Here is a 131,668-nt window from a genome sequence, read left to right on the forward strand (position 1 = left end):
GCCCTAGTCTCCTCCTCACCCAGGCCCAGGCATATGGGGTCCCCCAGGCCTACAAGTCCAGGCATCCCCCTGGCTGCTGGTCACACACTGACCCCATCCTTGAACCCAGCCTAGTCTGTGTCCGTGATCACGGCGTGCTCTGGCCGGGGCCCAGTCCCTCAGCCTCCCTGGATGGGCGCCTGGGACTGGGGGCACAGGGGCTGGCCTGGGCTCCCCCAGGCCCTGCCTCCCCCCGTTCATCTCCCCACAGGTCCCGCCCCGGCCCAGGAGGTCAGCCGGGGAATCATTAACTAGAGGCTGTGACATGGCGGAGAAGGAGGGTGAGTACCCCTTCCCCTGAGCCCCAACTTTGGCTCTGCCTGGCGCCCTTCCTTCTGTGCTTGCTTCCCAGCCCTCCACCCCCTTGGAGACCCCTCTCTCTGGCACCCCTCCTGGGGCCCATCCCCACCCGCTTCTGAAGCCTCCTCTACCTGATTAACTATTAACCAAATTTTCTGTGGGGCTGTGCCACCACCTGCCTCCCTGCCACCCCATATGACCTTCCTGGCTCCTTGCCTCAGTTTCCCCTCATCCCCCAGTGATCTCTCAGCTACCCCTGGACCTGTCCTCTACTTGGGGCCAAGGTGGGGAGACCAGCTATCACAGTTAAGGACACAGACTCTGGAGTCAAATACACAGGCTTGCATTCGAATTGGCTTCTGCCACTTTTTTTGCTGTGCCATCTTGTGAAAGTGTCGTCGTTTCTCTGGGCTTCATTCCCCACCCCGGGTCAAGCATAGATTCTACTTCTACCTGCCTACCTACCTACCTACCTACCTACATACCACCTACCTACCTACCTACGTGAGGTTGTTGGGAGCACGGAACACACACAAGGCACCAGCATGGGGCTCAGCGTGTAAGACAAATGCGGTGCACCAGAGCTGTCGTGGAAGGGGTCAGCCGACTTGGAGTCCTGGGACCCAAGACCCCCACCGATTCCAGACATTCCTCCCACCTCCTCACACTGTGGGCAAAACAGCAGAGGGAGGACTTTGGACTCGGTCCGGATGGATGGAAAGGGGAGAGACAACAGAGAAATTACTCCAGGGATGGTGGGGAGAAACCACATCCTCAGAGTGGCGGGCACTCGAGGGCTCATGGAAGCCCCTGGCAGGGGCTCCAGACACCCTGGCTCCTTCTTACCCTTGTCCACACTTGGGAGCCAGCTGGAAGGGCCCAGTTAGGGGTGGCCTTTCCTTTCCACGCTCCCCAGCTGGGGCTGACTCCCTCTCTTCTTCCTGGAACCAGGCTAGCTGGGTTTGGTCCCAGGCAGTATCACTTTCTAGCTGTGAGGCCCTGGGCAGGTGACTTACCCTCTCTGGGCCTCGTTTCTTCCTCTGTAAAATGGAGACAGTACTAGTGCCCACCTCAGAGGATGGTGTGAGGATTTACATGCCGTGATAGGCAGGAAGCCCTGGATGGGTTGGCTGAAATGATGGATGTAGAACACTGGCCTCTTTGGATCTCAGCACAGCTAGCAAATCAGAGCCCAAATCATTCAGCTGTGGCCCAGAGTAAATCCAGGCTCCCAGTGGCTCGGGAGAAGGCGCTGTGCCCTTGCTGAGCAGGTGGGCAGCAGAGCCCTGCACCTTTGGAACCATTCCTTCCTGGAGCCCACTGAAGGGATCTCACCAGGCCTGGGGCCTATGGGTGAATGAACCAGGGATGAAAAGCAGAGCATGTGCTGAAGGATGGCCAGAGACTGGCCTGGGGACAGAGAGAACTGAGGCACAGTGGGCTTCAGTGCATCCCCAGGCAGCTCAGGCCTGGCCTTGGAGGGGAGTCCTGCTGTCGTTTCAAACCTAGACACGAATGCTGAAAAGTTCTGGTGTTGTGGTTACTTGCTGGGTGACCCCGGGTAGGTGGCTGCACCTCTCTGGGCCTCCTTTCCTCATCTGTAAATTGGGGATGGTGATAATGACACCTTCCTCATTAACAATTGCAAGGGTTTTAGGAAACTGCAGGATGGGGTTAGGACAGGGCTAAGGTCAGTGTAGCTTCTGAGAACCATTGTGGCTGCAGTTGTGCTAATGTTTGTGTTACCATTCTGCTGGGTTTTTAAAAAATAAATAAATAAATTTATTTATTTATTTAGGGCTGCGTTGGGTCTTTGTTGCTGCGCGCGGGCTTTCTCTAGTTGCAGCAAGTGGGGGCTACTCTTTGTTGCGGTGCATGGGCTTCTCATTGAGGTGGCTTCTCTTGTTGCGGAGTGTGGTCTGTAAACGTGCGGGCTTCAGTAGTTGTGGCACACGGGCTCAGTAGTTGTGGCTCGTGGGCTCTTGAACTCAGGCTCAGTAGTTGTGGCGTACAGGCTTAGTTACTCCGCGGCATGTGGGATCTTCCCGGACCAGGGATGGAACCTGTGTCCCCTGCATTGGCAGGCGGATTCTTTTTTTTTTTTTTTGTGGTGTGTGGGCCTCTCACTGTTGTGGCCTCTCCCATTGCAGAGCACAGGCTCCAGATGCGCAGGCTCAGCGGCCATGGCTCACGGGCCCAGCCGCTCCGCGGCATGTGGGATTTTCCCGGACCGGGGCACGAACCCGTGTCCCCCGCATCAGCAGGCGGATTCTCAACCACTGCGCCACCAGGGAAGCCCGGGCAGGCGGATTCTTAACCACTGCACCACCAGGGAAGCCCCATTCTGCTGTTGAAGTACACCTAAGGCGAGGTTCTTGGTGCTCCCTGGAGACTTAGAATCAGAGGAGGTGATATCTGAGTTGACACTCAGGATAAGGAGGGAGTAGGTAGGTGTGCCAGGCAGAGGGAAGAGCAAGGCTAACAGCTGGGGTGACAATCTGCCGGGTGTGCAGTGGCACGTAGCTGATTTGGTATTTCTGTCGGTAAAGTTGGAGATGGAGCTGCGAGGGTGATTGAGATCCATTAGGACTCTTTTTGGTGAGAAGCTGGCCCATGACTGGGCAGTGCCGGGTCTCTCCACAAGATGGCGCTGGTGGGTATTCTTTGTTTTATAAGTACTGTCGTTTTGGTTGCTTTTTCGAACCACTTATCAGTTGTCTGATAAGGACCCATATGGCTGTGTGGGAATTTAGGAAAGCATGTTCAACCCCCAAATCTCTAATAGCCATGCTTACATCCTAGAGGGGCTGGCACCACGGGCCGAGGGCTTTAGACCCTGTCCTGGGGAGCACTGGGGAGTCATGGAGGGTAGGGACAGGTTGGATTTGGTGTTTAAGAAGGTCCCCTGGGGTTCCATGTGGAGGCTGGGCCAGAAGGAGAGACTGAGCCCAGGGGTTGGATGGGGTGGGAGCAGGGAAGGAGAGAGTGGGCGGGAGACACTCAGGAGGCCTGTAGCTGAGGTGGGAGGGAGGCGTCCTGCAGATGAGGGACAGTCCTGAGGATGAGGGCCTCTGAGATGGGACCTGGAGATTTGGGGAGACATTGAGGCCAGTATGGGACCTGGGAGGTGTGAAGGACCTTGGGGATTCAAGTGGGAAGCATCTAAGAGACTGCAGGACCCCCGATCTAGGACAAAGGAGAGTCCAGGGCTGGGGACAGAAAAGGGACACAGGCTGTGGAGGTGGGTAAGACAGACGGGAGTGGGGAGGCATGAGGGGGAGGAGGCCATGGCCGCCCTGGGGACCCCAGATTTCAGGGAGTGTGTGGAGGAGATGGAGAAGTAGGGGAAGAATCAGAATCAGGCACGGGCGGTGTCCCAGAAATCAGACGGGGAGAGACTTCCGTTCAGGAAGTTGGAGTTGTGTGCAATGAAAACAGACACGGAGCTGTAGATTGAACGGAGTTTTAGAGACAAGGAGCCAAAGATGTCACTTGGGAGGGTTTTGCAGCCAAATGGCGGGGACAGAAGCACTGTCCTGTGAGAAGACAAGGGCAGCCCAGCGCCCTTGGAGGAACAGAGAGCAGAGCCTCAGGGGGAAGCTCGGGGGTCCTGGCTTACCCAGCCCTTTCGCCCCTGAGGAATCACGCAAGGATGCTGCTGCCTCTCACACAGTGAGGACGCTTTCCTGCCTCAGCAAAGATAGGCGGTGAGAATGCCTCTCACGCCAGGGACTCAGAGTGAGGATGCTTCCTGTCCCACCAGAGGCACCTGTTTGGGGGTTGCCCGGAGTCCCCTGAACCAGAAGGCATGAAAGCAGGTTTTGCCTCTCACCTTAAGAGACACAGGGTGGCAATGCTTCCTGCCCCAGCAGACATGCCAAAGCCCCTGGGCTGGGCTCTGAGTGGCCCAAAGCTCTGTAGGCACATCTGAACACAAAGGAACCAGGACGAGCCTGACGGCTAGGGGAGCGGAGCCAAGACCTCCCACTGGAACCAGGAAGATGGTTGGGGGCGGAGGTGGGGACCTCTCTCCTCAGGGAGACAGGAAGGGGTCAGCCAGCTGGGGCTGGGCTGGCCTGGTTCACTGGGGCCTCTTTGGAGGGAGGAGAACCTTGATGGGAATGGCTGGGCTCTCAAATCCTTAAGACCCTCAGACAGTAGCCATCCCAGGAAGGTGCGGGACTGCTCCCTGCTCCATTCCGGGTGCTGGCCTGGCCCTGTGCCCATCAGCCGTACTGCCACGACACAGATGGCAAAGCTGGGAGGTCCTGCAGCCCTGGGAGGGCCTTGCAGATGCCAAGGGCAGTCGGGTGCATGCCAAGCCCAGGAAAAGCTTTCAGCTGCCTTTTCCCTTTGGTCCTCCTGATCTCTAGCAAAAGGGTTGGCTTTTCAGCCCCAGGGCCCCTGTTGCACTGGGAATAAAATCCCTCTTGTCCGGGGGCTGCCAGCCCTCCCCAGCTGGCCCCAGCCTTGGTCCCACTGCCTTCCCCAAGCTCATGCCATTCTGGCCACATCAGTGGCCTCTCTTGCCCTCTAACCCACCATGCTTATTCTTGCCTCAAGGACTTTGCCTATGCTGTTCCCTCTGCCCACTGTGCCCTTCCACGAGAGGTCTTTGCTTGGCTGGTCTCACCCCTCAGGTCTCCGCTCAAAAGTCACTTCTTGGGGAGGCCCTTCCTGAACATCCCACAGAACACTGCCACCCCCAACCCACATCATTTTCTTCATAGACTTCGTCACGATCTGGAAATTATCAAGTTCATTTACTTCTTTACTTGTTTTGGTTTTCCCCTCACTTTACACACATGAGAATGTGAGCTCTGTGAGAACCAGCATCTCATCCGTCTTGTTTTGGGATGTGTCTCCAGAGCCTAGAATGGTGCCAGGTACTCAGTGGATGCTCAATAGGACAATGAATGAATAAAGCCCCATTTTACTGATGAGAAAACTGAGGCCCAGAGAGGTGAAGGGAGTTGCCCAAGACCACACAGCTCTAATGATTTAAAGGCATTTATTGACCAATAAAAAATGAAAAAAAAAATAAATAAAAGTATTTACTGAGAACTTGCTATATGCCAGCCACTATAGCACAGGGAGGATGAAGGAAATACAGAAGGAAATACAGAAATACAGGAAGGAAATACAGAAGCGCAGCGTCACTGGGGAGGAGAAATCCCTTAAGTGCCAGGAATATAGGTAGGGAGGGCGGCAGCTGTCCCAGCCACGGCTCTTCCCAGCTGGAACCCTTGGGGGGCTGGACACCTGATTGTCCCCGCCGCAGGGGAGGGACGGCCCTGCCAACTGTTCACCCGAGGAAACTGGGCCCAGGGCAGGGCAGGCTCAGGCGTGCTAAGTTGGCCTGGGGGCAGGGCAGAGCTGGCCCCATGCTCAGATCTTGCCACAATGAGGACAGACCTGGCAGTGGCCCCAGCATGGTGTCTATTGCAGGTGGCCGGACTGTGCCATGCTGCTCTGGACCCAAGGTGGCAGCTCTCACTGTGGGGACCGTGCTGCTCCTGACAGGCATCGGGGCAGCGTCCTGGGCCATTGGTGAGAGTGGACGGACCCCTGCGCCTCTTCCCTCCCCTGCCCCCTGCAGTTCCCAGCCTACCTGCCCTCACCTCTGCCTTCTCTGCAGTGACCGTTCTACTCAGGAGTGATCAGGAGCCGCTGTATCCAGGTGAGTAGAGCATGCTGAGACCCTCTGGGGAGCCCTGGAGGAAACCCGTACCTGGTGGGAACTCAATGAAAGGATTTTTTTGAATGAATGCATGAATGCCTGCAGGAATGCTGGTAGTGTTCATGCACTCGTATTGTTGCTCTAAACACTTCACTTGTCTAACCCAGTGTTTTTCAGACCCTAAATGTGTTACCCGTTAGTGCGTCATGAAATTAGTGAGCTGAAAACCACACTTTAAAAAGTATGAAATAGATTTAAAAAATCAGAGTGCATCTCTCTCAGTAAGAAGTTCTGTTAAGCTCTTCTTTTGGTTTTATGAGGGTGGGACCGTTATTCTCTCCATATTACAGATGGGGAAACTGAGGCTTAGAGCAATGCCATAGTTCACCCCAGAAAACAGACGTTCAAGGCTACATCGTAATGTAAAAATGTGTTTCTTATTACGGAACGTGGTCAAAACATGTTTGAGAGGTACTGTATGAATTCAGCCAACCTTTTTCTAGCTCTCCTTGGAGGTAGCTGCTGTTATTATCCACATTTACAGATGTGGAAAGTGAGGACCAGAGAGGACACGCAGCTGGTAAATGATGGGGCCACGAATAGCTCTTTGACTTGACTGGTAGAGATGTATCTGCATGCAGGTGGGAAGGAGTGGCCACACAAATAGATGCAGAAACTCATTGTGGAATGAATGAATCTTCCCAAATGCCAACTCCAAGCTGCCGTTCTGTGGCTCAGGGCAACAGGAAGAATGGGGAAGTTGGGTGATGGGATGCATTTTTCACTCCCACAAGCCTCATCTAGTTCCATAAAGGACTCAGCTCACATTAAGAGCAGAAATGAACATCTAGACAAGGAAAGCCACCATCAAGGTCAACCACCACAGTTGACACTTAGAGAGCATTTACATGTGCCAGGCACAGGCCTCAGGGCTTTGCAGGTATTGATTCATTAAATCCTCCCCGCAGCCCATTTTAATATGGGGAAATGAGGCTTGGAAAGACCAAGTGACTTGCCTCAGGTCACTGGGATGGGAACCAGGCAGCCTGGATCCAGCTCTTGTGTAGAACTATTATACTCTATTGTTTCTCAAGAAACAGCCAAGTGAGTTGCCATAGTGACGGCTAACGCATGCCAGGCCCTGGCTGCAGCCTTTGCACAAGAGCCCTGTGAAGTCGGGGCCATTATCATCATCCCCATTTTGCAGATGGGGAAACTGAGGCCCAGTGAAGTGAACTGACTTGTCCAAGTCCACACATTGAATAAATGGCAGGGCAGAGGGGTCATGCACTTCCCAGAAGCTCACTACTGCCACTGGGCTAAAAGGAGCCAGGCTCCAAGGCTCCTAGGGTGTGGGCCCCTCTCCATCCTCACCTCATGCTTGCTTCCGGTGCCCTTCAGGCTCCAGCGCATGGGCAGCTCTCACGCCCTCGAAGGACCCTCCCTGCACCACCTTCTTTCCCGCTCACACCCCGAGGCAGGTTTCAGGGTCCTGCACCATCACTGCTGAGCTGAGGCTCACACCTGTCCTGCCCTCTCTGGTTCTCAGAGTCCTCATCTGGAAACTGGGAGTGAGAATTAGAGGAGGTAATGATCCGTGCAACACTTGACTCTCAGCCAACGTGGTTAACATGGGCTTTTGTGTCTCATGCTTCAGGCTGTAACTTTCCTGAGCAGGGCCTTTCTGCCCCCAGGCTCCACACCGCCCCCCCACCCCACCCCGCTCCCCACAGCCATCCTGCTGCCCCTGGTAAAACCCTCCTCACACTCGAAGTTCATGATTTACTCCTGGTGAATTTCAGGAGGGCAGGGGCATTTTGTTTATTGCCCCAGACAGTGTCGGGCACATAGTAGGTGCTCAGGAAATCTTTGCTTAATGAATAAGCATGAGGACAGATCGCTGACATGAACCAACTTGTCCTGGGCCTCCAGCTGGAAAGTAATTAGGCCATGATTCAGACCTGGCTCTGGCCAACGCCAGCACCGTGCCCTTCCATTATACTCGAGTTTTTCAAAAACGTTGGGAAATTACAAAATGAACAAACAAAAACAACCCAGAAATGATATCCCCACCTCGCTTTTCTGGGATTTTCACACCTCTAAATATATCAGACAATTTGGTGAGCAAACCAGGTGACCCAGAACATACTTTTTGCATTGCTTAAAATAATACAAACAAGAATAAAGAGTTTAGAAGTGAGAAACAGTGGCACAGAATATAGTTTTAAAAATACTTGGAGGGGGCATTTGATATTCCCTCTTCCCTCCCTCCCCCCTCCCTCCAAATCCATCCATAAAGTGACAATTTTTTCCTAAAACCTCACACTTTCTGGAAATCACATTCCTGGAGCACTGAGAAGTCATTTAAAAATAAGAATTCACTTCCACCCGCAGTTGGTGTTTCAGACCCCAAGTCTTGGTCTGGGAGCTCAGCGGGTGGCGGGCACCACCCAGCAGAGGTACCAGGCATCCCTGGGCCCCCACCTGGAGGCCATGACTAAGGCAAGCCAGCCAGGAAGCTCCTAGTCCAGGCTGTGGGTGAGTATATTTAGGGTGGGGACAGGTAAGGGTCCATGTGAGAGCCACAGAAGGAGCAGGGAGTATGCAGGTAGGCAGGCCTGGGTTCAAATCCTGGCTTTGCAGGTTCTTAGCTATGTTCCCTCGGGCAAGTATAGCCTCTCCAAGGTTCAGTTTCCCCATCTGCAAGATGGGCATAGAAATGGTCTCTACCTTCCAGGATGGTGGTGGGATTCAAAGAACCCCCCAGATATGACACATAGCATGGGGTCAGCCCACTGACATCCCCAGGAAACATAGCCAGTGTTATTATTAGTGTGCCATTATTGTTTAACCCTCAGGAGGGAAGTCGCTTGAGAGGCTGTCTAGGGCAATGTTAAAAGCTTGGGGTTTGGAGTCACTCAAGCCTGAATGCACATCCTCTGTCTGCCTTTCTCTGTCCTCAGCAGGATAGGGTTCTCCCTGGGAGTCCTGCCTCCCCTCGTCCAGATCTGTGGGGCTGTGGGAAGACTGCTCAGCTTGGGTGTGGCCTCACCAAGTTCTTCCTACGAGGATGCAAAATTGAGTTTGCACCAGATTCACGTTCCCAGAATGTGCTCTCAGAACACCAGCCATGCAGGAGGCTCAGGAGAAAAGGGGTCCACAGCCGATCTTTCCCCAAGCTTACTCCTCCCCACCTTCCCCATCTCAGCCAGTGGCAGCTCCATCCTTCTGGTGGCTCAGGCCAAACACCCTGGAATTGCCCTCAGACCCTCTTTCCCTCACAGCCACATCCAATCTCAGCAGACCCTGTGGGCTCCACCCACAAAGTCTATCCAGAATCTAAACTCCGCTCCTCCACTGCCCCCACCCTGGCCCAGCCTCCATGCTCTCCCTCCTGGACCATCACACAGCCTCCTCCCTTGTCTCCCTGCTCCCATCCCGCCCCTACAGTCTGCTCCCCACACACAGCCAGAGGGAGCCTGTGAAGCCCTGAGTCAGATCAGGGCCCTCCTGGCTCAGAGCCCTCCTCTGGCCGCATCTCACTCCTGGTAAAAGCCAAAGTCCTAGTGTCAGTCTAGTCTTGTCTCCCATCTCCCCTCCCCTAGCTCACTCTGCTCCAGCCTCCTTGCTGTTCCTTAAACATCCCCCGTGTCTCCCACCCACCCCCCACCACCTTGGGATCTTTGCACTTGGCAGTTCCTTTGGCCTGGTTCTCTGTTCCCTCACCTGTCTTCTTACCTCCTTCAGATCTTTGTTTGCATACCACCTTCTCAGTGCAGATTTCCCGGCCCACCTGTTGGAAAGTGCAACCTCCTTCCCCTCAATGCCAGCACTCCCCTGCCTCTGTCAAGCTTGATTTATCTCCCTGGCGCCTTCTTTTGTGACACACCATCTATTTGACCTCTCTGTCGTGTTTGTTATGCATCTCACCTATTGGCCTTTGAGCTCCTCAGAGCTGGGGGTTTTGTCTGATTTGTTCATTGCCCAAAATAGAGCCTGGCACATACTGAGTGTTTGCTAAATGTAAATAAATACGGCTAAGGGCTGTGACCTGGCTTAGGTGTGGACAAGGGTCCTCTGACCATTTGAGGAGCAGCCTGTGAGGGGCTGAGGGGAGCATCACTTCTCAGCACAGTAAGCCCCAGGCAGGAGGAATCCCCCCATAAGCTCTCTCCAGCCTTTCTGTGTATCTCCACTCTACCTCTTCTCAAAGTTTGTGATGCTGTGTTTGGTTGGGTGATTTTTTTACTGCTGTCTGTCTCCCCCATTGGTGGACTTTGGTTGATGAGGGCACAGCCCAGGGTTGTCTTGGTCATCTTTATGTCCCCCGGCATCACCCCACACAGGACTGGGCATGGAGTATGTGTCTAGTTAACACTTGTTGAATGAATGAATGAATACTGCATCCTCTGCTTGGAGAGTTATCATGCAATGTAGTGTGTATTCAAGGCTCTGACAAGTCCTGCAGGAAAAGATAGCTATTCTCTCTCTCTTTTTTTTTAAGATTATAGGAAATCCATTTAAATATTTTGGCACTGTGATGTATTAGTCAAGGGTCTTCAGGTTGCAAAAGACAAAAGGAAAATCTAAGAAACTGGCTAAACAAAAAGGGAAATTATTGACTCACTTAAACAACAGTTCTGGGGGTTCTTCAAGCCTGACTCCATCAAGGGGCTTTAAAAATGTTATCAGAAATCTGTTGACTTTCCTCCACATTGGCTCATTTTTCCCCTCCTGGGGGCAAAGATGGGCCCAGGCAGACCCAGCCTCACAAGCCATTCTCCTGGGAGCTTGGTTAAAACAGTTTCCCTCTTCCCAAATCTCCTGGCAGAGTTCCAGGTTTCCAGCTCATGGGCAACCAGCTTAGGAATCCCAGTGGTAGGAGGAAGCCCCCTGGTTCCCCCTGGCGGGGCAGCCAGAGTCCCAGAGACCCCGATCTTTGGTTCAACTTGAGTCATGGGCCCTTCCAGACGCAGTCACAAATGTGGGGGGGCCTGGGGTGCTGCCATTGGGCCTGCGAGGATTCAGGACTAGACCCACGGGGTCGGAGAAGAGGCCGGTAGGGCTCGGGCAGCAAGGCGACCCAGGCGGCGGTCCTGTCTCCCTGCAGTGCAGGTCGGCCCGGCCGACGCTCGGCTCACGGTGTTTGACCAGACGGAGGGCACGTGGCGCCTGCTGTGCTCCTCGCGCTCCAACGCCAGGGTGGCGGGGCTCAGCTGCGAGGAGATGGGCTTCCTCAGGTATCGGGGTGCCCCTGGGGGTGGGGGGCTGGGGGGCGGGGCCGCAGGCCTGACCCCTGCCCCGCCCAGGGCGCTGGCCCACTCGGAGCTGGATGTGCGGACGGCGGGCGCCAACGGCACGTCGGGCTTCTTCTGCGTGGACGAGGGGAGGCTGCCGCACGCCCGGAGGCTGCTCGAGGTCCTCTCCGTGTGGTGAGGAGGGCGGCGGGCAGGCAGGGCGCGCACCGCCCCCGCTCGCACACCCGTGCTCCCCCGCTGTGCCTTTCTTGCCTTTTAATTGGCCTCTCTTTTTGTCTCCCTCTGTGTCCCCATCCCTGTCTCTTCCACAGCGACTGTCCCAGGGGTCGTTTCCTGGCTACCATCTGCCAAGGTGAGACCCTGAAACTCAGAGTCTTCTTCTGAGATCCCCCCGAGGGCAGGGCCACATCCCATCAGATACCCCCAGGCAGGCCTTATCCTCTTAGATCCTGCAAGGATGGGGCTGTGTCTTCTCAGATCTCCCTCCCCTCCTGGTAGAGCCATGTCCCTCTAGGTCCCCACGGGTCTGTGTCTCCTCATATCTCCCTCCCTCCCGGGTGGAGCCATGTCCCCCTGGGTCCCCCAGGATGGGGCTGTGTCTCCTCAGACACCCTCCCCCAGGGTGGAGCCATGTCCCTCAGACCCCTCAGGCTAGGATCGTGTCCAGTCACTCTTTGCAGAGTGGCGCATGACCTCTCAGACCCCCTAAGGCAGGGGGTCCAGGCCTCCCACTGCCCCGACTGCCCCCTCTCCCACAGACTGTGGCCATAGGAAGCTGCCAGTCGATCGCATTGTGGGCGGCCAGGACACCAGCTTGGGCAGGTGGCCATGGCAAGTCAGTCTTCGCTACGATGGAGCACACCTCTGTGGGGGGTCCCTGCTCTCCAGAGACTGGGTGCTGACAGCCGCCCACTGCTTCCCTGAGTGAGTGTCTCCCACGGCGCTGAGGGGGGAGGCTGGGGAGCGGCAGGGTCGGGGAGGCTGTGCCCAAGCAGGCTGCCACCCTCCCCTCCTGTCCCTGGTAGGCGGAACCGGGTCCTGTCCCGATGGCGAGTGTTTGCCGGTGCCGTGGCCCAGACCTCACCCCATGGCGTGCAGCTGGGGGTGCAGGCAGTAATCTACCACGGGGGCTATCTCCCCTTTCGAGACCCCAGCAGTGAGGAGAACAGCAATGACATTGCCCTGGTCCACCTCTCCAGCTCCCTGCCCCTCACAGGTAAGTCTGGGGCTGTTCCTTGGCCTGGGGACGCCAGGGGCCAGGAGGACAGAGGAGGGGGCTGGGGCATAGGAATCCATGGTGATGAGGGAAATGACCTTGAGGGGCACACACTGGGCATTCATTAGATGGGGACAATTGGTACAGCCACTTTGGAAAACCATGTGGCAATTCCTCAAGCAGTTCAACACAGAGTTACCATTTGGCCCGGCAATTCCACTCCTAGGTACGTACCCAAAAGAAATGAAAACACATAGCTACACCAAAAGTGGTGCACGAGTGTTCAGACCAGCATTATTCCAAAAGGTGGAAACAACCCAGACGTCTACCGTCTGACACATGGATAAACCAAACGTGCTAGATCCATACAATGGAATGATACTAGGCCATAAAAAGGAATGAAGTCCTGATTCATGGTACACAATGGATGACCCTGGACAACACTGTGCTAAGAAAGAAGCCAGGCCCAAAGAGCCACATACTGTATGATTCCATTCTTATGAAATATCCAGAACAGGCAAACCTGTAGAGATAGAAAGTAGATTAGTGGTTCCCCAGGAGTGGGGGCGGGGCATGGGGATGTCGGGAGGTCATAGGTAAAAGGGTGATGAAAATGTCCTAAAATCAACTGTGATGGTGGTTGCACCTTCCTATTGCCAGGCAGCCTAGTACCTATATCTAAAACCTCTCTAAAAACCATTGACTTGTGCACTTTAAGTGGGTGAATTGTGTGGTATGTGAATTATATCTCAGAAAAGCCATTACTCCCCCCCCCAAAAAAAATGAGATGAAAAAATTTTAAGTATATGAATGAATCAGAAAGTCAGGCGTTATCCGTGTTACAGTTCTCTGGAGCATTTCCTTGCTCTCAATGAGAAAGATTCACTTGGGTGCCAATGTGTCTTTAATACCTCATCTACACATGCCTTTTGGATTAAGAGCAGGCCGTGGGCTTCAGCTTTCAGAAGGCCACTCTGTAGTAGGAATAGTAATAATGATGATAAAAATTAAAAAAATAGTAATGGTGATGATAACGAAGTTACAATAGCGATGATGATGAGCCTTCAGCAGGCAACAGTATGATGATAATAATAATAATGAAAGAATACAATAATAATGATGATAGGATGAACTTCAACACCTGCACGCCCCTCCTGTGTGCAGCCACTGCCCTCAGCATGTCCCAAGCATGCACTCATTTCATTGTCCCAACAGCCCGGGGAGAGTTGGTTCTCTTATTATCCTGTTTTTTTTTACAAGGGGAAAGGTCCCAACACAGAGAAGGTACATAATGCCCCCAATTCCCACAACTGGCAAATGGCAAAGGTTTGAGCCCAGGCTGCCTGGCGCTGGAATCAGTGCCTGTAAGCCCCTGGCTGTGCTGCCAGGGAAGTCAGTACTATTTGGTTTGCATTTTTCTTATTTTTATGGTTATTTTTCTTCTGAATGATCCATGATGCTGGTTTTCCATTTAAGGGAGCGATACATGTTTTTCTTTTCTTTTTTCTAAATTAATTTTTTTATTGGAGTATAGTTGCTTTCCAATGTTGTGTTAGTTTCTGCTGTACAGCAAAGTGAGTCAGTTATACCTACACATATATCCACTCTTTTTAAGATTCGATTCCCATATAGGTCATTGCAGTGCACTGAATGATACATGTTTCTCTTTAAAACAAAATAAACCCTTCTCTTTAGTGAATGGAGTGAGAGGGTTAAAAAGATTGAAGTGGGGAGGCATCCATGGGGCACAGGTGGATGGGGTGGGAGGGGCCTGGGTTTGAGACACACGGCTGAGGGGTAACAGCATGGGCTTTGGGGTCAGGTACTAGCCAGCTCTGTGATCTTGAGCGCGTGGCTTCACCTCTCTATGCCTCAGTTTCCCTCATCTGTTAAACGACTTCTGAGGGTTATTGAAATGATGAAAAGGGTTAATCTGAGTCAAGAACCTACAGCAATGCCAGCGTTCAGTTAATATTAACAATCATTGCTATTGTCGCTGTTTTTTACTATTACTAGTTACGTGAACATTTCCTATTCGCCAGGCATGCTATTCAACGCGCCACCGATTTCTCACTATACACCTCTGGGGGGAAATGATTATTCTTTCCATTTTGCACCTGAGAGCTCTGAGCTCAGGGAGGTGAAGTCACCAGCAGGCAGCAGGTAGGGCTGCCAGGACCACTGGTGTGGGTTGTGCACTGCACAAGAAAGTCATGTGTCAGGGATGCCATTCTTACTGTGGACAGGGTGGACTGGTGTGTTTATTATGATGATTTTTTTGACAGGTGGAAGTCCAGCATCTCAAGATAGTACCTTGTAAAATTTCTCACAGAGGTACCCTCTAGGCAGGGGCAGCCCCATGGGCCATGGTTAAGAATACAGGCTTGGAAATTGGGCCAAGCTGGGTTCAAATTCTGGCTCTGCCATCGACTCATTGACTCATTCTGAGGCTTTGGACAAATGACATGGCCTTCTTTTCCCCTCTTTAAATGGGGTACTAATAGCTCCTACCTCCCTGGGCTGATGGGATATTAAAGGAACTCACCCAGGAAGGTGACTAGTATATCATGAGCTCTCAGTAGAAGGCAACTTCTGCTGCTGCTGTTGTAAAAGAACAGAGGGAAGGGTGGGCCGGGGGCACCAGGGGCAGCTGGCCTGAGGTCTGTACCAGGCAGGGCAGGCCGGCAGGGGTGGGACCAGCGTGGTCTCTCTCACAGAGTACATCCAGCCTGTGTGCCTCCCGGCTGCTGGGCAGGCCCTAGTGGACGGCAAGATCTGCACCGTGACTGGCTGGGGCAACACACAGTACTATGGTGAGTTCCGCCCTCTGCCTGTGAAGTCACACTTAAGGGAGTCTCCGATCCGGGCTGGGGAAGGGCCGTTGGCCTGCTTGAAGGCCTCATGGCCCAGGGGTGTAGGGGCACTAAGGAACCCGGGTGGGCACCAGGAAGGAAGGGGGGTGTGCATGCCCCCCAGCTTCGTCCAGCCTTGCCTGCACACCCCCAGGCCAGCAGGCGGGGGTACTCCAGGAGGCCCGAGTCCCCATAATCAGCAATGATGTCTGCAATGGCCCCGACTTCTACGGGAACCAGATCAAACCCAAGATGTTCTGTGCTGGCTATCCTGAGGGTGGCATTGATGCCTGCCAGGTGAGGGACAGGGAGGGGCAGCCCGGGCCCCCGCCTCTCCGGGGGTGGAGACACATGGCAGTGGGTGGTCAGGCTCGCTACCTCAGGGCCAGAGCGCTCTGAGACCACAGCCCACAATCGTCCGAGGAGGGCCTCTCGGCTAGCCATCTTGGCTTCCAGCCAGGCCTTCCGTCCCCTACCAGGGCGACAGCGGTGGCCCCTTCGTGTGTGAGGACAGCATCTCTCGGACGCCACGTTGGCGGCTGTGTGGCATCGTGAGTTGGGGCACCGGCTGTGCCCTGGCCCAGAAGCCAGGCGTCTACACCAAAGTCAGTGACTTCCGGGAGTGGATCTTCCAGGCCATAAAGGTGAAATTTGGGCCCAGATGGGAGCCAGAGGGTGGGAGGGTTTGGGACTCTGAGGAGGAAAGGGAGCCAGGGTGCCCTAGGGAAAGGATAGCCTTCAAAGGGCTCCTGGGGAGGGGAGTTCAGCTGTGGGACTTTGGGGGAAGCCTCTCAGACCTTGGAAGCCCCTAGTTGTCTTTCCCCAGACTCACTCCGAAGCCAGTGGCATGGTGACCCAGCTCTGACCTGTGGCTTCTCCTCGCTGTGCACGCCTGCAGGGCCCAAGCTGATCTAGGTGGCTCCAGCCCCACATGATGGGGTTCACCCTGGGATGGAACATTTTTCTTCTTGGGCCCAGCCCACAGGTCCAAGGATACCCCTCCTCCAAGGTCCTCCACAGTGGCGGGCCCACTCAGCCCTGGGACCACCCGAGCCTCACCCTTCTGACCCACATGTAAATATTGTTCTGCCATCTGGGGAGTCCCATCTAGTGCCCCTGATGACAGGATGCTCTTTAAATAATAAAGATGGTTTTGATTAATGTGGTCTCTGAGTTTGCAAATGTAAGCAGCAAATGAGGACATTTTGGGGGGATGGAAGAGAGCAGTTGGGCCTGGCAAACATCAGACAGGGAGTATGATCCTCCAGTTCCTGCTGGCTTAAGAGAAAATATCTTAATTGGTTCACCTAACTGGAAATGCTCTGGAGCGTCTGGCTTCAGGTACTGCTGGATCCAGCTGCTGAATATTTTTCATCAGGACTGTGCCTCACTTCCTCTCTCACATCTGCTTTTCTGTGTCAGCTTCATTTCCAAGCAGGCTCCCCTACAGTCAGAGACAGAGATGTCCCCCCAACCCACCGAAAGTCTTATATGCCATGGATGACTTAACAGCCACAGTGGGAAAAGAATCCTTCTTTCCCATCAGCTACAACAAAAAAGTCCCAGGCCTGGCTCTCCCTGGACGGATTTGGGTCACATGCTCATCCCTTATCAAATCACTGTGCACCTGTGCGTGAGGTGGGGAGGAGGTTTGACTCTCAGGAACTACATGACTTGAGCGTGAGGGGTTCTCCAAAGGAAAATGGGTTGCTCTTTGAGAAAAAATGGTTGTAGATGCCCAGTGAAAAAAAGACATCCACTGTGGATCAACATGGGAAGAGGGCCCTGTAGGGAGGAGGCAGGAGCACCAGGCCCTGTGAGCACAACCTGAGACCCCCATCTTTTCATCTGGGCTGGAGGTTGTTCTCAGTTTCCCCTGGGACCCACTCTGTTCCCTAGAACATCTGCAGACCTTGCTGGGACACCAATGGCCACCAGGGGGCGCAACTACCCCCCAAACTACGGGACGTTAAGGAGTTTCTTTGGTAGTCTTGTCCAGGTGCTGGACACCAGATGCTCTGCAGGAAAACACCCACCAGGTGCCTGTTTCCCATGACTTTCTTTTCTCTTTCTTTTCTTTTTGGCTGCGCCGTGGGTCATGTGGGACCTTAGTTCCCCAACCAGGGATTGAACCCACACCCCCTGCATTGGAAGCGCAGAGTCTTGACCACTGGGCTGCCAGGGGGTCCCTCCCATGACTTCCAATGATAAAAATTAAATGTGTTGCTCATCAGCTACAAGCCCCCAAGCAATTTCCTAAAACACAGGAAAGCCCCTTTGAATAACATACAGACTATCCATTTAGAAAATGCTCCAAGCATCCCTCCCTGGACCAAACTCTTAGGATTTGGTGATCCCCACCATTACTTTGTCCATCAGGAACGCCCCAGCCCCACATCTCCATGCAGTTTTCCAAACGTCTGCATGCTGCTGCACTGTTCTACCCATCATATTTTGGAGATATAATTCGAGACTTGACCCACACGTTGCTTTGTTAGAAACATATTGAGTTACGGGGATGGGACTGTAAATTTTCCTTTGTTGTTGTTAGCTGAAAAATGTACTGTATGTGTGTTTTATGAAGTTTGGGGACTCTGAAAGAACATGGTCCACTTTGGGGATTCTGAGCAGATACGACCATGTCCTGGGGGTTCCGAGGGGACACAGCTCACCCTGGCAGGGAGGGGGCCAGTCTGAGTAGACATGACCCTGCTCTGGGTGGGACTGAAGAGGACATGGCCCCGCCCTGAGAGACCTGAGGGGCTGCAGCCTGATTCTAGGAGACATGGTGGAAGTTTGGACATTAAAAACCAACGGGTCGTCCACTGGGAAGATGTCGACCAGGGGACCACTCTGGGTTCTGCGCACATTATTGCTCTTGGAGGGGGGCAGGGGTTGGGAGATTGCGATCCACTCAACAGCCACTCACCAGTCTCCTTTGTTGGCCAGGGGTCGGTGAGCCTGTTTCTCCTGCTGCCACTAACCTTGTCACCCACTCCAAGGAGCCACGCAGATATTAGAAAAATAATAATAACAATCACAGGATTGCTTTGAAGCTCTGCTAGGATCTTGATCTTCAGAAAGATCAAATATCAAATCTCTTTCTTCCATGTCATTGCTGTGTATCTCCGACCCAGAAGTAGTTGGCCCATCTGATCTAATTTATGTAACCGCCTCAGGAATACAAGCAAGGCTTTGCATTCATGGTGAGTGTTTATATCTGAATATTCACTTTCAAATATAGAAAGCCTGCTGGATGTAACTTGGAATGGAAAGCTCCATATGTGGTTTGTAAGTTGGCATTCTCCCAGTCAAGTTGAAGGAGAAATGTACAGTTATTTTTCCACCATGGTTATTCTGCAAGTAAATTGCCACCATAATTAACAATGATTGTGATGGCCATGATATCTGTATTCAGAAATAATTATTCTGAATGTTCAAATAGTGCTGTAAGTAGAGAATGGATTTTAGTTTCTGCACAAAAAGTAATACTATTTAAATCCTGCAGTTATTTTGTGAGCAGCTGTCCCAGTTCTACTGCTGCATAGCAAACTGTCCCAAACTTTGTGGTGTAAAATAGCAGCAAGCCAGGAGGGCTGTGAACCTGCTCAAGGTGGCACATGTGAGAGGGTAAAGGTAAGACTGGGACCATGACCAGGACATCTCAGGAGATGGTACTGAGCCTCCCACTCCCCCTCGAGTGACCACCCTCTCGGGTGGCCAGGCTTGGACACAGCCCCCCAGGATTTCCCTGGGCCCCCAGGGAAACTTGTTGTTTCCAGATGCTGGGGGTCTTCTGGGGATGAAGACGGGAGGCCTTAACCAAAGATTGCTCAGAGTGGGGAGAAGGGTACGGGGCCACTCATTCATGCTGGGTGGGAGGGAGCCTGCAAATCAGGGCCTCTGTCCTACCGGGTTTGACCATGTGAAGGACTAGCTTGGGTTTGGGGAGCCAGAGCAGCGGCTTGGGGATCCGCACGTTGAAGATGGAGTCCCCACTTTCTAATTCTGAACCTCGTCTGCCAGGGCAGCCCCCAGCGATCTCCACAGGTGCACAGTCTGAGCCCCCGTCGCCTGCCCTTTATTCATCTTTCCAGGTGGATCTCTCCTTCTGACGGTCCATCCCCCAGTCATGTTCCCAAATGCCCAACTATGAGTTTCTACCACAGACTCTCCCATCATTCTCTGCAGATGTCCCCACTGGGCCCCTTCGTCTCCCCAGGTGCACATCTCAACCACGCCCCCTGCCCATGCTCCCTTAGGATCGGGGAGGCTGTGAGTTCATCTTTAACCTGCTGGGGAGAGAGCTACGGCTTGCTTGACCCGGGCTCTGGCCTGCTGATGGGGTGGGGAGTTCCTCCAGGGCCTGGATGCCTGTGACACAACCCTGCCCCCTGGGAAAGCCTTGGGCCACCTCCTCTTTCCTTCCTTGCCCCACCCCCACCTGCAGGCCTGGCCCAGCCTCAGCCAGACCGGATGAGAACCAGCATCCCTGGGTGCTTCCCAGGCCCCCTGGATCCATGAACAATGGGTTGATGGAGCTGAGTTACAGGTCCCTACCTGGCCCCCACCTCCGCTCCAGGCATAAGCCAGAGCGGCCAGCCAATCCATGGGGCTACCTTGGGGCTGCTCTGGCTGCTGCTGGTGGGTCAGTGGGATTGGGGGCTCTGGAAAAGGGTCAGCTGTGTTGGGTGGACCCAAGCCCTTAGCAGACACCCCATCCCCTTAGTCCTCAGAACCAAGTGAGCTGGAGCGAGGAGCTCAGAGGTGAGGCTGGACATGCTTCCCAACTTGGTGAGGGGGCAGGGAGGGAGGACCCTAGGGGTCTGAGAGGACATGGCCCTGCCTGGAGACCTGTGGGGACCTGACCCTGACCTTGGAGACTGAAGGGACACGGCCCAATCCGGGGGGGTGCGCGGTGCTGGAGGGACATGGCCCTGCCCTGGGGGGCCTGGGGGAGCCTCAGTGGTCTTGGTGTCCCCAGCCTCTCTCCTGTGCCCCTATGGGCTGGAGCACGGGGACGAAGCCCTTCCTGCTGAAGATGATGGCTTCTTGGAGGAGCTGCAGTGGCAGGAGCCCTTTACACTCTTTGAGTTCACACTCAGGACGGCCTGTGTGAGTGCCCTGACCCCTGACCAGAGGTCCCTGGGCCCCATCTTCACCCTGCCCCCACCCCTGCCTCATCCTGTCTGTATCTGCTCCTTGCTCCTTCTGGGTCCTGGGTCCTGTCCCCCGTCTAATCCCTGACCTGATGACACCCTCCTGCCTGTCTCTTCCTTCCCCACTTCCCCCAGGTCTGCCCCAATGGGCTGGTGTCCTTCAGGGAGCCTGTGGCCCTGTTCACGCCTGAGGCATTTCCCCTGGAGATGGGCCAGGCCTTTGCAGCCCCGTTCTGGGTGGGTGGGTCCGCATCGAGCAGGGGCCATGTGTGGTACCAGCAGAGCCGCCGGCCTGAACTGCTGCAGCGGGCGGCCCAAGGCCTGGCCTATGCCTCCCCCGCGGCCCTCCCACCCCGCGCGCCCTGCTCGTGGCCACCTGGGACCAAGTTCTCTTTTGGGGGACCCTTGGCCCCCAGGTGAGGAAGGGGCTGGGGGAGAAGGACCCAGGCTGGGGTTCTCTGGCCCAGGCCCAGGGAGGAAGGGTCTGCTTCCTGGGCAAGTGGGAGACACCATGAGGGAGAGAGTCAGAGACAGAGGGAAAGAGCGAGAGATAAAAGCAGGAGGGAGATGGGAGAGATGGAGAGACAGAGGGGAAACTGCAGAGAGGGAGAGGAAATGGGTGACAGAGAGGGGAAGACGCAGGCTGGGAGAGAGACGGAGAAGGAAAAACAGAGAGCTAGCAAAAAGGGGAGTGAGAGAATCAGCTGGAGAGAGAGCAAAGGAGGAAGAAAAGGATAGATGGGGGGCGGGGCGGGGAGTGGGAGGGTGGAGGCAGAAAAGGACAAATAGAAAATAGAGACCGAGGGAAAGCGGGAGGGAGGCTGACACCCCTCCACCCCCTTTCTTTGTTACACAACCCAGACTCTGGCTCCCACGCCCTGGTTCCCGCTCTCTAGCCACTGGTTGACCTCACTGGCCATCCAACGTACTAACCCACTGACCCTGCTGCTTCCTCCTCATCCCTTTCCTTCTCCGATTTCACGTTCCCTCCTGTGCCCTCCCTCCCACACACCAAGCAAACCCCGCCTCAGAAGGCTCCCCTCTCCTCTTGCAGTGACCCTTAGGCAGCTGAACACCCCTGGGCCACCTTCTTACCTGGAGTCATGAACTTGAAGAGCCATCTCACCAGGCCCCCAGTACCTTCACTGGCCCCCGCTCCCCTCAGACCAAATCACCTCACTCTCAGCTGTGATGATCTCGCTTCCTATTTCACTGGGAAATGTGGGCAGAAACCCTCTGTGAGCCCCCTCTGCCTTCCAGGCTGTGGTGATGGAAGACGGTCTGTGCTCCTGGCTAAGCCCCACTCCATGACTGTTCCCGAATCTCACCCGGAGATTCTTCCTGCTCTCTCTCTTCTGCATCCGTGGTTCTCAAAGGGGACCTAGACCGGCAGCACCAGCATCATCTGGAAACTTGTTTGAAGTGGAAATTCTTGGGTCACACCCTAGACCACCCCTCTGGGTGGGCCCAGCAGTCTGTTTTAACCAGCCCCTCGGGGACTCTGGCGCTTGGGCCCCACTGATTTAATCCCACGATATCAGTTTGCCCCTTTTTGCTGGCTCCTTCTCACCACATTCCAACAGGATCCGAGCTGTCCCATCTTAAGAAACCTCCCTCGGTCCCTCCTCCCCGCCAGCTCTTGCCCCCTTTCTTAGACGCCCTTTATAGCAAAGGCTCACCAGAGCTGTCTGTGCGCGCTGCCTCCAGGCCCTGTCTTCCCATTCTCTTGAACCTTCTCTGGTCAGGCTTTTGTCCCCCTTCAACTTCATGCCTCCCAAACCACTCTTCCTTTTTTTTTTTTTAAATTAATTAATTAATTTAAATTTATTTTATTTTTGGCTGCATTGGGTCTTCGTTGCGGCTCGCGGGCTTTTCTCTGGTTGAGGCGAGCGGGGGCCACTCTTCGTTGCGGTGCGCGGGCTTCTCATTGCCGTGGCTTCTCTTGTTGTGGAGCACGGGCTCTAGGCGTGCGGGCTTCAGTAGTTGTGGCCCGCGGGCTCAGTAGTTGTGGCGTGCGGGCTCTAGAGCGCAGGCTCAGTAGTTGCTGTGCACGGGCTTAGTTGCTCCATGGCATGTGGGATCTTCCTGGACCAGGGATCGCACCCTTGTCCCTGCACTGGCAGGCGGATTCTTAACCACTGCGCCACCAAGGAAGTCCTCAAATAGTTTCCATTCCCTTTTTTTCTATTTTATTTTTTAAAAGCAGGGATTACCCAATATACCTGTACAGCCTTTAGGTTGAGAACACAGATCCCAAAGTCAGCTGGCCCTGGTTAGAATTCGATCAGCACCGCTTCCTTGCTGGGTGCTCTTGGGAAAGTCACTTAACCTCTCTCTGTGCTTCAGTTTCCCCTTTAACAAAAACAAATGATGCCAATAGTACCTTGCTTGTGGGGTTGTTGTGAGAATCCAATAGTTTAATCGTTCCTGGCAATACAGTGAATGCTGTCAAGTAGTAGCTGTCATTATTCGACTGATTTATACTCTTCACCTTAGGGAAAGACACTGCACTGATGTCACTCTGCCCTCAGATCAGAACTACAGGGCTCTGCACCCCGGGGCCCTGTTGGTGACAGATGTTGTTCCAGAGCCCTGAGTCACCCCATCCTGGGGGGAAGTAAGAGTCAGCCTTGCCCAGGCCCTCCCCAGTCCAGCAGGCAGCTGAGGGGTGGCCTGAGCCACCTTCTTACCCCTTTCACAGATGAGACACTGAGGCACAGATGTGAGGCGTCTGGCTCAAGGCCACACAGCTAGAGAGTGGGTTGGAGGCCCTCTGGACCAGACCTTGCCGTGGGCGATGCTGGGGACACAGCAATGACTGACAATGTCCCTGGCTCTGTCCAGTGGAGCCCACACTCCGCTGGCGTAGACAGCTGTGCTCAGACAGCAACAACCCAGGGCGGTCGGGGCTGTGATGGGGGAAGCGCAGGCAGAGTCACTGGGGCTCAATGAGGGACACTTCGGGTTCTGTGGGAGCCCTTGGGAGGGGTCCAGGCCAGCCTGGGGGGTAAGGGGAAGTTTCCAGAGGAGGGGACATCTGAACTGAGGCCTGAATGACCTCAGTCATCCCTGGAGAGGGATGAGGCTGCCCATGGGCCAGGGCTGGGCCCACAGGGCATTGAATGACAGACATGGAGTGAGGGCTTTATCCTGACGGCCTGGGACCCGCTAACTCATGGAACCCAGGGACTCCCCCACCCCAGTCCCTGCACCTCTCAGGAGTGAGTTCAGTGTCCCTCAAACAAAACCCCTTTTTGTCTAAAGGAGGTAGCCCATTGCATGTTCCAAAGGCCAGCATAAGGGACTGGTGGGGGGGCGGGGGGAAGCTGGGGGTTCTGCCCTCCCTGGCCTGCCCCTCTGTACCAGGGTTCTTGGCCTTCCCCAATCAATAGAAATTGACTAGAGGCCAGACAAGAAATTCAGGCAAGGCTTTATTGGGGCCCCTGCTGCAGCAGTGGGGAGCAAGAACAAACAACAGGTTCCCTTGCTTGCTCGCTCCCTGAGCAGGGGGGCAAGCTTGTTCCTTATATGGGGTGAGGGTAGGGGTGTGTCCAGGGGTCAGGCAGGAGGGCTGGCTTAGGTGTTTTGCCCACCCCTTAGGTGGTGTTGAGTGCAGGAGGCATGCACAGTACCCTGCTTTTGCTCCTGACACCCTGTTTTTGCTCCAGGCTCTTCAAAAGTGGCAGTTGGGTTTTTTGGTCTCCTTGTATCTTTTGGGTCTAGAATTTGCCCCAACTGTGCATTCACGCAGTTATTTCAGTCCCATACGATTTCTTTGTATTTTATTCCTCAAGGAGAGGTGTGTCCAGGTGCAGGCATTGCAGCACTGCAGCAAAGGGTCCCAGGTCCCAGTCTGTCTCACCTCCTCCCAAAGCCAGAGACAAGCCCTGAAGTCATTACTCACTTCACAGTAACCAAACCTAATGTTAATTGAACAACTACTAAGTGCCAAGCAGTGTTTTTGGCTAGGGACTCAGTAGTGAGCAAAACGGACAAAACCCTGCCCTAAAGCGGCTGACATTCCAGTGAAGAAGACAGAAGAGGGCAGATAGATACACAGATGAAAGAGGGTGCCAGCAAAATGAGGCAGGGTGGGGTTGGGGAATGCTGGGGAAGGGGCACGCAGTATGAAATATTGGGGTCAAGGATGGCCAGCGTGTGGGGAAGTGCCATGGGAGGGAAGGGAGGGGGCCACATTGATTGAGGGAGAACATTGCAAGTATTGGGAACCCAGGGAAACGGCCCAGGGAGGGTGCAGGTACTCCCCCCGTCCCAGGGCTCTGGGCACCCAAGAGATGAACTTTTAGCTGAAACACTCCCCTGTCCCACTCCAGAGTATTTCTCTTTTCTCCTGAAGGGAGAGGCTGGCAGGGGCTGGTCCGGCAAGGGACAGGACGTGAGGCTTGGCGGTGTCCATGCTGAGTCCCCGTGACCCCCCAGCTGTCAGCAGGACATGGGGGGGCTCCGAGCCCTGCCGGGACAGGCCCTTCGGGGGAGCAGCTCTACAGAGTTCTGGCGAACCGCTCCAGGCCCTTCGCCGAGTGCCACTGGTACGAGGACCCCGTGTCCTCCATGCGGGCCTCCGTCTTTAACCTCTGCCAGTACGGCCCTGGCAACCGCATGCTGTGTGCTGCCGGAGGCCTACGCCGAGCTCTGAACCCTGCATGGCGTCCACCTGCCTGAGTGGCGAGCCAGCCTGGGATGCAGTAGGTGCCTCTTCACTTCTGACCAGGACCTCACCCCTTGGGCAGCTAGGATGTCCCCTTCCTCGGCTGATTTGAAACCCCTCACCCCCAGGGAGACCCCAAACCCTCTGGGATGGCGGCCCAAACCTCAAACCAGAATCAGGGCTCCTCTCAGTCCCTGTCTAATCCCCGCTCCTACCTCTCCGTACTTGATCCTGAGTAGTCCTCATTGTTCATCAGGTGCCATGATTTTATTTTAATTTTTTTTGCGGTACACGGGCCTCTCACTGCTGTGGCCTCTCCTGTTGCAGAGCACAGGCTCCGGACGCGCAGGCTCAGCGGCCATGGCTCACGGGCCCAGCCGCTCCGCGGCATGTGGGATCCTCCCGGACCGGGGCACGAACCCGTGTCCCCTGCATCGGCAGGCAGATTCTCAACCACTGCGCCACCAGGGAAGCCCGATTTGCCATGATTTTTAAGTGACCCATGGATGTGATATTAATAAACCACATGGAGGGAAAGCATTTACCAGGATCAACGGCGATTTCCGAAGTATCCCGAGGTCCATCCCTGCCCCCTCCCCCTCCGCCCCGCCCTGCAACCATCCTAGGTTTTTCTCCCTCTGATTGAGGGATCCAGGGTTTCAGGGTGGTGCCCCTCCCCCAGGTATGGTGTGTCCTGCCAACAGCTACTATGACTTCTGTGGGCCACCCTGCCCAGCCACCTGTGCCAGCCTTAACCCCTCCACTCCCTGCGCTTGTCAGAGCACGGCGGGCTGCTTCTTCTGCCAGGGCTTCGCCCTGAAAGTGGGCATCTGCGTGCCACACACTCTCTGTGGCTGCTGCCCGCAGGGCTGCTACATCCTTCTGGGTGCTGGGGTGCTACCCATGGCCACTTGTGACCAGAGGTGCGTGGGCCACAGGCCTGGACACCCACTCGAGTGCCACCCTCATGCCTGCGGGCCCCACGAACTGTGCCACCAGCACAGGGGTGTTCGGGGCTGCCGCCCCATGCGCTACAGGACATTCTGGCTCTACGGAGACCCTCACCTGCACACGTGCAGTGGAACTCGCCGCCAGTGTTGAGGGCTCGGCCGGGAGACACTGACCGGAACGTGCTGCCACACCATAGCCCCTCTCGCACTCTGAGTGGAGCCCGGGGGTGCCACGTGGGCCCAGCAGGTGGATGGGGACATGGCAGGATGGCGGCTGTCACTGCTGGTGGGACAATTTTGGGGGGTCCAGGTAGGCATCGGCCAACTCATAATGAACATGAATAACAACGGGCTGACAAAATGGTAGCCCAAGGGCATTCTCTTTGGAGACAGATACTGGGGTTCTGACGCCCTTAGAACTGGGCAGAGGGTCCCTGCCCCAGCCCAGCAATTCAGAGGTCCCGCTCCGGACACCTCTGACTGCATCCCTCCCCATGGGTGGCGGAGTCCAAGGCCCTTTGAGAAGTGCCCCTAGGAGCCTGCTGTCCCTCCCAACCCCTTCTAGATCTTGCACCAGAGAATGGACCAGGCAGCGGCAATGAGCCCACGCCAAGGCCCCCCTGCAGGGGAAGGTGGAACCCAACTGGGCTGAGGAGGGCAGGCTGGGTTGTATGAATACGCAGGACCTCTGCCAGGGCTGGAAGGTAGGAGGCGGGTCTGGGGCAGCCTGTCCTTCGGCGCCGTTTCCTGTCCAGGAACCCTGAGGAGTCACACCTGGCCTCTCTGGGCATTAGGAAGGTCCTGGTGTCAAGGCAGGAGGAGAGAATGTATTTCCTTTAGCAGTTTGGCAGCTGAAGACATATAAGATGTGGGCCTCCATTTATACTCTTGTTCTGGGCCCACAATTTAGGGACAAATGGACACCGGGCCCACCCTGTATTAGTCTATGCTCTAGCTGGCAATGGGGTAAAGTGGTGAAGTGCGTGGTGCTGGACCTGGAGGCCTGGGTTTGAATCCCACTGTGCCATTTGCTAGTGACCTTGGCTTAGTGGCTTTACATTTCTGTGGTTTGGTTGCCTCATCTGTAAAATGGGGGATCATGGTACTGTGAACACTTATGTGGCCAGACGTGTGGGTTTTGCATTCCAGGCAGTTCTCTGTGGACACCAGCTGGGTGTCTACAATTTAGTTCCATTCTGACCCTCTCTACCTGGGTCAGCATCAGACCCCACAGGCTAAAATGTTCAATCTCCCAAGACCGTCCACACTTCAGATGCCAAGCCTAAGTGGTGGGTCCCCATGTTACCCACACTTCTGTCTGATTTGGCTACAAATCAGGGGTTCCCACAACCCTCTCCTTTGTTTCGATAATTTGCTATAATGACCCTCAGAACTCAGGGAAACACTTACATTTACTGGTTTACTATAAAGGTTCTTACAAATGATACAAATGAACAGCCAGATGGAGAGGTGGAGAAGTACATAGGGCGGGGTCTGTGAAAGGGTCCCGAACATGGGAGCTTCCGTCCCCGTGGAACTGGGATGTGTCATCCTGTCAGCATGTGGATGTGTTCACCAATCTGAAGCTTCCCAAACCCCATAGTTGAAGTATTTTTATGGAGGCTTCATCACATAGGCGTGATCAATCATTGACTTAATCCCTACCCGCCTCTCCTCTCCCCAGAGGAAGGGGGGTGGGTGGGACAGAAAGTTCCAGGCTTCTAATCATAGCAACAAGCTTCTAATCTTGGCTTGATTTTTCGAGGGACCGGCCCCCATCCAGAAGCCCACCAAGCATTGCCTCATTAGAACAAAAGACACTCCTATCACCCAGGAAATTCCAAGGGATTTAGGAGCTCTGTGTACCCGGAACAAGGGTCAAGGACCAAATAGCAAAACAAAAGATGCTCCCTGCACCCCTATCACTCAGGAAATACAAGGGTTTTAGAAGCTGTGTGCCAGAAACTGGGGGCAGAGACAACATATGTATTTCTTAATATGTCACAGGGGCCTACCTGTATGTGAAGATGAAAAGGTATAAATTGCCTAGAACAAGGCATTTAGTAAGGGCATAAGGTGTTTGATAAATAAATCAAACATATACCTGCAAAGGCAAACCAGCTTTCTAGCGATGCTCCACTCCCCACCGCAGAGTAAAGATACAATCTTGAAAAATCTTAAGTCAGGTCACAAGGGTCCTATCTCGAAGCCTTCCCATGGCTCTGTCTTACTCGGAGTAAAACTGTGGCCCATGTGACCCCACAAAACTGGCCTCTGTGACCTCTCTGCCCTCATCTCCTCCGACTCGCCCCCTTAATCACTCTGCTCCAGCCATACCAACCTCTCTGCTTTTCCTCCAACAGCCAGGCAGGCTCCCGCCTCAGGGCCTTTGCACTGACTCTTCTCTCGGCCTGAAACACTCTTCCTGGAGAGGCTCACATATAGCTGATGCACTCTCATTCTCTCAAATGTCACCTCCTCTGAGAAGCCCTCCCTGACCACCCCCATGAAAGGAGCCATCCCTTCCAGTCTCTCTCTATTATAATCCCCCATTTTCTTTCCTTCAGAGTAATGTATCAGTATCTTAACTCAACTTTTCTTTCTTTTTTTTTTTTTTGCAGTATGCGGGCCTCTCACTGTTGTGGCCCCTCCTGTTGTGGAGCACAGGCTCCGGATGCACAGGCTCAGCGGCCATGGCTAACGGGCCCAGCCGCTCTGCGGCATGTGGGATCTTCCCGGACCGGGGCACGACCCGTGTCCCCTGCACTGGGAGGCGGACTCTCAACCACTGCGCCACCAGGGAAGCCCCCTGATTTGTGATTTTAAAGGATTCAATGGATGCCGCGTGGAGAGCGGATCACGGGGTGGGGGGCAGAAGCAGGGGGTCCCCAGAGGGACTGGTATCAGGGCAGGTCTGCCTGACACAACCTGGGTGCCTGTGTTCCAGGTGAACGGGTCCCGACCCTGGCTGGGGGCACTCTCCGGGCCTTCTCCACGTCCTCGGCCATCACAGTCAGGCGGCCCCTGACCTCTCTGTGGCCTTTCACGTGCTCTCTGGGTGACAGCGCCTGAGAACTACACTGGCAACCTCTGTGGCCTGGCTGGTGACTTTCACACGGATACTCAGGATGGCTTCCGTGGCTCCAACAGCACGTGGCTCTCTGATGCCCACGGCTCAGCCACAGGCCTGCCACCCTCTGTTCCTGCAAGACACAGACCTGACAAGGCAGCCCTATTCCAGGCCTTCTGCAGATGCTGGGGCCCGGACAGGCCCTATGGGGCCTGCAGTGAGGACATGGAGCCTCGGATCCACTTGGAGAACTGTGTCCACGACCTCCGTGCCACAGGGGGATCGTGGGAGACTTTGTGTGCTGTTCTGGGGAGCTATGCCCAGGAATGCCAGCAACAAGGCCTCCCCGTGCAGCCCTGGAGGCCCCTGGTGGCCTGTGATGAGTGGGTGTTGCCTGGGGAGGGTCCTTCTCAGCCTGTTCTCACCAGTTGGCCCAATACCACCTCCAGGAAGTCCTCCTAGGTCAGTGCCACCCAAGTAAAGTCACTGCACACCCTGCTGGATAACTGCCCCCGTGAGGACTCTCCCTCTTTAAAATGCTTCACTAAAAATGATAGCTGGGGGCTTCCCTGGTTGCGCAGTGGTTGAGAGTCCGCCTGCCGATGCAGGGGACATGGGTTCGTGCCCTGGTCCAGGAGGATCCCACATGACGCGGAGCGGCTGGGCCCGTGAGTCATGGCCGCTGAGCCTGCGCGTCTGGAGCCTGTGCTCTGCAACAGGAGAGGCCACAGCAGTGACAGGCCCACGTACCGCAAAAAAAAAAAAAAACATAGCTGGGGGACTTCCCTGGAGGTCCTGTGGTTAAGACTCCACGTTCCCAATGCAGGGGGCATGGGTTTGATCCTTGGTCGGGGAGCTAAGATCCTGCAAGTGGTGCAGCACAGCCAACAGTAACAACAAAAACATGACAGCTGACATTGACTGACATCGAATCAGCCAGGATAGTCTAGTTTCCGCTGCAGTAACCAACCAACCTGACATTTCCATTCCCAAACATGACCAAGGGTTAGTCTCCCTCCTACAAATTCCGCAGTATTGTCCAGGACATGATTCAAATTCATTTCCAGCCCGTGATGCCACGCCGGTAGCATGTGCACCCCCTGCTCTTCGATCCTCACCTTGGAAGTCATAGCACTTTGACCAGAACTCGTCGTGGTCCCACTCACCTGCAAGGGCGGGGCTGGGATGGGGAAGCACATGGGCATCCAGTGGCCATAAGGGACTCTACCATATGCATTAGCTCATTCAGTCCCCATAACACCCTGGGAAGGGCTATTATTACCTCTGTTTTATGGATGAGGAAACTGAGTCACAGGGAGGTTCCATAACTTGGGCAAGGTCACTCAGAGAGTCAGCAAGATGCAGGCTGCTTTGATTCCTTCTGCCCTTGGGAGGAAGTGCAAGCCTTCGGCTGAACACCTGAGCCCTCACGTGGACCGACTTGCCCACTCTTCTGACCCCTGTCTGCTGCCGTTCACCTCTCTTTACATTTCCTGATGTGTGTCTACACCCTCCAGGTGGTTGCTTGCTGCTTCTTCAGGGCTCAGAAACCCAAGTGCCAGTGGAGCCAGGCAGGCAAATGGCTGATGCGAATGTAATACTGAGGGGAGACTGCTGTAGAGCACAGGGAACTCTACTCAGTGCTCTGTGGTGACCGAAATGGAAAGAAAATCCAAAAAAGAGGGGATATAGGTATACATATCGCTGATTCGCTTCTCTATACAGCAGAAACTAACACAACACTGTAAAGCAACTATACCCCAATTAAAAAAACATAATGACGGAGGCCAGGCAAATGTGGGAGTACGTCCTTCCTGTGGGGTTGGCGCTGCTCTCCCCAGATGATTCTTGCTAAGTGGGAGTCCAGGCTCAGTGGAACCCAACAGCCTTCAAATCCCAGCTCTGACACTCAGTAGTTGTATGACCTTGGGCAAGTCACTTAACCCCTCTTGGCCCCAGTTTCCTTACCTATGAAAGGGGGTGATGAAAGTCTCTGTCTCCTGGGGTTGCTGTGAGGTGTAAACAAGATGCTATATGAAAAGCAAGCTCCTGGTATCTGCTCACTTATGGGTAGTTCTTTTCATCAGTGAGATGATAATGACCTTGCAAGGTTTGTGGCTAACTCAGTTTTCTTCAGTGAATTCAGGAAGAAGATATTACAAGTATAAAATATAATACCCTGAGGAAGCCTAGAGCAGAGCCCGGTGTAGAGTAAGTGTTCAGGAAATGTCATCTCAGACCATCCTCATCACTATCATCATCTCCAACATCACCATCACCATGATCACCTCCATCATCATCATTACCACCACCATCCTCCTGTCCATCGCCATGATCAACACCATCACCAGCATCATCATCACTCTTACATTACCTCCTGATGATACTCCCACCTTCCCCCTGCTCTTATGACCTGCCCTTGGCCCCCTCAGCCCTCCCTCTGCTCCCTTGGTCCTCTTCTGGTTGGATACTTTCCAGAAGAGCAACACTTGGCTAGTTATTAACTCTCATCTGTCTTCCTTCAGAGCCGGTCTGCCCTCCCCACAGCCACTACAAGCTCTGCGGCTCCTCGTGTCCCAGCTCCTGCGCTGAGCCCACCATGCCCGACATCTGCCCAGCAGGAGGGCTGCCACTGTGACACAGGCTTTGTGCTCAGTGGCACTGACTGCGTGCCCCCCCGTCCAGTGTGGCTTCTCCATGGGGGGCAGGTACCACCCGGGGAGCTCTGTGAGAGGCACTGACACTGCGCATCTTCCACCAACGCCGTGCACTGCTCCCTCTCCTCCTGCGGGTCTGGGCAGGAGTGTGGGACCGAGGGGCATTTTTGGGCGCCACCCGCCCTCCCCAGGCACCTGCCAGGCCTCTGGGCACTCACACCTTCAACGGGAGGACTGCTGAGTTCCCAGGCATTTGTGCTTCCGTCTTTGCGAAGTCTTGTGGCTTCTCCAGCTCATTGTCCTTTTCCAAGGTGGAGGCTGGGAGGGAGGACAGGTCCATTTCAAAGACGTCTATCCAAGTGAATGGGACCCAGGTTTGTTTACAGAGAGACAGAGAGCATTGATCTGGCCAAGGTAAGCACCCGTTGACCCCTGGAGATGCTTGAGCTGACTGAAGCTAAAAGAAATAATTTGGCTGAAACTAAGTAAAAATCATGTGACATATCCTAGTGAAAGTGTAGTAATTCTGGGTCCACAGAATTTTTCTGTATACCGGTGTGGTTGTTCTTGTTTACAAATAACAGGAAACCTTATTAAAATGGACTCAAGTCAAAATTTTAGAGTGTATAACTGAAAATTCCAGAGGGAGAGCTGGCATGACTTGATCAGGGTGCCGACTCTATTTATCAGCATTTCTCTTGGTTTGTGGTCCTCCACAGTGTTAGCTTTGCCCTCAGGCAGGCTTTCCTGGTGGTGGCAAAATGACTTCAACTTCCAGGCCTCAAATGTGCTTTCTCCACTGACCGAAGCAAGACCCAAATCTTTTCTTCCCTCAACTACTAAACCAAAATTCCTGTGTTTCACTTTGATTGGACCCCACTGAGCCAATCGCTGTGGCCCAGGGATTGTCTTAAGCCTATCTGGTCCTAGCCTCAGGAGTTGTACATAGGAGAGATCCCTCCAACCCTCACAGCTGCTCATTGCAGGAAGAAGGATAAAATGGGAGCCCACTCCAGTGGGCTCATATTCCCAAACCAGTATTTCTTGTTGCAACAATCTTCAAAGAATGTAAATGCCCTGGAAAACATCCCTTCTGAGACCTGAGACTTTTGTCTGAAACCCACAGGGGTGGATGTGTTTTCCATGCCTGAGGGCCCCTCCTACAAGAGTTCCATTGTTGGCTGTTGGAAAACACACAGCTGTGCCCCTCCCACCCCACCCCCTTCCAGGAAGGGAACCAGCTTTCACAATTAGTCACGCTGTCAGCATCCTACACAACAACCCCATTGAATCCAAAGGGCAGCCCTACAGGGTGAGTATTATTCTTATCCCCATTGTATAGATGGGGAAACTGAGGCCCAGGGAAGAAGACTTGCTAGCCCAAGGTCAAACAGTGAGAAAGAGGTGCAGCTAGGATTTGAACCTAGGTTTTCTGCCTCTGAGGTCCTTCCCTCTCCACTTGTGGGCTTGGGTGCCCCCAGAGTGTGATCCACTGAAGGAAAAGGGGAGGGGGGGTGACTGATTCTTCTGTTCTGGGGCCTGGGGACATAGTAACTCTCAAGAATGGCTTTCATTCAGTCACACAACACATATTTCCTGAGCACCTACTATGTGCCAGACTTTGTGCTGGGGACACAGAGGATTGTGTTCTATTGAACAGCCAAGGAAGGTCCCTCCCTCCCAAAGCTGACATTACAGGACGTGGGAGGGAGAATAAATATAACCAATAAGCATATAATTACACAGCATGTCAGGAGGTGATATATGCTAGCGCTACAGAAAAAAATAGAGAACAGGGTGGGGCGAGGTGGTTTCCAGACTGAAGATGTGGTTCTTCGGGTTTTTTGAATTTAATTTATTTTATTCTTAGCTGCATTGGGTCTTTGCTGCTGCACGCAGACTTCTCTCTAGTTGCGGTGAGCGGGGGCCACCCCCGTTGCGGTGTGCGGGCTTCTCACTGCAGTGGCCTCTCCTGTTGCAGAGCATGGGCTCTAAGCACGTGGGCTCAGTAGTTGTGGCTCACGGGCTTAGTTGCTCTGCAGCACGTGGGATCATCCCAGACCAGGGCTTGAACCCGTGTCCCCTGCATTGGCAGGCAGATTCCCAACCACTGCACCACCAGGGAAGCCCCTGAAGATGTGGTTTTAAATCAAGTAGCCAAGGAAAGCCTCATCAAGAAGGTGGTATTTGAGCAAAGCCCTGAAAAAAGAAGATGAGGGAGGGACCCATGTGACATTTGTGAGAAGAGTGAGCTCAGTAGAGGGAAGGGCAAGTGCAAAGGACCTGGGGCTGGAAAGGCACCTAGGGGGTTGGAGGAACAGCATGGGGGGCCAGTGTGTCTACAGCTGAATAAGTGAGTGAGTGAGGGGTTGATAGGGAGGAGAAGTGATGGGGGATCAGGTAGGGGAGTGACTTACAGGTTGCGGGTCATGGTGAGGACCTTGGCTTTTACCAGGAGTGAGATGCAGCCACAGGAGGGCCCTGATCTGATTCAGGGGTTCACAGGCTCCCTCTGGCTGTTTATGGGAAGCTGACTGTAAGGGGCGGGATGAGAGCAGAGACCAGGGAGGAGGCTGTGTGATGGTCCAGGAGGGAGAGGATGGAGGCTGGGCCAGGGTGGGGGCAGCGGCAGGGGAGGAGTGGTTGGTTCTGGCAATATTCTCTGGTGTCTCATTCCCTCTTCTGACCTGCTGTCTGTTCTTGGGACCCACAAAATTATGCGGGGCCCTTGATCCTACACACTCACAGGGTGTGGAGCCAGACAACCTGCCTTGGAATCCCAACTTTAACCCTTAAATAACTGTGTGTCTTGTGGGGAGGTGACTGAGCTCCTCTGTGCCACAGTTTCCTCCACTGGGAGAGCAATGCCTGCCTAGCAAGTGGTAAGTCCCACAGCCCCACATGCTGCAGGATTGTTAGTTGACAGTGGAGAGAGGCAGTTAGCAATAGCAGGTAATGACTCAGGGATGTACAGGGGTGTGCAGTTGGCTCTCAGCAATGCCTTCTTGGATGCCAAGGTGCAGGGGGAAGGGAGATGGGAAGACTGAGATGTCAGGGGCCCTGGCTGCCAGAGGGCTGCCTGGTCAGTGCCTCTGCATGGCAGCGGTTGCCAGCCGAGCTCTTAGAACTGCAGACTCATCTCCCTGCCTCTGCAGCCAAGCAGGAGCCTGCCAGCCCTAGCGTTAGCCTCAGAGCCTCAGGGTCCCCCCACCAGGCCAGGGCCGGGCAGCCAGGAGTGGGTAAGGCACCCACGGCTAGCTGGAGGGGCAGAATGGGTACCAAGGGGTCAGGGACTGATCCGAGAGAAGGAAAAGGAAGACTGTGTGTGTGGGGAAAGAACACAGGCTTTTATCTAAAAGGGAAAAAATGGATGTATATATTTATTTATAAATAATATTTAATTATTGTATAGTATATACATAAATACATGATATCCAAAGTTCAATTAAATTGTGTTTATTTAACATTTAGGTTACCCAATTCTGAATTTATTTTTCCTCTGTTGTTTTTGATCTTGTGTTTTATTATTTGTGTGTAAATGTTAATTAAAAAAGTTTTATTGATTCTCCACAACTTTTATTTTGATTTTTTTTTTAACTACAGAAAAGTTACATAAACAGTACGATGAACCCAAATACCCTTCACGGAGATTCACCAGTTCTTAATAGTTTGCCTCATTTGCTTTACTCTCTATGCCTCTACCTATATTCATAATTTTTTCTGAGTTCTTGCATCTCAGAAGTGTTCTCCTGCCCCTTCTATGTGCAGGCATTTTACAAGGCTTGGTCTTTTCTTTTTCTTTCTTTCTTTTTTTTTTTTTTTTGCGGTACGCGGGCCTCTCACTGTCGTGGCCTCTCCCGTTGCGGAGCACAGGCTCCGGACGCGCAGGCTCAGCGGCCATGGCTCACGGGCCTAGCCGCTCCGCGGCATGTGGGATCTTCCCGGACCGGGACACGAACTGGTGTCCCCTGCATCGGCAGGCGGACTCTCAACCACTGCGCCACCAGGGAAGCCCCCATGGCTTGGTCTTTTCTGATGCTAGTTGCCAAAGACTTTCCGGAGGGAGTCTCAGAATTATCACCAGGTTTTTCTGTAATCACGCCTTATCCCCTGACCTCGGGCAGACTCGGGATGACAGTCCTGGAGATTTTTCCTGCCTGAACCGCGCCATGATACATTCCCCAGGGATGAGTCCCCCAGGATGTGTGTGTCCAGGGTCTGTGCTGTAATGGTGACCACACAGGCAGAGGGTGGGTCTCGGATGGGAGGTGACAGGAGCAGGCCTGCGGCCAGAGCAACTGTGGGTCTCCCTCTGCCTCCCTCTCTCCCTTGAAGCTTCCTATCAGGGGAAGATGGGGCCTGGGTCACCCCGGGGAGACAGACCTGCCCCTCCAACAACTAATGCCAAGGGGGAATGTGGCCCAGTTAGGCCAGATCTTCCACGAGAAGCTGAACATGCAGCTTGTTATGTTGAAATATCCCGAGTTTAAATGTTGGCAACTGTGAATTTTTGTAACACTCTTTGAACTCAAGCAAACAGGTACAATCGTTGGGTTGGCCCGGGGGCCGCCAGTTTGAGATCCTTGTCTCAGGGACTGAGACAGGCTGGGAGGAGGCTGCAGGGCTCCCCTCTCAGACCCCCAGTCCCCTCTCCTGCTTCCCTATAATTCCAACTCACACTCAGGACTCCTAGCCATCAGCTCAAGGCCCCATCCCCAGTGATGAGGAAACTGGTCCAGGACTGTCAGCAAATGTGGTCCGCCTTGCCCACCTGCCCCCATTAGCAGCTCTGCCCTCATCACCCCCGCCTCACTCCGGCAAGATCTCTGTGGTGGTGAACGGGGGCATAAGAGCTCCTTTCTCTTATTATTTAAGAAATACTTCAGGAGCACCATTATATTACTGCCAGGCGTTGTCCTATAGATAATTCAGATGAAAATTTGGGGGAGGACCTGACATGCCAGCAGGGGAGGCGGATAATCAAAAAAGCAAAGAGGAGTTTCCTGGAATATGCTTTGAAGATAGATAAGTCAGAAGGGAATAGAAAGGGAGAGGGTGGATGTGATTTTATTTATTTTTTTTTTTTTTATTTTTTTTTTTATTTTTTTTTTTTTGCGGTAGGCGGGCCTCTCACTGTTGTGGCCTCTCCCCTTGCGGAGCACAGGCTCCGGAGCACAGGCTCAGTGGCCATGGCTCACGGGCCCAGCCGCTCCGCGGCATGTGGGATCTTCCCAGACCGGGGCACGAACCCGTGTCCCCTGCATCGGCAGGCGGACTCTCAACCACTGCGCCACCAGGGAAGCCCCTGTGATTTTAAATAGGGTGATCAGGGAAGGCCATGTCTTCAGCCAGGACTTGAAGAAGGTAAGGGAATGAGCCCTTACGTACTGACATGTGGGAGAAGAATCCCAGACAGAGGGAACAGCTGTTGCAAAGGCCCTGAGGCAGAAACCTGCCTGGAGGGGAGGAGGAGTAGCGGGGGTGGGGTGGGGTGGGGGGTGGGGATGGTGGTACCTGAACCTCCCCCCCGCCCCACCCCGAGCTTTCCTAGTCCCTAAGATGGAGACTCACACAGGTGGCCATAGGGCCAGATCCAACCTTGGACACATTTCATCTGGTCCACAAAGTGTTAAGGAAATTAAAAGTCAGTTACCAACATTTAAAAATCAGGAGATTTCATCATAAAAATCAACCTTTCCAACTTCTCTTGGTGGGTGATGACATTGAGCACCACAGAGTGCAGATCTCAAGGGGCCTGTTAACCTTAAGTCACCTTGTCTGGCACCTCATGTGGCACCTGGAAGCCAGGCAGACAGCGACATGCCCACAGCCACACCCCCAAAGTGTCAAGACAGGACCTGCCAGCTCCCTCTTTTTTCCCACAGGTGCTGAATTCTGAGGCCACAGGGAGCAGCCCCACAGAGCCGCAGGAGGCCTCATTTGTCTCTGCCCCCGGGTATCTCTGTCCCCGTCTTGCCCAGGAAGCAGGAGCTCGGAGCGTCACTGTGATCACACCTTCCCAGCCCCCCCAGCCCAGCCTCTCAGCCTCTACCTGGGAAGGTGAGGCCCCAGCCCCACCAGGACCCCTCTCATGGGTCGGGGTGCTTTCAGCTCCCACACCCCAGGCTGCCCCATTTAGGACCTATGAATTTGCCAGGATCCTGAAGAAATACAGTCTTAAGAGAAGAGCAATAAAATGACTGAGTCCTGACTAGCAAAAGCAAATGGCAAAAGCCCAACTAATAAAACTTTGAATGGTGACTACAAAACACCCCACAGCCTTGATTTTGTACTTGAATTCGGCATTCCTGAAAATTTTGTGATGTTCAGAAACTATCTGTAGGTTTGGTTTTTCTCATTTCGCAAGAATTCCCCGGTACTGAGAAATCACAGCTAATCTCTGCTTCAGCAAATTATTTCGGGCTTCCCTGGTGGCGCAGTGATTAAGAATCCACCTGCCAATGCAGGAAACACGGGTTCGAGCCCTGGTCCGGGAAGATCCCACATGCTGCAGAGCAGCTAAGGCCGTGCGCCACAACTACTGAGGCTGAGTTCTAGAGTCCGCAAGCCACAACTACTGAAGCCCGCGCGCCTAGAGCCCGTGCTCCGCAACAAGAGAAGCCAACGCAATGAGAAGCTTGTGCACCGCAACGAAAAGTAGCCCCCGCTCGCTGCAACTAGAGAAAGCCTGCGTGCAGCAACAAAGACTCAACGCAGCTATAAATAAATAAATAAATAAATTAATTTAACCCCCCCCAAAACAAAAAACATACAGAAAACTCCAAATGATTTCAAAAGCAAAATGAAGGGGAAATATTCCAAATGGCTTTATTATCTATATAACATGATAATATATAACACATATATTTGTATATAAACATAAACACACAACACATATACATATATAAATAAGTGGACACATGTTGAATATGACTGAAATCAAGCAGGCCTAGAAGACTCATCCCCAAAGAGATTCAACCCCCAATAGGATGCAAGCAGCTGCATGCACTTCACTCCCTGCAGACCTTCCCCAGGGTCTCAGTGTTCACACCTGTCCCCATCCACATGGGAGTCTCAAGTCCTGCCCTAAGCCCCAGCCCCTGCCCAACACCCACTTGGATGAGGCACATTCTGTTCCACCCTGGGTTAGGTGTAGGCTTATAAACATCTAAATGCAAGACCATGTGATTAAAACTTCAGGGAATGAAGTTTGCAGAAGGCTCTAATTTGTGGTCCCCCCAGGCTGAAACCAGCCCTTAGATTTGTTTCGTTTGACCTGCATAATTTTTTAAAAATCTGAGCCTATTTTTGTTTTTTGGCCGCACCACGTGGCTTATGGGATCTTAGTTCCCAACCAGGTATTGAACCTTGGCCACAGCAGTAAAAGTGCCGAGTCCTAACCACTGGACCGCCAGGGTATTCCCTGAGCCAACTTTTAATATTGGAAACTCTACATAAAGGTTCAGGTTCCTGACATCCTTTGAAAGTATAGAAGCAATTGGCTAGAACGGTGTAGAGGTTATCCTTGAAATTCTTTTAATTAAACTTTTTTTCAAAGTAGTACACTTGCAGGATTTAAAATTCAGAAGGTAGAAGAAGGTGCATGAGCTTAAGTGAGTCTCCCTTCCCAGCCATCTCCCAGCCTCTCGGTCTTCCTCTGCAGAAGCAGCCATGGGTGCCAATCTCCAAAGATATTTCATTCATTTATAAGTATATGAATATACATTATTTTTCCCCTTACAAATGGTAGCATGTGTCTCTACATCTTGCTTTTTTTCCCATAGCAAGATGTCTGGGAGGTACTTCTGTATCTGTCCACATGAGCTTGAGCCAGTGTTTTTGGTGGCTGCCCTTTATTCATTTAAATTTATTTTATTTTATTTTTATTTTTGGCTGCACTGGGTCTTCATTGTTGCACGTGGGCTTTCTCTAGTTGCGGTGAGCGGGGGCTACTCTTCGTTGCAGCGCATGGGCTTCTCACTGTGGTGGCTTCTCTTGTTGCAGAGTATGGGCTCTAGGTGCACAGGCTTCAGTAGCTGTGGCATGCGGGCTCAGTAGTTGTGGCTCACGGACTCTAGAGCTGAGGCTCAGTAGTTGTGGCATATGGGCTTAGTTGCTCGGCGGCATGTGAGATCTTCCTGGACCAGGGCTCGAACCCGTGTGCCCTGCATTGGCAGGCGGATTCTTAACCACTGCACCACCAGGGAAGTCCCGGTGGCTGCCCTTTAGACAGGACAATAGTTCTGTTTGCCCAGCTGCCACCGTACCTTATAGTCTCATGCCTGTCCTGCTTCACTCATTCATGAGTCTTGCCTGGCCCCACTGGCATCTGAGTGTGCAGACTCCGGCACAGGTGAAGGATAGAGCATCCCTCCTAGCCACCCAGCACTCGCCCCTTCTCTGCCTCGGACGCATGCAGTTCCTGGACTTCCCAGCAGAGGGAGACACCACCCCACCCCCAAGACCACCAGAAGGGTCTTAAGAGGAACATTGCAATCTTGAAATGTCTGGGCAAGAGATGTTATCTGACCGGACACAAAGACCCCCTTAGCTGGACTGGGATCCGCCCCCACCAGGCCTCCTTCTCTGTTTCTATCTCCCTCTGAACCTCCCGCTTCGACTGAGCCCCACCCTGACTGAGCCCCACTCTTTGCAGGGACTGGCCCTTCCTTGGTGGGAGTTGTAGGGAGACCCTGTCCTAGTCTAGGGCCTGGGATTGAGAAATTGCCCAAGGGACCCACATAAAGAAAGCGTGTAGCTGGGCGGGCGTTCCTTGCCCCACCCTTCCCCCTCCCTGCTGAGAAGTGGAGAGGGGTCCTTTCTCCCTGCCCCCAGCAGAGCCTTGACCTCAAAACCCCCTCTCCTTGTCCTGCACTCCACACTCCCCATGGTACCCTCTCCCTGGCCTGGCTCCTGCACCCTCCTCCCCACCCCCGCAATGGTGTTGGGGGTCGCCTGGAGTCCAGCTGGTGGCCAGTGCAGAGCCACCCTAGGAAGGCCCTGCCCCTCCCCGTGACCCCAATCCTCCGCCAGCCACTCAAAGGCGCCTTGTTCTCCATCCAGCCCCCAGACAAAAGTCCCTCTGTCTAAAAAGGCGGAATTGGGGGGAGGGGGCACCCCAACGGGGAACAAGTGGGGACCTGCACAGACCCCAGCTGGAAGGAATGCCATGAGGAGGAGGGAAAGGAGAGGGAGGAGGGAGGGGAAGGGAGCCTTGCACAGTGCAATGGCCTTATCCGGGGTGAGAGGCAGCCCCTGTCCCAACACCCACTGCGGAGACATCTGGCTCCCAGCACCCTTGGGAAGAACCCAGGCTGGGAAGGTCTGCCTGGTGCTGGGAACCAGGTCCCAGTCTCCCTAGGCCATGATGGGCACGATGGGGGAGAGGTCATGGTCTACGGCCCAACAGCTCGCCCCGCCCCTTACACCCCCCGACCCCGTGCATCCCGTCCCCACCTCATGACCTTGGTCTTATCAGCATCTTCTGCTCACCCTCAAACTGTGTCAACAGCAACAAGTGGCCCGGAGGAGGACTTCAGATCTCCCGCAATGGCCACCCATCCCCCATCCAAGGACAACACACAATCTAAGTAAGAGAGATTAGATTATTACAACCAAGGCATGGCCTTTCCCCCACCGCCCCACCAGGCAGAGGCTCTGCCGTGAAAGACCTGAACCCCTCCTCCCTCCAGGTCCTTTTCTGAGGGGCAGGTGACTGGAGAAAGCCACCTCCCTGGATGCGAGGCGCAGAGTTCCAGCCCTCATCGTATTCTACTTCTGCCTGGCCTAAGGCTGCTGTGACCCTAGAGACCCCTGGGAGCTCCCTGCTGCTAGTGGTTGGGGGTTGGAACTGTCTCTTTAAGAGCAGGTGTGAGGTGAGAGAGCCCCTGAGCTTTAGGGAGTCAGACTAGTTCTCTACCTGCCCAGGTTTGCTTAGGGCGTGGAGGCTGCGGATAAAGGCAGGACTCAGGCTAAGCAGCCCTGCTCTCTCCCGGAACCTGAACCTCCGCGCAGCCTGTGGAGCACGCAGGTGAGGGGCTGGGGCCCCCTCCCTCCAACCCCTTCTTGGCTCTGCCCGTCCCTCCACTGCTCTCTGCTAAAGACCCCTAGAACCTTCCATCTTCAAGGTCCTTTGCTGGGGGAGCAGATTAGAGAAAGCCCCCCTCCCCATCATTCTCCGCACAGGAGGCCGGGTGAGCCAGCTGGGGCTAGGGTAAGGCCCACAGATGGGATTGGGGTGTCTGTTAGACTGGTGGGTCTGGGTAGGTCGGGGTTTCTGAGTAGAACAGAAATATCTGGATCGGGAAGATCAGACTGGATGGATGGGTGGGTGACTAGGTGGACTCAGGGTGTCCGCATATTGGGAATATGTGGGTCCTGGAGACCTCTAGGGGAAGGGGCTGGTGGCTTCCTGGGGAAGCTGTAAAATGGGGAGGTGGCGCGGAGACTTCAGGGACACGAGGGAGTCATTTTGCTCAGGCCTGAAGGGCCTGGCCACCATCATGGAGAAATAGAGCGATAGTAGGGGGTGGACGGCGGAAAGTCCTCACACCAGCCCTGGGATCTCTGGGGCCAGGAACGAGCAGAGAGGGGTGGGCGCAGCCTCCGTCTGCAGGCTGCCTTTCTCTGCAAGGCTTCACACTGACTGTAGTCAGTTCTGGAGCTGCCCTGGGGCCTCTTCCAGTAACAGCCTGAACAGGGCAGGAGAGGGCAGATGCCCGGATGCCAGCTCCCAGCAGCCCACACCATGGGACAGTAGGGTGGAAATGTCGTGCAGGGGCTGGGGTACGGCTGAGACCACCCATCAGTGACCCTTGTGTTGGGGATGCTGGGAGATGCCTGGGGAGGGGGTGTATGGGGGTGTATGGAGCCCTCACCAGCCAGGGAGGCTTGGAGGCTCCCACGGAAAGAGGCTTAAGCGCTGAGACTCTGAGTCCCAGGTGACAGTATAGAGCATTAAGCTGAATTCGCAGGGGTGACAGGGTTGCGACAGCAACGTGAGCTAATCATAGTGTCAACTTTGTCAAGCTGCGAAGATTACATGTGTGAACAAGCGCAAAGAGCTGAGAACAGTGCCTAGTGTGGGGTAAACATTCAATCAGCACCTGCTCTTATTACTAGTATTAGTTTGATTGGGGGGTGACAAAGCCTCACGTGTTCGCTTTAGACTACAGGTGGTCCTTCTACAGACCTGTGCCGGGAACCACTAGGCTGTCCTGCTCACATACACACTCCAGCTCTCCCCGCACCGCCCCAAATTTGGGGGGGGGGGGTGCGGTCTTAAACGCCTTAGTAATGTTCCCCAAAGTTACAGGCCCTTTTCCTGCCTGAATGCTCAAAGAAGTGAATGCTCAAATTAAAACTGTGAGTCTGGTATATGGGATGAACTGGGAAGCTAAGAAAGTTCCCAGGAAAGAAATTCAGGGAGGGGGTTACATAGAGGCCAGAGAGAGAGAGAGAGAGAGAGAGAGAGAGACACGGGACGTGCTCTCCAGCTGTGGACAGGAGACAAAGCAGGGAATGTCAATGTGCTTTTTACCAGGCTTAGGGAGGGTATGTGTTTTGCCGTCTGTGAAATGGGGCCTATAACCAATGGCCTCCGAGATTCTTGGGGGATTACATGAGTGAAAACCCAGCAAGGTCATTTGGCGGTGCCCAGCACAGGGTGGATCTAAGCGTTAGCTCTTCCTATCAAGATGGGGACAATGCATGCTGTGGCAGTGGGGCAGGGGCTGGGGAGGGGATGGGGGACGCACAGGGGGACTGATACTGGACCAGGAAGGGGGCGGCGGAGTGTTCTTCATGCTGGGCAGGCCTACCTGGGGAAAGAGGAAGTGTTTGCTGCCAGAGGAGCTTGGTAGGGGTAGAGGCAGGACCAAGGACTGGGGTGGGATGCACAGGGGTGGGGCGGACGCAGGACGGTGGGGTGCGAGGAGGGTGGGGCAGAAGATGAGGCTGGGGCTGCCCTCTCCCTCCCCTCCCCCTCCCCCCTCCCCCCATCCTCTCTGAGTTCTCTCCTCCCCACATCCTGCCCAGAGCAACAAGAGGAGCCAGCTCAGTCCCCAGCCCTGGCCCAGCCCAAGTTCTGCGATGTCTGGGCAGGGCGGGCAGGCTCTGAGCTGTCTATGGGAGACACTCCCAGGAAGCAGGCCTCCTGCCACCTGGCTCCCAACACCCCATTTCCCAAAACACCCCAAGGCCCCGAGAGAGTCCTGAGTTAGGAACAGCCTCCGCAGAGCCAGATCTGGTTTAAATCCCGCTTCCTGGCAAGGTGACTTTGAGCACCCACTTTCACCTCTGGAGCCTCAGTTTCCACATCTGTAATATGGGGATAACAGCTGGTGGCACCTTCCTCATTTGGTTGCCAGGGCAATTCACTCAAAGCCTCAAGTCCACGTCCAGTGAGCTATTATTGCTGCTCCCCCTTCAGGTCTTCGTTCTCACCCAGCCCCCACTGCACTTTCCGGCTCCTTCTTATCTCTCAGCCCAGCGGAGTTTCAATGCCAGGCTTTCTGCCCTGGGGTGAGCTGTGTACCCTGGATAAGGAGCACAGTAGCAGGGGACTGGGAACCAGAGGCATCCCGGTGGCCCTGCTAAAGCTGGACCTCCCCCCTAGATCCCTCCAGGCCAGCTCTCCGACATGCAAGAGGTGGCCCTGAGCCTGCTCGTCCTCCTGGCAGGTGAGTGCCCGTTCCTGGGCTGCCTTTCCCCTGACCCCCTCAGCTGGGTGGTGACCATGCTTGCGTGTGGCCCTCTCGTGCTTTCTGCCTCCCCTGTGGGGTGGTGAGTCTCAGGACAGCATCTCCTGGGAGGTGGGAAGTGCCACACTGGTGATTTCAAGGAACGCATAAAGGAGGACCTCTTACAGCAGAGGTTCACACAGCTCGCCATGCATGGTCTTGATGTCTCCTTGGTGATATCAAGAAGGCTCAGCCCTGGGCTACTGTGTCTTTAACACTTCTTAACGCTTGATTACGAGAGGTAAGAGTTTCAAGGTCATGTGGCAAGTTACCAAAGCCCCTTGTGCCTCAGTTTTCCCATCTGGACAATAGTAGCACCTACTTATAGAGCCACTGTGAGGATTAAATGAGTTACTGTTTGCAAAGCACTTAGAAGAGCGCCTGGGACAGAGTAAGCACCATGTGTTTGTGCTTTAAATATAATTTAAAAATATGAGCCTCCCTTTAACAAAGAAAGAACAGAGCTAAGGCAGCCCACTGCTTCTAGCCAGAATTCAATCCTAGTCCTTTGCTTTCATTGTATCTGTTTTTATCCGTTACACTGGGCAAGACTGCCATTCCATTCAGGATAGTGATGTAAAGTTGCATTTTTTTTTTTTTTGCGGTACGCGGGCCTCTCACTGTTGTGGCCTCTCCTGTTGCGGAGCACAGGCTCCGGACGCGCAGGCTCAGTGGCCATGGCTCACGGGCCCAGCCGCTCCGCGGCATGTGGGATCTTCCCGGACCGGAGCACAAACCCGTGTCCCCTGCATCGGCAGGCGGACTCTCAACCACTGCGCCACCAGGGAAGCCCATAAAGTTGCATTTTTAAATAAAACATATTAAGTTTATAATTAGTAAGTCATTTTAAGGGGAATGGTGAGGGATGGGTGGGATGTGGACGTGGCAGAACCAGGTGATGAGGGCTGAGAATGCCTGGGAGCTGAAGCCACCTGTCATCTTGACAAGACCATGGCTCGTTTCTGCAGGGGGTGTGGATTAGCCAGGTGTCTGGAAACATCAGGCCAAAGGCTGGTTACGTGGCCCAAAGCCACCCAGGTGAAAACCTATTTCAGGTGTGGGGCTGAGTCGGGGGAAACCCTCATTTCCAAGGTGGAACGTGCAGAGAAGCTAGTTTGGGGTTGGACCCCTGTGCCCGTGGGAGGTGGGGAACTGTCCATCAGGGGACCCTACGCTGAGGCCTGGAGCTCCAACGGCCCTGTCCCCAGCTTTGCCGAGGCCAGCACCCCCATCTCTCTCCTACCCCGCTTCTCCCCACCAGGCCTGCCTGCCTTGGATGCCAACGACCCGGAAGGTGAGTCAGACCGACTCTTCCACCAGTCCCGCCCCCAAAGTCTCCCCCAGGACCCCTGCATCCCCACTCTTATCCTGGATTCATGTCCTATTTTTCTTTCCTTGCAGATAAAAACAGTCCTTTCTACTATGGTGAGAGCCTGTGCCCCTCCCTTTGCAGCCCCACCCACCCCTCAGACCGATTTCGTGCCAACGGTCCCACACAGGGTTGGGTGAGGGTCTGATGGGGGTGACCCAGGGGAGAGGATTGGGGCATTGAACAGTAAACACAGGGGATTAAGGGAAAAAGGCATGCCAGCCTGGTCCTTAGAACCACCCCCATGTTTTCTTCCACGTCGCCCCATGCTCCCTCCCTCCCCTCCTTAGGCCTCTGATCAAATATGCCCCTTCAGCCGGGTCTTCCCTGGCCACTCTCCCTAAAAGAGCTGTCTTCTGGCTCTCCGTCCCCTGGCCCTGCTTATTTGTCTTCAAACCGCTTCTCTCTACCTAACCCCACGTTAGATCTCTGTCGCTTGCTGTGTAGAGGCTGGAAAGTGAGCGCGGGGGCTGGAGGGCTGTCTGTTCTCTCCACTGCTGTATCCCACATCAGGGGTGCCTAATGCATATTGTCAAGCGGTTGGGGGCTTGGATGAGGAGGGCACGGGCTGGCACCGAGGGCCCCCTCTGGGTTTCTCCTAGACTGGTTCAGCCTCCGTGTCGGCGGGCTCATCTTCGCAGCGGTTCTGTGCGCCATTGGCATCATCGTCCTCATGAGTGAGTGGAGCAGTGGCGGGGGAGCGGGCAGCGCAGGGCGGTGGGTGTCCTCCCCTGACATTCCCCTCTCTCCTAACAGGTGGGAAATGCAAATGCAAGTTCAGCCGGAAGCCCTGGTAAGATGGGTTCCAGGCAGTGTGCCTGCCTTATACTGGACAGACAGCTTTCAGGGATAAAGAGCTAAATCACGCAAAAAAAAAAAAAGGCCAGGTTTCTGGGTCTTGCCCTGGAGAATTCCTGTTACTGAGATTTTCCAGGTTTATTCTTCAGAGCCATGAATCCTCAGAGGGCCTCCAATCATGAATAGCTTTGATCCCTGGGATGGTACAACTTTGTGGGAAAATAGCTAGGAAGCTATGTCGGGGCAAGCTGAGACTCCTCTAGCCTTGAGGGAGAGGATGAATGGGGGTGAACAGAGATCTCATCACTTTTCTTTCCCTAGCCACCATCCAGGGGATGCCCCACCTCTCATCACTTCAGGTAAGACAGGGACAGAATGGAGCTGACTGGGACACAGGGTATGAGGTGTGTGTGTTTGTGTGTGTGTGTGTGTGTGTGTGTGTGTATGCACCCTGGGGAGAAATAACCTGATCCACTCTCACAAGCTGACCCTGTCACCTCTCCCAGGCTCTGCCCATAACTGTTGAGGATGGATCAGCTGAAAGAGCACCGAGGGCCACTCTTTCCCCAAGTCCTGGCTCTGCACAGGAGCCTAAACTCCAGGATGGAATTCGCAGACCACCGGGCCAGGGCTCCATCTCATCTCTCACTGGAGGGGGTCTTTGTTCAATTTTCACTCTAAAATGATCTTGCCTCATGCCCAAGCAGCCTCGAAACTCCCTATGTGCGTGTTGGGGTTTTGGGGGGCCAGGCGAAGGTGGGTGCGCATGGGGGCCAGCATGGAAGCTGGCAGCTGAATCTCTCCACTGGGACAAGCCCACAGGCCTGCTTCCTCATGACCTGGTGGACGGCATGGGGCCTGACCTCTGCCTCCGTGGCCATGGGAGCCACATCTGCCATTTAAAATGCTCTAGTAGCCACATGGGGGGACATTCTGAGAGTGAAAGGGAGCTCTAGCCAGATGGAATGCTGGGACACTCAGGTGGACAGTGGGACCATCCCAGGAAAACTAGGATGTGGGATCATCCTGTCACAACAGGAGTACCCAGATAGCTTATGATTATAATAGTGACCCTCCGACTCACCTCAGACCCCATTTTATTATAAAAGACCCTTCCTAACACTCAAATGTTCCTGTAAGACCTTTAAATTATTCCCCATGATACTCCTAATAACATATAATGGCCACATGGTGTGAGAACCTCCAACAAGCCCTAAACTCCCTTGAGACAGTCTCCAATACCCAATAAGACTTCCAAAATGTCCCCAAGAGCCATAACAATGCCTAAAATCCTTCAAAACAGCCCGAAGTATCTCCTACAATACATAAGACATGAGACCAACAATAAACCCGTGACCTGTCCCCTAATAATGCCCTTATATCCCTTGGACATCCCACTAGGCCCCCCATAATCATGAGCACACACTCCTTAGAAACCTCGTGAAAGCTCAACAAGGGCAGCCAAAATGTACCCTGGGACACCCCCACCCCACCCCACTCCATAATACCGTTCCTGGGACACCAATCCTCCTCCCTCACCCCACCCCCATGCCACAGCAGACACCCTCTCCCAATGACCCCACAACAACCGGTGAGGCGGGTGCACAGCGCGTTTACTGAGCTCATACACTTTCTGTCCTCGCCCCTTTCACCGACCGAGGACGGGTACCTCGGACTCCTGGCAACAATTCTTAATTTCCCGCCTATTCCCTGCGCACGCGCAACAGGGAAGACACGCTGGGCTTCCGCCTCGCTAGCAGGCATGCGCACAAGCAGCAGAGGAAGTTAGCAAGCCCGGCAGGGAAAACTGCCGAGCTACTGATGACGTCATGGAGGCGGACACTAAAAGCGATTGGCTGGATTGCGTTTAGAAGGAAAAAGAAAGCTATCCTCTCCGTAGTACTTTTACAGGGAATAGGAGGGGTGAGAGTGGGTTGAGGGGAGCGCTTCCAGACCTCATGGAGCTCTGCATATTACCCACCCCCCGTGATTTCTGTACTGGCTCCGTGTGGCTGTGCCCCAGCCTGAGCCCCAGCCTGAGCCCCCAAGTCATCCTTGGAGGGGGAGGGGTCATCTGCCCCCAGCCAAGATGTTGCTTAAGACGGGACGAGCAGCTCTTGCCTTGAACTTGACCTGTGGTCAGTATCTCACAGGACCAGCAGTCACCTCTGAGTAGGGCCAGGAGTCCAGGCAATGGGGCATCCAGAGGCCCAGGACTCCCCATGCCAGCCCTCTGCCAGCCATGTCCAGGGTCCCTTCCAGTCTCAGGCACTGAGGTCTAACTCGTGATGCTGGTAGATCTGTGTGGGGCCCTTGAAGCAAGCGGCGAAGAGGAAGCGTCTGCCGGCCATGGTGATATGGGCAAAGGCACGGGGGGCCACCAAGGCTGGGGGCCCCAGCTCCTGCAGTGGCTCCAGGAGCCCCCTGTCAGGCTCAAGGCGGAAGACCTGGCTGAAGGCGAAGTCGCTGCCCAGGATAGCCAGCTGGTCCCTGGCGATGAGCAGTGGCTGGAAGACGTGGGCACCGCGAGAGGGAAGCTGCTGCAGCAGGCGAAACATGGAACCATCCCAGCGCATGACCTGCGGAGGGTGGCCGCTCATTAGGGCTGGGGTCCAAGAGGGCCAGGCCTGCCCATCAGTGGTCCTCTAGGCTTTGGAGGACTTGGAACAGCTTGGGAACAGAAGCCTGTATGTCCCCAAACTCCCACAGCTTTCTTATCTTCATAAATGTCACCACCCAGCTGCTCAGGCCACCGACTTGGAGTCATTCTGAGCCCTTCTCTCTCCCACACACCCCACATAGAATCAGTCAGCCCTGGAATCTGTCAGTTTCACCTACGATGGTATTTATGTCTCTCATTTATTCTGGCCGCACTCCAGCCCAGCCACAGTCACCTCCCTCCTGGACCATCACACAGCCTCCTTCCTGGTCTTCCTGGTCTCCCTGCTCCTGTCCCTGTGCCCACATTCTGCTTCCCGTGCAGACAACCCTGTGAACACCTGCGTCAGATCAGTGCCTTTTAGGCTCAGAGCCCTCCCCGTGGCTGTATGTCACTCCAGAGAGAGAGTGCTGGAGGGGGTGGGCTGTCAGCCCTGGGGCTTCAGGGTGTGATGGTTGTGATTAAATGTAGGTGCTGGGGTGTGTCGGAGTTTGGCGGTAGAATCTCGGGGCCAGTGTCAGTGTTGGGGGTTGGGGAGTGGTCTAGGGTCAGCCAGCCTCGAGGGGCCACAGTCTTGGAGTCAGTGTTGGGGTGGGGTCAGAGCTCAAAGATTGGCACATTAGGAAGCTTAGCCCGTGAGGCGGGTCAGAGTTCAGAGGCCAGTGCGCAAGGTGGGGGTCAGTGCTGAAAGGCCAGCCCTGAGTGGGAGTCTGCTGATGCAGGTCAGGCCCGGCCTGTGCCTGCCCCACGGGACTGGGCTCAGCCTCACCATGGAGTCCCCAATGTAGCGTGTCAGGCACAGGAACACGTCTCCGCTGGCCTGGAAGTGGCGTGTGGCATAGACGTCCTCGGCCTCGGGGATGTCCGTGCGCCTCTCGAAGCGGCCCCCAAACCAGTGGAAGAGCACGGGCCGCTGCGAGGCAGAGGCTAGCAGCAGATGGGGCCGGCCATCCAGCTCGAGGGCCTCGGCATCCGTGTCCCGGTGCCAGGCGTGCAGGCTCTGGCGTGGGTAGAAGCCGGGCCCGTCCCGGCACAGCAGCGTGGTGCTGCCCGCCTTGGAGGCGTCGGCCACCACGAAACAGGGCTGCCCGTCCAGCCACAGGAGCTCGGCATCATTGGGCCGCAGCAGCCGCCGTGGAGCCAGGGCCTGCAGCGGGGCCAGGCGCAGGTCGGGGCCGGGCCGGGCCCACAGCTGCGAGCCTCCCCACAGGCGGGCGGCCAGCACAAAGAGGCGCGGGCCCAGCACCAGCGGCTTGCAGGACACCACCGAGGGCGCTGTGGGGAGGCGGGGAGCAGGGCGCCCGTCAGACGAGCTGGGCAGGCTCCCTGGCAGGCGGGAGGATGGGAGTGGGCTTACCAGACAGCTCTTCATCTTGCCGGAAGCGCTGCAGGCTGTAGTCCCAGGTCAGGATCAGGCAGCGGCCGGCAAAGGGCTGTGCCAGGACAACGTGGGGCTCCCCTTGGTAGGAGAAAGCCTCTACGCCCAGCGCTGACTCGCCGACCGTCTGGAACCAGGACAGCTCTGGGAGGGGGTGCAGCGGGGAGGGGAGAGAGTCAGGCAGGCCAGGGGCACCCCACGGATCCTCATCACTGAGCCCCGCTTTGCACTCCTCTGACGTGAGGACCACCGCAGTGTTGACCTTGTAGGGACATACAGTGGAATCTTTTTACCTATGGACGTATTAACTCACAACAACATGGCGGTACCCTATTTTCTAAGCTGCGTGGCATCATCAAATAGTTGCTTAGAAGTAGCATATTTATTCATTCATTTAATTTCACAAGATCCCTGTGGGTTATGTTCTGTTATTATATCCACTTTATAGATGAGGAAACTGAGGCTAAGAGGCACAGGCAGCCAGCTGTCCAGCCAAATCCATCCTTCCCATCTTCCATGAGATAGGATAGCAGCTGGGCACAAAGCCGCCCAGCCAGAGGCCACATTAGCCCAGCACTCCCCCTGTGCTGCCCCCCCGGCCTCTGCGGTCCGGTGTGGTCATGACCAGACCGAGTTCCTAATGGAACAAAAGCAGAGTGATGGTTGTAGTGCTTGCCTTGCTTGTAGGAAGACGGCTCATCCTGGACTCGGCCCTTTCCCCTTCTCCTTGTGAACTGGCATATGGACGGGGCCACAGCTCGCTTTCAGCCGTGGAAAGCAGGATAACACCCAGGGGTGCCCCACCCACCTGGGCTGCTCACCTCAGGCCCTTCTGTTTTCTTTAATGCATGGTATTTACAGCCCCTTTGTTACAGCAACTTAGCCTTTTGGGTAATGGTGCACCCAGATTGCCCAGTGTGGTGGCGGTGGGGCCGGGTGGTGGACTCCAGTTTACAATACTTCACTCTACATGCCAGGCCCTACCCCTAGGGACCAGGGTTGAAGCAATGAACCAAACCACTAAGCATACCCATCCAAAGGGGATCTTTTAAAAATGGCCATCAAATCATGTCACTCCCTGCTCAAAACCCTCCATGGCTTCCCACAGCCCTCTGGATAAAGTCCACCTTGTTCTCTGTGGCTTTCAAAGTCCTGCAGAGTGAGGCCCCTGCACCTTCCACCTCATCTGTGTCCTTCCCTTCCTCACTCCCGCAAGCCAGATGTGCCTCCCTTTGATCCTCATTCAGGACAAGCTCTGTGCTGCCTTGGGGGTCACTGCACATGCGGGCCCCTCCCTCTGTACTCCACTTAGCTGCATCCACATCTAGTGCTACCTCTTCAGAGAAGCCTTCTCCGTTGCCCCAGGCAAGGCAGGACCACCCCCCTAAACTCTCTGATCACCCCCTGTGTTTATCACAATGTGTACCGTATACTTATTGGTGCAATGTTTTATTTAATGTCTGTCTCCCCACCCCCAGGACTGTGACCCCATGAGGCCAAGGCCAAGGCCCAGGGTTGTCTTGGTCACCACAGTGTGCCCATCGCCTCTCACAGGGCTGGGCACCGAGTGGACCTCAGCGACTGTTTGTTGAATAATGGAATGAAGAGTGACTAAGTTAAACTCCCTTGTTCTATGAATCCCAAAGACCAAAAACACGTCTTACGCTTTGATGATGTCAGTAATGGTCTTCAGGTTTGAACTCAAATGTCCACTCCTTCCTGACCCTCCAGCTGTGCCTGGCCCCCGCTCTGGCTCTGGGCTCCTGTAGCTCCATGGTTTCCCTCCATCCCGGCCCTGACCCCTCCGTGCTTCCCCCATCCCAGGCCTGATCATTCTGGGCCATCCCTCTCTGCTTGCCTCTGGCTGTGGGCTCTGTGAGGGCGAGACCCAGGACTGGCTTCATCACTGCTGTGCTCTCTGCTTTGCCCAGTACCCATAAAGGTACCAAAATATATTTGTGGAAAAGCAAAATGATCATAGGAAGTATTTTTTAAATGGTCGATTTTATATCAATAACAACAACGACGAGAATGAACATTTACGGGGGCCTCCCCTCCCAGGCCCTGCGCCAAGTACATCACTGAAGTCTCACAGCAGCCCTATGTCACTGTTTATTACCCCTATTTACAGATAAGAAAACTGAGGCTCAGGGAGGTGATGCTGCTTGCTCAGAAGACTCACAGCCAGGAAATGGCAGAGCAGGGAGGGAGGTGAGCCCCTCAGCCCTGGCAGACGTTCCCCAATCTCCCACCTTCTTCTGGGAACACCTGCTGTCCCTCCCACCCCACCGGGAAAGCCCCCACCTATGGCTCTGCACTTGAACGTCTTGGGGTCGAGGTGGTGGAGCTGCATGTGGGCCAGGGCGGCGGGGCCGGCACAAGCCCCAGTCCCCACGCTGGCGTTCACGGTGGGTATCCACTGCAGCAGCCAGAGGACACGGCAGTCACACTGGAACGGGTTCCCGCGGAGGTCCCTGGGGCAAGAGGCCGGGGAGGGGCTGCGACCCGGATTCCACTCCCTGGGGGCCACGCTCCCCACCCCTCCCCAGGCAAGGTTTCAGGATAGGACCCCCAAGTGGTGTGGAAAATATGTAGGAACCATCGCAGTCACACTCATTTGTGCCAACCAAGAGTGGGCACAGATGTCCCCTTCCCCCACCCAAACATTCCCAAATCCCCCCACCCTCCCAGCCCCCTTGAGCCTCACACGTGAGTCAGGGTCTCCAGGCCTCGGAACAGGAATCTGGGGAGGGTCTCGAGATGGTTATTGGCCAGGCTTCTGGTGGAGGGAGAGAAGGAGAAACCATCAGCAGCTCCCAGGATACGCTGTGTGCCTGGGTGTTGGGTGCGGGGTGCCTGTCAGGGAGGGCTGGGGAGATGGAGGCACGCACAGGTGTGTGAGTGAGCGGAGTCCTCTGAGAGCGTTCTTAGAGATGGAGCCAATCTCATTGTCTTCGATAAAGCTGTGGAGGGAAGATGGGGTCAGGGGGCAGCCCTTGGTTCCCTGCTGTGGCCCTACAGTGCTTGGGGAACTCACCCCATGGAAGCCATAGGCCACTGGAATGTGCCGAATTCTCCCCCAACAGCTTGCATAATCCCAGAGAAAACCTCCCAGGAACCTCTCCTCACCAAGGTCCCAGCCTACAGTTTCAGGACCCAAGAACCTGACCCTATGGTCATTGCCAGCCTCACCGTGAACACTGCCACCACCATCACCACCACTGCTGCCATGATCACCAGCACCAGCACTGGCACCAATATTACCACCCATACCTCCACCATCATCCATCATGCCCAGTGCCTCTACCATCGTCATCAACCCCAGTACCAATAACTGCCGTCATCACCAACAATATACCATGTCACCACTGTCACCAATACCATCACCACCCATTCCCATAGTCAATACCAACACCAACACCATCATTACCAAACCCACGCCAGCAACACTGATAAGAATCACCAAGAACACAGCCTTTGTGATCAATACCAAAACCATTGCCACCATTATCACAACCTTCAGCACTAGCACCAGCACTGCCAACACCAGAAACATCACCTTTACCCCCAGCACTCATATCATCACCCATCAGCACCACTACTGCCACAATTTCCATACATACAAACATCTCCGCCGTCACCACCAAACCCCATACCAACAACATTGCCATTACACCAACACCAACATCCTACCCAAAACCATCACCAACACCAACAGCAATACCAACACAATAATTACCAATGCCCAGAATACTGATAATTATCACTAACACCAACCCTTCAAACTTCATCATCCATACCACCAATAGCACCATCACCGTTGGGTCCACCATTTTTATCAAAATCATCCCCACTCCACCATCCTCAATAATGGCACCACTTCCCTGTGAGCAGCTGCAACAGGATCACCACCACCACCATTATCATCACCACCAGCGCCAGCACTAATGTTGGCATAGTCATACTGTCATCACCACCATTACCATCAGTACCACCATCACCATCTAACTCAGAAGAGTTTCCTCTTAATTTGAAACATTTCCCTATCTCTGGCCTCTCTGTAACCTCCCTGGGCTCCTGAAAGTCAGGTAGGACCAGAAACAGTCATGGGTCATCCAGGCCTTTTGTGAATCTTGAAACAGAGAGGGCAGTTGAGCAGAAGCCCCAACCCCACTCAAGAGGCCAGGCCTCTTGCCCCCTCCAGACGGTTCCTTGTGCAGACACTTCCTCCCCAGGGCGACAAGCCTCTATCTCCCCCACTCTAGGAGACACAGAGGGGCTCCGCCTTCCTCTCCCGGGCCCCCATTCCTGCCCCCATCTCCTGGCCTCACTCACAGGTACTGCAGGTGGGACAGGCCCGCAAACGCATCGTCCTCGATCACGGAGAAGGAGTTGGATGCGAAGAGGCTGGCAGGGAAGTTAGAAAGACATTTTTCCAGGGTTGCTGCTCCCTACCTGACACGTTAACCTTGCCCCCTCCCAACCCCAGCCCACGTGGGCACGGTCACACACACATACGCATGCCACGTGAGTATGTGCGTGACACGGATGCTTTCATGGACACGCACATGCATGCATGTGTGCACACTCCCCCACGCGCATGTGCACGGACACCCCCTCCCTCAGGTGGCCGTCGCTAAGCCGGGCCCCACTCACAGCAGGTGCAGTGACGGTACCCTCAGGAAGCTGCCGGCCTTCAGCTGGGTGACTCCAGTCCTAACGAGTGAGCTGGGGATGTGGGCAATGGTGGGCGAGGAGAAGACTGCTCCAGTGTGCCAGTCCCATCCCAGAGCTGTCTCCTGTGTCCGGGGGTGGGGCGGAGGGGACCCTGGCATGCCACCTGACCCTGGGTGTATTTCCCCTACATCCCAGGGGAGACAGGCATTTGCCCTCCTCGCTTGGCAAGGATCCTGGCAGCGTTCAGCCCACCCCACGGCTCTCCCTCTTCCCAGGCCCCGATGCTGACCCTGCCCTTTGGAATTTCCCTCCGGCTCCTTTCCAAATCCCAGCAGCCCCCTTTCAGGCCTCCCGACATCCTTTGCTGTCCCCCTCCCAAGATCCTGATGGGTCCCTGTTTCCTTGGGGAGTCAGCACCCTGCCCCCCAGCTCCTGGGGTCCCAGGACTCCCATCCGCAGCCTCAGGCCTCCAGAGGGCCGGACACTCACAGCGACAGCAGGGTCGGGGAGAAGCTCTCGGGCAGGTCCGGGGAGCCCTCACAGAGGGCACTGTCTTTAGAGCAGGAGCAACTCAGAGGACACTTTCCCTTTGGGGGTCTCCAGGCCTCCCCCACGCCCACCCCAGCCAGCAGCAGCAGCAGCAGCAGAATTCCTGCCCCTCCCATGCCCCCTGACCTCCGCCGAGGCACCGGCTTCTCTTTGCCCACCCAGCTTGGCCCAGGTCGCGGCCACTACATCTCCCATGCCAGGTGACCCTCCATGCCGCCCGCTGGCACGCTCTGCCCTGGCTTCTCTCTCCTCTTTCTTGGTCTCTCCTCAGTCTGTTTTTCTTCCTGTATCTCTTTGGTGTCTAATTTTCTGTTTATTTCTCTTTCCCTGTCTTTCTGTCTCTCTCCCTTTTTATACTTCTGACTCTGTGAGTTAGTCTGCTTCCCACTCTCTATTTCTATCTGAATTGTCTCTCTGTCTCTGTTTCTCTTTTTCTCTTTCTGTCTGTCTCCTTCTGTCTGTTGGCCTCTCTTTCTGTGTGTGTCTGAGTGTGTGTGTGTGTGTGTGTGTGTCTCCCTCTGTCTGGTGTCTTTATTTCTGTCTCCCTACCCCCCCTTTCCAGCTCCCTGGAAGTTTCTTCCCCTCCTCCCACGTCCCTTCTCCCAGGAGGTTTGGGAAAGGGACTTGCTGGGCACCGGGTGCTCCAGGCAAAGCAGGGCGAGAAGGAGGAGGACGTCAGAGGCCATAGGAAGAGCAGCCCTGGGGAAGGGGCCAGAGGGCCATGGGAGGGGAGGGGCCACGGAGCGTCGGAGCTGCCCTGGCCCTCCTGGCCAGCCCCCTCCCCAGATTCCCCACTCCACCCCACTCACGGAGTGTGAGGAGGCTGTCACCAGGGTGGGGACCGGATGGCTCTGCAGGCAGGAGGGGGGTGGGAGGAGAGACCACCAAGGGCTGGAGGCGCGGTGGCCACTCCCAGCCAGCCCCCTCCCCTGGCTCCAGTAGGGCTGGGTGGGCACTGGCACCCGGGCTTGGAGGGACCAGCTCAGGTCCAGCTGCTCCCTCTGGTGGCGACACTCAGCAGGGCAGCCGCCCTGCCCCAAACCCACAGCCTCTCTTGCCCGAAATTAACTCCTTGAGTACCCACCACTCACTTAGGGGTAGGGAGCCAACCCAAGGGAAAAAGGATGATAATGATGCCTTCCCCTTCCTTCAGCACTGACTCTGTACCACGCCGCGTCCTACAAGTTCATCTATCAGCTCGTGCTGACCTCACTACAGCCCTCTGAGGCTGATACTATCATATGGCTATTTTACAGATGGAAATACTGAAGAGAGGGGTCAAGTCATTTGAGATCTGGGTTATCTAGCTGGGGCAGAGCCAGGACTCAAGCCCAGGCAGCTGGCTGCACAGCCTCCCAGTATGATTTTGCATTCCTCCTTTGGAGATCAGAACCCATGGATATTGGCTGTTTTCATTTGGACTAAGCTTTTAGCAGTTTGGATAGATTCTGTTCATTAAATAAGAAAAATAAATAAATGATATTACCCAATCTGAAGTAGTAGTAATAATACTCACTGAGCCCTTACTATGCATCAGTCTTGACATGAATTTACTCAGTCCTCACAACAAACCCTTGAGGTGGGTAGTATTATTAACCCCCACTTTACAGATGGGAAAACTAAGGCATGAGGAGAACACACAGCCTCTCTTGGCATTGCTGCACACACCCAGAACACTTGGAGGACAAGGGGCCTAACGGCACCAGCTAGGGGTCACCGGTCACGAAGCAGGGCATGGGGTGGGCCTGGCACGCGGGCTAGTCGGGGCTTTGGAGGGCACTGGGCAAAGCTGCTGGCAGATGAGGCCCAGGCAGCGTTGGGTCAGCTTCGGGTTGGCATACTCAGAACTGTTCCACTAACGCCTTTCACAGAAAAGTAGAAATGTGTGTCTTACTGGTAAAGCATAAATTATTAAACTTGAATATTTTTAAAAAGTATTAAAAGTGACCCCCCTGACACCAGGTGGGGTCACTCAGATCTGGGTCCCTGATCCTCAGTTTGCCCATCTGTCAAATGGGGCAATCGTGTCACCCACTTCTCAGATGTGTAGAGAATTCCTCCTCTATCCGAGAGGATAGAGAGTGTTCAGAGCAGGGTGGGCACCCCACAGCTTGGGGTGGATTCTGGACCCAAGTGCTTGTCCTGCACCTGAACATCTCTGTGATTTGGGCAAGGCCCTTCCGGTCTCTGTTACCTCAGCCATAAAGCAGGGATGATAAACTTCTTTACAGGGTCTTTGAAAAAGATAGATAAAGAGCTTAGGGCCAGGGACACCGAGGGGAGACAGATGGGCCTAAATCCATACTCACAGAGTGTTCAGCCCAGCAGCGTTCTCCCTCCTGTTTATGATGAGAAGAATGACAAAGATGATGATGGTGACAGCTTACTTTTTTTTTTTTTTTTGATCACTTACCGTGTGCCAGGCTTTGTTCTCAATATTTTCCATGGATCATTTCAGATAATCATCCCGACCTCCCTCTGAGTTGAATAGTATTATCATCTCCATTTTACAGAAGGAGAAACTGAGCCACAGAGAGGTTAAGTCATTGGCCCATCACCCAGTCCGTAAATGGCTGGGCCTCTCCACTCTGGAGCAGCTGGCCCTGTGAGGGGAGGACCCTGTGAGGGGAGGGAGCCCAGCACTGGCTAGAGCTAGCCAGGTGCCCCCCTCCCTGCTGGCCCCCCTTGCTGCTCTGTCATCCCTCCCCAGGGCTACATAAATATTAGGGTTATCATTAACCAGGGACTGCTGGTGACTCTGGGGTATAGGGCCACAAGGGGCAGAGGCTCATGAGGGACACTTCTGAAGCTGCCGGGGTCCTCTGAGACCACGTGCACATGTGCGCGCGTGCGCGTGTGTGTGCGCGTGTGTATGTGTATGTGTGTGTCAGGGCCAGCTGTGCCTGGGTATGAGCACGTCTACCCGCTCCTGATCTGTGTCCTGCAGAGTGTGGTATCTGGGCCCAGGTCTCTTTCAGGTGGGGGCAGTTTCTGTCCTTAACCACCAGAGGGACCTTGGGAGAATTATCTCCACTTTGCTAAACCTTGGTTTGCAGATATCTAAAATGGAGTTAATAATAAGAAAACGTCAGGGGGACTTCCCTGGTGGTACAGTGCTTAAGACTCTGAGCTCCCAACGCAGGGGGCCCAGATTCGACCCTTGGTCAGGGAACTAGATCCCACATGCATGCTGCAACTAAGAGTTTGTATGCCACAACTAAGGAGCCCACGTGCCACAACTAAGGGGCTCTTGAGCTGCAACTAAGACGCAGCACAACCAAATAAATAGTAATAAATAAGTAAATAAATATTTTTAAAAAAGACAATGTCAGGTTCAGAGACCTCTGAGCCTGGCCCAGGGTGATATGTATTACCTTAGTGATTTCTCCATTTTGTAGGATGGGAAACCAAGGCACAGAGAGGTCTCTTGGGCTGCTCGAGCTCTCACAACTAGGAATGGCAGAGCCCAGAGCTGATCCCCCTTTTCTCTGTCAGCAGTGCCTGGTAACCTGGTCCGCCCATGAGGACGCCAGGTGTGTTGTCCTCCAGGGGGTTTTAGGGGTCACATGAGCTCAGGGATGGGGAGGTTCTGGGCTAAACACATCAGCGCACACTTGGTGGTGTCTCCAAGTGTGTGAACACAGAGCGTAGGCCTGTATGTCTGCGACTGTATGACCAGCTGTGTGCCTGTTTGCCAGTGCATGAGGATGTGTGTGTGTGTGTGTGTGTGTGTGTCTGTGTGTGTGTCTGTCTGTCTGTTTTTATGGTTATGAAACCACAGCGTGGTTGGTTGTATGCCTGTGTCCTTGACAGTTTTTCTGCTTCTCCATGAGCCCATATAAATGTGTGTGTGCGTCTGTGTACAAATGTACACAGTTTGTGTGCCTTCACATGCCTGAGATTGTGTAGGAGTGTTGGCTGTGGCGGTGCCTTTGAATGTATTTATGTTTAGTGTGCATGTGTTGGTGTGTTTCTGTACAGACATTTGTCAGCATTGTCCTCGCAAGAGTGTGTATCTTTGTGACCATTTGTAAGAGTGCACAGTTGTGTGGTTGTGTCTTTGTGCCTCTATATGGGCATCCATCTCAATGAACACATGTGTGTTTTGTGTGTATACAAATGTGTTTGTCTTGGTGTTTTGTGACTGGTGTAAGAAGTGCTGGTGAGTGTCTTTGCGTTTCTCTATGGGTGTGTTATTCTGAATTTGTATGTATGTACATGCATGTATTTGTCTTGTTTTGTGCCTGTTTATCCAGGTCTTTGGGTTTCTGTGTGTGTGTGTGTGTGTGTGGTGTGGTGTGTACCCCTGGGGGACCTCACAGTCAGTAGAAGACAACCTACATACACGCTGAAATGCCCTCCAAACAGCCCTGTGGTGCTGACAAGGGCCCCGCAGGACCCTGGGGTCAGGGGTCAGTGGACTCCTAGGTACTCAGGCCAGGTGACCTTAAGCCCAGGCTGGGCCCAATTCCCAGGGAGCAGCGTGGAAAATCATTGACACCCACCCTGCCCTCCCAGCTCAGAAGTCCTCTGAAGTGTGCCCGAGGCTCACGTGTGAGTGTGTGTGTGTGTGTTTGTGCGCCTGTAATACAGTCCTCCCTGCCGGCACCTCCTCTCTCCAGCTTTCCCCACGGCTGGCTGCCTACGATTCCTCCCTCTGAGCTGAGAGAGTTAACCTAGCGGGCCAGGGCGGTCTGGGCTGGGGGCCGCCCCCTGGCCCCCCTCCAGCCCAGCTCCAGTTACAGCTGCCGGTTGGGGAGGGTAGGGGTGGGGTGGGGCGGGGAGGGGAGACGGCTGAGGGCAGCGCGGCCAGCTTTGGGCCAGGGGGTCCAAAGTGCTCGGCCCCAGGGCACAGCCGGACGTTTGGGGCCTTCTTTCGGCAGGGGACAGCCTGACTGGGGTGAGCGTCCCCTGCCCTTCCCCTCCAGGCCTCACCCCTGGCCTGGCTGGGCCGCCTATTTTGGGAACAGGAGTGGCTTCCCAGGCAGGCCAGACCCAAGAGGAAGGGAGTGTGGTTGGGACGTTGGGGTTCTCCCAGGGGTGGGAGTGTGGGTGCAGCTCCTCCCTGCTCCTGCTGTGGCACGTGCACCCTGGCTGGGTGTGGGTTTTGGACACTCACGTGTGTAGGGTGTAGGTCGGGTTGCGTCATTGTTTGGGGGTGCAGGAGGCCCAGATGAGGAGTAACGTGTGCCTGGGTCTCCACCCCATGTCCTGCTCCAACTAGAAGTTTGGGGAGTGGGCGTCGCCTCCATTCCAGCCCCACTGTGTGTGTGTGTGCGCGTGTGTGCGCGTGTGTGCATGTGTGCGTGCGTTCCTGCCCCTGGCATCTGTCTTCTATCTCTCAGCCCCGCGGGCCTGGGCCTCATGTCACTCGCCTGGTGGTGTCCGTTCGTGAAAGATGTCACCCAGAGGCAGGCAAAGGGGACGTTTTTCCTGTTCTCTTCTCTTCTAGGAGAGGAGAAGGGGTGGCCTTTCCCACGGGGGCAGCCCATGGCAATGTGGCAGCCCAGCCTCACCCGGGCAGGGTTGTGCATGACCCCCAAGTGGGGGGAGGAAGGCTGTTGCCATGGTGGCCTGTGCGAGGCAAATTCCTCCAGGGTGAAATGGGAGATATTTATACCCAGGGTCAGGCAGAGAGCGGGCCAGCGGCTGAGGGCAGGAGAGCTGGGATATTACGGACACGGTGAGGCCGTGGTGTGCGGGCAGGTGGGCCCTTGGGCATGTCCTGGCTGCCTCGTCCCTGGCAGTGTGTCTCTCTCTCCACCTGGGTGGGGCAAGGCATCCTGCTCTCCCCTGCCAGGGTAGGCATGGGGAATCTGGGGCCTGCTGTGGGGACGGCTCTGGCCTGCGGGAGGTCCCTGTGGACTGTGTGTGTGTCTCACCCCTGTCCTTGCTGCTCTGTGATCCCCATTGTGTGGGTTGTTTTCATGATGCTGTGTCCCGGTGAAGCAGGAGGGTGCCTCTGTTTCTCAGGGTGACCAAGCTGGATGATGGACGCTTTTGAAATTAAGTCCCTGGACTGTCTCTGACTTATCAGAGACAGTCCCCTGAAGAGAGTTCAGGCCCCAAAGGTGGGGGAACGAGGGTACAGTTTTCCTGACCCTTGGTGTCCCCCAGGACAATGGCATCTCTCAGCCACATCTTGGTTCTTTGTGTGGGTCTCCTCGCCATGGTCAACGCAGGTGAGTCTGGGGAAGGCAGCCCACTACCCACTTCAGCCCCAAGGGTGGCAAGGGTAGGGGAAACCCTGCAAGAGAAACAAGTTGGAGGCTCCAATCTGAACTGAGTCAGTTGAGGCACCAGGAAATTGGGGTCTCACGTGGGGTTCAGTCACAGGCTGGTATCTGGGGGAGGGGAGAGGATGCCCCAGGTCAGGCAGAGATGGAGGGCGGGATGGAGGCCTGTGAATGACGGAATCAGAGACAACCTGTAATGAGACGGAGAGCTGAGGCAGTTAGGTGCCTGCTGCTCCACCCAGGACAGTGCAGCGGGGCAGCTAAGACGCAGAGAGGGTAGGCAACAGTCTCCAGACTCTCGGCCCAGGAATGTAAAACCCCCAAAAGGTCTGTTTATGCCCCTCCTTGTCCAGGATCCCATGAAGCATCCGACCCTGATTTCTTTCTCTCTTTCCAGAAGCGCCACAGGAACACGACCCATTCACCTATGGTGAGGGAGGGAGGGGCACCTTTCTTTGGGAGTTAGGGGGGTGCTGGGCTGGGTTAGCCTGTCCTCTCCTCATTCCTCCCCTCCCCACACCTCTCTCTGTTTCTGTCTCCATCTATCTCTAGACTCTCAGTGTTTATGTCTCTGTCATTCTCATTGTCTCTCTTTCTCTTGATCTGGCTCTCCGACTCTTTCTGTCTTGGTCTCCCTCTGTCTCCGTCTCTCTGTTGGTCTCTGTCTATTTCATCCCTCTCTGTATCTCTGATTCTTTCTCCTTTTACCTCTTATGGCTCATCCTCTGCTGCCACCTGCCCTTCTCCTCTCCCTGATCCTCTCCCTCATCCTTCCCTACTCGCTTGTCTCCTCCCTCCTCCTTGCCTTGCCCACCTCCTCCCCTCCCTTTTCTTTACATGCTCTCTTCTCCCCGATCCCCCTTCTCCCACATCTCTACCTTCTCCTCTCATTGACCTCCTTTCCTCTACCCCATCCTTCCTCCTTGCCCCTTCCTCCCCATTCTGCCCCTCTACTATCCTTCCTCCTCCCCTCCCTGCATTCACGCTCCTCCTCGCTGCCCACAGACTACCAATCCCTGCGGATCGGAGGCCTCATCATCGCCGGGATCCTTTTCATCCTGGGCATACTCATCATCTTGAGTGAGTACCCCTACCCTGACTCCAGCCGCGAATCTGCGGGTGTCTGTCCCAACCCCGTCCAGTCCCCGCTCCGCCTCCAACCCCGCCCCTATCAGAGCCCTTGGCTCCGCCCTTGTTTCCTGCCCCCCGGCCCCGCCCTCGGCTCCGCCCCATTTATGCCCCTCCCCTATTGCAGCCCTAGGCCCCGCCCCTTCTACTCCGCCCTCGGCCCCGCCCCCGTTTCTATCACCGCCCCCGGGCCCGCCCCGTTTACGTCCCCGCCCTCGGCCCCGCCCCTGTTTCTGCCCCTCCCCTTTCCCTGCCCTAGGCTCCGCCCTGCCCCTCTACTCCTCCCTCGGGCCAGCCGCGTCTCTACTGCAGGCCCAGCACCCCCCTGTTCCTGCCCCACCCTTTCCCCGCCCCCCCCCCCCCCCCCCCCGCCGCTCCAGCCCTAGCGAGCGCGAGCTCTGGCTCGCTGTGCCGCGTAGAGCGTAATCTCAGCGCACTCCTCCCCACGCCCCCACCCACAGGCAGAAGATGCCGGTGCAAATTCAACCAGCAGCAGAGGTAAGAAGCCTCTCTGGGCTCTCACTCATCTACTCCCACTCTGAAGGAGCATTGGGGGTGAGGCCGGAAGTCCACTCAATCCAGAGCCAGAGAGACCCCTCGGCAAATATGTATCAAGCACCTACTACGTGCCCAGCCCCAAGCCAGGCCTTGGGACCAAGCCACGAATTAACTGCCCTCCCTGCCTGGCTGAGCTTCCAGCCCAGTGGGGGCGGTGGCGATGGGCTCCAACAGACCCACAAATATAAAATCACGAAGCGCGATAAGTGCTGTGAAAGAAAGAGCCGCGGCGAAATGAGATCACCTCACTTGGCGGCCCAGTTTAGCTCGGAGTCCTGTTTCTAGCTCTCTGATTCATCCTTAAATAAAAATGTAAAGCCCAGGCGATGTATGAATACCTTGTCGGTATTAAGATACTTGTAGATGTTATTATAAATAAAGGTAGTATTTATTGGGTGTGTCCCACGTGCAGGATGCTGTTTCATGATGTGTTATTTACCCCTCACACCATCTCTATAAGGCAGGTGCTGTTATTAACCTCATTTTACAGATGAGGAAACCGAGGCACAGGAAGGTGGTCACACGCCCCAGATCGCTCAACTGCAAGATGAAGGCTCTGGGTTTCTAGCCTAGGCCGTCTCCAGGCAATCTGCCCTCAAGTCACTTTGGCTATACCTCCTCTTCCAAATTCTAGTTCCTTCTCCAGCACTCGGGGAGGTACTCGCTGTTACCGGCTTGGAGTGCCTCCTGCCAAACACTTAAGCTGCTCCTGGGTGCACTGGATTTTCTGGCGGCCCGGAACCTGCTCCTCGCCCATCTCTGGGTCTCAGTACACAAGTCTGTGAAATGGGGGCTGCACTGGGGTTTCCCGGGTGTAGCTGCCTCTCTCCTTTTCCATCCCCAATTCCTTTTGCATCTCCTTTCTCAGGACTGGGGAACCGGATGAAGAGGAGGGAACTTTCCGCAGCTCAATCCGCCGTGAGTTTGGGGAGACTTCGGGTGTTTGGGGATGCGAGCTGGTTCCAAGAACCCCTTTCCTGGTCCTCCGTGGGCGCGTGGAGCGGGGGGCTTGATCTGAAACCCGAGGTCGGGGAGTTGCCCTGCTGTGCTCCCACCTTCCAGAGGAGCTGGAGCGCCCCTCCTGCTATCCGAACTCTATGTGTTCCTCCTTAGGTCTGTCCACCCGCAGGCGGTAGAGACACCTGGTGCGATGGAAGCCAGCCAGGTCCTGCAGCTCTGACTAGGCTGGAGGAGGGAGGGGGGGAGGAGGAGGAGGGGGCGAAGGGCTGGGATAGGGGGCTTGGAGGGCTCTCCTGCCTCTTACCCTTTTCACCCACACAGAATTCCCCTGGCATCTGACGCCTCCCACCCACCTTCCGTGCGCCCACCTCCATCTGGACTGTACTCTTCCCCAGCCCTGCCCCCACAGACTGCTGTCTGCCGCTCAGATTTCCAATAAAACGTGCTTTTCTGTCTTGACAGAGCGGTGTGGATCTGTCAGTCCCTTCGCGCGGAAAGCCTGGGCGCCCCCTTGGCCCCGGCAGAGGGCGCCCCCACCCTTGGGGAAAGGGCGGGGACGTCGGCAGTGGGCGGGGGCGGGGGCGGGGGTGGCCGGGACGGGGGCGGGCTCTCCGGGCCCCCATTGGCTACGGCCCCCTCCACACCAGGGCTCCCCCCATCTCCCCCCCGACAACAGTCCGTCCCGATTCCAGCTGCTGCAGCCGCGCCTTCACCGCCTCGGCATCCAGCCGCCCCCTGCTCCGGCTTGGCATGGCGACCCCGACCCAGGTCACCACAAAGGGTGAGCGCCGCCTGGGGAGAGGGCGCAGGGGGGCTCCGGGATTTTAGAGCTTAGGAGAGAGGATCTGGGGAGATTCCAGTACTGGAAGGGGAGGGGAATGGGGAAGGGGATGTCCCTTCCTACCATGGGCGGAGGCCCCTGCAGTGCACCCCTTGGCACCCCTCCAGGCCTCTTGGACACCCTCTCCCGGTGGTGTCGTTCCTGTGCGGGACCCGTGGTTGGAGAGCGGCAATCCCGGGAGAAAGGATGCTCGGACCGGTAGCTATAGCAACCGGGTGGCTGGTCCAGCACAGCGGTGGTAGTGGACTCGAAGAGATGGGCTTCGAAGGTGGGAGCGGGTGGATCTGCAGCCACAGAGGTTCTCGCAGATTTCAGGGTCTCTGCGGAGGGTATGGGGAGGGGGTCCATATGCCTCTTTTTTTTCTAGTGCTGGCACCTACGGTGGGTGTTTCCTGAAATCTGTGACAGGCAGGTTCAGTGGGAAGCAGGGAGAAAGAGGGAAAGATAGGAGCTGGAGGAAGTGAGAGAGAGACGGAGAGAGACAGAGAGAGCAAGAGAGAGGGAGACCGAAAGGAATATAGAAAGAGACTGACAGAGAGCCTGAAAGAGATAGAGACTGAGAGATAGAGGGCCTGAGGCAACTATGGAGAGGGAGGCATAAAGACACAGAGGGGGAGAGAGAGAGAGATGGACCCACAGCGTGAGAGGGAAATGGAAAAGAGAAGGGGGGTGGTGGCACAGGGTGGGGCCCGTACCACTGCAGTGAGCCCCCATGGGCAGGGATGGGTGTCAGGACCCTCCTTCCCAGCCCACATTCGGGGTGTTGTCTGGTCCGAAAGGTGCACTTGGGTGTGCACACAGATGTCCCTCCCTACCTCCATCGCCCACACAGAGATTTACATTTCACACCATTAGCCCAATTATGCACCCCCGAAATACTCACCCCCCCAACAGCCCCCTTTCTTGAGCCTGCTTCTGCAGAGGAGCAAGGGGAAGGATGCGTCCATGGTGGGGGAGAGGTGGGCGAGGGAGGGTCTCCAGCGCTGAGAGCAGGGCCAGGGGAGAGGCCAGCGGTGCTGAGGAACCTCTGGCAAGTGAAGGGAACCCCAATTCCACTCTGATCTCTCCTTCCCTGCCCGCTTTCCCGGGAGGCAGGGGCTGCTGCACTGAGCCATATCTGCAGAATTTGAAGCAGGGCGGGGGGGTGGGGGTGGGGGGGCGGCTGCAGAGGCTGGAAGCCACCCTAGGGAGAGGGGGCAGGGCTGAGGCAGCAAGCCTGGCGGGAGCCTAGTGCTTCCTTTCGCCGAGATGGTGGTTAGCAGGATCGATGACAGCAGTCGGGCAGAGATGGGAGGACAGATGCCCCCACCTCCCCGCACCTCTTCTCCAGTCACAGCAGGAGAGGGGAGCACAGGTCCTGGGAAACCCCGGGGGAGGAAATGCATGTTGCCTGTTGCAAACCACTTAATGAAATGAGTGAATGAATGAATGGTTTTGGGGCGGGGGATGGCTCCCGCATCCCCCCATCCCCCACTCCATCAGAGAGCAGGAGGATATGTTGGGGACACACAGAAAGAAGATGCAGGAGCACAGCTGGGTCTGGGTCCCTATCCCTAAGAAGGACCCTCCGCTTGGCCAGAAGCCAGTCCTGCAGAGGCAACAATAGGAGGTACAAAGGGAGCAGAGGCAGTCAAGGTTGGCCCCAGAGTTAGAAACCCAACCCCCAAGTCCCACACAGGACCCTATCCAGCCTGGGGTACCCAGACCCATCACCTCTCTTCACCTCTCAAGATGCCCCAGTTGCCATAGTAACCACCTCCTTCCTCATGTCTCCTTGGCAACTGGCCAGGAGCGGTGCACATTCCTTCCCCTGCCTCCTGGCTCCACCCTTAGCTCAGCCTCGTCCTGAGGACCCAGATTGCTGGGGCAGCAGAGACCAGAAGAGGCACTTCTGCATGGAGCAAGGAGCACCCAGGGAGGAACCAAAGAGGACTCTGGGGCAGGCTCTCACCCACTGGGCTTCTCTGATGGTTTGGGGAGGCAGGATGTGTGGAAACACAGGAGACAAAAGCAGGATAATTCAACTGCTCCACCTCTGATGCAGTCTCCCTGCAGCCTAGTAGGAGCTCATTCATTCATTCATCCATTCATTCATTCATTCTAGAAAATTTCTTTGAAAAACTTTCTAAATGCCAGGATTAACAGTAGAGATGAGTCCAATAAATTTACTCTCCATCTGGTGGGGGAGCTAAGACAGAGCACAGATGGCTCTAAAATAATGTTTCCCCATCTTGATGCTTATGAGTACCACCTTCATGATTTTTGCCCTGTCCAAATGTTCCCCACACTGATATTTATTTAACATTTTTCCTTCAAAGAATTAACTTCTAAAAAACTTTGTTAGCTTTATTTTATACTGCCACCACAAATGGAAAATCAGGAATTTTTTTTTTTTGGTCTTACACTGAAGGCAAGTATTAAAATGATCTTAAACAAGTGACTTCACTTTTCTGAGCCTCAGTGTCCCTCTTTTGTGGCATGAGAATGAAGACAGCGCCTATATCAGAGAGCTGCTGTGAAGATAAGTGTGTTAATATCTGTAAAGTGCTTAGAAGAGAGCCTGGCATGGACTCAGTGCTATCAAATGCTGCTTAGATAAATAAATAAAGGAGAAAAGCAAATAACGTCATAACAGTCTATTTAGATATTGTTGCCTGCTGAAGGCCCTGAACCCAAGGCCTGTTTTATCTTGGGAGATTAACAAGGGTTGGAAAGTGTAGAGTCACATCAGCTCCTATTTAAGACTTGCTCTTTGAAGATTGGACAGGGAACTGAGAGGGGTGAACTTACACACTGTGAATCAGTGCTAATCAGGGTCTTGCCTGGGTGCCACCTGCATGAGTCAGTTTAAACTAGAGTATGCTGTGGTAACAAATAGTACCAAAAATCTCAGTGGCTTCTCACAATGGAGGTAGATTTCTCATTTAGACTATATGGCCATCACAGGTCAACTGGGGGGGGGTCTCTACTCACCAAAGAAAACTGGAGAAGCCACGATCCTGAGCATTCATATCACCAGGCCAAAGGCAAAAGAGAGCTCTTGTGTGGGCACTTAAATGCTGCAGACGGGACTTACAGTTCATTGGCCTGAATTAGTCATATGTCCCCCTTCCCAACCTCAAGGTAACCATCCTTCCTGAGCCTGGATAGGGGAAGAACATTAATGACAACATCTGGCATCTCCCTGGCACTCTTGATAACCCCCACCCCCGCTCCCCTAGTGGTGCTTGTTTTGCAGAATTGTGCTCTAATCAAGGCAGAGTGTACTAAAAGCTGTCAGAGGAATTAGGGAAGCATCAGCATGGGTTTCCTGAATAGGAAGGATGTTCTGAGCTCTTCTGAAGGGGAATATAGTTTGAGACAGGGAGGTGGGAGCTGGGGAAAAGTAAATCCACAGACACACAGACACACACACGTTTTATCCACATGTTAACATTTATGAAATCAGAGTGAGTCTTCCAATGGATGAGTATGTTTTATGTGGTACAGCTACATATATATGCGTGCATATACACACACACTGGGAAAGCTATTACAAAGTCAATTTTGAATCTTTAAATTGATGTCTGAGAAATAATAATATAGGATATATATATATAATATAGTATGATATAATATAATTAATAAATATAATATAATATACAATTTTGGACAGCTCTGCTCTGCTGGATTTGGTGGCAGGAGCAAGTGGATGAGAGCAGTAGCCACAGTGCCTGCCTTTTGGAGCTCTCAGATGGCTGAGAAGTTTCAGGGAGTGTTCAGGGGAAGCCGATACACTCAGCAGTCCACTCAGCAGTGGGACTGGAGTCTCAGCATCGTATGCAAATGGGAGTATATATGTGTATTTCAGGAAATGAGTCCATGCTTGCATTAGACCTCCACGGGGGGCTAGGACCAGGACCGCCATGTATGGTTAGGTAGGTTGTACACTGTACAAGGGAAGGTATCGAGCAATGGAATGAGTGGGGGCTGGAATCCAGCCTATGCTCCTCTCTTTAAGCTTTGTGTCTGGCCATGAGGCTACATCATCCAGAGCAAGAGGTCTCATTATCTGATTTCTACACAGAAACCACTGGACCAGTGGCCCCGTCAGAATTCTCAAAAATGTTAAGAAGCTCATTGCTGAAATTTTTTTCCCCCTCCCTTTCTTTCTCTGCCTTCTTGCCACAGTTCCTCAGGAACCTGACCCATTTTACTACGGTGAGTGGCAGATTCTGTGATGAGGGTACCCTGGGGCTGGATGGAGGGGTGGCTGTAGATTCCCATGGGTCACTGCGGAAGTGGCTTCAGCTATGGCTACATGCTACGTGCTGGCCCACTGGCCATGTGACCATGTGGATATAATTCACATCAGCTGGGCTCATGGAGGGTCGAGTCAGACTTGGGGAGGGGGTACCCTCTATGGACCCTCTTTAGGCTTCACCAGCACTCTGGGCTGGTGTACTGGGATCATCAGAGAAGCAAACAACTCTGACACCAGGCTGTCGGGATTTGAATCCTGGCTTATCCACTCACTGGCTGTGTGGCCTTGAGCAAGGAACTTTGCCTCTCTGGGCCCTTCTGTAAATAAAGAATAGTAATGGTACCTATAAGTACCTATAAGGACTGTGGGAAAGAGTTACTTGGATGATATCATTAAATCTTCCCCACAGCATTGAAGCTCAAACAATTACTCCAGGTCTAGCAGAACTGACCCCAGTTCCCCCTCTAAATACCCTCCTGCCCTCTCCCATTGCTCACTCATACCACTTCTCCATACACCAAGTTCTTTCCTGCCTCAGGGCCTTTGCACTTACTGTTCCCTCTGCCAGAATACTCGTCCTCTGGCTCTCCACACAGCTCCTTTTTCTTCTTCAGGCCTCAGATCAAATAATGACTGTCTACTAGGAGAAGCCCTCCTGACTCCCCAGCAAGGGGGGGCTACACCCACATCTAGCCATGGTCACATGACTGAGTTTTTTGGTTTTCTTTTGTTTATCATTATACGAACGACAACTCCCTGAGGGCGGGGGCCTGGGCTGCTGCTGGTACGGAGTGGATGCTTTATAAATTAATATTTTGATAAATGTTTACTACAGCATACTAGACAAGAATAATTCTTATGAAGGAAAATAAAAGAAAGAATGAGATTAGGAAATGTTGAGGAGAGCATGGAAAATTCTAAATGAGACAGCCAGAGAATGTGTCACTAACATTTGAATAAAGCGCAGAAGTTGGTAAGGGAGGGATATTTGGGGGAGGAGCTTTCAGGCAGAGGGCCCAGCAAGTGCAAAAGCCCTGAGGTAGGACCATGCCTGATAGGCTCCAGGAACTGCAGGGAGACTGGTGTGCTTGGAGTAGGGGATTGAGGAGGAGAGTGGAGTGGGATGAGCTCTGAGAAGGGATAGGAACTAGATGGTACAGGGCCTCACGGGCTGTGGGGAGGACTTTGGCTTTTCCTTGCAATGCAGTGGAAGTTGGAGGGGGTGGAGTGGTGTGCTCTGAACTCAGGAAGACCCTGATCAGACTCAGGTGTTAACAGTATCCCTATGGCTGGAGGGTTGAGTAGGGGGATGGGTGACAGAGAGACCACAGAGAAGGTTATTTGCTGAAAAATATACATATATATATATATATATATATATATGCAATAGAGGAAGGTCATATCTATATCGATATCTATGGCCAAAGAATCCAGAGAAGGGTAAAGAGGAGAGGTTAAGGGGAGCACCCAATGCCCAAGGCCATGCACTTGATCCTCACGTTGACCCACTGGAGGAGCCTGCAGCCTTGAACCCAGGCCAAGGCTCCAGGGGAGCTGAGGTGCTGCCCCCACTTTGATGTCCTCCAATATCTTCCCCAGACTATGATACTGTCCAGACCGTGGGCATGACTCTGGCTACCATATTGTTCCTGCTGGGCATCCTCATCATCATCAGTAAGTGTGACCCCTTCTTGGGCTCCAAAGCCCTGGGCACCTACAGTTCCCCTGCTGGCTCTTGTCCAGACCCTTATGTCCTGTCTCCTTGTTCTGTTCTGTCTCTGTCCTAACAGGCAAGAAGGTGAAGTGCAGGAAGGCGGACTCCAGGTCTGAGAGGTCCGGCAGCCGTGGGGAGAGGCGGGGCGGGGTGGGAGCAGCCTGGGGCGCAGGGGTGCTGCCACACAGAAGGGCCCCCAGGGCCTGCTAGGTGTTTCCCAGAAAGCCTGCGCAATTGAGCCTCTTTATGCTTTTCTCTCTCATCTTTGCTTCCACAGCCCAACATGCAAATCCTGTAAGTCGGAGCTTCCCTCCTCAGGTGAGGGTGTGAAAGGCTGTGGCTCTGGGAAGATGGGTGGGAGCAGGGAGGGGAGTCAGAGGGGAAACTGCACTGGATGTCCCTAAGAATGGGGCCACCAACGATGGAGCTGAGACCCTGCCGATCAAACATGTTAAAACATGAAGTTAGCGGGATGTGAAATGTCCTAAAGAGTCCTTGAAACTGCCCAGAAACAAGTACCTAATCTCATAAAAGCAAGGATGAACTAATTCCCCAGATGAGAAAGCCACAGCCTGTGGAGAGAGGGGTCCACGTGGGAAAAGGCTGTTGGCGGTCAGAATGAAGGCAGAGTTGAGCACTAGAGAAGGCAGGAAGATAGAATGTTTTCCAGACTTCACTGTTCAGCTGGGAAGATCTAGGACGAAATGACTGAGAAAAAGGGAGGGAGGAAGGAAGGCTTGTGAATAATTGTATCAAAAAACAAAAGGAGAGACATATAGAATACAGGTTTTAAAAATTGATATTGGAGGGCTTCCCTGGTGGCGCAGTGGTTGAGAGTCTGCCTGCCGATGCAGGGGGCGCGGGTTCGTGCTCCGGTCCGGGAGGATCCCACATGCCACGGAGCAGCTGGGCCCGTGAGCCATGGCCTCTGAGCCTGCGCTGCGACAGTGAGAGGCCCTCGTACCGCAAAAAAAAAAAAAAAAAAAAAAATTGATATTGGGAAAGAGAGAATAGAGGAGAGAATATGAGTGTGAGGATGGAAAGATGGAAAGTATAGGATAAAGAGTGAAGAGAATGGGGATGTAAGAGGAGGTGAAGGGTGCAGGAGAGGAGTATAGGAGGGGATAGAGGAAGAGGGGGAAGGAGTCCCTAGAAGGGGTGGAGAATGGAGGAGGAGGGTGGAATGTGGGAGGGGGTGGGGTGAAGGGGCGGTGGAGGAGGGAGGGGGTGGAGGGGGAGGGGGGGAGGGGGGGAGGGGGGAGGAGGGGGAGAGTGAGTGCAGGTGGATAGATGTAGGATGTAGGAGGGGGGATAAGCATGTAGATGAAAGATTGTGACTCCTTGGGGGTGTTAATTTTAATTATGTAAAAATATCTCGACCTGTTTTTAGTGGAACTGTGTCCTTTCCAGGGACTTTTAAAAAATCAGAGATGGGAATCTCTCTGCCTCTTATAAAGTTTTTAGAACTAAAAAAATGGGCCTTGGGGTACTCCATATTTGGAGGATTTGATGGGGAATTTCATGTGTTTAGTTTCACGTTTATTTAATGAGATTTAAGAACATTAATGGGTCACTTTGTGGATGATGGGGGGGTATGGTTGGCCTGGGTACCTGGCCACAGTCTAAGAATATGTACAGAATTCTGACCCATTCCACTTGAATGATGGGCCCAAGTGGGTGGGAGACATGGGAATTCCTGTTGTATCCAGATGTTCCAGAGATGGTGTGCTGGAAAGGAGTGGGGGTATAGGAGGACGTTGGGAGCACGGGAGAGGGATGGAGACTCCTTTTCTGGTGGGGGGACACCCCAGAAAAGCCCAGGCTGGGCCAGGGGTCTTCGGCCTCATCACAGATGTGTTCCTCTCATGACAGTGTCCTGTGGGACAGGACAAAAGCCCCAAAGGTGTCCCTCTATGGACCAGATATTAGGATGCAGGGAGGCAAGACAACTTCCCAGGGCTAGCAGCTCTGGGGAGACAGTCTGGAGATCTGACTTGCATGACGGGGCCCTGGGGCGGGGGGGTGCTGCCTCCACCCCTCTTGCTGCCCGCTGAAGCTCCATGGCTCTCTCTCTCTCTCTCACTCCCTCTCACCCCAGCCCCTGGAGGTGGCGGCGTGTAGACCAGCCCTGGGCACCTCCACTACTGCCCCTGCCTGAGTGCGGGAGCCTGAGGACCGGGTGGAGGCGGTGGGGACCCCAGCCTTGCCCAGGGAGCGCTCCCCTGAATGAGCCGTCCCACCTACTCCAAGGCTGGAGCCGCTGCACCTCCCCAGGCCTTGGCAGTTACGACCCCCCAAAGAGCCCGTCTGCATCCCAGACCCAGGGACTCAGGCTTCCAGCTCCTGGGGTCCCGGGAGTCCACCCTCAGCCCCCCACAATCCCTGTGTGCTACTCCCCGGCACCTCCCTGCTCCCCGCACCCTCAGCGTCTATGTCTTGAGCTTAATAAATGTGCATTTGGTTTTTCCCCCTGTTCTGTCTGTGTGTTCTCATCTGTGGGGACAAAACGGGGGAGGGGACAAAGCTGAACCTGGGGAGCGCTCTCCCCCATCCCCAGGTTTCCCCCCTTCCTCTCCTTCCCCTCCCCCAGTGCCACAGTGGCCGCCTTCTCTCTCAGAGCCCCTCAAGCGTCCCTTCCCTCCCTCAGCGCCACCGCCCCCAGCTGCCCCTTGCCTCCTCATCCCCGAGACCCCAGAGTAGACCCCTCTCCCGCTCTCCCTCCCTCCCCACAGGAGTCCCACCCCGCCCAGACCTGCCCACCCTGCTGTCCCCCACCCCCACCCTCCCCTAGGCCGGGGGGTGGGGTGGAGGCCTCCGCCCAGCCTCTCACCCCAGCCCCCCAGTAGCCCTCAACGTCTCCCCCTCCTGCTCCCACCCCGGGCTCTGAAGCCAGGAAACCCAAGAGGAAATGACTGAGCCCGTCTCGGTCCCCGCCCGCCAGCGCTCCCCTGGCCACACCCTCCGCCTGGACTCAGCCACTGCAGCTGCCCGCTCCGCACGAGGCTGCCGGCTCGGGACCCCCAGCTCTGACGTGAGTCTCTTCTCCGATCCTCCTCCGTCCGCTCCCCTCTGCCCAGGGGCCGGGCTCAGGTGGGTAGAGAGCGATCTTCTTGGCGCCTCTCCGCCCCCCACCCCCCATTCATGCTCACTGTCCCTCCGGCTCTCCAGTACCACCGTGTGGGCACTGCTTCTCTCCTCCTGCCTCAGTCTCCCCAGCTCGCCTCCATCCCTCTCACCCTCCCAGATCTGCCCAGCATCCTGCTCTATTGTCCCTGCAGGGAGGCCCCTAACACCAACTCACTTTTTCCTCTGAGATCCGGAGCACATTACTCACTCTTCCTCTTTCCCCCTCCTAGCTGACGCCTCTGCTCTGAGGACGGCCCCAGAGGGAGGGACCGAGGTCCTCAGATCTACTCCGGTGCCCCAGATCCCTCCTCTTGCCCTGCACGGTCAGTCCTGGCTAGCCCTTGAGTGCTTCTCTGCCTCAGCCCTGTGCAGTGGCTGCTACTTGAAGCCTGGTTTAGTCTGATGCTTCTTGTTTTCTTTGGGGACCTGCAGAGGGAAAGAGGGAGTGACTGCCGGCGATCCCCACTTCTGAGACCCTCCCCCTGGCCCTCCTTCCCGAAGCTGAAGACCCTGGCAGGGGTCTTTGAAGCCAGAGGTGCCTGCTCAGGGTAAGGAAGGGGGCTGCAGGGTCCCCAGGGGTTGCCCTGGGCCTGCCTCACTGACATCATGGCTGACCCCAGCTCTGGCTTGCTCTGTAGATGTCGCCCTTTGGTCGCCTGTGTCTCCTGGTCTTCGTTGGCCTGATTCTCCCCACCAGAGGTAAGGCCCAGCCCTTGACTCCACCGTGCTGCAGAGCCCTCAGCCCCACTGTTGCTGGGTGGGCGGCTGGTGAATTTGGATGCTCTGTCCTGTGTCCTCAGTCCCCTCTTGAGCTGGCACCAGGAAGTGGGGGCCCCAATAAGGGGGCCAAGGTTACACCCTGTTTAGATACCTCAGACCTGGGTGGCTGCTTCCAACGAGTCTGGCCCGGGCCTGTCCTGCTGAGCATCTTCCATTTCACCTCCAAGAAGGACTCAGCGGAGTTTGATTTGGCGGGGAGATGGGTGTCGGTTTCCTACTTGGCAGCCAGGAACACCGGACTCACAGCAGAGCAGCTCCCTTGGATCCCCGGGTGATATATGATTAGGGAAAAGAGTGAGCTGGGGCCAGTCCGGGAGTTGGAGATGTCTCACCCTTACCTGATAAGTATTTTCTGAAGGCAGTACCTGTGGTGGGCCTTGGCAGGTGCTTTCTACATGACAGGTGCTTGTTTCAGCTTCAGCTCTACTCTGTGATGCTGTTGTCATGACCATTTTACAGATGAGGAAACGGAGGCTCAGTGAAGGAAAGTGCCCTGTGCCAGAGGCTAGTGAGTGGAGAGGCTGGGCTACAACCCTGGAACCCAGTGCAAACTGCACTGAAGCTGCCCCATTTCTCTCTGATAAAATGGTTTTCCTGTGTTCATTCAGTCATTCAACAAGCGTTCACTGAGCAGATCCTATGCTAGGCACTGGGGAAACAGCAATGGCATAAAACAGGAGCTCACATTCCAGTTGGAAAGACACACAGTAACTGACACATCAGTAAATTATATAGTATGCTAGAAGGTGAAAAGTGCTATAGAGAAAAACAGAGGAGAGAAATGAGGATTGTTTAAATAGGGTGATCAGGTAAGACCTCACCAGAAGGTGACATTTGGGCAGACACTTGAAGGAGAAGAGGGGACAAGCCAAGCAGGTATGTAAGGAACGAGTGCTGTCTGGGGAAGGTGAGTGACAGCAGGCAGGCCAGGGTTCGGGTTAGGGTTTGGGTTAGGGTTAGGGTGGGAAGGGGCAGGATGGTAAGAGGAGAGGTCAGAGAGGTGACAGGGGACCGGGTGGAGGGGGGACTTATGGGCCAGGTGAGGACTTCGGCTCTTACTAGGAGTGAGATGCAGCCAGAGGAGGGCCCTGATCTGACTCAGGGGTTCACAGGCTCCCTCTGGCTGTGTGTGGGGAGCAGACTGTAGGGGCAGGAAGGGGGCAGGGAGACCAGGGAGGAGGCTGTGTGATGGTCCAGGAGGGAGAGCATGGCGGCTGGGCCAGGGTGGGGGGCAGTGGCTCTATCCAGCACTGACTGCATGTTAAGCAGTGCGGGAGACCATTCCCACCTCCATCTGATTTCACCCTCTCTACAGTCCTGAGTAGTAGATTCAAGTATTATCCCCACTTTGCAGATGAGGCAGCCAAGGCTCAGAGAGGGGTTTCACTTGCTCCAGGACACACAGCAAGGAAGTTATTGGGAACAGATTTTGAGATCAGGGCCCTGGCTGAGTCTAGCACCTGGGCTCCTAGGCTAAACTGCCTTTCTCATCCCACAAGGATGGGTAAGGAGAGGCAGCTGCAGGTAGGGTGCTGGGGCATTAGCATTTCTTAAAACACTTCCACCAAAGCTGATCCGTCACACATCTGTCTGCTGCCCCACCAGCAGACAGGACTTCCTGGTTATCCCCCAAAGTTACAGGAGGGAGGGCAGGGTAGGGGTTTCAGTGAGAGAAGGGGGACCAGAGGCTCCTCCCTGACTTCTCATCCTTGATTTCCCAGGACAGACATTGGAGGATGCCACATCCATTACTCTAGCAGACCCAGTCACTGAGAACGTTCAGGTCCTGACTCCAGCCCCAGGTGAGGAGAAAGGGACAGGTCTGTCAAGATCCTGTCATTGCAAATAACAATGGCAACAAAAATCTCATACTTGGACCAAACGGGATTGTTTGGATTTGTGTAACTGAAAGGTCCAGGGATAAACCTTCAGGCATGGCTCCATCTAGGCTCAAATTATGCTATCAGGAACCTGTCTCCATCTCCTGGTTCTGTTTTCTCTGTGATGGCTTCATTTTCAGGCAGATTCTCCTTTTATGGAGCAAAAATGGCCCATAGAGACCTGGAGCTTCTATCCTACCTGCTAAGAATCCAGAGGAAAGAGAATTTCCCCTTCCCCAATCCAGCAAATGCCCCAGAACTGAGCGTCATTGACCAGGCTCAGGTCACACACCCACCTGTGAGCTGATCATTGTGGCCACAGGCATAGAAAACTGATTGGCCAGACCCGGGTCTCATGTTTAACTTCCAACAGGGCTGGTGCCAGGCCCATTGAACCAAGTGGACTGACAGTCAGGGAAGGATGGTTCCCCAAAGGAAGTTCAGGGGGCTCTTACCAGACGTGGGTGGGTGCTGAGTAGGGGAAAAGACACCTGTGGGAGGGGAGGGCCTGAGGCCAGGGAGATACTGGCATCCCATTTGGGCAGTTAGCAAATGGCTGGATTAATTCGTTTCCATGACATCAAAGTTGAGTTGCTATGGAAATCCCCCTGTACCTCCACCCATGCGCCTTCTCTGCATCTTCTCTCTTTTCTCTTCCTGTTTCCGGACTCCAGACACCGTCCACCCAGAACTCCAGCCCACTCCTCAGACTTCAACCCTGCAGGCTGGTAATGAGTGGGGCAGGGGCAGAGGGTGGGGAGGTGGGCCTGGGACAGACATTGTTGCCCCTCTTCCTCCGACACTCTGGGTCCTTGATTACCCATTTCAGTCCCCCAGTGCTGAATCCCCTGGTTTACTTTGTCGTGGGGCAGCCAGCTAACTCCATTCACTTCTTGTAAAAATTGTTTGAAATCATGAAAAATAACATGCCTATGGAAAAATATAAAAACTGTAAGTGTACAACTTAAATTACTCTAAGTTGAACCCATGGAACCATCACCCAGGTCAAGGAATAGAGCTTTTCAGACACCCCAGAAACTCCCTGTATGCCAACCCCTTCATTTTCTTCCTTTTATCTCTTTATCTTTTTCCTTTTTTGAATTTTCAAATCATTTCTTTCACTCTTTCTTGGAATATAACACCATTGAAAAAGTGTTCACCAATTTTGTCCATTCATGTTTAGTGGTACATAGACACGTTCGCCTTGGAAATAAAAAGAAAATTGCAGGCAAGATGAAATCCCTTCATCCACTCCCCATTCTCATTCTCTTCTCCCTCTCTGAGAGGTCCCCACCGTTAGTGTTGTACTGGGAGTCGTTCCCCAGTGATACTGCATCACATGTGTATTAACTGGGGAAAATATACTAATTAGGAGGTGTCATTGTGGGAGCTTAAGGATATTGTATGACTGTTGTTCAGCAACTTGCTTTTTTTCCCCCCTGCAATAATGTGTTTGGAAGCTCTTCCCACAGTCCTATAGAAGCATCCATGTTGGTCTTTTTCACTGCGTGGCATTCTGCAGGGTGCCGGTGCACAGCTGATGAAGCCATGCCCATCTTGATGGGTATCTTGGTTGCTTCCAGTTCTTCCTGTTGCTCGCAGTGCCACATGAGCAAGCCTGTCCCCTCCTTCTTGAGCACTTATAGCACAAATTAAGTGCCGGTCATGGTTCTAAATATTTCACCCGCATTCACTCATTCAATCCTCACACAAACCCTCTGAGGTAGAAATGAGCATTATCTTCGCTTTACAGGAGGCTCAGAGCAACTCACCCAAGGTGTCACAGAAAGTCAGTGACACGACTAGGATGAGGGTCCAGGAACCTGGCTCTAAAGTTTACCCACGACACGGTGGGGCAAAGGCACACTGATTTGCCCTGCCACCAGCGGCGTGTGAGACAGTCCCCTTCTCTCATCCCCACAGCAGCACTTGTACATGGATGTCTTTGATTTTTGCCAACTTGAGGTGGGCAGAGGGCCCCTTGCTGCTTTCTGCAGGTCCCTGATTCGCTTCTTTCTCACCCTCACCCTCCTTTCTCTTCCGACCTGAGTAGAAGCAACCCCAAACCAAATGGAGATGCACACCCAGCAACCGACGGAAATGGATGTGCTTCTAACAACAGGTCCGGGGACAGACAAGAGCAGGACGCAAGGTAGAGCCTGGGACTAGAACAGCAACATATGAGTTGTGTTTAATTCTCCATCTAGGTCGGCATTTCCCTGAGTACGTTTCTCAGAGCACCCGTTTGGGGAATTAATACATTTTTCAAAAAATTTTCTCGGTTTGCGGTCAAAGGTATTTGGGAAACTCTGAGTTAAAGTTAAACACGTTTCTATCTGGCACGACTTCTCGGAGTCGTAATAAAGCTTGTTTGTAGCAGGCATCCCAAGAGGGAGCATCTAGTTTGCAGCGTTTTTCAAACTTGGTAGACTCAGAAACCCTCTTTATTCAGATCCCTTCGAAGGGCTGGTGCGGGAAATGTACCTGTAGGTGTTTCATTGGTGTAGATCTTCTTAATGTTAGAGCCAGAGCTGTTCAGTTGCAAAACTCAGAAAACCCAACTGGAAAAAAAAAAAAAAAAGATGTATTAGAGATATACGCTCTGTAAAGTACAGAGGCACCAATTTCAGGCACAGCTGGGTCAAAGAGCTCAAGCGCTGTCATCACGACTGACTTGCTTCCTCTCTCAGCTCTGTTGTCTTCATTCTCAAGCAGCTTTTCCCCTCTTAGTGACAAGGTGGTCCCGTAGCTCTAAGTTTAGGCTACAAACTCAGCAGCTAGAGTGCATCTCTAGCTGAAAGGCCTAGAGTTGACTCTCATTGGCCAGCTGGGGCTATGTGCCCATGTCTGACCAATGGGAGCCTGGGAAATGAACAGCTCTGACTGGTCAGGCCCTGAGTCTGTGCCCCATGTCTGATCTGCATAGACCAAGAGTCAGGGAAGAGGTGGCTCCCCTCAGGACAAGTGAGTTAATGTTACCAGAGGCGTGGGAAAGGGGGATGAGCAGAAATAAAGGTAACAGGGGGTCTCTAATGCCTGCGTGATGATCCATATTTGAGAGGCAGCCCCCACTGGAAAGTACTATAGATTAGGCCACTCCCAGGCTGAGTTGCATGCACGGTTGCTCAGACTGGGCACTGCACAAGAGCACTACCTAGAAGGTCACACCATTCTCCTTGTAGATTTTTTTTATCATTGTTACAACTTCCCAGTGATGGCAGTAAAGCATCTCATTCTGAAAGAATCTGTCTATTAAAACAATTTTACAACAGATGGAAATACGGTGTCTTGGGGAAGGGAGCTTTTTTATTTTGTACAACAGAGGGGTTTGGGGGTGTAGCAGCTGTTTCCACATTTTCCAAATGAGAAAACATCTTCACATCTCCGGATTCACTTACTCTGAGTCCTTGCTGACCTGCGTTACCCTACGTGGTATTCCATGTTCCTGGTTATACGTGATGGAAATTCTACTGGGTCGAGGGGGGTCACGGAGCCAAGTGGTAAAAGGCACTGCTGAGCCCAGCGCCCCCAGAGCCTCTCTCCCTTCTTCATCTTTGTCTCTCTTGCACTGGAGCTTGTTTTCCACCTGGCAAGGAGGTGGCCAGCTCAGAACTTCCGTCTCCTAGCATCCACTCAAAAGCCCTACTTGGAATTTGAAAGGTAGGGAAAGGTGAGACTGGGTCACATGCTCCCCCTTGTGGCTGGGTTGCAATAGGAGACCCAGATGGTCTGGGGAAGCAGGAACATTTCCCCCCAAAGAAAGGGGACTGTTGCCAGAAGAAGGGAGGAGTGAGAGCCAAGTAGACAATAGCAACTACGCGCTGAGGGTTTGCTCCACGCGGGACACTGTGCTAAGCTTTCACGTGGTCACTCGTTCACTGCTGACAGCTACCCTATGTGGGAGGAACTGTCGGTACCCCATTTTACAGGGAAGGGAACTGAGGCCCAGAGAGGTTACTTGGCTGGCCGTAGGCCACACAGTGCAAAGTGGCAGAACCAGAATTTGAGCCCAGGTTCCCACACACCGGGGTGGCCGGGGTGAGGGCCGGGGGGCGGGGCATGAGCACCACACACCACTGAGGCTGTCCTTTTATTACATTTCCTGTGGTCCCTCCATCTTTACCCTTGATCTGGCTTATCCCTTTTCTTGGAAAAAGGTTTCCTGAACATCTCGTAATCCTTGGCTGTCGGTTCATATTTAGGAAATGAGGTGCTGAGGCTGGCCTGGGGAGCCAGTTCCTGAGGCAGCTTCTCTGCTTGCTGGCTTCACACCGGGGCATCAGTCAGGGACGGCCACCTCACTGAGGACATTTCTCAGTGCCAGAGGGGCAGGTCTTTCCTTGGGTATTGATTTTTTTTTTTTTTTTTTTTTTAAAGAGAGGAACCCTCTGGTGTTTTTGGTCTGGGAGCAGAGGCAAAATTCAACATGTTTTCTAACAAGTGTCTCCAGGCTCTGTAACTGGGTCAGGGCTCTGGAGGCCCCTATCTGGCTCTGACAGATGTGACTCTTTATTCCTGATCACGGGGTGGTCCGGGAGGTCCTAGGAGAGGAGCCAGGGGTTCTTCGGGAGTCGGAGCTGCTGGTCCTAATCGGGGGTGCAGGCTTACTGCAGTATTTCCATGGCTGCCGCTCCTGGCTGCCTCTGTGGGTGGGAGGCGGGGATACCTGGCCTGCGCCCTGAAGGTAGGCGTGGCAGAGGGACTTCTCCCGGACGCAGACGTTCAGTTGTCTCTTGTTTCCCTCCACGGCTCACTCCTGCCTTCCACCATCTTCTGGCCATTCTCTCTGCTGATCCCACTCAAGGCCCCACGGCCCCCAAGACCCGACTCCCAGGCAAAAACGTCAAGAGGGACCCCGCCCTCAGGCAGACTGGTCAGTAACTCCCTTCCCAGACTGGACACAGGCTATTTCCTACTCACTGTGTGTTTTTAGCGCCTCAGTACTGCCCAGCACAGAATAGTGCTCAGTAAACAGGTGTCAGGCGAATACCTGACTTCAGGGCTGGTGTTCTTGTGGGTGGGTACAGGGTAGACACACAATAAATGTCTGAATAGATGAATGAATGCATAAGTGAGTGCTGCATGCCGACGACCCCAAAACCCAATGGCTTATAATGACAATCATTTAGAGACTTGCCTGGTGGGCCAGGGGTTAAGAGTTCACGCTCCCAACGCAGGGGGCCCGATTCAATCCCTGGTCAGGGAACTAGTTCCCGCATGCCACAACTAAAAGAGCCCACGTGTCGCAACTAAAAGAGCCTGCATGCCACAATGAAGATCCCACGTGCCACAACTAAGACTGGACATAACCAAAAAAAAAAAAAAATGACAACCATTTATGTAGCTGTCAAGTCTGCAATTTAGAAGTTTAGTCTGGGCTTGGCTGGGTGCTTCTCTGGTCTCAGCTGGACTTACTTGTGCATTGGAGATCAGGTTGGGGTCAGCAGGGAGCTTGGTTTGTAGGGGCACCTTGATTCTTCCCCTCCCGGTCTTATCTTCCACTTCCTGTCCAGCCAACCCCAGTGAACAGATGGAAATGATACACCCACGGGTCATATAGAGAGTTCATTCATTCGTTCAAGCAATACTCATTGAGCATTTATTGTGTGCTGGGCACTGCTCTAGGTGCCAGGGGTACAGCAGTGAATGAGACAGACAAAAATCTCTTCCCTAATGAAGGAAACGTTTTCATGGGGAGAGAGAGACAATAAATAAGAATCATAATAACTATAAATCAGGTGGTTTTAAACTGCTATCAATAAAAACAAATAAAAAAGAAAAAAAAAAGAAAAACGAAGCAGGGTTAGGGTGAGAGAATGACTGGAGAGTATTTTCTGTAAAGGACCAGGGAGACTCACTGAGAAGGAGCTGAGGGGGAGCCATGTGGACATCTGGGGAAGGGAGCTTCAGGCAGCAGGAGCCGCCAGTGCAAAGGCCCTGGGGTGAGAAAGGGTCTGCATGGTCACCAGCGGGGGGTGGGGGGAGGGGTGGAGCACAGTGAGTGAGGGGGCAAGTGAGGAGAAAAGGTTAGAGGTGATGGGAACCAGACTGTGTGCTGAGTAAGGACTTCAGTTTTGCTCTAAGTGCACCAAGGCTGAGACCCAGGTGTCTCCGCTCTGACTCTGACTCTCACTCACCGATTCACTCCACAAACCTGTGCTCCCTTCTGTCCCCTCCAGGTTCAAACGAGGACGACCCCTTCTCCTATGGTAAGTTACCCATGGGAGGCTGTGGGGAGAGGAGGGTGCAGGCCCCTCTCACCACACACCTCCATTTCTCTCTCTGCAGACGAGAGCACCCTCCGGAAACGGGGGCTGTTGGTCGCAGCCGTGCTGTTCATCACCGGCATCGTCATCCTCACCAGTGAGAACGGGCGTTGGGCGGGAGGGACATCAGGACTGGGAGGGAAGAGGCCTTGGCTTGGACTCTGACGGAGGGTAGGTTCTTGAAGGCCCCTGAGCAAGGTTGTTTTAAAGGAGGCATATCCATATAAGCCTCCCCAGAGTTCAGTGGTTTAAGATGATACTCATTTACTGAGTTCTCAATTCTGCAATTTGGAAACTTAGGCTGGGCTCAGCTGGACGGTTCTTCTGGTTGCAGCTGGATTTATTCACGCGTCTGAGGTCAGCCGCAGGTCAGCAGGGAGCTCTGCTTCTATGGGCACCTCAGTTCTTCACCCGGTGGTCTTCTCCAGCAGGCTAGCCTGTGCTTGTTCACATGGCGGTGGCAGGGGAATGCGATGGTGCAGCTCCCCAGGATTAGCAATAGCGGGAAGCTTTGATGGCCCCGGGCTGCATGAGTGAGGAGAGGTAATGGCTGCGCCAGGGCCTGATGAGAGATGGAAGTGGAGGAGGGGGCCCCAGGCAGGAACTGTGGCTTCAGAGAGAGGTTTCCAGCCATGCCTCCTGGTAAGCCCACCGGGAGGGAGCAGGGCAGGGGTCGAGGGAGTCGGGTACCTCAGCCTCTCTCTCCTCCTGCCCTCCTCTCTCCCTCCAGGGCCTGTGGGCTGCGGCCTCTCAAGTCAGCCTCCCAGGGCCCAGTGTCGAGCAGGGAAGGGGGGCAAAGGGAGATTAACAAGTAGAGAAACTAATTTTTTAAGAAGTTTAAAAAATGTTACAGATTAAGGGGCTTCCCTGGTGGCGCAGTGGTTGAGAGTCTGCCTGCCGATGCAGGGGACATGGATTCGTGCCCTGGTCAGGGAAGATCCCGCATGCCACGGAGCGGCTGGGCCCGTGAGCCATGGCCACTGAGCCTGCGCGTCCGGAGCCTGTGCCCCGCAACGGGAGAGGCCACAACAGTGAGAGGCCTGTGTACTGCAAAAAAAAAACCCAAAAAAACCAAAAAACAACAGGTAGATGGAGCAGCAAGTGCAAAGCCCCAGACGCGGGAATGAGCTTAGTGTGTTGCAATAACCATGGGAAGAGCCTAGGGTGGCTGGGGCAGTGTGAGCGGGAGAGGGGTAGGAGGTGAGTCCAGAGGGACAGGGAGGTGTAGGTGAGGGTGGCAGCCAGGAGATGGGAGAGGGCTATTTTCTGAAGTCCCCTTTGTTTTCTAAGATCCCCCTCATTTGCTTTGGCCCAACCCCTTGGCCTTCCTGCTCTCCGTTAACCCCACCTGTCTACTTCTGCCTCAGGGCCTTTGCATTGACTGTTCCTTATGCCTGGAACACCCTTCCTCCAGATGTCCATGTGGCTCCCCCCTCACCTCCTCATTGAGGCCCCTCTAGTCACTGCCATGAGGATGCCCTCAGCTCCTGGGTCTCCCTGCATCTTTCCTTGCTTTATTTTTCTTCATAGCATGCATCACTGTCCGACACATCACTGTATGTGCACTTGACTTAGTTCTTTTCCTCATTGTCGGTCTCCCCCACTAGAAAGCTCTACTAGGGCAGGGATTTTATCCATTCTTGCTCCCAACTGTGTTCCCAGTGCCTAGATCACTGCCTGGCACAGAGTAGGTGCACAATAAATGTTTGCTGAACACATGAATGACCCACAAGCTAGGGCTCCTCTGTGTAGGGGTGGGGGGAGGTCCCCCCTGCGGACTCTTGCACCAGCTCTTCCCCCGTCAGCTTCTTGTCACTTGCTCAGAGTTGCCTTGGAGCCTCCCGAGGGGAGGCTCGTCCTCCAGCACCCAGATCACCACAATAATCAATATTGTTCCAACTCATGACTGAACCATTTCCTTCACCTACAGGTGGCAAGTGTAGGCAGTTGCCCCGGTTATGCTGGAGTCATGACAGATGAGTCCGTCAGAAGTGGGGGCTGATGACCCGATGGGCACCCTGACACTGAGCCCCCGCTGGCTCACCGTGCCTGGCCTCCTCCCTCCCCTCAAAGGACCTACAGACTAGTCAACAAAGCCCAGCCTGAGAGGTAGGACGTGGATGGAGCCAGAGCCGGAACTGGTGGCCTGAGCCCCCTACTCTCCCAGCCCTGCCCTCCCTGAAGGCTGACTGGCTCCCCATTTATCCATTGTGTTCCGACAAGAAGTAAATCATTGTGGTCTTTGCCCCATGGTCTCTGATCATTCCTGACCGGGGAGTGGAAGAAAGCAGCAGGGGCTGGGGCAGGGCCCCCAGGAGTAAAGTGAGGGAGTCACAGACTCCAAAGCCAAGCTGGGGGCCACAGTGAACGAAGCCAGCCTGGGTGAGGTGGGAAGGATGGGGGCAGGGGCGGGCCACAGGGGAATCTGGCCAATGGGAGGGTCAGTGTTGGATTCCACCCATGGCAGATTGAGACCCCTGGCCTGGTCCTTGTGCAGAGCCTGGTGTCCAAAGCCAGCTCACCCCTGACACTGAGAGTCAGCACTGGTAACCGGGCAAACACAGAGGGAGGGCCCAGGCCCACGGTGACCCGCTTTTTTCCCACTCTGGGTCCCTTCAGCTTGTGAGTGTGGACACCCCACCCTGCACATCCAAGGTCCATCCACACCCTTGGTTGACTCTTGGTCTTAGGGCTGTGCCCACAAAGAAAGCCACGCAGGCCCTGGAGTGGGCTCAGAGTAGTCTGGGTGGGGAATTCCAGGGTCCTGGGGGCCCAGAGCATGGTTGAGAAGGGGCACAGGCTCCTGTGGGCACTTCCTGAAATCCCTTAGGTTCTGCAGCCCGTGGGGAGGGACTCAACCAGATGAGGTGGGAGCAGGCCCTCTGAAGTGCAGGGCCTGGGGTGGGAACCTCTGCTCAGGGTCAAGGGTCATCATGCTGAAGCCAAGAGACAAGGTCCTGTTCAAGGCGGTTGCATAACAATGTTTCACAAACTTCAGGTCATAGCCTGTTCCCAGGGTTACAAAATCAGTTTAGTGGGCTGTGAGTAGCATTAAAAAAAAGAAAAGAAAAAGAAGTAATAAAATAGAAAAGAAAATATCAGAATATATCACAAATAATATGACATTGTAGATAGATTCTTTTCTCAATTTTTGCCACATTTTTATCCCACCTGTATTATTATTCATTTTTTAAGAGAAGAACTCCCTTTTTAACTTAAATAAATATATTTTAAAAGGCACAGTGAGGGGGCCTTCCCTGGCGGCCCAGTGGTTAAAACTCCACACTTCCACTGCAGGGGGCACAGGTTAGGTCCCTGGCCTAGGGAGCTAAGATCCTGCATGCTGCACGGCGTGGCCAAAATAAAACCCCCCAAAAAAGGCACAGTGATATATGGAAAACCAGTACTGCTTCATATAAATAGAAGATAGCCAAAAAGATAAATTCAATGAAACAAACACATATATTTTATGCAATATATTGTATATGTCTGTATGTGACATGTTATATATGTATACTATCTATGTGATATATATCATACATGATATATATATATATAATATACATATGGGGGGATACTAAAAATATTTTTTGATTGGCACTCCCCACCTACTAATCAGAACAGATACCTAACCAATCAGGAGGGAATATCATTCATATATATATATATATATATATATATATATATATATATATATATCATATATTACACATATATGTATATATTCATGTGTAATGTGTTATATCTATTAAATTGAAATATAAATTAAATATGAAATTGTCACTATTCAAATTTTTTTGACCTATAAAAACAATTTCATGTGGCTCAACCTAATGATGATGGTATAAAACAGATTTCATACTGCAGGTCACTTTTTAAAAATATTGAATAACACTGGGGAGAGGGAGCCTATAGGTTGTCACAGTGAAGGAACTAAGGTTCTTTCTCAGAACAGGAAGTGCTGGCAGCCACATTTGCCCCCTGGCTGGATGGCCACAGGAGTATGTGGAAGATGTCTCTAGTATTTCCCAAACTTCAATCATCACGTATGCTCTTCACAATTTTTGCTGTATTTTCATCCTGCCTGTACTATTATTATTCACTTTTTAAAAAACCAGCTCCCTTTTTAACTTAAATACATTTATCTTAAAAGGCGCAATCATGTGTGGAGACCTAGTACTGCTTGATATAAATAGAAGATAGCCATAAAGATAAATCCAATGAAGACAAACAAGGAGAAAGATAGACTGCATTCGAGCTGGATACTGAGTTGCTGGCTGAGGGCTCTGAGCTGGAGGCCAGAGTCTGCTCTGTTGGAGGAGAGCATCAGGTATCAGGGCCATGACTGTTTCCTTACTGTCCAAAGGTACTGCAGAGTTTGGGAGGCCCAAGAGCACCCTCACTTCTGATGCCAACTATAAGACTAAGTGTGCCCAAGACCACCCTTGGGTTCGACAATTCACTAAAAGGACTCACAGAACTCACTGAAAGTCATTATTCTCACAGTTATGGTTTATTACAGTGAAATACAGTGTTTTACAGTTCCCTACAGTGAAGGGAACCAGATTAGAATTAGCCAAGGAAAGAGACACATAGGGCAGAGTCCAGGAGTGTTCCAGACATGAAACCCCCAGTTGTCCTCTCCTAGTGGAGCTGTGGACAGTGCCAACTTCTGGTAACAATGTGTGACAGTACACATGGAGTACGGCCAACCAGGGCAGCTCCCACAAGCTTTGGTGTCCAAAGTTTTTATTGGCGCTCAGTCACAAAGACACGACTGACCACCCACGTGGTCACCTTACTTTCCAGCCCCTCTGGGGCTGATACTTGTGACCCAAAGGCCCTACCATAAATCCCATTGTTAAAAACTATCTAGGCTGGCCCAAGTCCCCCAGGTAAAGAAAGACACTTTTCAGGCAGGACATTCCAGGGGCTTAGAGATTACCTTCCAGGAGCTGAGCACAAAAGCCGGCCATCTCTTTACTAAGCAGAGTCTTCCTCCCTCATATCATTTGATGGATTAAAAGATATTCAAAAAGCAATGTACTCTCGTGATGCAATTCAATGTGAGTTAATATTGTTTGGGGCCTAAAACCATTTCGCCTGCCACCACTGGAGCACAGCCTGAACTTGAGGAATCACCAACACACGAGCACGCCTGACAGCCTCCAGCGCAGACCTAGGGCAGTGCTGACCCACTTCATCGTAACTGGGGAACTGGTGCTGGGCGTCCACTCCCCCCTCATTCCATCTTCCCATGGGGTAGAGATGAAAACGCTGATGCTGTTTTTCAAAGATGCCCCTGATATGGAGTTCTGGATGCAGATTCAACTCCGCTAATTAGAGGCCCTTGTATGAAATTGGAAAGCCAGAGAGATCATCCTTCTGCTCAGCTGGCTGTTTTCTGCTGACAAGTAGGGTTGCCAAGGTGATGAGTTTGGGACCACTCCATTCCAGTGTCCAGTCGCTAGCTTCGTGGGCATTAAGAGGCAGTTATGCACACACACACACAAAGGATATCTAAATGGTCAATAAACACATGAAAAGATGCTCAACATCATTAGTTATGAGCAAAAAGTAAATGAAAACGAGAATGAGACACCACCACACACAGAATGGCTAAAATTAGGAAGACTAACAATACCAAATGCTGCAGAGGATGTGGAGCAAGTGGAACCTTCATACGTTGCTGTAAATTGGAGTGTAAATCAGTACAGTCACTTTAGAAAGCTATCAATTCTTTAAAAAGGTAAATGTACACTTAACATATGATCCAGCAATTCAATTCTTAGATATCTAACCAAGAGAAAGGAAACCAGATGTCCAGAAAAGACTTGTACTACACAAGTGTTTATTGCAGCAGTATTTGTAATAGCGGAGAACAGGAAACGACCTAAATATCCATCAGCCAGCATAGGTGAGTGGATATGAACTGTGGCATACTTGTGCGATGGAATACTACTCAGCAATAAAAAGAAGAATTACTGGTACACACGACAACATGAATGAATCTCAAAAGCATTATCCCAAGTGAAAGGAGCCAGGTACAAGAGAGCACACACTGTATAATTCCACTTACATGAAATTCTGGAATAAGCAAAACTAATTGATGGTGATAGAAGTCAGGATAATAGTTGCCTCTACTACTATTATGTTGTCTTTACTATGAGAGCAAGAGGTTGATGGAGAAGGGACATGAGGGAACTTTCTTGAAGGATTGAAATGTTCTGTACCCTGACAGTGATGCAGACTAATTGAATGTATATATTGGTCAGAACTGGCTGAACTGTACACTTAAGATTTGTGTACTTTACTACATGTGAATTATACCTCAACACAAAACACAACAAAATGGAAAACAAAAGGGCAGTTATGTCCTGGGCTGCGATGACTTCCAGGTCCTGGATCAGAGACAGAGCTACAAGATTCTGAAGATGCCATGTACAATGGATCCTCTTGATTGGGGTGGAGGGAGAATCTCCCCAGGTGGGTCAGTTTGGTCTTTGTGAAATGAGAAAAACTATATATATATATATATTTATATTTGGTTTTGCTCCCAGTTCCTGGCACACACTTCCTAAAACCCTTGTAATTTCCTAAATGATAGGAAATTACATTAGGAGCATCTTTCATTCTAATATTTGGTCTCTGATCCCAGTTCCTGATGTGGAGCTCCTAAATCCCTTGGAATTTCCTGGCTGATAGGAGTGTCTTTTGTTCTAATGAAGCAATGCCTGGTGGGCTCCTGGATGGGGGCTGGTCACCAGAAAGACCAAGCCATGGTTAGAAGCTTGGAACTTTCAGCCCCACTCCTTACCTTCCGGGAAGGAGAGAGGGCCTGGAAATTAAGTTAATGGTTGACCATGCCTACACGATGAAGAAACCTCTATAAAAATCCCAAAATTATGGGGTTCAGAGAACTTCCACGTTGGTGACACATCTACATAAAAGGAGGGTGATGCACCCCAACTCCAGGGGGACAGAGGCTCCTGTGCTCAGGACCCTTCCAGATCTTGCCTTCTGAACTTCTTCATCTGGCTGTTTACCTGTATCCTTGATCACATCCTTTATTATATGATACACTGGTCAATGTAAGTGTTTCCCTGAGTTCTGTGAGCTATTCTGGGAAACAATCGAATCCAAGGTTTGGGGGGAGTCATGGGAACCTCCAATGGTAACCAAGTTGGACACAAGTTGTGGGTGACCTGGGGTCCTGCTAGTGATTGGCATCTGAAGTGGGGGGCAGTCTTGTGGGACTGAGCCCTTAACCTGTGGTGTCTGCACTAATTCTGGTTAGTGTCAGAATTGAATTGAACTGTAGGACATCCAGCTGGTGTCACAGAGAACTGATTGGTGTGGGAAAAACCCCCACATCTGGTATCAGAAGTGTTGTGAGTGTGGCAGTAGTGAGAGGGTAAAGGAGAAATGCACAGGAGGAGGGATGGGTTTCTCCTTACAGTCATGTTCTGGGAATCATCTGCAAAGTCTTAACCTAGAGCCCATTCCACTAGCCTTTTCTTTTCTTTTTTCTTTTCTTTTCCACTAGCCTTGTCAAAGAGCTTGTCAGTCCCTAATTCCCTGTATCAAGCCAGCCCATTTTTGCTTAAATATGACAGCAATAAACAATAAAATCTAAGTGGCTTACAACAACAAAGATTTGTTTCTCACTCACACTGCGTGTCCATCATGAGTCAGCCAAGAGCTATGATGTGACCTAAGATGATGGAGAAGCTATTACAGAAATATTCCTGCTTATCATTGACAGAAAGAAAAGAGAATAAGATGAAACACATATTGACTCTTGTAGCCTCTGCCAGGAAGGGACACTTATTATTTCTGCTCAGATTTCATTGGCCAAAGGAAATCACATGGCTACAGTTGAGTTCAAGAGAGCAGGAAACTACAACCTTCTTATAGGGAGGGAACTGGATATTGGTGAACAGTAATATAACTTGCCACAAAGGAAGTTTATTATCTCACATAGCAAGAATTCTGGAAGCAGAAACCGTATTCAACTGCAAGAGACATAAGCCAGAAACAACAGTGATGTAAGCAAGGTGATTTATTTCTCTCTCACATAACAGAACTCTGAAGCATGTAGTCCAAGGCTGGGGAAGGGGTTCCTTGATGTCATGAGGGACCAGGCTCCTACTGACTTACTGCTCTGCCATCCTTAGAATGTGGCTCTAATCCTCAAGGTCACAAAATGGCTGCAGGAGCCTCAGCCATCATGCCACATTCCAGGGTAAAAAGCAAGAGCAAAAGAAAAAGGCAGGGTTAACCACTTGGCGAGGTTAACCTACATTTCCCAGAGTCCTCGCCTTCCCCGTGTGCTTCTGGTTAGGATGGGCCACGAAAGACATTCTAGTGGGAGGGTTGCTGGATGGATATTAGAGCAGCAGCCATTTTCTGGCTCACATTGGTTGTCACTTATTTGCCCACTCACCACTGATGAGTCAGCTCCTTTTAAAGAGACTTTTCAGGATCCCCTCCCAAAGGCTTCTACTTACTTCTGATTGGCCACTCCTATCTGCAAAAAGAAACTGGGAAATGTAGTCTTTTGGCTGAGTCTACAACACTCTGAATACCACCAGGGAAAATGATAGCCTGGAGGAATTTGTGAATATGGTGAGGAGGATGCTGAGCTTCTCCCAAGTCAAGGGATGGGAGCTCAAGCAATTTTTATTCAAATACAAGAAGAGAAGGTAATTCTTAAAACTGGAGTCTGCTGAGACCTCCAGGGGACAGCAACACTGGATCTCAGACTTGGAAAAGACACTCAGGAACCTCTCCACTAGTGCCCCAGGGCTCCCCAAAGGCTGTTATCTGCTGCCCAAACCCCTTCTAGCACAACACCTTTTTCTGCTGCGTAGTGTCTGAACTGAAGCCTCTTCCTCCACTCTTACATCAGGGGCGAGATTTCTTGCCAATAGCTAATGCAGTGGCTCTTCTCATGCAGCCAGGCTCCTGAGCACAATACTGACAAGGTTCTTGTTCTGGAAGAATTAAGGCCAAATCACACTAACTGGAAGAAATCTGCTTTGCTCATATGAGACTAGATTGTGCTTTTCTCGGGGTGTCGGGAGCGTCCTCCAAATGCTTGCTTCAGGCAGTGGTGCTGCTTCTGAAGAGGCTGGTGAGTGAATGAACTCCAGCTCCTGCTGGTGGGAGATTAAACAGGATTTGAAACGCCCCCTGAGTGGCTTTGTGATGTGTCCACTTGGCGAGGTTAACCTACATTTCCCAGAGTCCTCCCCTTCCCCGTGTGCTTCTGGGTAGGGTGGACCACGAGAGATGTTCTAGTGGGAGGGTTGCTGGGTGGAGGTTAGAGCAACAGCCGTTTTGTGGCTCACACCGGTTGTCACTTACCTGCCCACTCATCTCGTTGGCGTCAGGCAACAACCGGGCCTGCAAATGCTCCAGCTCCCCCTGGATCCATCTTCAGCTTCTCCAACTCCTGGGCCAGGTGCGTGCTTAGCCCTGTGATCGGGACCCTCACTCCGCTGGACCCCCACACCATCAAGGTCAAAGGTGACAAGAATGACGGGGTTCACTTCCTACACTGTTGGTGGGAATGTAAATTGGTGCAGCCTCTATGGAAAACAGTATGGAGGTTCCTCAAAAAACTAAAAATAGAGCTGCCATATGATCCAGCAATCCCACTCCTGGGCATATACCTGAACAAAACTATAATTTGAAAAGATACATGCACCCCAATGTTCATAGCAGCACTATTTACAATAGCCAAGACATGGAAGCAGCCTAAATGCCCATCGACAGATGAATGGATAAACAAGATGTGGTATATATACAGTGGAGTATTACTCAACCATAAAGAAAAATGAAATAATGCCATTTGCAGCAACATGGATGGACCTAGAGATTATCATACTAAGTGAAGTAAGTCAGAAAGAGAAAGACACCATATGATATCACTTATATGTGGAATCTAAAATATGACTCAAATGAACTTATCTACAAAACAGAAATAGACTCACAAACATAGAGAACAGACTTGTGGTTGCCAAAGGGGAGGGGGGTGGGGGAGGGAAGGTTGGGAGTTTGGGATTAGCAGATGTAAGCTATTATATATAGACTGGATAAACAACAAGATCCTACTGTGTAGCACAGGGAACTGTATTCAATATTCTGTGATAAACCATAATGGAAAAGAATATATATGTATTACTGAGTCACTTTGCTGTACAGCAGAAATTAACACAACTTTGTAAATCAACTATACTTTAATAAAATAAATTAAAAAAAGTAAAGAATGATGGGGTTCAGTCCAACCTCGTGGCTTCCAGATTGTTCTTGCTCTCCCTGGCCTTACATCCATCTGCCCTTCCTGACTTCTGGCCTGTGGATTTCAAGTTCCAGCATCAAGTACAGAGACAACAGCCTTACAGAGACAGCTTACCCAGCTCCCATAATGGGGAAAGGTCAAATCCCTGTAACAAATCGTGTGTGTGTGTGTGTGTGTGTGTGTGTGTATCAGTGGTTCTGCTTTGCTGGTATAGAATTGGGTCTAAGAGTGGGCAGACTCTTAGAAGAACAGACTCTTAAGGATGAGTTTTGTTTTTTTCTGGAATTGGTTCTCTGATCTAATCAGATTTGAAGTCATTAATGACCCTTTTTCCAGAGGTAAAGGGGGCACTGATAATCCATAGCATGAAGTGGCAGAACAGTTACTCAGATCATTACCTGTAGCTTCTTGAATCAGTTCTATAGGAGGGAAGGTTCTGGGTGACTAAGCATTTACTTCCACGGAACATTTCAGTAAAACGAAGGAGTGTGCTGGATTGGTTGATTGTTTCTAACTGTGCTGGAAAGCATGGGGGAAAGAAAATGATGAGCTCAGAGCTTCAAATTCCCAATCAAGACCTGTATAAGAGACTCGAAAGCTTCTGTGACCACACTGAAAGAAACTTATTTCTCATGGTCACCGGGCCAAGAGTTCTGAAGACCAAGCTCGAAGCCCCATCCTGTGAGTGGCTGAATTACAACACAAATTGAACTTCCAACCTCATGGGGTCTTTTTTTTTTTTTTTTTTTTTTTTTTTGCGGTACGCGGGCCTCTCACTGCTGTGGCCTCTCCCGTTGCGGAGCACAGGCTCCAGACGTGCAGGCTCAGCGGCCATGGCTCACGGGCCCAGCCGCTCCGCAGCATGTGGGATCCTCCCGGACCGGGGCACGAACCCGTGTCCCCTGCATCGGCAGGCGGACTCCCAACCACAGCGCCACCAGGGAAGCCCTCATGGGGTCTTTTTTGTTAAAGTTAGGGCATTGATTGGGCAGGACTAGGATCCTGAAAATTGGGATTAGGATGTATGACGAGATTCTAATAAGGCTGGGGACCTCAAACCCCTAAATTCTGCCATCTTCTTTGCCCAAAGCAGCAGCCTGCACCCCTGCTCTAGTGGCCTCCCCAAGGCAGTTTCCCTGCAAGGCACTGCTGAGCCTCGTCAGAACCTACTCCTACTCCCACTTCTCACTTCCAACACCTGTAACTAGACTCAAGTCTCAACAGAAACCAAAGGCTGAGGTACAAAACATGACCCATGAGGAGGTGTGATATAATACCAAAACAGTTGCCAATTTCTGTTTGCCAAGAGAAAACTGGGGCATATGTATGGAAATGGGTCTTAAGAGTGATGAATCAAGGTGGAAGCATACAAAGTGGGTCAGGTCAAATTTATTGACATTGGTCCACTAAACAGAGATTCTGGATTCAGTGGTTGAGGTAGAGGGGCTAGGAATGGCTTTGACAGTTTACTTGGTTATTTGACTGATGTATGTTCCCAAAGGTGGCCTATCCTGGGTGGAAATGTCAGAAGTTCCTTGGTAACCTGCAGAGCATGCATCAGCAAACCTTTTCTGTAAAAGGCCAGATAGTACACATTTTAGGTTTCACAGGCCAGTGTCAGTTGTGACTATTCAATTCTCCCATCATAGCTAGAAAGCAGCCAAAGACCATCTGTAAATGAATGAGCATGGCTGTGTTCCAATACAAGTTTATTTACGAACACTGAAATTTGCAGTTCATATCATTTTTTTAAGTGGCACAAAATATTCTTCTTTTGATTTTAATTTCCATTAAAAATGTACAAACCCTTTTAAGCCTGTGGGCCATACAAAAACAGCCCTGAGGGCTAGATTTGGCCTCTGGGCTGCAGTTTGCTGACCCCTCCTTCACCAGGAGGGTCAGGGGGTTGCAATTTTCACTGTAGCTATCAGAAATAAATTCATGAGGGAGAGTCTGAGCATCCTTGAAGAGCTCTGTGATGGCGCTTCTTTGTAGGTCAGAAACTCTAGTGGAGATGGCTATGATTAATTGGGATATCTAAATGCAATAGGCATGCAGGAACCCAGAGGTGGCAGGGATCCTGGTGGCACTCATATGCCAAAGATAAGATGGGCATGGTTACCATAGTGGATAGTGAAGCCAAAACAGTAATGAGCATAGTGTGACTCACAGAGATCTTTAGCATTCATTAGTTTATCATGGCAGTAGATGGGAAGCCTACTGAAGTCTTGCTTGATCTGGCTGAGTTCTGGGTCTGGCGAATGGAAGCCTGACCAGAATGCTCAAAACAGAGAGTCATGGACCCTCAATCACTTCCTATGCTTGAGCCCTTGATTAAAGTAGAGGCCAGGTTCCTTGAGGAAGGACCCTGTTACACTGCCAAAAAAAGTATGCTGTTAATCTTCCTCCCAGACTTCTCCAAAGAGACTTGTGGCCATTCACCCAGTGATTGTGCAAAGGGGAAAGGGACATAGTGTGACTTTCCAAGGATTACTGGACACAGCGTCTGAACTGACTCTAATTCCTGGAATTCCAAAACATCACTGTGGTTCACTAGTCAGAGTAGGGCTATGGAGGTCAGGTGATCAATGGAGTTTGGAGGAAGATCTGCCTCACAAAAGGCCTAATCGGTCCCTGAATACACCTTCTGGATATTTCTTCAATGCTGAAATGCATCATTGAAATAGACATCTTGAGCAACTAGAAGAATCCCAACATTGGTTCCCTGACCCATGGATGAGGGATTTTATCATAGGAAAAGCCAAGTAGGAGCCACTAGAACTCTCTCTATCTATGAAAATACTAAACCAAAGGCAATACCACCTTGTTGGAGGGATTGCAGAGATTGGTGACACCATTAAGGACTTGAAAGATGCAAGGGAAGTGATTCCTACCGCAACCCCGTTCAACTTGCCTATTTGGCCAGTGAAGAAGATAAATGGGTCATTGAAGAATGACAGTGACTCATCATAAACTCAATCAGGTGGTGACTCCAATTGCAGCTGCTGTTCCAAAGTGGGTTTTGTTGCTGGAGCCATCAACACATCTCCTGGGACCTGGTATGTAGTTATCGATCTGGAAAATGTTTTTTAATCTATATCTGTTAGTAAAGGACATCAGAAGAAGTTTCTTTTCAGCTGGCAAAGCCAGCAATACACCTTCCCTGTCCCCCCTTAGGGGTATATCAGTGCTTCAGCCCTGTGTCATAATATGGTCTGGATTAACCTTACCTTCCTTTTCCACAGGACCTCATGCTGCTCCCTTACACTGATGATATTATGATGATTGGATCTGATCAGCAAGAAGTAGCAACCCCTTTAGACACATGTGTAAGACACTTGCATGCCAGAGGATGGGAAGCCAATCCCACCCACAAAAATTCAGGGGCCTGTCACCTCACTGAAAGTTCTTGGGGTCCAGTGATTTGAGGCATGTTGACGGGGAAAGAAGAGTTGCTGCCCCTGGCCCCTCCTAACATTCAGAGAGAGGCACAGACCTGGGGAGCCCCTTTGGATTTTGGAAACAACACATACCTCATGTGCTGTGATTCATTTACTGAGGGACCTGAAAAGCTGCCAGTTTTGAGTGGGATCCAGAACAAGAGAAAGTTCTGCCACAGATTCAGGCTGATATGATGGTGCTTGATGTGTCAGTGGTAGATAGGCATGCTGTTGGAGACTATGGCAGCCCCCAGCTGGGGAATCACTGTGTAGACCTCTAGGATTTGGAAGGAAGTTATGTCATTCTTTGAAAATAATTACACTACTTTTGAGAAATAGTTTTTGGCTTTCTACTGGGCTTTAGTAGAGACTGAACGCTTGACCACGGGCACCAAGATACCATGCAATCTGAGCTACCCATCATTATCTGTGTGTTGTCTGACCCAACAAGCCATAACATTGGGCACGCACAGCAGCACTCCATGGAAGTGGTTTATGCAAGACTGGGCTCTAGGAGGTCCTGAAGCACAGATAGTTTGCATGAGGAAGTTGCTCAGATGTCCAGATCCCTTATTCGTGATTCATTGTCTTCTGTCTCTCAAACAAGACCGATGGTTCATGGGGAGTTCCCTGTGACCAGCTGACTGAGGAAGAAAAAACTCAGACCTGGTTTACATATAGTTCTGCAGGACACACAGGCACCACCCAAAACTGGACAGCCGTATCACTATAGCCCCATTCTGGGACATCCCTGAAGGACTGGGGTAAAGGGAAATTTTCCCAGTGGACAGAAATTAGAGCAGTGCATCTGGTTGTCCATTTTGATTGGAAGGAGAGATGTCCAGAAATATGGCTCTACATCAATTCACATGTTGGGACTAATGGTTCTCGGCTAGATGGTCAGAGACTGCTACAGGGTCTGGGGAAGAGGTATGTGGATAGATCTCTACAGAGTGGGAAGATATTTGTGTCCCGTGTGAATGCTCAACAAAGAGTGACCTCAGAAAATAAAATTTTAGGAATAACCCACACTGTGGGTTACTTTAGGGTAACCCACTCTGTGGACACCAGTGAGCCACTTTCTCCAATGACTCCTGTATTTGCCCAATAAGTTCATAAACAGCGTGGCCAAGGTGGCAGCGATGGAGGTTGTACACAGGCTCTTCTACTCACCAAGGCTGACCTGGCTTCTGCCACTGATACGTGCCCCATCTGCCAGCAGCGGAGACCAACACTGAATCCCTGCTATGGCACCATTCATTCTTCAAGAGGATCAACCAGGTGGACCATGGCTGATTGATTACATTGAACTCCTTCCTTCATGGAAAGAGCAACACTTTGTTCTTTTTTTTTTTTTTTTGGTAACAGATTTAGTGTCATATAATTCATTTGCCATGCAATTCACATCTTTAAAGTATACAAGTCAAGAATTTTTACTATAACACTACTATATATAAAATAGATGGGCTTCCCTGGTGGCGCGGTGGTTGGGAGTCCGCCTGCCGATGCAGGGGACACGGGTTCCTGCCCCGGTTTGGGAAGATCCCACATGCTGTGGAGCGGCTAGGCCCGTGAGCCACGGACGCTGAGCCTGCACGTCTGGAGCCTGTGCTCCGCAGCGGGAAAGGCCACAACAGTGAGAGGCCCGCGTACCACAAAAAAAAAAAAAAAAAAAGATAACCAACAAGGACCTCCTGGATAGCACAGGGAACTATACTAAATATTTAATAATAACCTAGAAGGGAAAAGAATCTGAAAAAGAATATATATATATATATGTGTGTGTGTGTGTGTATATATATATATGTACATATAAATAAATAAATAAATAAATATATATATATATCTGAATCACCGTGCTGTACACCTGAAACTAACACGACATTGGAAATCAACTATACTTCAATAAAAATTTTTAAAAAACAACAAAATAATAATTTTTAGTGTATTCACAGATATGTACAACCACCACCACACTCAATTTTAGAACATTTTTATCACCCCAAAAAGAAACCTCAGAAGCATTCTTGGAAGATGATGGAGTACGAAACAGCAGGAATGTCTGTCTCCCCGTCTAGACAACATTGTACTGGCAGGATCTGTCTGATGGAACTAATTTGGAACTCTGGCTCACAACTACCAGGGGAAGTCTTGGATGGTAAATTGTGGTTAATTTTAGGTAAAAGCATGACTCTGTTGCTCTATTTGGAGATTAAGTATGGTTGAAGGAGATGTGTATGTGCAAGTTGACAAGGGGAGTACTGTGGTGGCTTTGTAATGATTTGACTCACTTAGATTGAACTACATTTCCCCGAATTCCCTTTTCAGGATGCTTCCAATTACGTTGAGCTACAGGAGAGATTCTTTTTTTTCTTTTTTAAAATTAATTTATTTTATTTATTTATTTTTGGCTGCGTTGGGTCTTCGTTGCTGCGTGCGGGCTTTCTCTAGTTGCAGTGAGCGGGGGCTACTCTTCGTTGTGGTGCGCGGGCTTCTCATTGCGTTGGCTTCTCTTGTTGCGGAGCATGGGCTCTAGGTACGCAGGCTTCAGTAGTTGTGGCACACAGGCTCAGTTGCTCCGCGGCATGTGGGATCTTCCCAGACCAGGGCAACCCGTATGCCCTGCATTGGCAGGCGGATTCTTAACCAGGAGAGATTCAGGGATGGGGGAAGTAGCAGCCATTTAGTAGCTCATAATCCTTTCTCTTTTTCTTTTCTTTTTATTTTTTTTGCGGCACGCGGGCCTCTCACTGCTGTGGCCTCTCCCACTGCGGAGCACAGGCTCCGGACGCGCAGGCTCAGCAGCCATGGCTCACGGGCCCAGCCACCCCACGGTGTGGGATCCTCCCGGACCGGGGCATGAACCCACATCCCCTGCATCGGCAGGCAGACTCTCAAACCACCTGCGCCACCAGGGAAGCCCTCCTTTCTCTTTTTCTGCTGGCTCACTTCATTAGTCCTGCCATTGCCCCCCCACCCCCTCCCCTCCCCTCCCCCCTCCCCCTCCCCTCCCCTCCCCCCCCCCCTCCCCCTCCCCTCCCCTCCCCCCCCTCCCCTCCCCCCCTCCCCCTCCCCTCCCCTCCCCCCCTCCCCCCTCCCCTCCCCCCTCCCCCCCCTCCCCCCCTCCCCTCCCCCCCTCCCCCCCTCCCCCTCCCCTCCCCTCCCCTCCCCTCCCCCCTCCCCCCCTCCCCCTCCCCCTCCCCTCCCCTCCCCCCTCCCCCCTCCCCTCCCCTCCCCTCCCCCCCTCCCCCTCCCCTCCCCCTCCCCCTCCCCCCTCCCCTCCCCTCCCCTCCCCTCCCCCTCACCCCCCTCCCCCCCTCCCCTCCCCTCCCCCCTCCCCCTCCCCCTCCCCCTCCCCCCCCTCCCCCTCCCCCTCCCCCCACCAATCCTTCTTCAGCTTCTCCACTTCCTGGGCCAGGTATGTTTAGCCCCATGGTGAAGCGCCCTGGCTCCTGCAGGACACCCACGCCACCAAGGTCGTCAGAGGGAACAAGAACTGACAAGGGGTTCAGTCCAGCCTCATGGAGTCCAGCTTGGGCTCTGTGTTCCAGCTTATTCTTTTTTTTTTTTTCGGTACGTGGGCCTCTCACTGTTGCGGCCTCTCACTGTTGCGGCCTCTCCCATTGCGGAGCACAGGCTCCGGACGCGCAGGCTCAGCGGCCATGGCTCACGGGGCCCAGCCGCTCCGCGGCATGTGGGATCTTCCCGAACTGGGTCACGAACCCGTGTCCCCTGCATCGGCAGGCGGACTCTCAACCACTGCGCCACCAGGGAAGCCCCCAGCTTATTCTTAACTCTCATCGATCTTACATCCATCTTCCCTTCCTGACTGCCTGCCCTGTGGACTTCAAGTTAGAGCATCAGACTCAGAAACAACACCCTGACAGAGACTGTTTCACCAGCTCCCCAGATTACATAAGATCAAATCCAGGTACAAGTCCCTTCATAGCTATTTACCTATCTATAGATATATTCTAGTGGTTCTGCTTCTCTGGTTGAATCCTGATACACTCACCGAATTCTTATTATTGCAGAACCAGAACCTGGAACGTGGGCATGACCCACTGGGAGTAGGGGAGGTGGCCAGAGGAGAGTTTCTATTAGCATCTGACTGAAGCCTTGATCCAAAAGGAAAAAAAAAAAGGAAGATGAAGTCTCACAGGGAAGAGAGGAGGAATACCAGATTCAAAGTCTGGAAAGAGGGGGCTGTCAGAGGAAGATTGAGAAAAGAGGGAGCAAGAAAGAGAATCTTTCACTCCCGACACCTTCCTTTCCAAGAGGCAAGCCTGGGTGGCTCACTTTCCTTATATGGTTCAAGGAAGCAAGAAAGGTGGATAAATTCACACCCTTGAGCCCTCCAAGCAGATATCTATTTGACTGTAGGGGATATCTTTTGCTTCCCCCTGCCCAGTAACCATTCTCTCCTCTTTGGGTAAGAGAACCCATATTTTCCTTTGGGGAACACTTGCCCACATGTTCAGCTCCTAGAGTTTGGGGTGTGACCCCCTTTCCTAGATCCAGGAATGGGCATATGCACCGTGCCTCATAAATTGTACCCCTGGCCACTGTCATTGTTTCTGCGATGGGTGCATTGTTAAGCTGGGCCAATGAGACAATTCTGGAACCTTTGCTGTTATTTTGTCTCGGTTCCTCAGTTGATAGGATCTGATCCTGGAGTTGCTGGGGGCCATTGTTTCCCTCAGCAGGGAGGAATCAGCCTGAGAATGAGGTCAACATAGAGGCAGATTGAGCAGGTAAAAGGGACAGAGACACACTTCTAATAATGTGGTCCTCTGAGCACCTGGATCCAGCTATGCCTGAAGTCAAACACATCTGGACTTTTTAGTGTACCAATAAGTTCCATCTCCTTTGTTGTTGTTGTTTTTCTTTTGTTTAACTCTGTTTGAAAGTAAGGTTCTGATGTTTGCAATAGAGTCAAAACTAATAAATTGACCCCTCAGTAAAAGAACTTGTGTATACATGCCTCACATATAAGATGTTTGATTTGAGGGAGAAGTAGGGAGGCTGGAGATACCACCAACAATGGCAGCTAACTTTATTGAGCACTTATTATGTGCCAGGTGCCCTTTAAATACTACCTGTATTATCTCTTATAATCCCAGAACAGCCCTATGAGGTGGCTACCAAGATGGCCCCCATGTTTCAGATGTGGCACAGAGAGCTTAGGCAGCCATCTCAAGGTTACACAGTAAGTAAGAAGCAACAGAGGGAAAGGGATGCCAACAACGTCTTGACAACAGTGACTGAGAGGACTCCTCAGGTGTGGAAATAGGGAAAGGTCACATCCCCTGATTCCCCCGGTACAGGTTAGCCAAGAACAATGTTTTGCAAGGCAGAACTGAAGGAGTCCTGCCTCTGGCTGGTCAAGGAAAACCTTTTACATTTTGGGTGAAAAGCTGCCCCCTTATAATTGCCATCTGACAGTCCTCATGCTGCCCTCTATGGTCACAGGTAAGTTGGCTCCAAGTCTCCCACACCAAGACCGGCTGATGCTGGAAGTAGTTTTCTCTCCATCATCAACCCCTGGTTTCTTCGCTGCTCTTCTGGCTGCCCTTAACGGATATTGCAGGTGTGGGCTGATGAGCTACCACACTTAATCACCTCCTGACATCACCTCAAAGCTCACCTTAGGCTAAAAGAAAAACCATAAAAGCTCCTCACTTCATTATTCTTAAGTAAAATCAGTTTCACCCTTTCTCCACTGTGCCAGCAAAATGTTGAGCTCTCCAGGGCTGCTTTTTGCTCATGATGGTCACGTCTGACCTTCCAGAGGTTTATTTTAAAATGCAAGTCTTCCTCATTAACAAAAGGCGCAACAGGAAGACATGGAAACGTCTTCGCTGCCCTGAAGCAGTGTGCAATCCGCATCATAAATCTAGTTCACAGAATCTGATGGAAGAAGGTATAAAACCGGGCATTTACAAGAACATCTTTCATGCAACATGGGAGTAACCTTGTGTGATTTCCTCTTAGGATAAATACCAAATGCCCTACGCTGCCACCAGCCCAGCTTGGCCTGGCTGCCCACACCTCCAGACTCGTCTCCCCATCTCTCACTGTCCCACTTGCTCTCTACTCCAGCTAGATTGCTCAGAGCCACCATTCTCTCTCTTGACACAGGACTTTCACACATGCTATTCCTGCTCCCTGAAATACTTTTCCTTGCATTCTTTGTCTAGTTTAATCCTGCCATCCTTCAAGCCTCTGATCAAATTTCATGTTTCCAGAGAAGCTTTCTTGGAGCCCCCTTTTATATTATATGCTCTCATGGATTCCTATAGCATCCATAGCATTTATTGAGTTTATTTTATTTTTGTGGTTATTTCCATAAACTATGTTCCTCACCCCACCCTCTTTAGAACATAAGCTCTGTCCAGGAAGGGACCAGGTCTTGGTCACTGCTGACTTCCAATGTGCTCATGAATGTTTAACAACAGCCTCTGGGGCAAGGTGGGGTGGCGGTGTAGGGGTTGTGAGTGCTGATTGATAGCATTTGCTGATTTCCATGGTGTAAATCTCCCACCATGGACAATTTCAAGCCACCAATGTGATTTCAACCAAAATTCCTGAAAAATTTAACAATAGGCTCTTGACACCTGGTGTCAAGCGGGCTCCAGCACACCACTGCAGTCGACACCCCAGCATCCAGCCCAGATTTGTTGAATGAGTAAATGAATTAATGAAATCAGTCCCACAGAATTAGCTTCCTCTATCTGTGCCTATCCATGCATGCTCTCCATCAGTCTGATTTTTTGAAAAGCAAACTATGGTGTTTTCATCAAGTACAATGTATTCAGTATAAAATGAACTTATATACAAAATAGAAACAGACCGACAGGCATAGAAAACAAACTTATGGTTACCAAAGGGGAAATGTGGAGACGGATAAATTTGGAGTTTGGGATTAACATATATACACTACTATATATAAAATAGATAACCAACAAGGACCTACTCTATAGCACAGGGAATTCTACCCAATATTTTGTAATAACCTATAAGAATCTGAAAAAAATAGATATATATGTATGTATAGCTGAATCACTTTGCTGTACACCTGAAACTAACACAACGTTGTAAATCAACTATATTTCAATAAAAAAATACAAAAAATGTATTCAGTATAACGGAATATTCTTTGGGTCCAACCCTCCCACTTTTTCCTGGTGTTAAATCATCCTTTCTTGCGTGTAGTTAGAGCTTTGCAAACTGTGGGTAGTGACTCAATAGTTGCTCACAAGGTCCATTTAGAAGGTCATGACAAGCATTTAAAAAAAATGAAATCAAGGAGAAAAGAAGAGAAATTTTAAAGTATCAGTGTTTGTCTCAGGCTGTCAGGAAGTGTTGTTTTGGGAAACTTTTGTTGTAATCCTGTGTTCCTCCTGAGTTATGATGTAAAGTGAGTTTCTTAGAGTCAAGAAAGTTTGAAAGTCCCTGTGGTTGATAGCAATTTTTAAAATTAATAACTTTGTTTTTTACAGCAATTTTTAGGTTCACAGCAAAATTGAATAGAAAGTACAGGAAGTTCTCATATACTCCATCTCCCCACACAGGTACAACCTCCCCATTCACTAGCAGCATCTCCCACCAGAGCGGTCTTTTTGTTACAATCGATAAATCTACACTGACACATCATAATCACCCAAAGTCCATGGTTTACATTACGGTTCACTCTTGGTGTTGTACATTTTGTGGGTTTGGGCAAATGTATAATGACATGTGTCCATTATTGTAGTATCATTCAAAATAGTTTCACTGCCCTAAAAATCCTCTATGCTCTGTCTATTCATCCCTCCCTTACTCCTCACCCCTGACAATCACCGATCTTTTTACTGTCTCTGTAGTGTACCTTTTCCAAATGTCCTAGAGTTGGGATCATACAGTATGTAACCTTTTCAAATTGGCTTCTTTCACTTAGAAATATGCATTTAAGTTTCTTCCTTGCCATTTCATGGCTTGACAACTCATTTCCTTTTAGTGCTGCATAGTATTCCATTGTCTGCATGTACCACAGTTTGTTAATCCATTCATCTGCTGAAGGTCATCTGGGTTTCTTCCAAGTTTTGGCAATTATGAATAAAGCTGCTATAAACATCTGCGTACAGGATTTTGTGTGGACATAAGTTTTCAGCTTCTTTGGGTAAATACCAGGAAGTACAGTTGCTGGGTTGTATGGTAGAGTATGTTTAGTTATAAGATATTGACAAGCTGTCTTTAAAAATGGCTGTTCCATTCTGCATTCCCACCAGCAATGAATGAGAGTTCCTGTGGCTCCACATCCTCACCTGTATTTGGTGATGTCAGTGTTTTGGATTTTGGCCATTCTGAGAGGTGTGTAGTAGTATCTCACTGTTGTTTTAATTTGCATTTCCTTAATGACATGTGACATGGAGCATCTTTTCATATGCTTATTTGCTGTCTGTATATCTTCTTTGGTGAGGTGTCTGTTCAGGTCTTTTGCCCATTTCAAAATCAGATAGCAATGCATTTTCGTTTGGTAGTTTTGTTTGTTTTCCATGTCTTTACTTGCAATTTTTTTTTCTAAAAGTAAGGACACTATATCAGACTTCACATTTTTGTTGCATGCCATAACAGTTTGTGAAAAAACAAACAAACCACCAACGTCTTAAAAAAAAAAAAACCCTGGCCTTCCCAAGTCCTTGTCTCCCATCCCCCAGGGACCTAAGGGTTAAGACCACTAAGCCCTGAGAGACTGAGAGAGAGAGAGAGAGAGAGAATGTCTTGGAGGCCATGGAACTTCCTGTTCCGCTCCCCCACCTCACCCCTACTCCCCCTGGCGGTGAGCGAGAGCCTTTTCAATTCAGCTGCCCTCACCTGCCGACAGCATGGGCAGGGCAGGGGCTGATACTTGCTGCCTCCATCCTCCCTACATGCAGGGGACAGCCCCTAGCTGGCCCTTGAAAGCTGAAAGGGGAGGAAGGCTGGAGGTGAAGGCCATTGCTGACGTCACATGTCCCGCCAAGAAACCTTTCTCCAGATTATAGTTGGCTGAAAAATTACATCATCCATCACTTCCCATTTACTGCCTGAAACGCTGCACTAACTTTTATTTGCATGAGCTCATTAACCTGCACAGCCATGTGTGTGTGTGTGTGTGTGTGTGTGTGTGTGTGTGTGTGGAGGGGAGTGGAGGAGAGTGGTGATGCTACAGTGAGCTCCACTTTTACAATGAGAGAAATGGTCCCAGTGGGACTTCCCTGGTGGTTCAGCAGTTAGGACTCCACGCTTCCACTGCAGGGGGTGCAGGTTCGATCCCTGGTCAGGGAACTAAGATCCTGTATGGTGCAGCCGAATGGTTAAAAGAAAAAAAAAAGATATGGTCCCAGTGTGAGGAGGTCACTTGAACAGGGTCACACGGCCAGGAAGCTCCAGTCATGGCTGGAATGCGTGCCCGACTCCCTCCCAAAGACTTCACAACAAGCCTGGGCTGGTAATAATAATATCGCTGAGGCTGACCTTATGGGGCACCTACTATGAGCCAGGCTGCATGTGCTCTGTGCGCCTTAGATAGGTTGTCAGAGGTCGTGTCTATTGTTATGCCCATTTTACAGAGGAGGAAACTGAGGTACAGAGAATGCACTAGCGCACTGGGAAGAACAGACAGGGAGCACAGGGGTGTTAATCCCTGGCACTGAGGGGCTCTGAGCTGCTGGATCCTGAGCACTTTGAGCACCTACTCTGTGCCAGGATTTGTGCTGGGCACTGGCGTGAGAGCTGGGACTGCGACAGGCTCATAAAAGTTTCCAAGAAAGGAGGTAAAGCAGGGTGGTGTGATTGGGAAGGGGCTGCCGGGGGTGGGGAGGGGGGCGGTGATTCAGTTGGGGTGGTCCAGATGGGCGGCTCTTAGGAGGGCATACTTGGCTGAGGCCTGAGGGCTAAGAAGGAGATAGCCTCCCAAAGCTCTTGAGGAAGGGTGTTCCAGGCAGTGGGAACAGCCAGCACAAAGGACTGGAGGTGGGAGCAAACTTGGTCTGTTTGAGGAACAAAAAGAGGAAGTGAGGATGCTGTGGGAGAGGGAGAGAGGGAGGAGAGGGGAGGCTTTGCACTGGGAGAGGGTTTCAGGGTAGCCCCAGGAGCCTCGGGAGCAGAGAGAAGGATGTGGGACGTCATCTCCAAGGTAGGGTCCACTGTCCACCCCTCCTCTTGGCTCCTGGGGTGTCTAAACACCCCTTCGCCTCCTCCTCTCAGGCAACGTCTGCACACCCCTCTCCCCCTCAAGGTCTATCCTGGTCCAACCCCAGCTCCCTCATTACTACGAGGGCCCATGGGTTCCTTCTGAGCAGGAAGATGTGCTCTCATATATAGTCCCCACTTGTAGGCATCCATCCATCCATCCATCCATCCATCCCTCCATCCATCCATTAATTCATGTACTTATCCACTCATCCACCAAGCATTGATTTACCTCAGGTCTTTTGCCCTTCTAGGTCTCTTCCCCTGGAACACTGTCTTTTATCCCTCAGAGTTCTGCTTCCAACATCACCTTTTCCAAGATGCCATCCCTGACTGCCTCCAGCTAAGTTAGCCCCTTATCGGCCTGTTGGCAACTTAACTGCTCTTCATGACAAAATAGGATGGGTTGGTACCCCCAAGGGCTGGCTCTCTCTACATAAGAGATATATTAGCCTCGTGGGCATTAATTTCTGCTTCTCTTTTTCTTTTGGAAACCATCCTTTCCTTCTCTTTGTGTGATCTGGATGGGGCCAACCCTGTTCCCCAGCTTCAGAAGTGAGCACATCATCCAAGTAAAGCCAATGAGAGACAGCTGCAGGACTTTTGCCAGAAGTGCTCAGAAAACTGAGTTTTTGTTCTGCCATGGTTACTTATTTGGTAGGCTGTAAGGCTGCAGGTGCTGGGGGAGGAAAGGACCTGATTGAAAATGAAATCAATATTGAAGAAAGTGGAGGTGAGAGAGGGAGAGAGGCACAGTCCTGAGTGTGAGCACCTGGATTCAGCCATACCTGAAATCCATTTCCTGTTGGAGTTCTCCATTCTAAGAATCAATAAGTTCTCTTTGTGCTAAATCTCATTTGGATTTCAGTCACTTGCAATAGAAAGTCTGGTTGATAATAAAGCCTCAAAGATATGCAGACAGTCAAGCTTAGGTACTTTCCCCTTGAGGGATGTGGGTAGGTGCTTCCTTCACTCCTAAGCCACTCCCTCTTTATTTTTATTTTATTTTATTTTATTTTTTTGTTCATTGCAGCTCTATTCACAACAGCCCGGAGATGGAAACAACCCAAGTGTCCATCATCGGACGAATGGACAAAGAAGATGCGGCACACACACACAATGGAATACCACTCAGCCATAAAAAGAAACGAAACCAAGCCACCTGCAATGAGGTGGACAGACCCAGAGTCCGCCACACAGAGTGAAGCAACTCAGAAAGAGAAAGACAAACACCGTACGCTAACACATATACATGGAATTCAAGAAAAAAAATGTCATGAAGAACCCAGGGGCAAAACAGGAACAAAGACACAGACCCACTCGAGAATGGACCTGAGGACACGGGGAGGGGGAAGGGCAAGCTGCGACAAAGCGAAAGAGAGGCATGGACACACATACAGTACCAAACGTAAGGCAGATAGACAGTGGGAAGCAGCCGCATAGCACAGGGAGATCAGCCCGGTGCCCCGTGACCACCTGGAGGGGTGGGACAGGGAGGGCGGGAGGGAGGGAGACGCAAGAGGGAAGGGATGGGGGAACAGATGCACATGTATGACTGATTCACTTTGTTATAAAGCAGAAAGTAAAAAAAAAAAAGATAAAATTGATAAGAATATGCCTTGTATTTAATGTTTGATATGAATGTAAATAGAAAACTATTAAGAAAATAGCTTCATATTTATACTGAATGTATAAATGGAGAAAACTAAGTTATTTGGCCTTTAAAATGAAGTAGTCTTATTTAAAAATCGAATTGTCCTTCCACCCCTGCCTGGTTATAATAAATATTGTGTTTTATTAAGGAGAGGAATGATGGTTCAGTGTGAACAGGCTTCAGCACCAACATGCACACGAATGGGGGCGTGTGTGCACGCTAGGGTACACCAGGTAAGCTGCTGGGCACTGGGAGGGACAGGACCATGATCTCGCCCCACAAAAAGGTGGCAGAGTTGGACAGGCATATAAGGAATTGTTTTCCTTTTAGTAACTAAGAAAGTATTTGTTAAACTAGTATACAACTAAACCAAATAGAACTATTTTAAAGAAGTAATTTGAAGTAGGGTTAAGCAAACTCTTATTACCTATTTTCAACCTACATAACTAAATAACCTTTATAAGATCCATACTATCCTTAAGCTATAACATTAAAAGACATTATATCTTTTAATGCAACACTGTACAAACCACATGCAATTACACTATCTATCTATCTAAATCTACACTTTCTTTCTATGGGTTTTCTTCCTCCTTAACACAGTTGAGAACCCAAAGCATTCCTTACAGTTGCTGCCGAATAGCCCACTGAAGGTGTAACCATCTCGCATTAGCTGATGGACTTAAACTTGATCCACTGGTTTGCACCCCGGACTTCAAAAGGCAGATCGCTGCAGTAGATGTGATAGCCGAGTTCTTCCAAAGGTGGTTCAGGATCAGCTGTAGCAAACTGGGCAGCATCCTCAATTTCTTTCCTCACTTCAACATCAATTTCCTTTAGTTCTTCAACACTGGCAAGATTGCTGTTCACCATCCTATCCTTGAGAAGCATGATAGGGTCACTCTTACTTCTAACTTCCTGAATTTCTTCTCGTGTATGGTAACTGACTCCAGGATCACTCATGCTGTGTCCATGGTAACGGTAAGTCTGCAGCTCCATCAGTATGGGCCCCTTTCCAGATCTACAATAGGCAGCTGCAAATCTTGTGGCCTCCCGGACACACAGGATATCCATTCCATCTACCCTCAGCCCAGGAATGAAGTTGCCTCTCTTGTAGTAATCAGTGCTGGCTGCTGCTCTCTCCACAGATGTTCCCATCCCATAGCGGTTATTCTCACAGATGAAAATACAAGGCAATTTCCACAAAGCCGCCATATTGTAAGCTTCGAATATCTGACCCTGATTAGCAGTGCCATCACCATACAAAGTCAAACAGATTTCATCTTTTCCGTTATACTTACAGGCCAGAGCAATCCCAGCTCCCAGGGGCACCTGAGCTCCCACGATGCCATTGCCCCCGTAGAAGTTCTTGGCGTACATATGCATTGATCCTCCTTTTCCTTTAGCACAACCTCCTCTTCGTCCTGTAAGCTCTGCGAGAATTGCTCGGACAGAAAGCCCACGAGTAAACGTAAAGCCATGAGCCCGATACGCTGTGATCAGATGGTCTGTGGGGTTTATGCCGGCCTCCAGGCCCACACAACAAGCTTCCTGACCATCACACAAGTGACAGAAACCACGAATAATTTTCTGTTTATATAGCTGATCTGCTTTTAACTCCATTCGACGAACAGTCTGCATCATTCTGTAGTATTTGAGCCCATCCTCCCTGGTGAGCACCGTAGTGACAGGAGGGCCCTCTTCCAGCCGGTGAAGATCACATTTCTTAATTTCAAATGTAGCATCATTTGCAAAATTACGGGATGCCACCAGCACTCTGCTTGCCGGCTTCTGGGCGACGCCCGACAACACGCGGGAGACGGCGGCAAGCATCTTCCTCATGGAGTGCGGGCAGTGGCGGCAGCGGCGGCTCGCTGCGACCCAAGCAGCGCAGCCCAGGTGCCTCCAAGTCTCCTTCAGGCTCCCGGAGCGGACGCTACCACTCGCCACTCCCTCTTTAGAAGCTCCTATTTTATGAGGCTTGAGCGTTTGAGGTTCGTTCAACCTGAGAGAGAAAAGAAGAATCAAAGTGGCAGGCCAGAGGTGGGGTGACTCTAGAAGCAAGCATGAAACCAGCAGCAAGAACTAGGAATCTTCATTATTAATAAGCAAATGCATTGTCCTTCCTTCTTTTTTAAGAAAATTATTTATTTTTGGCTGCATTGAGTCTTTGTTGCTGCGCACGGGCTTTCTGTAGTTGCAGCAAGCGGGGGCTACTCTCCGTTGCGCGGGCTTCTCATTGCAGTGGCTTCTCTTGTTGCGGAGCATGGGCTCTAGGCACGCGGGCTTCAGTAGTTGTGGCTCGCGGGCTGTAGAGCACAGGCTCAGTAGTTGTGGCGCACGGGCTTAGTTGCTCCGTTGCATGTGGGATCTTCCCGGACCAGTGCTCGACCCCATGTCCCCTGCATTGGCAGGCGGATTCTTAACCACTGTGCCACCAGGGCAGTCCCTTCCTTCTTCTTTGTAGGGAGAGCCCTGATTTTATTAGCTTGTTTATTAGCCCTGTCCATGTGTTCAGAAAAAGTGGTCTAAGCCGGTCCCAGCTCTCCAGCCTTTCTGATTAGTTCTGAAAGGGGCTGTGACACACTACTGGCCAAGATAATGTGAGGGGAAGTCAGTTGGGGAGTGGTTAGCTCCCAACTGAGGGGAAGTGGGGTGTGCAGACGTTGCCTGAGAGGGGGAGGTTTCTGGAGTAAACTTTTTTCTTTAAGAAGTAGTGCATGGGAAAGAAACTTCCCTCTTCTGCCTTGCACAGAAAGTGGGGCAATGTGAGGAGGCATTAACTGCCTTGGAATTTGATTCTTTTAGACTCTTAGTCTAAAGCAAAGTCATAAGAGAGTCTATGTTTTGTTTTCCCCTCCCTCCATGTGAGAAAAGAGGGGGTGGTAATAACATTCTTCTGGTTTAACAAAGAAAAAGCTCATAAATATTTCTTTTTCAGAATCTACATGCCAATTTAAGTATTATTCCCAGGACAATAAATTATTAAGTAGGACAAGAAATCAGACTTACAGATTTTGGAAAGTTAAAATTTTCTTTCATGGGATGTTCTAATCACCTCTGAAGCCCCTATGGCCTACAAAGGATATTTGTATGAGGGGTTTAATGATGCTGAGGAGTGTCTGATTTTCTGCAGCTGCAAAGAAAGATACTTTTCCCGCTTATCTTTCTGTATTTTTTTTCCACTGGCACTTAGAAGAGCCAACAGCCTCAAAGCCAAGGTCAAGAATTCCAGTGGTTAGTACCAAGAACAAAATCAGAGAGGCTAAATACTTAAAATATGGGGGGAAAGTGGGTGGAGTAGGATTTTAGCAAAAGGAGGTTATAATGTTTGTAAAGTTGTAATGTTTTGTATCTATAGGAAATGAAGGCTGGAATAGTGGCAGCCATGTTGCCACCTTGAGGCATGACATTGCCAACATGCCAGGGAATCTTAGTCCGTGAGGATACCATTCAACTGAGGCACTGACCTCTGTAGAGCCTCCCTACCTTGGTGGAACTAGTTGTTTTGTCAAATAATAAAGGCTTTTATTTTTAAGATGTTTGGAATTTGTTCTTCCCTTACTTCAGCCAATAACATCTTATGCAGTACATCCAGGATAAGTGATGCACACGAGATGGCACAGGAACTTAAACAGTATAGCTCATTCAGTGCTCAGACCACCACCTTCAGCAGAATGGTCCTGGCTGTCAACACTGGGAGACCCTCATCCTCTCCAGTCCCAGGCACTGCTGGCATCATGGTGTTGACTATGGTCCCATATTCTGTAGAAGGGAACAGTGAATTTTTTTCAGCTCTAGCTACTAACCCACAAAATTTAATTAAGATCACTCCCAGAACATACATGTATCAACCTTGATAATGTAATGGTAAATGTATAAAAATATTAGAACCATGATTGCTTTGGGGGCTGGAGTAGGGGTAAAAGGGAACTTTATGGGATGATGGACGTGTTTTTTATCTTAATAGGGGTTTGTACTGCACAGTATATGAACTAGTCAAAACTCTGCAAACGTTTAAAATGTGTGCATTTCACTGTATGCAAATTTTACCTCATTTTTGAACTGTAAACACTGAACTCTAGTTAGTGACATGAATGCTAAAGTGTTTAAGGGTTAAGAGTACTGATTTCCGGGGACTTGCCTGGTGGTTCAGTGTTCCACTGCAGGGGGCACATGTTCCATCTCTGGTGGGGGAACTAACATCCCACATGCATGGTGGGCCAAAAAAAAAAAGAGTACTGGTGTCTGCTTTCAAATACTTCATTATAAGTTATTTAAAAGTCCATCAAAGAAACCATATGGATTGATGAATAAATAGAGGGAAAGACAGGTATACGATAAGGCAAATACAGAAAAATGTTAACAACTGTAGAATCTAGATGAGGCGTATATGCGTGTTATGGTAAAATGCATTTAACTTTTCAAAACTTTTTTGAAAGTTTTCATAATTAAATGTTGGGGGAAAAGTTAAAGCCTAGGCAATTAGTTCCACTGCTGTGGCAGATACCTAAAGTAATGGTGGCTCAAATCAGGCAGAATTCTGGATCTTTCTTGGTGACAGCCCAGTTGGCCCTTTTCTCCTGCTGCAGTGTCACCCACGGATGCTGTCCTCAATGGCTAATGACTGCCATGCCCACATTCCAGGTCAAGGGAGAGAAAAGGTAAGAAGAAATGGAGATCTTTGTTACTGAGAGTTAGAAAGATAACTAATAGAGAAACCAAAAATGATGAAGATGATTATAACACCAACAACAGCCAAGGCCCTGTTCTAAGGATGTCACATGAATGACTTCATTTGCTCCTCAAGCAAACTTACGAGGTAATAATATGGGTAATAATAACTTATGAGGTAGGTACAGTTATTATTCTCATCTACGGATGTGGAAACTGAAGCCCCGGGAGGTTGAGTGGTATCATTACATCCTCATCTTCCAGGGCAGGAAGTCGACAGAGAATGACTTTGTGGGTAACACTGATGAATCAAAAGCCAGAGGCATAAACATCTTGTTAAGAGATGTGGAAACTGTGACAGAGGAGGAACAGCAGAAACCGTGACTACCGCTGGCCCCTGGAGGGAGGAAGCCGTGGAGGGGGAAGTTCCGGGGTGGGGGCTGGGTGGGGTGAGGGGACAGGGCACTGCCGCAGCCGCCGCGGGAAATGAGGCCCGGAAGCTATGAATCGCAGAATCTGGCAGCCTCCGCTCATGCGATCCCAAGTGTCTGCACCGCTCATTCGTGTGAGCGTCCACACGCCGCTGATGGTATCTGGGAAGAGAGGGTGACAAAACGAGAGCTGATGATGGGGCTTTGGAGGTCCCCATTGGAGGCTGGACAGCCTGACAGCAGGGAAGGCCCAGCCTGGAAGCATGTGGCCAGGAGTAGTCCACGTGGGTAAACCCACAGGGCTTCGTCCGGTGTCCTGCTCAAGCTCTCCAAAGCCAGGGTTGAATAACAATGGCGTCAGCTACCACAGCAAACACTGACGAAGTGTGTGTTGGCCCAGGCACTGTTCTAAGCACTATACACATATCAATGCATTTGATCCTTCCAACAATAAGGATGGGGAGGGAAACTGAGGCACAGAGCAGCACTTCCCCGCACCCCCCTGAAGAGCCATCACACTGGGGGCCACAAATGATCACTGCAGAGTAAGAATAAACCAAACGTCAGCTTCCTTCAAAGCTGGACACTTTCTTGATTTATTTCTGGTGCCCTCTCTTGAATATCAGTCACAGTGACGGGATCATCGGCTGGGGCAAGTGCTGAGAGCATCAGTGGCAGGAGGGTGGCAAATCCTAAGTGCACCAGGAGACGCAGCCTGGGGGAGCCACTTGGCATTCTAGCTGATGTGTGTGGATTACTCGCCTGATCTGTGACATGGGGCTATGAATAGCATTTATTAGAGAGTCGGCTGAGGCTGGTGAGTTTCTGTCTGTGGAGGGCAGAGGGCACACCTGATCTCTCTCTCTAATGCTACCTACTGTGTTATGATGATTGCCTTGATAAAAGGACATAAAGAAGAAAGAGGAAAACATGTTAATCTCGAAGAGGAAGGGAGAGTGTGGGGAGGAAGGGGTGGGTGAGGAAAGAAGAAAGTGTGAGGTGCTACAGTGTTCCAAAGATTCCCAGGGACACCTGAGGGAAGAGTTTTGTCCTCAGAGGACTTGTTGGCAGGGTCCCGACCAGGCAGCCAAGGAGGTTTTCTGGGTGGGTTGAGTCCTTCTGGATTCCATTCCCAGCCCTGTCATGTCCCATCTATGAGGGACGAGAGAGGCTTGGCTTCCCCAGGACCACAAGTGGTCACAAGAATATGAGAGGCCGCATGGCGAAGTGCACTCGCTGTCGTTGCTAAGGGACGGGTGTCCTCACCTGGATTCTGCTCCTGGGATGTTACTACACTTACCCAGTTCTCAGGCGGCAGGCAAATCAAAAGGCTATAAATAGTTTCTCATAAATGCATTAAATAGGACTTGGCATCTTGGCCAGCCTCCCTGTCAGGGCAGTCGGTGGGCAAGGGTTGTTTTGCAGAGGTCTAACGGGTGTCAAAGTCATGGGCTCCAACCCCCAACTGCCCCGTGACACCAGGTGTTGTCCTTCCCACCCCACGCCCGCCTCGGGACTGCCTCACATGGCCTCTCTTGGCCACTGCCTGTTTGTCTGGACTCAGCCCTCTGGCCCAGCCTGCATTAGGTCAGTCTGTTCACACGTGGGTTCTGGGAAGGCTGTGCCAGGCGGCGGGCGGAGGGGAGAGGAGGGAGGGGCAGACCCAGCTGGTGAGCGCTGGGCTGTCCTGGGGCCTCCCTCCATCTCACTGCATCAAGTTCTCAGAGGCTGACCTCACCCCTGGCTCAGGAGTGGGACCCTAAAGGCAGCAGATACAGATTCTGGACCCTACTCTCTGGATTCAAGTTTCAGTTGCCCCACCTGTGACCTTAGGGTTCTCTATCTTCTTATTGCCTCAATTTCCCCATCTGTAAAATGGAAATAATAACAGTGCCTACCCCATACGGTTGCTGGAAGGATTACATGGATATTATTATTATTATTATTATTATTATTATTATTATTATATTCTGATGTTCCAGACAGTGTCAGGCAGTGTCAGAGTATCTGTTGTGAATAGCGTTTGCTGTTATTACTACTTTCCCACCAGACTAGGTAAGTAGTTAAGAGCAAAAACTCTGGAGCCAACCTGGTTGGGTTCAGCTCCCAGCCCCACCACTTATTACCTATGTACCCTTAGACATGGATCTTAACCTCTCTGGGCCTCAGTTCCTTCATCCGTAAAATGGGGCTGATGATTATGCCTAATAGGGTGTTGTGAGGAGTGATAAGTTAATACTTGCTAAGTACTTAGAACAGCACCTGGCACACAGCAAGTGCTCCATTGTTGCTATTGTTACAGGAGGTCTGCTCTCTTTCCATTGAGGTTGCTAAGCTGCTGTGATGTGATTCTGGAGTGGCCCTCATCTATTCTTGGGAAGCATTGCTTGAGGATTGAGGCAGCACAGAAAAAGGTGGAGTAGAGAGATGAAGGAAGACAATATTGGAGTATGTCTTTGGAGCACCTGGATCTAACTGTGCCTGAAGCAGGACCTACCTGCTGGACTTCTTATTCCATGAACCAATAAATTCCTTCTTAGCTTAAACCACTTTGCTTGGATTTCTGTTACTTGCACTTAAATGTGTTCTAATACAGAAAGCTATTGAAAGGCTCAAATAACAGATAGGGAAGATATTAGAGGAGGTGGAGAAGCTAAAGAAAGGACAGAAGTGATACACCTTGAGAAGAGAAGGCTGTGTGGAAGCAGTCATCCTGGGTTAGAATCCCAGCTGTGTTACTTACTGCCCTTGGTAAAGTGATTACATAATGGTCGTAATACTTCACTCCTTTATATATACATACTTACAGTGTGACTTTGTCACTCTTCCCATCAGGAGATGTAGTCTATTCCCCCACCCCTTGAATCTGGGCTGACCTTGTAACTTGTTTTGGCCAATAGAACATGGTGAAAGTAATGCTTAGGCTTCAAAAAGCCTTCCAGCTCCCGCTTGCTCTCTTGGACTCTTGCCATGACCTTGTGAACATGTCCGGGCTAACCTGCTGGAAGATAAGAGACTGGAGGTTCCCCAACAAAATGCCATTTATCCCCCTGAAGCAGAGCCATCTACCCACCCAGAGCTGACCACAGATGCATGAATGAGTCCAGCCAAGACCCTAAGAACTACCCAGCTGAGCCCAGCCTATACTACCAACCTACAGACTGAAGAGAGAAATAAATAATTGTTGTATTAAGCTAATGAGTTTTGGGTGGTTTCTTACGTAGCAGTAGATAACTGATATCTTGCCCAGGGGCCTCCCCCAAACCTGACCTTCAGGTCACATGGCAAGCCAAGTCCACCCTGTCCCAGTCTCTGGTCATGTGCTAGTTCTGAGCCTGGACTTCAAGAGGCCTTGTGGCTTCTATTCACTTTCTTGGACCCCTGCCACCACCTTGTAGACAAGCCTGGGTTGGCCTGCTGAAGAATGAGAGATCACGTGCAGGACAGCCCAGTTTCCCCAGCTAATGGCACCTGGTCCAACCTACAGACAGCCACCCCCCAAACATGTGAGAAAGCTCAGCCAAGATCAGCAGAGCCAACCCCAGCCCACTGATGATCAGAGAAGCACGAACGATCGATCCCATCTGAGACCAGAAGTGCTACCCAGTTGGTTTGTAGACTTGTAAGCAATAATGAATGCTTACTATTTTCAATCTCTGATTTGGGGTATGTTTTGTTTTGCAGCTGTAACTGATACACGAACTTTGTATCCGTGGGCAAGTGAATTCACCTCTCTGGCCCTTGGTTTCCTCCCGTGAAAAATAGAGCTATCACTACATGCCTATCAAAATGGCCAAAATCCAGAACATTGAACCATTATGTAAACTATGGGTGATTATGATGTGTCAGCGTAGGTTCATCATTTGTAACAGATGGACCCCTCTGGTGGGAGATGCTGATAATGGGGGAGGCCATGCATGTGGGGGGCAGGGGTATATGGGAAATCTCTGTACTTTCCCCTCAGTTTTGCTGCGAACCTAAAACTGCTCTAAAAATGGTCTTTTCAAAATTATAATATGGAAAGGAAAAGGTAGAAGAAGATGGCTAAAGATGGAATATGGGGCATGTTGTGTCTTACACTGCACTTGGAGGTGTGGGGAAGAGGTGGCATTTCTCCTGCTAGGTGATGAAAGCTTCTCATTGTCCAGTTGGCTACATGGAGAGTGGCTGCTACTCCCTGCTCCAACCTGTGGGCTGCCCCCACCTCTACCTGCAAGGAGCTCTACCTTGTCAGAATTACCTTTTTCAATGAATATCAGATCATGTCCCTCCACTGCTCAAAAGCCTCCCATGGCTCCCATCTCACTTCAAATAAAGTCCAAAGCCCTCACCTTGGCCCACAGGGCCCTACATGATCTGGCCCCTGGCTACCTCCTTGGTAGTCCTCCATCCACTGCAGACACCCACCCAGAGCCCTTATAAATGCTACCTCTGCCTGGAATTGCTTATGGTAGGCTAAATAGTGGCCCCTCAAAGAGGGTCACTCCTAATCCCCAGAACCTGTGAATATGTTGCCTGACATGGTGGAAGGGACTTTGCTGGTGTGACTAAGCTAAGGATCTTGAGATGGAGAGATTATTTTGGATTATTGGATGGGCCCAATATAATCACAAGGGTCCTTCCAAGAGAGAAGCTGGAGAGTCAGAGAGAGAGAGAGAGAGACATTTGAAAATACAGTGTTGTCGGCTTTAAGCAAAAGGATTCTCCGCTTCAAGCCTCTGGAGGAATCCAGTTGCTGACACCTTAATTTTAGCCAAATAAGACCCATTTTGGACTTCTGACCTTCAGAACTATAAGATTATAAATGTGTGTTGTTTTAAGCCATTAAGTCTGTGGTAATTCATTACAGCAGCTATAGGACACTAATACACCCTTCCTCCAGATCCCTACTTGCCCAGTTTTTTGTTATTCGGGCTCATCTGAAATGTCATCTCTTCAGAGAAGCTGTCCTTGGCTACTCCAGCTAGCAAATATTTGTTGAATGAATAATCAAAAATGGAAATATACACTTGACCCCAATCAAGGTTGAAGCAAGACCTCACAAACTAACAGCCATGGGCTGAATTCAGCCTGAAGATATGTCTCATTTGGCTGGCACTGTGTTTGAAAACATTTTTGAGCCAACATTCATAAATTGGATAGTTTCACTCAAACATCTCAATCTCTAGAATCACATGGAACTTTCAGAAGTACCAGGCCCGTCAACCTGGGGTAAGAACCCCTACATTGCAGCAGCCTCCTAAGGCCTTTTCCCTGACTTATGTTTCCTTCTTGGCTCATGGGGGCCACTGAGTTAGCAACGTTGGTGTCTCAGTTAAGGATTCCCTAAAAGCAAATATGAAAATAGAACATATCAATGAGGAGATAGAAGATCCTATAAAGAACAACCAGATGGAAATGTTAGGACTAAAATATACAATAACCTAAGTAAAAGGCTCACTGGACGGACTGAACAGCAGAATGGCTATGACAGAGGAAGAAGTCTGTGAACTTGAAGACAGATCCGTAAATATTCTCCAACCTGAACAGCAGAAAAGATTGGAGGAAAATTAACCAAGTCTCAGGGACCTCAGAGACAACAGCAGCTCTAAATTCATGTCTCTGGAGTCCCAGGAGAGGGGAGGGAATGTGGGGCTGAAACAATATTTGAAGAATATTTTCTTGGGAAGCAGAGGTAAGAGACAGTGAGGTGGGGCAGCGGGTAAGCTGATAAAAGGTGCCCTAATGAGCTGGTTGTAGCTGTGCACACTAGCATCACTGGGGACCCTCCTGGAGAAGGTGTGGAATGTGCCTCTGAGTTGTACCATCAAGGGCTGGGGAAGCTGGATGTCCACCCTCCCACTCCCACCCTTCATGAATATGGATTTCTCCTGGGAGCACTGACGGCCTGGCTCTCAGCCTGCCCCACACCTGGCTCAGCAGGCTTCTGAGGGGAGTTAGGAAGTCACTGGTGCCTTCAGGAGCCATCCATGTGACAGCTGAAGCTTCAGGGGACTTCATGGTGGGCTGGGGGATATGACTGGGTGTTATCAGTTGCCTATCGCTGCATAAAAAATTGCCATACATTTAGTAGCTTAAACAGCACACATTTATGATCCCCTAGTTTCTGTGGGTCAGGAGTCCAGATGTGGCTTGGCTGAGTCCTCTACCCAGGGTTTACAAGGCTACAGTCAAGGTGTTGGTCAGGACGTGTTCTCATCTGGAGGCTCAACTGGAGAAGAATCTGCTTCCAAACTCATTCGAGCTGTTGGCAGACTTCAGTCCCTTGTGACTGTGTGATAGAGGTGGTCACCCTCAAAGGGTGAACACTTGCATCTCCCAGAGGCTGCCCACAGCTCCCTGCCAAGTGGGTTTCCTCAACACAGCTGCCTACTTCATCAAGCCAGCAAGCCTCTCCTGCTCTAGCTGGCTGAGACAGAGTCTTAGGTGATGTAACCTAATCAAAGGAGCAACACCCAACACCTTCATAATATTCCACTGGTTAGAAGCAAGTCACAGGTGCCATCTACACTGAAGGCGTGGGTAGTCACAGAAAGGCACGGACACCAGGAGTTGGGAATCACTGGGGTCACCTTAGGGTCTGCCCTCCACAGTAGGGCACTGACAGCCTTGGTGTGGGTTGGGTGGCCTTCAGTGCTGTGCAGACAGGCCTGGGCATTGGACCCATGGGACCAATGGCTCTGGCTGTTCCACTTCCAGCTCCTACACAATGGGCTGCTGTGGATACAGGGCCCTGGGGGTTTCCTGGGGGCCGCCCAGAGGTCTTCTTTCACTCTTCCATTGCTGGCCCCTCCCCAACTTCACTATGTGACCTCAGGCAGTTTGCTTGAGCCCTCTCTGCCTTAGTGTTCTCAGATACAAAAAGAAGTTCATAGTAACCCCAGCCTCATGGGTGGCTGTGAGGACATAACGTTTGCAAAGGGTGTGCGTTCTGACCATGCTAGGAGATCCCCAAATGTTTGCTATTTTTGTCGTTATTCTCTGCTTCTGCTTCCCAATGGACCCCCTTTAGTTCTCCATGGACATTTCCTCTTTCTGCAGGAATCTTTGCATCTCTGGGCACATGAAGCCTTAGGTGTTTTGGCAATGGTGTCTGGGATGTGAGGGGTGAGTGCTTCCCGCTCCTCGGGGGCAGAAGTTCTGGAAGTTTCCGATCTGCCTTGTTGCTTCACAATGGAATAGCAGGGCCATGAATTTTACAAGGCATTAATATTTTACGTCTGACACTTGCACCCTGCTAAATAGTGTATAACATTTTGGGGAACAGCTGGGACTGGTGATACCCACAGGTCAGCTGGGCCAGGCCTGGTGCCTTGTCCCAGTGGAGGGGCCTGTCTCCCCTTTCTGGGGTGTCTGAGGGAGCTCTCTCCACTGCAAGAACCAGGAAGGGTGATGCGTGTCTGCTGCCCGGGCCACCACTCTGGTGGCACCTCTAACTTGGGGAGCTATGGCGAGGCCTGGAGGCCCTAGGCACCACTGAGGCAAGGTGGGAGCAAGGGACGGGCAAGGAAAGGCAGCAGCCCGGTGCAGATCTGGGGGGTCTGAGGGTGACCCGCTCCCATCCCCTGTCCCCGCCCTCGTCCTTGGGAGAGCAGTGAGTGAAGTGGCTACAATGTACACACCCAGAGACTCGTCCCCCAAAATGGCCTCATTGCACCCCTCCCTTCCTCCTGGTGAGGAGCACGAGGCTTGAGCCAGGCAACCTGGGTTTGAACTGGCGCCCTGCCTCCCTTCCAATGACTAGACAGGTAGTCTAGCCTCAGTTTCCTTATCTGTGGCATGGGGATTGCGAATGAGTTAACAGAGCAGGACCCGGACCAGGGAGAGGTCAGTCACCCTTGGCTGTGGCCCCGAGTCTGTTTTGGTCCACACACATTCAGAGTGGGAGGTGTGGGTGGGCCCAGGGCGGGAGCTACGGGAGGACAGGTGAGGCGATGAAGGCGCAGGGGGCCAGGTCTCCTGGGCCCCGAGGGCTCGCTTTATTTCACCAGCAACACCTGGTTTCTCTTCCTGCCCTGGGAAGGGTGGAAGAGTTTGAGCAGCACCCCAAGCAGGCCCAGGACTGTGCCCACTAGCAGCATCAGCCTCAGCCCCTTGAGGACAGAGTCAGCCTTTCCTTTCTGGGCCTCCTCTACCTCCGGCTGTTGTCCAAAGTCTTCTGTGCTCAGAGACGCCAGTATATCCAGATCGGACTTGGGGTTGAATTGAGCCGAGAGCTCCTGCTGCACGAAGCACTTATACGTGGCTGGCTGGAAGACCTGCAGCCGATTGCCGCCGTTGGACGTGTCCAGGACAGTGCTGACAGCCTGGCCCGAGAGCTGGTCCTTCCAGGTCAGGGGGATGTTGTCGGCTTCCCAGATGGTGGGCCTGCAAAGGAGGACAAGGTCAGCTGCAGCGTCCCAGAGAGGAAGGGGGGACCGATGTCTGAAAAGAGGTGGAGACGGCAGCACCCTTCTCCCTTCTTCCTGGGAACAGCAAACAGAGCACCCCCTCCAAGGAGAGAGACCCAGCAGTGAGTAAGGGGAGGATGGGGGCTGGAAGGCTGGGAGTTCTCAGAGCCCTGCCCCTTACTGCCCTGGCCACTTGGCCAAATGCCTCTATAGCTCTTTGAGCCTCCATTTGAAGGCTCAAAGAAACCAGGGGGTGTCATGACTGCCACAGCCTCAGAGGGTTATTTGGAGGAATTAGCAAGGACGCTCCCTAATTGATGTGTGGCCCCCCTTTACCTGCCTGGCCCCATTTCCTCTGCTCTCCCTCATTCACTCTGCTCCAGCCACACCTCCTAGAGGTTCCTCTGACATGCTGGACACAGTCCTGCCTCAGGGCCTTTGCCCTGGCTGTTCCCTCGGCCCGAAACGCTCTCCCTCAGCGCACAGGGCTCTCTCACCTTCTCTCAGTCTTGGCTGATGGCACCTTCTCAGAGACACTTTCCCTGACCTCCTTATTTAAAACTTTCACCTCCCTCACTCCCATTCCCCCTCCTTCATCACCATCTAAAATACTGTGTGTTTCCTTCCAACTTTGTTCATGTTGCTGGCAGAATTCAGTTCCTTGCGGTTGTAGGGTTGTAGGATGCAGGTCTCCGTTTCCTTGCTGCTTGTCAGTTGAGGATGCTGTCAACCCCTCCAGACCACCAGCAGCTGTTCTTTTGAGTTGTATTTCATTTGCTAAATTTTATTGAGTTTTTCCAACAATGTTCATAAGTGAAGTTGGTTTATAATTTTCTTGTGGCAATTATAAAGAAGTTTATACTTAACATATTTTTAGTACAGATACTTATATGATGGTGATAAATGATTATTACAATAAAGTATTTTTTTCTACCAAAAATCTAATCTAATCTAATCTAATATAAACTGTGTTTCATTCATGTAATTGGTTTATGAGAGCAGGTATCTTTTTTTTACATCTTTATTAGAGTATAATTGTTTTACAATGGTGTGTTAGTTTCTGCGAGCAGGTATCTTTTTCAGTTTTGTTCTTCACTGCATCTCCGGTACCTAGAACAGTGCTTGGCTTGTAAATGCTCAGGGAAAACTGTGATAAGTGAATACGTGAATCAGGCATATAACACACCCATTGTGGCTGGGAAACAGAGGGGACTGTCCACAGACAACACTGACAAGGCCAGTGATCATAAAAGCAATAGTAACACCTATTAGAGTGTGGAACCCCGTGTCAGACACTGTCGTAAGTGTCTTTACAGGAATTTGCCCCCTTAGAGATCACAATGACCCCAAGAGGCCAGGGCCAGCAAGACCTCTGTACTTCCCAAATTCATGTCCTAACCAGAACCTCAGAAGGTGACCTTATTTGGAAATAGGGTTGTTGCAGATGTCATTAGTTCAGATGAGGCCACATTGGAGTCAGGTGGGCCCTAAATCCAATATGATCTGTATCCATATAAGAAAAGGAGAAGAGACACAGAGATACAGACACACGGGGAGAATGCCAGGTGGTGACAGAGGCAGAGGCTGGAGCGATGCAGTTACAAGTCAAGGTAGGCCAAGAATTGCCGGCCACCACCAGAAACTAGGAAGAGACAAGGAAGGATTCTACCCAGCATCTCAGAGGGTACAGGGCCCTGCGGACACTTTGATCAGACTTCTAGGCTGCAGAACTGTAAGAGAAGAAATTTCTGTTGGTTTAAGCCACCTGGTTTGTGGTACTTTGTTATGGCGGCCGTAGGAAACTAATACAACCCTTATTCTACAGATGGGGAAGCTGAGGCCCAGAGAGAAGCCACCGGCTCAAAGTCACACAGCAGGAAAGTGCCAGGGCTAGGACTGGAACCCAGGCCTGGCTGAATCCAGAGCCCGAGACAGAAATCTCACATGAAATTCTACTCCCCTCAGCTCCCTAGAGACCTGGCAATTCTTGAAGCCTCACTGACCTCTCTTCTTAAGTTCCTTGTGATGGGCACTTGGGTGCTCCTTATCTGGCAAAGACACAGAGTAGGTGTCCCGGTCTAGTTGGGAGGAGGGGTCACATGCACATTCCTGCATTTCTGAATTGTGGGCTTTTTTAAGGAAGCAGGTGTTACTTTTATACTTTGAGGAGGAGGAAGAAAGGAGAAAGGGAGACAAAAAGATATAGAGAGAAAAAGAGAAGAATAGAAGTGACAGCTGGGATGAGCGAGGGAAAGAAAACCAGACGGAGGCGGTGAGGCCAGATTCCACAGAGCCTGTGGCTGCAGAGGCCCCAAGAGGTTGCTCCGGCTCCCCGCTTGCAAGGAAGAGGCTGCCACTGGCAAGCGGGGAAGGAGGGCAAGAGGGTCCCCATGGCCAAGTATGTGAGCTGTGGGGTCTGCGCTGCCACCTCCCACCACGGATTCCCCCAGGCAAGGACTGCACCCTTCTGAGCTGCAGTTTCCCCATCTATAAATGGGCCTCCTTGGAGTTTATTAAGAGAGTTTGCCCAGGAACCAGCCCATGGGGAAAGCGCAGCACTGTGAGTGGTTGTAGTTCGTATTACTGGGGTAGGGGCAGGTGGGCTGGGGAAAATGAGAGGACGGGGAGATTTCCCAGGGGCTCCAGGCAGGAAGACAAGAACATGAATGGGAGCGCCGGGGCACCCGTCTTGATGGCATCCCTGGGGCACCGTCCTCTCCTCCCGGGCTTGCTGACCTTCCCAGATGAGTCTGAGGCCTCAGAGTCTCACAGCTTCCCAGGCTACCCCCAGCACAGCCCCATCATTTGCCTGGGCTTCTCCCATCCCAGCCCTGACCACCCTGGGCCGTCTCCCCGCTGGGCTGGGAGCTTCCTAAGGGCCAGGCCTGCAGCTGCCTGACGACTGCCGTGTCCATAGCGCCACCCAGCACAGGGCTGGACACGGAGTCAGCTGAGCGCTCCCTCTGTGTTAGCTGTCCCTGTTCTACCTGTGTGTGACTTAGTGGGCACCAGGAGATTCTTGCCAAAGGAATATCTAAAGAAGCCAGTGGAGAGAGCCTGCGGGGCTGACCCACGTAGAACCCCTCCCTCTCTGCACAGATTAACCCACAAAGGCTCCCAGATGGGGAGAGCCTGGCAAGGGGCCAAGGGCAGGGCCGGAACTCGCTTCCATCACCTGTAGATGGATCCTAAGGGGCAGGTGAGCCATGCAGATCCCGATTTCTCATTGAGCTTGAAGTTGTCAAAAGTGACGTATTCCACATTTGATGACGTGCACTGGACGTGGCAGGCTTCCACCTGCATCTCAGGCCACATGCGGCTGGACCACAGATTCACATCTCCCAGATAGAGCCAGCAGGGCATGGGCGTTTTCAGGGGCTCCTCGATGTAGCAGTACCCCAGGCGTTTGCGCTCACCTGGATCCCCACAGTGGTTACAGTCCTGCCAGGGCTCCCAGTGGGTGAAGATGAGCTCCTTGCCACCCAGAATCAGGGTCTCATTCTGCAGGGGCTCTTGGCCCAGGTCTTTGTGTGTGATATGTATGGTTTCAATATCCTGGAAGTCAATTTCGTACTGTACCACTTTCTTGCCATCCTTGTCCTGGCAGTTGTAGAAGCCTGTCTGCAAGGGCAATGGATTTCTAATGAGAAGGCTGCCATCGGGCATTGTTTCCATGTTGGAGTTAGTGAAGGGGTTGTTGGTTCAGGTGGTCTTGACTGGTAGGAAGAAGAATTGCCACTGTGCCCTAGAGGCATTGCAGTGCAGGAAGATATCATTGTTTGAGAGTAGGGCCAGTTGGCAATGCCGATTAGGACAGCTGATGGAAAAGTGTGACCTCAGCACCGGGACAGCAAAGCTGAGCAGCAGCCACAGGGTGGTCAGCATGGTGGACTGGGACTGTGGCAGTGGGCTGGGCACCACCCTGGACTTTGTGAGGTCATCCATGGAACTCAAGTCTCAGCCCTGGGCAGCAGGATGAACTGTAGTCCACCCCCATGGGATGTGAGGTCACAATTCCCACATTTGTTCTGTGACAAGTTAACAATCTTATTCCATTTCTGTGATAAGCCTTCCACTCTGCTTGGTCAGCAGGACACTTTATTTGTCTATTCAGGGTTTTCTCTACCATCCCCCTTCTTTGGTGTTAAAGTGTCACATGTGAACATTCAACACATTTTTTCTGAACACCTACTATGTTCTGAGCACACTTCTTAGTACTAGGGATGGAGAGGTGAATAAATCCTCTCTGGTTCCCTTCTGACATCCTACCCTTCCCCACCCAACTGCTCCAGCCATGCTGGCCTCCCTGCAGTCCCCTGAACATATCAGGCAAGTAAAGAGCTCCTGCCTCAGGACCTTTGCACATGCTGGTCCTCCCACAGATATCTGCATGACTCGATTCATTTTAAACAAACAAATATTCTTCTCAGTTGCCCACTTCCCAAACCCTTTCCTAAACTTCTTCTCAGTTCTCAAATTAAAAATAATTATGGGACTTCCCTGGTGGCACAGTGGATAAGACTCCATGCTCCCAATGCAGGGGTCCCAGGTTCGATCCCTGGTCAGGGAACTAGATCCCACATGCATGCCACAACTAAGAGTTCACATGCCATGATTAAGGAGCCCGCATGCTGCAACTAAGGAGCCCACAGGCCGCAACTAAGGAGCTGGCGAACCACAACTAAGGAGCCCCCCTGCTGCAACTAAGACCCGGTGCAACCAAATAAATAAATAAATATTAAAAAATAATTATTGTGCAGGCTTGACCTGCCACTGTTCACTCATTTCACAAATGTTTACTGAATGCCTACTATGTGCTGGTTGGTATTCTAATCAAAGCAGTGAACAGTTTAGACAAAGCCTCTGCCCTTGAGCTTACCTTCTAGTGGAAGAGACAGATAATAAACATAATGTCAGATACAGTAGATTCTCATTATTCATGGAAGTATGTTCTATAAAGTCGCTGAATTACAAGATAATGAAACAGTGGTCCTAGGAGAAATACAAAGTTAGGGTCCTATAAGCCTTTGGTCACAGTATTTTTGTCAGCTGATCAACACATAACCTTGTTTTATGTATGTTTTTGTTTAAAGACACAATATATACTGCTGATTCATTAACATTGAAGTTGTAGCCAACAGCCCTGTAGCTCATGCCTGAACAAAGCTAATCTAACACATGCATTTACTTCATAAGGCACTTAGGAACATTTTAGCACCATGCTTGGGTGCCATTTTAAACAGCAAAATCACCAATAGCACAAAAATGCAAAAACCATGGCACTAAATAGACCATGAAAACGATACTTGCTAACACAGTATGGGAGCTAAAACAAGAAGGCAGAGGGTCACCTTGTTTGGCCTCAGCTGGGAATGCTCATTGTTAGGTGACTCAATTTTCTCATCACTCTGTGCATGTCTGCGAATGACTATGAGAGCACTGAGGGTATTGGCTTGGGGGTTACAAATAAATTTTAGTGAGTAGGTGAATTCACAAGTGTGGAATCCCTGAATAATGAGGATCAACTGTAGTAATTGTTAAAGAGAAAAATAGAGCAGGGAAATGAGGATGGAAAGTAAAATGTTGGTGTGTGGGGATGGGCTATTTTAGAGGGGATGAGCAGGCCTGTCTGAGCACTCTCTGAGGAGGGGAACTTTCACAAACACCTAAGTGAGGTGAGATAAAGAGCCATGTGGGTATTTGAAGGAAGGATATTTCCAGGAGAGGGCTGGACTCTGACATGGCTGCCTGATTAGTATATGTAAAGAGTGTGGAGGCCAGAGTGACTAAGGAGGAAAGGACAAGGGGGAGAGTGCTGAGTGGGTGAGGTCAGAGGTTCATCTAGGTCTTTGCTAAGATAGCCTGCCTTCCTCTACCTGGCTTCTAATGGCTGGGGGCTCTCTTGGTCATGCCCCTACCCCAAGCAATCTGCAGATTCAACACAGTGCCTACCAAACTTCCAACAGCCTTTTTCAAAGAAGTGGAAGCAAATCTTTCATATAGAATTGCACTGGGCCCTGCACAGCCAAAACAATCTTGAAAAAGAAGAATAAAGTTGAAGGACTCACACTTCCCAACTTCAAATTTACTACAAAGCTACAGTAATTAAAACAGTATGGTACTGGCATAACGGTAGACATATACACCAATGTAATAGAATAGAAAACCCAGAAATAAACCCTTACATATACAGTCAATTGATTTTTGACAAGGGTGTCAAGATCAATTAGTGGGTAAAGGGCAGTCTTTTCAACAAATGGTGAAGGAAAATCTGGATAACCACATACAAAAGAATTAAGTTGGACCCTTACCTTATACCATATACAAAAAAATAACTCAAAATTGATCAAAGACCTAACTTAAGAGCTAAAACTATTAAACTCTTAGAAGAAAACACTGGAAAAAATCTTTATGACCCTGGATATGGCGACATTTTCATAGATATGACACCAAAAGCACAGGCAACAAAAGAAAAAATAGATAAACTGAGCTTCATCAAATTAAGAACTTTTGTGAATCAAAGGACACTATCCAGAAAGTGAAAAGACAATCGACAGGACAGGAAAACATATTTGCAAATTATATATCTGACGAGGGATTAATATTCAGAATATGAAAAGAACTACAATTCAACAGCAGAGAACAAAACAATGCAATTCAAAAATGGGCAAACATTTGAATAGACATTTCTCCAAAGAAGATACACAAATGGCCAAGAAGTAGATGAAAAGATGCTCAATATCATTAGTCATTAGGGAAATGCAAATCAAAACCCTGATGAGATGCCACTTCACACCAACTAGGATGGTTATAATCAAGAAAACAGAAAAAAACATGTGTTGGTGAGGTGTGAACCCTTGTGCATTGCTGGTGGTAATACAAAAGGTGCATCGATATGGAAAACAATTTGGCAATTCCTCAAGTTTAAAACTAGAACTACAATATGACCTAGTAATTCCACTCCTAGGTATATATCCAAAAGGATTGTAAACAAGTATCTGTACACCCAAGTTCACAGCAGCGTTATTTACAATAACTAAAAGGTGGAAACATCTCAAGTATCTAACAGATAAATGGATACACATAATGTGGTACATACATAAAATGAAATACTATTTCAGCCATAAAAAGGACAGAACTTTTGATTGCTATATATGCTACAATGTGGATGGACCTTGAAAACATGTGTAGTGAAATAAGCCAGACACAGAAGACAAATGTCATATGATTCCACTTAAATGAGGTACCTAGAATAGGCAATTTGATAGAGGAAGAAAGTAGAAAAGAGGTTACCAGGTGCTGGGGGCAGGTGGGAATGGGGAATTATTGTTTAATAAGTACAGAGTCTATACTGGGGATGATGAAAAAGATTGGATAGTGGTGATGAGTACACAACCATGTGAATGTAATTACTGCCGCTGAATTGTATACTTGCAAATGGTTATAATGATTACTATTACGGTATGTATACTTTACCACAACAAAAAAGTGTGTGTGCGGGGCGGGGCCGGAGGGGGATGTGACCTGGTTGAAATTTTATAAAAAGTGGTCAGGGAAGGTGTCACTGCAAAGATGACCTTTAAGTAAAGCCCTAAAGGAGAGGAGGATCAGGTGGCCATCTGAGGGACGGGTGTTCCCGCAGAGGAAGTAGTGAGGGCAAGAGGCCTGAAGTGAGAGGGTGAGAGGCACATTCCCGAACGCTGAGTTGGCCAGTTGAGTAAGCCAGGGGGACAGTGGTGACGTCAGAGAGGGATCAGGCCACTTCCCAGTATTTTGATTTCTGCTGGGAGTGGGAGACACGGGAAGGTTTTGAGCAGAGGGGCATGATCCAACTTGGGTTTTAACAGGGTGCGGTCGAACAAAAAAACATCCCTGGGTACGTAACCCGCCAGCCAGTATCCAGTTTGCGACCTCAGGGGAGACTCCTCAGAAGCTCCCAGAGTTCTCCAGGATGCACTTCCCCTAGCCGCCATCGGGGGACAGCAGAGCCGCGTACAGCGCCTCGCGTTCCGGGTGCCTGGCCTCGCCCCACCCCGCCCTCGACGCAGGTGGCCCCGGTCCCTACGAATCCTTAGGCGGAAACCGTCCCTAGTCCCGCACCTCCGCTCGGCCCCTTTAAGAGCCATAGTTTCCGGAGGCCTGACCTGGGGCGATGAGCGCCCAGGGGCCAAACCAAAAGTTAGGAATTGTGGAGGGTGGGGGGAGGCGGAGAAAACTTCCAAAGTAGAATTACAACTTTTCCTGGGCCCCATTCCCCTAGGGCATCCCTAAGGAGGCAGACTTCCTTTCCGAAAACTTCGCTTGGGTCTTTATATCACCTAAGTGGAAGGCGCGAGAGGACCGCATCGCCTCAGCCCAGCCGAACGCGAGGACCCCGAGGGCTAGCGGAAAAGTCAGGCGCTAAGAGCAAGCCTCTTCCAGCCCAAGGCTCGCTTAGACTCGCTCCTCCCCGCAGGGTGTACCTAGGCGGGTCCATCACCAGGTGGGGAGAGGGGTGTGGGCAGAGAGGGAACAGGTGCGCGGCGGCGCCCGCCTCCCTCAACAGGTGAATCACCCCAGTTGAGTCTCGATTCTCGGTGATTCACACCCCGCTCAGCATGACCTGAGCAGGAGGTGGCCGGACGGGATCCCTAGTCTGCAGGCGCCCTCCCGGCAGGCTGGTCACTTGGTTCCGACCCTCGGGGCCGGAGCGCACCTGGGTCAGCCCACTTCCGGGGAGGGAGGTGGAGGAGCCCCTCCCCGCCGCCCACCCCCTAGCCTTGCCCTGTGTTCTCACCCTGTGTACCTGGGCCGATCCATTCCCCAG

General features: G+C 51.8%; 8 protein-coding genes across 15 annotated transcripts; 5 read left to right on the plus strand and 3 right to left on the minus strand.

Annotated features, from left to right (window-relative positions):
- Window positions 1-5,135: 5,135 nt before the first annotated feature.
- On the plus strand, window positions 5,136-16,506 carry HPN (hepsin). Its single transcript, XM_079724067.1, has 11 exons — window positions 5,136-5,889; window positions 5,978-6,019; window positions 11,130-11,259; window positions 11,329-11,451; window positions 11,589-11,629; window positions 12,036-12,201; window positions 12,303-12,493; window positions 15,211-15,306; window positions 15,500-15,642; window positions 15,825-15,989; window positions 16,172-16,506. Exons 1-11 carry the CDS (start codon window positions 5,724-5,726, stop codon window positions 16,208-16,210), a joined length of 1,302 nt encoding a protein of 433 aa, XP_079580193.1. The 5' UTR covers window positions 5,136-5,723; the 3' UTR covers window positions 16,211-16,506.
- Window positions 16,507-41,776: 25,270 nt separating this feature from the next.
- FXYD3 (FXYD domain containing ion transport regulator 3) lies at window positions 41,777-47,455 on the plus strand. Of its 3 annotated transcripts, none has more exons than XM_079723266.1 (8): window positions 41,777-41,880; window positions 44,467-44,530; window positions 45,852-45,884; window positions 45,992-46,015; window positions 46,562-46,636; window positions 46,716-46,752; window positions 47,079-47,116; window positions 47,264-47,455. In XM_079723266.1, the coding sequence occupies exons 2-8, from the start codon at window positions 44,491-44,493 to the stop codon at window positions 47,281-47,283; spliced, it is 267 nt and encodes an 88-aa protein (XP_079579392.1). In that variant the 5' UTR covers window positions 41,777-41,880; window positions 44,467-44,490; the 3' UTR covers window positions 47,284-47,455. The 3 variants fall into 3 exon arrangements, with proteins under 3 accessions (XP_079579392.1, XP_079579393.1, XP_079579391.1); XM_079723265.1 differs by lacking the exon at window positions 41,777-41,880 and adding an exon at window positions 43,176-43,214; XM_079723267.1 differs by lacking the exon at window positions 45,992-46,015 and having other exon boundaries at window positions 41,779-41,880.
- A 1,566-nt stretch (window positions 47,456-49,021) lies between these two features.
- On the minus strand, window positions 49,022-56,492 carry LGI4 (leucine rich repeat LGI family member 4; the record flags this gene model as incomplete). The annotated part of the gene is made up of 9 exons (XM_079723439.1): window positions 55,961-56,492; window positions 55,451-55,522; window positions 55,130-55,201; window positions 53,686-53,757; window positions 53,502-53,573; window positions 53,099-53,268; window positions 50,774-50,938; window positions 50,186-50,691; window positions 49,022-49,336 (listed from the first exon to the last, which is right to left on the minus strand). The coding sequence occupies exons 1-9, from the start codon at window positions 56,134-56,136 to the stop codon at window positions 49,022-49,024; spliced, it is 1,620 nt and encodes a 539-aa protein (XP_079579565.1). The 5' UTR covers window positions 56,137-56,492.
- A 4,315-nt stretch (window positions 56,493-60,807) lies between these two features.
- Window positions 60,808-65,158, plus strand: FXYD1 (FXYD domain containing ion transport regulator 1). 3 transcript variants are annotated; one of them, XM_079723596.1, is made up of 7 exons: window positions 60,808-60,920; window positions 62,138-62,202; window positions 62,654-62,686; window positions 63,262-63,336; window positions 63,846-63,882; window positions 64,811-64,860; window positions 65,056-65,158. In XM_079723596.1, exons 2-7 carry the CDS (start codon window positions 62,142-62,144, stop codon window positions 65,076-65,078), a joined length of 279 nt encoding a protein of 92 aa, XP_079579722.1. In that variant the 5' UTR covers window positions 60,808-60,920; window positions 62,138-62,141; the 3' UTR covers window positions 65,079-65,158. The 3 variants fall into 3 exon arrangements, with proteins under 3 accessions (XP_079579722.1, XP_079579721.1, XP_079579723.1); XM_079723595.1 differs by lacking the exon at window positions 60,808-60,920 and adding an exon at window positions 61,599-61,703; XM_079723597.1 differs by lacking the exon at window positions 60,808-60,920 and adding an exon at window positions 61,799-61,821.
- A 494-nt stretch (window positions 65,159-65,652) lies between these two features.
- FXYD7 (FXYD domain containing ion transport regulator 7) lies at window positions 65,653-74,171 on the plus strand (the record flags this gene model as incomplete). Its single annotated transcript, XM_079723819.1, has 6 exons — window positions 65,653-65,683; window positions 69,914-69,943; window positions 71,586-71,660; window positions 71,777-71,819; window positions 71,978-72,018; window positions 73,799-74,171. The coding sequence occupies 6 exons, from the start codon at window positions 65,653-65,655 to the stop codon at window positions 73,819-73,821; spliced, it is 243 nt and encodes an 80-aa protein (XP_079579945.1). The 3' UTR covers window positions 73,822-74,171.
- A 543-nt stretch (window positions 74,172-74,714) lies between these two features.
- On the plus strand, window positions 74,715-85,999 carry FXYD5 (FXYD domain containing ion transport regulator 5; the record flags this gene model as incomplete). Of its 4 annotated transcripts, none has more annotated exons than XM_079723820.1 (10): window positions 74,715-74,731; window positions 75,057-75,149; window positions 75,259-75,374; window positions 75,465-75,525; window positions 77,328-77,408; window positions 78,161-78,214; window positions 79,540-79,638; window positions 82,291-82,359; window positions 83,666-83,695; window positions 83,775-83,917. In XM_079723820.1, the coding sequence occupies exons 4-10, from the start codon at window positions 75,465-75,467 to the stop codon at window positions 83,915-83,917; spliced, it is 537 nt and encodes a 178-aa protein (XP_079579946.1). In that variant the 5' UTR covers window positions 74,715-74,731; window positions 75,057-75,149; window positions 75,259-75,374. The 4 variants fall into 4 exon arrangements, with proteins under 4 accessions (XP_079579946.1, XP_079579948.1, XP_079579947.1 ...); XM_079723821.1 differs by lacking the exon at window positions 74,715-74,731 and adding an exon at window positions 85,683-85,999 and having other exon boundaries at window positions 83,775-83,849; XM_079723822.1 differs by lacking the exon at window positions 82,291-82,359.
- A 24,037-nt stretch (window positions 86,000-110,036) lies between these two features.
- On the minus strand, window positions 110,037-111,209 carry LOC307066052 (pyruvate dehydrogenase E1 component subunit alpha, somatic form, mitochondrial-like; the record flags this gene model as incomplete). The annotated part of the gene is made up of 2 exons (XM_079723109.1): window positions 110,037-110,606; window positions 110,700-111,209. The coding sequence occupies 2 exons, from the start codon at window positions 111,207-111,209 to the stop codon at window positions 110,037-110,039; spliced, it is 1,080 nt and encodes a 359-aa protein (XP_079579235.1).
- An 11,242-nt stretch (window positions 111,210-122,451) lies between these two features.
- FAM187B (family with sequence similarity 187 member B) lies at window positions 122,452-126,780 on the minus strand (the record flags this gene model as incomplete). Its single annotated transcript, XM_079723125.1, is given in 3 exon segments — window positions 122,452-122,839; window positions 126,038-126,564; window positions 126,568-126,780. Coding segments are annotated over 3 exon segments (1,095 nt in total). The 5' UTR covers window positions 126,748-126,780.
- Window positions 126,781-131,668: the final 4,888 nt, after the last annotated feature.

Source organism: Hyperoodon ampullatus (assembly GCF_949752795.1).
Source record: "Hyperoodon ampullatus genome assembly, chromosome: 18".
In the NCBI taxonomy this organism is placed as follows: domain Eukaryota; kingdom Metazoa; phylum Chordata; class Mammalia; order Artiodactyla; family Ziphiidae; genus Hyperoodon; species Hyperoodon ampullatus.

What these genes read in the sequence shown, in the direction of transcription:
- HPN (XM_079724067.1), top strand. Translation starts at nt 5,724, where the DNA reads ATGCTCAGATCTTGCCACAATGAGGACAGACCTGGCAGTGGCCCCAGC. An exon ending in TCAGGAGCCGCTGTATCCAG is followed by an intron (nt 6,020 to 11,129) that starts GTGAGTAGAGCA and finishes GTCTCCCTGCAG; the next exon opens with TGCAGGTCGGCCCGGCCGAC. An exon ending in CTCGAGGTCCTCTCCGTGTG is followed by an intron (nt 11,452 to 11,588) that starts GTGAGGAGGGCG and finishes TCTCTTCCACAG; the next exon opens with CGACTGTCCCAGGGGTCGTT.
- FXYD3 (XM_079723265.1), top strand. Translation starts at nt 43,182, where the DNA reads ATGCTCAAAGAAGTGAATGCTCAAATTAAAACT. An exon ending in CCTGCTCGTCCTCCTGGCAG is followed by an intron (nt 44,531 to 45,851) that starts GTGAGTGCCCGT and finishes TCTCCCCACCAG; the next exon opens with GCCTGCCTGCCTTGGATGCC. An exon ending in AAACAGTCCTTTCTACTATG is followed by an intron (nt 46,016 to 46,561) that starts GTGAGAGCCTGT and finishes GGTTTCTCCTAG; the next exon opens with ACTGGTTCAGCCTCCGTGTC.
- FXYD1 (XM_079723595.1), top strand. Translation starts at nt 61,624, where the DNA reads ATGGGAGATATTTATACCCAGGGTCAGGCAGAGAGCGGGCCAGCGGCT. An exon ending in AAATTCAACCAGCAGCAGAG is followed by an intron (nt 63,883 to 64,810) that starts GTAAGAAGCCTC and finishes CTCCTTTCTCAG; the next exon opens with GACTGGGGAACCGGATGAAG. An exon ending in TTTCCGCAGCTCAATCCGCC is followed by an intron (nt 64,861 to 65,055) that starts GTGAGTTTGGGG and finishes GTTCCTCCTTAG; the next exon opens with GTCTGTCCACCCGCAGGCGG.